Source organism: Schistocerca americana, chromosome 1 (assembly GCF_021461395.2).
Source record: "Schistocerca americana isolate TAMUIC-IGC-003095 chromosome 1, iqSchAmer2.1, whole genome shotgun sequence".
In the NCBI taxonomy this organism is placed as follows: domain Eukaryota; kingdom Metazoa; phylum Arthropoda; class Insecta; order Orthoptera; family Acrididae; genus Schistocerca; species Schistocerca americana.
This window is the reverse complement of record NC_060119.1, coordinates 856,150,582-856,294,760: the sequence shown is the minus strand read 5'-3', so window position 1 is coordinate 856,294,760 and position 144,179 is coordinate 856,150,582. Positions and strand designations below refer to the sequence as shown.

The 144,179-nt window shown below is 43.3% G+C and overlaps 1 protein-coding gene across 1 annotated transcript; it reads left to right on the top strand.

Annotated features, from left to right (window-relative positions):
- Nucleotides 1-26,034: 26,034 nt before the first annotated feature.
- LOC124594679 (hatching enzyme 1.2-like) lies at nucleotides 26,035-141,660 on the top strand. The gene is made up of 12 exons (XM_047133049.1): nucleotides 26,035-26,048; nucleotides 34,897-35,008; nucleotides 63,509-63,575; nucleotides 64,002-64,105; nucleotides 69,937-70,018; nucleotides 91,668-91,785; nucleotides 96,843-97,018; nucleotides 113,820-113,888; nucleotides 122,578-122,687; nucleotides 124,467-124,548; nucleotides 124,622-124,732; nucleotides 141,533-141,660. The coding sequence occupies exons 1-12, from the start codon at nucleotides 26,035-26,037 to the stop codon at nucleotides 141,658-141,660; spliced, it is 1,173 nt and encodes a 390-aa protein (XP_046989005.1).
- The last annotated feature ends 2,519 nt before the right edge of the window (nucleotides 141,661-144,179 follow it).

Sequence of the window (144,179 nt, the reverse complement as noted above, 5' to 3'; positions counted from 1 at the left end):
TGATAGTGGAGTGGAAACGTGAAGGTACACGTACAGCACAAAAGCGTACAGCCCGACCTCGTCTGTTGACTGCAGACGCCGCCGACAGTTGAAGAGGGTCGTAATGTGTAATAGGGAGGTATATATCCAGACCATCGCACAAGAACTACAAACTGCATCAGGATCCACTACAAGTACTATGACAGTTAGGCGGGAGGTGAGAAAACTTGGATTTCATGGTCGAGCGGCTGCTCATAGGCCAGACATCACGCCAGTAAATGCCAAACAACACCTCGCGTAAACATTGGACGATTGAACAGTGAAAAAACGTTGTGTGGAGTGACGAATCACGGTACACAATGGTGCGATCCGATCGAAGGGTGCGGGTATGGCGAATGCCCGGTGAACGTCATCTGCCAGTGTGCGTAGCGCCAACAGTAAAATTCGGAGGTGTTGGTGTTATGGGGTGGTCGTGTTTTTCATGGACGGGGCTTGCACTTGCGTGGCACTATCACAGCACAGGCTTACATTGATGTTATAAGCACCTTCTTGCTTCCCACTGTTGAAGAGCAATTCGGGGATGGCGATTGCATCTTTGAGCACGATCGAACACCTGTTCATAATGCACGACTTGCGGCGGAGTGGTTACACGACAATAACGTGCCTGTAATGGAGTGGCCTTCACAGAGTCGTGACCTGAATCCTATAGAACACCTTTGGGATGTTTTAGAACGCAGACTTCGTGCCAGGCCTCACGGACCGACATCGATACCTCTCCCCACTGCAGCACTCCGTGAAGAATGGTCTGCCATTCCCCAAGAAACCTTCCAGCACATGATTGAACGTATGCCTGCGAGAGTGGAAGCTGTCATCAAGGCTAAGGGTGCGCCAACACCATATTGAATTCCAGCATTACCGATGGAGGGCGCAACGAACTTGTAAGTCATTTTCGCTACGGTTACAGGTTCGAATCCTGCCTCGGGCATAGATGTGTGTGATGTCCTTAGGTTAGTTAGGTTTAAGTAATTCTAAGTTCTAGGAGACTGATGACCTCAGCAGCTAAGTACTATAGTGCTCACAAGGGAACCTCGTCATCACACCCCCCCCTCAGATTTAGTTATATGTTGGCACAGTGGAAAGGCCTTGAAAAACTGAACACAAATCAATCGAAAAAACAGGAAGAAGTTGTGTGGAACTATGAAAAAAATAAGCAAAATTTGCAAACTGAGTAGTCCATGTGCAAGATAGGTAACATCAAGGACAGCGTAAGCTCAGCAGCGCTGTGGTCCCGTGGTTTGCGTGATCAGCTGCGGAACGAGAGGTCCTTGGTTCAAGTCTTCCCTCGAATGAAAAGTTTATTTTCGCTAAGTTATCATCTGTCCGTTCGTTCATTGACGTTTTGTTCGCTGTAATAAGTTTACTGTCTATGTTTTGCGATCGCGCCGCAAAACCGTGGGATTGCCTCTCCAATGGAAACCGAAAACATTTGATCGCAAGGTCATAGGTCAACCGGTACCTCCACAGGAAAATATGTCTGATATATTCTATACGACACTGGTGACGGCATGTGCGTCACATGACAGGAATATGTTGTCGACGCACCTAACTTGTACACTTGGCGAATGGGTAAAAAGATTCTTCTACCTTGTCCGATTTAGGTTTTCTTGTGGATGTAATAATCACTCCAAAGAACGTAATGAAAACATAAGAGTTTGTCACATAAACTGCAACAAATAAACGCAACAGTTTCACAGTCGCACAGTTTTCCTTGTGCTCTGTCAAAACATATGTTTTTAACGTTTTCAAATTTTTCCGTGTGTAGACCGTCAAATCCTGCATATGTCCAAGCAAATCTGAACATGTCCTGGAATTTTGGAAGGCGAAGTTGATTATATAAAAAATTAAACTTGTCACTCGAGGGAAGACTTGAACCAAGGACCTCTCGCTCCGCAGCTGCTCACGCTAACCACGGGACCACGGCGCTCGTGAACTTATAGTATTCTTGATGTTGCATATCTTGCGCATGGACTACTCAGTTTGTATATTTTGCTTATTTTTTTTCATAGTTCCACACAACTTCTTCCTGTTTTCTCGATTGATCTGTGTTCAGTTTTTCAAGGCCTATCCACTGTGCCAACTTATAACTAAATCTGAGGGGGGTGCGATGGGGAGGTTCCCTTGTCAGAGCCATTTTGTAAGTCATTTTCAGCAAGGTGTCCGGATACATTTGATCACATAGTGTAGGAAATTACAATTACCGTAAAATACGAAGTGCAGGGAAGGTAATGCGAAATGGATGCTCGAAAAATGTGAAGAAATCAAAACAATAATGATTGTCAGAAGTACTGACGCAGCGTATAGGAAAGTCAAAACAACCTTCGGTGTAATTAAAAGCAAGGATGGTAACATTAAGACTGCAGTTGGAATTCCGCTGTTAAATGCAGAGGAGAGAGCGGGTAGCTGGATAGAGTACACTGAATGCCTCTGTGGGATGGAGGCCTTGCCTGATGTGGTGACAGAAGAAGAAACAGGAGTCGATAGGGGAGGGATAAGGAATCCAATTGTAACGTTATGGTTACATGGGCGAGTTAGTCATCCACCTAGGCCTGGTATTGAGGAGAGATGAATTTGTTGCTCGTCTGAATGCTAGCCGGCCCAGGTCACAGGGCGCGCCGCGGCCAGGCTGGCTAGTTGACGGTTTCTGGCCATCCAGGCATAGAGATGAGCTGTGTCACTGGAAAAGGGTACACTCCAGTGCTGGGAATTTGGACAGCTGCCACTCGCATGGCCTTTGTGCAACAGATAATGCTCCAGGAAATGGGGGAGTATGAGACAATCATAAGGATGGCCAAGTTACAGCTTTCTGAACTTCGACAATAAGTCACAGTTACATATTAAAGCGAATCTGAATACATCTGCAGTCTGAGAAAAATGGGGCACACCCAATGACACAACCACATTTCGGTATCTTTAAAGCAACAGAAGTTAATATTTCACAGCAAATAAACATTTAATACAAACACCTCTGGATTAACAACTTTTAATTCTTCATGCGACTTCAACAAATAGTATTTCAGATGGTAGCATTGGACTATAGTTATCACCCCTGAAAGCTACGCATCTGTATCTATTTCATTTATTGATTTACAAGACATTTTATGTCTCTTTTTATTACACAAATGTTTGTCATAACATCGAATTCTCCACATTTACGAAGAAAAATGAGCGCAGCATCAGTACCTTATATTTTGTCATACTTGTGTTTTTATTTAATAAATAGTTTACCATTTTTCCAGCAACTTTATTTAAATGTTGATTCCAAGTGCTATTAAAACATTGTGCCAATTTAAAAGTCGTCAATCGCATGTGCTAGCTGACACAACAATTGAAAAGAGAACTAAAAGTACTTGTTTCAAGAAGGCATGAATAATTATTTGAACAAAGTTTAGCGACAATTCGCTGTCATTTAACGTGAGCGCACTTGTGCAAGTATGCTGCCTTATTTATTTATGGACAAACCTTTATTTACAATTACCGTAAAATATCTAAGTGTGATAGAATATTTATAACATTTTTTTATTTAACTATTTTTGTAATATATTAATGTGGGAAAGTAGTCAAAGTGAACAGATCATGTCTGTAGAGCTTAAGGACGATATATTTTTGACGGGAACGGCCTTCAGCCAGTGGAGAGGTGGATAGTAGCGGATCACTCCGGGAGTCCAGCGCAGACTGAACTTTTCAAGTGACAAGCTCAAGGGAGCCATTGTGGACTCTTTCACGCGAGTTCTGGAAGAAGGAAGACCTGACTAGATCAAGGGGCGCGATTCCGTCGTCTAAGTGATTGATTCTGGGCAGTGAACGGCCGCTATCACACTTTCTTTTGAAGGGATATGTATTTCGAGAGGTATGAATATGCTTGAGAACAGGACTCTAATTCTTTCCGCTTACATTAAGGAACTGAAGATAGACGTAGTACGAGTTACTGTTCCTGGTATTGCATGTGTTAATTTTTGAACCATCATACTGAATGCTGAACTGTTTTGAGCTGGTGAATATTTCGTGCGTTGTGGTTGCTAAGGGACTTAGTTTTTGCATGTCTTTGATCACTATTTAGTCTGGGGAATTTCCTACCATTTTTTAACGCTCTCAACGTAATTTTGCTGCAGCTGATGAGGGTATAGCTTGTCTGTATTTTAAAAGAATATCGTAGAACCACTTCCAGTTTATTTGAGATGTCCTTTCTCGAATATACATTATTCAGCGCAATTCCCTGCCATCTACAGGAATTACAGACGTTAGGACAGACACTGTTTTATTAAATTATTCATTTATCTTTATTTTATATTTCTGGGTATTTTATTAACTCGTAGTCCTAGCCAATGCATAGGCTATTTGTACTGCAGGATCACAGCTACACGTTATTATTTGCAGTGATTTAACTGCAGGGCATGAAAGCAGATGTGCACGGCTCGACCCTATGGCTACATCAAGCTATTCTGCAAAAACAGAGCAGTCCATAGCCCAAGTACCTAAAGTACGAGTAAAGACAGACTACTCACCGCTAACCGTTGGGTACCGCCGCACAGTATCAGAAGCAGAATTTAAAAGAACTTTCGGGGACTTAAGATCGAATAAGGCAGAAGAGGTAGATAATATCCCATTGGATTTGCTATAATCTGGAGAATGTGCCAACAAAACGACTATTCACGTTAGTGTGTAGGTTGTATGAGACTGACGCTAACATCATGCATACAATTCCGAGAATAGCAATAGCCGACAAGTGCGAGAATTATCGCACAGTCAGCTTAACAGCTCATGCATCCAAGTCACTGACAAGAATAATACCCAGAAGAGTGGAAAATAGGATCTAACAGATGACGATCAGTTTGGCTTCAGGAAAGGTAGAGGCACCAGAGAGGCAGTGCTAATGTCGCGGTTAATAATGGAAGCAAGACTGAAGAGAAATAAAGAGATGTTCACAGGATTTGTCGACCTGGAAAAAGCATTCGACAATATACAATGGTGCAAGATGTTTGTAATTCCGATAAAAGTAGGGGTAAACTATAGGAAAAGCCGGGAGATATGTAACATGCACAAGAACCGGGAGACGACCACAAGAGTGGGAGACCAAGAATGAGGTGCTCAGATTAAAAAGTCTGTAGGACTGGGATGTAGTCTTTCGTCCCTGCTGTTCAATGTATGCATCGAAGAGTCAGTGACGTAAATAAAAGAAAGATTCAACTGCAGAATTAAAATTTAGTGTGAAAGGATATCAGTCATAATATTCGCTGATGACATTGCTGTCCTCAATGAAAGTGCAAAACAATTGAATGGACTGAACAGTGTAATGGGTACAGAATGTGGATTGAAAATAAACCGAAAAAACACGAAAGTAACGACAAGTAGTAGAAACGACAACAGCGTGATACTTCACATCAGAATTGGGTATCATGATGTAGACGAAGTCAACGAAAGCTGCTATCTACACAGCAAAATAACCCATGACGGAGGGAGCAAGGAGGACATAAATAGCACAGGTAAAAAGGGCATTCCTGGCCAAGAGAAGTCTACTAATATCAAATATAGGCCTTAATTCGAGGAATAAGTTCTGAGAATGTGCGTCTGGAGCACAGCGTTGTATGGTAGTGAACCATGGACTGTGGGAAAACCAGAACAGAAGAGAATGGAAGCGTGTGAGATGTGGTGCTGCAGAAGAATGCTGAAAATTAGGTGGACTGTTAGGGTAAGGAATGAGTTCATCCGAAGAATCGGCCAAGAAAGGAATATATGGAAAACACTGACAAGTAGAAGGAACAGGATTGTAGGACACCTGTTAAAACATCAGGGAAAAACATCCATGGTATTAGAGGGAGATGGAGAGAGCTGAAACTGTAGTGGAAGGCGGAGATTGGAATACGCCCAGCAAATAATTGAGGACGTAAGATGCAAGTGCTACTCTGAGAGGAAGAGGTTGGCACAGGCGAGGAATACTCGAAGGGCCGCGTCAAACCAGTCAGAAGACTGATAACTCAACAAAAAAGTCTTGCCTGTGTGTGAAATCTTTTAATCGATTTCAGATATTTTGATGAGATTATAATAGGGAAATTGTAGTAAATTTCAGTTCCTCCTCACGTGACTCAACCAATATATATTGCTTCCTCCTATGCATGTCTCGTGAAAAGACCCTGAAGATAAAAGTTAGAGAGAATCGATCTCACACTGAGTCTTACCAGCAATCGTTCACGCCGTGAAGCTTGTGCGACTGGGACAGGAAAAGGAGGAAACAGCAGTGATGCACAAAGTACCCTCCGCTACATGCCAGAAAAGAAAGAGCGTTAGTATTGCATTAACATCCAGTTCTGAGCTACCGGGTGATCAAAAAGTCAGTATAAATTTGAAAACTGAATAAATCACCGAATAATGTAGATAGAGAGGTACAAATTGACACACATGCTTGGAATGACATGGGGTTTTATTAGAACCAAAAAAATACAAAAGTTCAAAAATGTCCGACAGATGGCGCTTCATCTGATCAGAATAGCAATAATTAGCATAACAAAGTAAGACAAAGCAAAGATGACGTTCTTTACAGGAAATGCTCAATATGTCCACCATCATTCCTCAACAATAGCTGTAGTCGACGAATAATGTTGTGAACAGCACTGTAAAGCATGTCCGGAGTTATGGTGAGGCATTGGCGTCGGATGTTGTCTTTCAGCATCCCTAGAGACGTCGGTCGATCACGATACACTTGCGACTTCAGGTAACCCCAAAGCCAATAATCGCACGGACTGAGGTCCGGGGACCTGGGAGGCCAAGCATGACGAAAGTGGTGGTTGAGCTCACGATCATCACCAAACGACGCGCATCTGTCGGACATTTTGTGAGCTTTGTTTTTTTTTGTTCTAATAAAACCCCATATCAATCCAAGAATGTGTGTCAATTATTACATCTCTATCTACATTTTTCCGTGGTTTATTAAGTTTTCAAATTTATACTGACTTTTTGATCACCCGGTATGTTCAAATTTTCTAGCTCATCGGTAAGTTAGTTTAAAATGAATTGTAACATTTTTACCGACCACACGAACAGACTAGAAAGCGGCCTAATAAAAACGTGCTAAAACACTAAGCGATGAGGAAGAGCTCGTATGATTAGATGCAGTGATGTCATCGAGCGTCGGCGCTGTATTCCTGCCGCATTCGGCGCGTGTTCTGACTACTCACCTACTAGCCGTGGGGCCTGACCCGGTTCTCCGAACAACCGATTTCCGCTTATGTGAATCGTGAAGGGATTAACCGAAATGGCGGGAGAAACACTGTGCCTTACGCAGGCCTACTGAAAGGGAAAGTCCTATCGTTACAAAACGGCGGACTAGTACTCAGAAGTAGAAAATAAACGTGAATCACAGAAATCCTCATCGGAGCTGTTGTGCACAAGCACATGCAATGGCGGTATGGTGACCAAACATCACAGTCATTAACCGTAAAACCATAATTGGCGAAAATGATAGTTTCCCATAGCCTGTGCTTGTTGCAGCGTATGGATCACTGTCCAAATCTACGCAGGTTAGAAGACGGAGACACAACCCACACCGAACAAAACTGAAATTCGTGACGTATTTCACATGTAAAATGGAAAGAAACAAGAAAGGCATGGTGGGCAACAGAAGTGATAAGCTTTTGATTAATGTGCATGTTATTGGGAAACTGCAGTCTTGAAATGGGACTGCGTATTAAATGCTAGTTAAACCTGAACTACTGGTCTCAGAAGTGTAAAGGACAAACCACGTAGGAGTGTGTAACGACGTCAGGATGTACAAAGAAGGGCAACGTGAACCAACATTTTTTTTTTTAAGAACTGACATTTCTTGTATAGATTGGTATTAAACACATTTAATAGCGTTGGCGATTTTGGCTACTGTGTCGTTCTCGAGTAACAGCTCATTATGATGATCGTCAGTGCTTGCTCACTCCTCTCAAGAGGACATCGCCTTCGTCTAAACAGTGTTTATATGCATAACAAAACAGGTTGGTTGGTTGATTGCGAGATCATCGGTCTCATCGGATTAGGGAAGGATATCTTGTCATTTGCCTGAAGCGGTTTAGGAAAATCGCGGAAAACTTAAATCAGGATGACCGGACGCGAGAATGAACCGTCGTCCTCTCGAATGCGAGTCCAGTGTACTAACCACTGCGCCACTTCGCTCGGTCTATAACAGGCTTGACCATGGTTTTGTCGTGCTCAGTCTGCCATACGTCTTCACATAGTCGATAGAAGCTATTTAGCCATGTGTGTCTCATTATCAAATTCTCTTCTTTTACTTATCGGTATCTTCAAAGTGAATATATTATCCATGGTTCTTCGCCAAAATCTAAATCCACTCTGGTCTTCAGTTAAAATTGTTTTGGTTATTGATCTTTACCGCAGAGTTAAATTTTTTGCGTGTTCTTTAGATCCAGCTGTTTGAACACTTGTTTCCTTACGATTATGGTAGTATTTTCCTTCTTGTGCTTAAAAATTGAATACTTAGGGGGGTAGGACGTCGAACGGGCCGACTTGGAACAGGAGAGGCGCCACAGGACATTTTAATTTACACTGTCTATGCTTTTACAAATAAATTCATAAAACTTTGTCAGTATGACCAGGAAGGATTCAGGATTCACACTCATATTAGTGGAAATTCAAAAACATAACGAAGTATTTTTTTTACATGTGAATTTTCATCAGTTTTTCTCTTACTATCAGCTGCACTTGTTGCTATAGGTACACTTTCCTTCACAAGTGAGACAGATTCTTCGACGGATTTTGCACGGCATACAAACCATACTTAAAAGTGTATGAAACTGTAGAATTTATTTAATTTACACTGACATTTAATTTACATTTTAAACTTCATGTTTAGACAAAAAATTTTGTAGTTAATTATCTCAATCCTTACCACAGTTTTAAGTAGATTTGGAAAATTCTAGAGTTAAAATGGTTCAAATGGCTCTAAGCACTATTGGACTTAACATCTGAGGTCATCAGTCCCCTAGAACTTAGAACTACTTAAACCTAACTAACCTAAGGACATCACACAAATCCATGCCCGAGCCAGGATTCGAACCTGCGACCGTAGCGGTCGCGCGGTTCCAGACTGAAGCGTCTGGAACCGCTCGGCCACAGCGGCCGGCAATTATAGAGTTTCATACACATGCAAGTATAGTTTGTATGCAGTGCAAAATTCATGGAAGAGTCTCTCCTACTTATGAAGAAAAGCGTACCTATAGCAACAAATGCTGCCAATAGTAAGTGAAAAATGATGTAATTTCACGTCTAAAAAAAATTATTTTGTTATGTTTCTGAACGTCCACTGCTATGAGTGTGAATCCTGAATCCTTCCTAGTCACGCTGACAAAGTCTTATGAATTTGTTTGTGAAAGTACAGACAGTGGAAATTAAAAATATGCTATGGTGCCTCTCTTGCTCCAAGTCGGCCCGTTTGACGTCCTACCCCCCCTCAACTGCTGTTGATCAAATTTTCGGTCTCTTGCTTTCTCCCCGCGTAAATTTAAGAAGTGTATAAGCCTTAGTTCAAAGATAATTCCGCCTTACGTAAATAACTCGCTGCTAATGACATCTATACCAGCTGACTTTCTGTTTTCACTCTGGTCAACATCACAAGAAAATAGAATTCCTCGACATTTCATATGCTCTACAAAAATGTTGCACAGTGAACCTACATTTGTAATTACAGCAGGGAACAAAATAAGTAAGAACGACATTATAACTAACCAAGGAGTCAAAGTAGTTTGCAGTCTTCCTCGTTTTTTTTTTTCAATTCAGTAAAAATGACACGATTAGAAAGAGGACTTAGCAAAAACCAGAAAACAACTAGATAAGGACCATCGTATGTACGAATATTGACGTGCGATGACGACCGGACTGTAATAACCACTTAAGGGGAATTCTTAAATCAAAGTTATAATTTCAAGATATCTCTTGAAAAGGCAAGTAACGTCATCCCGTGGTAAACAGCAGCTGTGATTAAAAATAGAGATAGAAAACAAAGTAATGGAGCAAGTAAATACTTTTGACTACCTTGGTTGCAATATGTCTTTTGATAAAGCTAAAAGTGTAAATAATAATAGGAAAGCAAAATGTCAGTAAAAAGAACATTAAATGAAAAGAAAGCTAAAGAAACGCACCTGTAATTTATAAAACACTAGTTGTCCCATTGATACTTTACAGATCCGAAGCTTGGATAGCAAACAAGATAGTCGTACATCGAAGAGTGCCGTCACAAATGAAATTTCTCAGGTCAGCTAAAGGATATAATCTAGAAGAAAGATTAAGAAACGAAGATATTACAAGTGAGACATCTTGCGAAAAGATATTTAGAAAAATTCGAGACTCGGTTTTGTGGGAGAAATGTAGCAGTGTCCCGTGTGAGTACAGATCTCAGAAATACTGTATTAGTCTGATGACGGCTCGCACGTGCTTCTCACCCACTATCGATGAAAGGCACAGGCCGTCATCCTAACTGGTGCCATGCAGCTCACAATTTCGCGTATAGTACGGAGTACTACGAGGGACGCTGAAGAATAATGCTGCCGAATCTTTTTGTATGAAAACTCAAGCTTTTTAAGTAACACAATTATTAGTAACAGTCCACATCTTTATTATCCATGTCTACATATTTGTTTCTTAAGATAGTTGCCCGGACGACGAACACATTCCTCCCAACGAGAGACTAGTTTGTTGACAACGTCACTGTAGAATGTTTGACAGTGTTGAGGGAGCCACTTCACCTCTTCCTGCACCGCTTCATCACTATAAAAGTAAAGTTCTCGAAGGTGTTCTTTAAGTGTTGGAAACAGATGAAAATCAGATGGGGCCAAGTCGCGACTGTATCGAGCATAACCATTGACAGACAACCCATGGCATCAGATTGTTGCAGATGTCGCAGCTCTCCGTGCGCGGTCTCGCAATGTCGTGCTGAAGGTGGGGCTGCTCCATGTGTGGACCAAGTCTTGGAATTCGAAACTCGATTACATTTCTCTAGTGCTCCGGAAATTACCTCTACATCTGTCGATTTTGTTTTGTTAAGAGCGACGTTATTCGAACCTTTTTTCTCATGGTCACCTATCCTTTGGCAGACCCCGTCAGGAGATACAAGTGTTGGGACTTTTCCAATTGCAAGAAATTTGTCCTGTACATACACATCACGTGTCTTTAATACAGTGGTTTCCATTGCGTTCTACATCCTCATGCCGTTGTTTATTGTTGATTCTTCGTCTTTCAGGAGCAGTTTTCACTCCAACCTCCGTCCGTCCTCTTTGACAAGGCCGTTGGCAGAACGAAGGTGATTTATTATGCCGGAAGTCTTCTGCGGCCATTGCTAATTATTTTTATTCAAAAGTCAAAGACGCTACCCGTAGGGCATGGGTCAGTACCATGGTGGATGGAGCAAGAACATTAAAAGCAGACTATCACTGGAAAAAAGAGGGATTTTTTTTTTTTCTGTCATCAGTCTACTGACTGGTTTGATGCGGCCCGCCACGAATTCCTTTCCTGTGCTAACCTCTTCATCTTAGAGTAGCACTTGCAACCTACGTCCTCAATTATTTGCTTGACGTATTCCAATCTCTGTCTTTCTCTACAGTTTTTGCCCTCTACAGCTCCCTCTAGTACCATGGAAGTCATTCCCTCATGTCTTAGCAGATGTCCTATCATCCTGTCCCTTCTCCTTATCAGTGTTTTCCACATATTCCTTTCCTCTCCGATTCTGCGTAGAACCTCCTCATCCCTTACCTTATCAGTCCACCTAATTTTCAACATTCGTCTATAGCACCACATCTCAAATGCTTCGATTCTCTTCTGTTCCGGTTTTCCCGCAGTCCATGTTTCACTACCATACAATGCTGAACTCCAGACGTACATCCTCAGAAATTTCTTCCTCAAATTAAGGCCGGTATTTGATATTAGTAGACTTCTCTTGGCCAGAAATGCCTTTTTTGCCATAGTGAGCCTGCTTTTGATGTCCTCCTTCCTCCGTACATCATTGGTTATTTTACTGCCTAGGTAGCAGAATTCCTTAACTTCATTGACTTCGTGACCATCAATCCTGATGTTAGGTTTCTCGCTGTTCTCATTTCTACTACTTCTCATTACCTTCGTCTTTCTCCGATTTACTCTCAAACCATACTGTGTACTCATTAGACTGTTCATTCCGTTCAGCAGATCATTTAATTCTTCTTCACTTTCACTCAGGATAGCAATGTCATCAGCGAATCGTATCATTGATATCCTTTCACCTTGTATTTTAATTCCACTCCTGAACCTTTCTTTTATTTCCATCATTGCTTCCTCGATGTACAGATTGAAGAGTAGGGGCGAAAGGCTACAGCCTTGTCTTACACCCTTCTTAATACGAGCACTTCGTTCTTGATCGTCCACTCTTATTATTCCCACTTGGTTGTTGTACATATTGTATATGACCCTTCTCTCCCTATAGCTTACCCCTACTTTTTTCAGAATCTCGAACAGCTTACACCATTTTATATTGTCGAACGCTTTTTCCAGGTCGACAAATCCTATGAAAGTGTCTTGATTTTTCTTTAGCCTTGCTTCCATTATTAGCCGTAACGTCAGAATTCCCTCTCTCGTCCCTTTACTTTTCCTAAAGCCAAACTGATCGTCACCTAGCGCATTCTCAATTTTCTTTTCCATTCTTCTGTATATTATTGTTGTAAGCAGCTTCGATGCATGATCTGTTAAACAGATTGTGCGATAATTCTCGCACTTGTCAGCTCTTGCCATCTTGGGAATTGTGTGGATGATGCTTTTCCGAAAGTCAGATGGTATATCGCCAGACTCATATATTCTACACACCAACGTGAATAGTCGTTTTGTTGCCACTTCCCCCAATGATTTTAGAAATTCTGATGGAATGTTATCTATCCCTTCTGCCTTATTTGACCGTAAGTCCTCCAAAGCTCTTTTAAATTCCGATTCTAATACTGGATCCCCTGTCTCTTCTAAATCGACTCCTGTTTCTTCTTCTATCACATCAGACAAATCTTCACCCTCATAGAGGCTTTCAATGTATTCTTTCCACCTATCTGCTCTCTCCTCTGCATTTAACAGTGGAACTCCCGTTGCACTCTTAATGTTACTACAGTTGCTTTTAATGTCACCAAAGGTTGTTTTGACTTTCCTGTATGCTGAGTCTGTCCTTCCGACAATCATATCTTTTTCGATGTCTTCACATTTTTCCTGCAGCCATTTCGTCTTAGCTTCCCTGCACTTCCTATTTATTTCATTCCTCAGCGACTTGTATTTCTGTATTCCTGCTTCTCCCGGGACATGTTTGTACTTCCTCCTTTCATCAATCAACTGAAGTATTTCTTCTGTTACCCATGGTTTCCCCGCAGCTACCTTCTTTGTACCTATGTTTTCCTTCCCAACTTCTGTGATGGCCCTTTTTAGAGATGTCCATTCCTCTTCAACTGTACTGCCTACTGCACTATTCCTTATTGCTGTATCTATAGCGTTAGAGAACTTCAAACGTATCTCGTCATTCCTTAGTACTTCCGTATCCCACTTCTTTGCGTATTGATTCTTTCTGACTAATGTCTTGAACTTCAGCCTTCTCTTCATCACTACTATATTGTGATCTGAGTCTATATCTGCTCCTGGGTATGCCTTACAATCCAGTATCTGATTTCGGAATCTGTGTCTGACCATGATGTAATCTAATTGAAATCTTCCCGTATCTCCCGGCCTTTTCCAAGTATACCTCCTCCTCTTGTGATTCTTGAACAGGGTATTCGCTATTACTAGCTCAAACTTGTTACAGAACTCTATTAGTCTTTCTCCTCTTTCATTCCTCGTCCCAAGCCCATATTCTCCTGTAACCTTTTCTTCTACTCCTTCCCCTACAACTGCATTCCAGTCGCCCATGACTATTAGATTTTCGTCCCCCTTTACATACTGCATTACCCTTTCAATATCCTCATACACTTTCTCTATCTGTTCATCTTCAGCTTGCGACGTCGGCATGTATACCTGAACTATCGTTGTCGGTGTTGGTCTGCTGTCGATTCTGATTAGAACAACCCGGTCACTGAACTGTTCACAGTAACACACCCTCTGCCATACCTTCCTACTCATAACGAATCCTACACCCGTTGTATCATTTTCTGCTGCTGTTGATATTTTCCGATACTCATCTGATCAGAAATCCTTGTCTTCCTTCCACTTCACTTCACTGACCCCCACTATATCTAGATTGAGCCTTTGCATTTCCCTTTTCAGATTTTCTAGTTTCCCTACCACGTTCAAGCTTCTGACATTCCACGCCCAGACTCGTAGAACGGACTTAATTTGGGGAGGAAATTTCTGAGAATCTACGTTTGGAGCACAGCATTGTCTGACAGTGAAACATGGGCTGTGGGAATATCCAAACAGAAGAGAATCGAAGCATTTGAGTTGCGGCGCTACAAAAGAAACTTGAAATTGTTGTTGTTGTGGTCTTCAGTCCTGAGACTGGTTTGATGCAGCTCTCCATGCTACTCTATCCTCTGCAAGCTTCTTCATCTCCCAGTACCTACTGCAACCTACATCCTTCTGAATCTGTTTAGCGTAGTCATTTCTTGGTCTCCCTCTACGATTTTAGCTGGACCGATTTGGTATGGAATGAGAAGGTTCTCCTGGGAATCGGCGAGGAAAGGAATATATGGAATACACTGGCAAGACGCAGGGACGGGATGAGATCACAGAGTAACTTCCTCGGTACTAGAGTGAGCTGTAGAGTGTAAAAGTTGTGCGGGCAGGCAGAGATTGGAATACATCCAACAAATAGGACGTAGGTTGTAAGTGAGATGAAAAGGTTGGCACAGGAGAGGAAATCGTGGAGAGCCGCGTCAAACCAGTCAGAACGAGTGATGACTTAAAAAATCGATGTGTTGAGTTCTTTCAGCAAGGAGGTCTTCAAAACAGTTCCAAACCTATTGCGATACTCGGTGAGCATGTGATTTTTCTTACTAAGCGGCAGTGCTGCATGGTGACAAATGCCTTCCTGAAATCAAGGAGCACTTCGTCAGCCTGAGCGCAGTTGCCTACAGCGCTAGGGAACTCGTGGACGAACAGAGCTCTGTTTGCAGTTTCGTGTTGATTTTTATACGAGAGATTTTCATTCTCCAAGAGCGTCATAATTCTTGACCATGTTTCATAATTCAGCAAAAGACTGACGTCAATCCCATAAGCTTTGCACTATGTGCATCAGTCCTGCGATCCTTCTTGGAAATGGAAACGACCTACAATTTTTCGAATATCTAGCAGCAGTTTCTCGTAGTGTACCTTCTTTGCGCCATTGGAAAAATTGAAGGTCGTTCCTATTTCCAACAAGGATCGCAGGACTGATGCACATAATACACTACTGGCCATTAAAATTGCTACACCAAGAAGAAATGCAGATGATAAGCGGGTGTTCATTGGACAAATATATTATACTAGAACTGACATGTGATTACATTTCCACGCAGTTTGGGTGCATAGATCCTGAGAAATCAGTACCCAGAGCAACAACCTCTGGCCGTAATAACGGCCTTGAGACGCCTGGGCATTGAGTCAAACAGAGCTTGGATGGCGCGTACAGGTACAGCTGCCCATGCAGCTTCAACACGATACCACAGTTCATCAAGAGTAGTGACTGGCGTATTGTGACGACCAGTTGCTCGGCCACCATTGACCAGACGTTTACAATAGCTGAGAGATCTGGAGAATCTGCTGGCCAGAGCAGCAGTCGAACATTTTATGTACCCAGAAAGGCTCGTACAGGACCTGCCACATGCGGTCGTGCATTATCCTGCTGAAATGTAGGGCTTCGCAGGGATCGAATGAAGGGTAGAGCCACGGATCGTATCACATCTGAAATGTAACGTCCACTTTTCAAAGTGCCGTCAATGCGAACAAGAGATCAGCACGTTGTAGGTGTCGCCACCGGCGCCAACGTTGTGTGAATGCTCTGAAAAGCTTATCATTTGCATGTGCTGTCGGTTATATTTCGCGTCTGTAGCACGTCATCTTCGTGGTGCAGCAATTTTAGTGGCCAGTAGTGTATAACCCCTATGGGGTCTTTTGCAGAATTATGAGACATGTTTTGTGGTCAAGAACTGTGACGTACCTTCGTTGCGCCATTGAGAGGAGGAAGTTCTTTCGTATAATCTATGTAGAATCTTACAGTTATCTTATTTGATCCTGATGCCTTTACACAACTAAGCGATTGTAGTTGCTTCCATTGTGTGAGAAATCTTGAGGACGTACTCTCCAGGGCAACTATCTAAGACCCTCTTTGTAGTTAAAGATCAGGACAGCAATGGCAGCATACAGTCTTGCGTTATCTTGCTGAAAAATATCGTCACAGAGACTCTAAAATAGAGTGCACCCACTGGCCCACGGCTGCCCATATTACCGGCTATGCGAACCAGAGGTGACCGTATTGGGTACCCAGTGGAAACCCATACCCTAACTTCAGATATTGGACCCTTATGACGATGACGAATTCAATCTGGAAGCTCGAGCCTCCACATGTGGGTAAAATCACCGTGATGCTGCATGCAGAGTGCAGACTTGCCTGAAAAGACGACGCAGGACCGCACCAGCGTTCAGTGTTGTCGTTCGCCTCACAGTTGTCTGGATATCTCTCTGCTGCCGCTGACAATCCGTGCTGCTTCAGATGCCGCCGCCCTGTCAATGTTCATACTTGTCTAGCTGGTAACCAAGAACGGCTGCTAGAACGTTTAATGTTGTTAGATAAGGGGAACAGTTGCTCAGACGACAGGGTTGTCTTCAGTGTTGACATAAATGTTATTTGTGTACACATTTTTATTTAAATATCAGTAAATTCATTCTGTTGCATTTTGAGATACATTACAGTCAGATAGATATTCATCATATTTCCGTTGTGTTTGTTTATTCAACATTAATCACACCTACTTAAATAATCAATCATTACTCAGATGTGCATAAATATCAAGGTTACACAGTTGTTCTTAAGTTCACTTTGTTTAAATAAGAGTAAATGAATTACAGCAATCTCATCAAACTGAACCTCAATCTGTTAAATCACTGCTCGACAGTCATTTGTGTAATTGAACAACAGCTAATGTGAAATCCGAGAACAACATGAAAACCAAAGCATATGAATAACTGGTTTGGATATATCTAAAGCTTCCTGCCTGCTCCCTCGTGCCAAACATACATCCTTGATGATGTTACACATTTTCAGGAATGATGGAGAAGGGTAATCTATCTGAGTTGAGGGACCTTGGTACGTAAACGACCGAGTCTAATGTTACAAGCGAAAATCGTTCTGATACATCTGTCAGTGGAATACATGTCGACACTGTCGTTGAAAAGATTGTAGAGTAGGTAACTTTCAGAGGCTGTAGTATGGACACACCACTTCACCAGACATTCGAAAAGTGTGAGCCTTATGAACTATTCGCTTTTCGTAATATTCATAAGAGCAACCAACTGACAAGCAGAAAATATGTAGTAATATTCAATACTATACGAGGTGATTCATACACCATGACCCACAGGGCAAATAGGGTGAACCAGAACTCCAGTGACAAATTTTCAGAGGTGGTGGTGTGGATCAAAATAAGAAAGAAATGTCTAATAAACAGGGGTTCTAAAACGCCTCCCTCAAGAACAATGAGCACTTCTTCTCCTTCGATCCTGTGAAGCAGTAAGCTCTTCGCTTTCCATATTTTGAATGGTGGTAGTATGGATCAAAAAAAGGAAAACAAACTCTAGTCAACATTGGCTTTAAAATGCGTGCCTTACGACCTACGAGCCCTTGTTCATCTTCGCTACTGTGGAACACATCACATTTGCGGCAAAAGTGCTAATAGTTCTTAAGGTATGCACTTTAGAGCATTTGTTTTCTGAACATTTGTCTCCTACTTTGGCCCATACTACCACCTCTCAAAATATGGAAAGCGAAGAGCTTGCAGTAGAAGAGATTTGTTTCATAGTCTCGAAGTTCGAAATGTGCTCATAGCTCTTGAATGTATCCATTTCCGAGCCTATTTTTACTAGCCATTTTTTCTTGTCTTTGTCAGTATTACCAGCTATAGATGTTTGTCACTGGAAGTCTGTTTCATCCTGTTTGTCCAGTGGGACACGACTTTTGAGTCATCCCGTATGATAGTGCTTCTTTTATGGAATTTCTGGTGAAGCTGTGTATTTACGAAGCAGAAATATTTTCTAAAATATTTAATAACTATACCAGGCTTGCTGATTGAGCTTTACATTACCAGTTATAATGACCAGCGATAAGGTAAATAAGGTCACTGATTTACTGGGCAGCAGTCTGTTAGCCACATGTGTGATGCCTTGTACTGAGAAGGCTACTCTAATCATAATTCGAGGCATCTGTGAATAGTGGTCACCTGTTCTCTTTTTTCGATAATTTGCATGAATATGAAAACGTTTTTGCGCTATTTAACAGACCTAGCTTTGCAGACTGGCGGAGGAGCAGACTTAGGTATACACCGGACAACATTGTCATTGAGATTCTCAGCCGCTGTACCTAATTGACGCACAGGTCGCATCACGTGTCTCGTCCCTCTACGCATTGTTATTTGTAGCTAAGGATGGGTGTGCCGGAAACCGTCAATATGGGGACAAATGGTTAGCTGGTGTAGCAGCGCAGGCGAAGTAAACTTAAATCTATAACCGAGTAATCGAGCTCAAAAACACTGAAAATAGAGAAACTGCGTTGAGCTATGGCTCCTTGAAGCTGGTTAATAAAACTGGGAATGAATTACAATTACTTCTTACAGTCTCTGTGGTTCGTGTCAGAAGTGTTTGAATGCTACTGCCAGAAAGTGTACCCAGATATCAAAGTCGCGAGAAGTTTTATTAGAAGGGAAGAATGGAATGTCGCAGTTTAACGTTTAGTCCACACTAAGAGCACTGTAAATGGAGCATTCGGTCCTTGGGATTAGATACAGGAATCAACTGAAGCATTGCTGAAGGAACTGTCCCAGCACTTGCCTGAGTGATCAAGGGACAGAATAAGAAATCTAAACAAAGGTCGCCCGGTGGGCTTACACTCCTGCCTTTCCTGAGTTCGAATTCAGAAATTTATCATTAAATGGTTCAAATGGCTCGAAGCACTATGGGACTTAACATCTGAGGTTATCAGTTCCCCAGACTTTGAACTACTAGACCTAAGGACATCACACACATCCATTCCCGAGGAAGGATTCGAACCTGCGACCGTAGCAGCCGCGTAGTTCCGGACTGAAGCGCCTAGAACCGCTCGGCCACAGCGGCCGGCCAAATGTATCATTTACGAACGTCGGTCGGTGATAAATTTAGGCAAGGTATAATGTTGGGAAGACAGGGACACTGTATCGGCTGTCTAAGACGTACACTTCGTTGCCGATAAAACTGCAACGAACAGTATCAGTTAGCTTCGAAAACAACTCGTGGAAAATAGTTACTAACAACAGATAGTCAGACCATACCGGTAAAGAGACAGAGCCACGGGGATTTGAACGGTCGTCCTCCCGAACGCGAGATCAGTGCGCTAGCCACTGAGCCACCTCACTCGGTATATTATTCAGAACTATTCTGCTATGGAATAAGCAACCCGGCCTCCCTCACACATTTCTTGGTAATAGTACGTCAGTGGCAGAGGGATTAGCACAGGCACTGGAAAAGTGGGTCTCTTCAGGAACTCATTTGGCTCTGACTTCATTTTATGGATGATGACGCGCGACCCTATAGAAACAGCGTAGGTGGAGGGGCTCTGGGAATGATCGGTGAAAATGCCGCAGTGCCGTTCAATAACAGTAGGAAGGTACCCTGCAGTGGAATAATGTCTGCGGTGGAACGTGGGTAGTCTACTTTCAAAAATTATGGACGGGGGAAGAAGAAAATATTGTAATCACTAAACCAGATGAGAATGTAGATCTAGTGTCCTTGGAAGAACTGGAAGATGCAAATGGGTTCACGAGAAACAGGAAGTGCCCCAGAGAAGGCAAAATAAATTCGGAGCTTATTAACTATCTCCCCCGTCCCTCCCACCCCCTCCGATAATATTAACATTAAGCTTTTAAATTTTATAAATCTGTCCTGAAGGGTTGGGTATGCTACAGTAGGTTCGCAGTCCTTGAGGAAGGAGACCGAAATGACTGCAGTAGCTCTAGAGGCATGAGCCTACAAAACTGTCGGTATAAGATACATGTCAAGACTCTTTCCAAAAGATTAAATTCTTTAACAGAGGCCAGCCGGAGAGGCCGTGCGGCTCTAGGCGCTACAGTCTGGAACCGCGAGACCGCTACGGTCGCAGGTTCGAATCCTGCCTCGGGCATGGATGTGTATGATGTCCTTAGGTTAGTTAGGTTAGTTCTAAGGTCTAGGGGACTAATGACCTCAGAAGTTGAGTCCCATAGGGCTCAGAGTCATTTGAACCATTTCAACCTTTAACAGAGACTTTTCTGACAGAAGATCAATCTGTAGGATCACGTATAGATTGTGTTTTGTCTATAAACCAGAAAAGCAGGGAATATATGCGACTTCAGTCTTTCTCGGCATATTCCACTGATTAATTCTTCTCGGGATATCAGCCGAGTGGTGGCGCCGTATTGTCGCAACGTTTCAATGGGTTTCGTACCCATCATCTTCTGGTGAAGATGATCTTCTTCACCAGAAGATGATGGGCACGAAACCCATTGAAACGTTGCGACAATATGACGCCACTACTCGGCTGATAACCCGAGAAGAATTCATAAGCATGGAATACTTAATCTCCCAACATACGTAGATTTTGTGATTACGGAAATGCCTTATGAGAAGTTTTAGGAGTGTATGGTGTTAACACGCTTCTCTTCCAGGCCATGAAGACTTAAGGGTTCTCGACCAGCCACCGTGTCATCCTCTGCCTTTCAGTGTCACGCGGATGTGGTATGGAGGATCATGTGGTTAGCACATCGTTCTTCCGACTGTTTTGCCAACTTTCCAGAACGTCTAGCCGCTACTTCTTAATCAAGTAGCTTCTCACTTGCCATCACGAGGTCGAGTGCATCCCGTATCGGTCCTCTCAGCAAGGAAAAATCCCTGGCAAGAGGCCTACCGGGAATAGAACAGGGGCCCTTCGTTTGGCAGCTGTCTACGCTGATCTGTCAGTTACGGAGGTGGACAGCGTCTCCAGTTCCTCAGCATTTAATAATGCCAACTCAGAATTTGATTGCCGCTAGCAATATTAAGATAAGTGTCGGCTCAACCATTAGTACAGGAATGAGGTGAATCAAGCAAGGAATCAAACAGAGGTGTCCTCTATCGCCCACTACATTTAACGTATGCATGTATGTTACATTATCAACAAATGACAAAAGAAAAAGAAAGACTCCCACCCACCGAGATATTTAACTCACTCTTTTTTGCAGATGATCAGTGATACTGACGAATACGAAAGACAACCTGCAAAGTGCTGTATAGTATTACATACGATGGAAAAATAATATAACTTCACTATACTCCCAAAGAAAACTACAGCTACAGACTTTTGTGAAAAAGAACATTTTAGAGCTGAAATCATAATCGAGGTTAACATACTGGAAGAAATCAATATATTCAACCACCTGGACTGCGATATATCTCATGCGTACGATAATGATTCTGAAAAGAAACTACGTAAAAGGTTACTTGCATATCTTAGCTACGATTTAGAGAACGATCCTGAACAAAATCAGGAGATTTCTATTGTACTATTACTGTGTCTCTACTACTCTATGGATCCGAAGAAAATAGACCTCAACGAGCAAACAATTACGGGGAATTGAAACGGCAGAAATAAAATTTCTAAGACCTTTGGCTAGATACAAATTAGAAAATCATTAGACGAATACAGATAAAAGAGAAGCTCTATGTTGTAGGAACAGTAGGAAAGATTCTACACAACAGAACACAAAGGCATGAACATCTACTACATATAGATCAAAGCTGGATACTGAGCAAAATCTATGACTACAGATCCAATGGTAGGAGAAGGCTAGGACGACCACGAAGAAGACGGTGCGATCAGCTTTAAATTGCCGAAAATGTACATGATGATACTGACCAAGACCATGTCACACGCTATTAACATGATGTCTCCTGGTAGTGACTAATTTTTTGACCGATGTGCTTAGTACATTCCGGAGTTCCTGCGCTTGGTTTCTGGTATTTCACTTCTGGCCACAAACTACTGAAACACGCATCCATGTTAATGAATGCTTCGTACTGCATTAGGTCATACGAATAAAAGAATAAAAAAGGGAACAATCTTCTGAAAAAATTCTCAGAGGAAAAGAACTTCCTCTGGAAAAGTTACTAAAAAATTCGAAGCATATATCCTGACCAGGGACATCTTTCTCTCTACCTACCCTCCTCCTTGAGAAAGTTCTCGGTGTGTCTGTTAGCGTGCCACGTCCGTGATAAAACACACGCGTAATCTTAAATTTCGTTCAACTCGATCAAACATTCAGTGTACAAATATGGAAATCCCATCAATGTATTTTGGAAAAGCCGCACTGTGTTTCGATTTTAGTTTTATGTGCGGTAGTAAATTATGAAGACGTTATACGGACAGTTTACGAAAATTGATTTTCCGAGGATGTAACCGAATTTTCGAATGCGGAAGCTTTCTTGCTACTGAAGTAAATACACTATGCGAACTAAATGTGGAGAATACATAATATTTTCATCTACTACGAACCGGAACTCTGTCAAAGTTTACCAACACAAGGTAGTTTTGGTTAAATATGATACGCAATAGTCCACTCGTGCGTCAGGCACTAACTGGTTGTCCGTGTAGTTTCATTGTAAGTAACAGATCGCTAGGTTTGTAATTAAACAGTTATTAATTTTTATGATTCACCTACTTGTTTCTAACATAACAGAAAATAAGATGTATGCTGTGAGAAGAATCTTACATAGGCCACCTGGTATTGGGGTAAAGAACAAAAGCGATGAGAATGAATCCCTAAATTGAGCTTAATTTCGAATTAATTACTTACTTATAAGGCCTTCTTATTGTAATTTCAAAACTTGCGATAAAATAATTCTATGTAGCTACTTACAATTATTGTAAATTACGCACTCCAAACATACAGCTGAATCTGTGTTTCATTTCTATGGTGATAATGGAAAAACTCCACTGACCTCACTCTCTTCGCTATGACTGATACTTTTTAACTGTCCCTACTATCGAGACTGTAGTTATTTAATGAAATAACCAACTCCTTCACCGAATTTTCCAAAACAGCTTCATTCTGCCATACTGAAGTCTGTTGTAAGCTCTCTCATCTGGTGTTTATGGCTTCTTGAATGGTGTCATTATCGATGGTGCAACGTCATAGTGTTCATCTTCTAAAATTAAAGCATTACACTGGTTCTCTCCTGTTATCTGGCATACATTAGTCTTCCATATCCTAGTACCATGTACAACGCAAGCCATGTAGCAAACACACTAGTAAACATTTAACTATAAACGCATATCGCCTGCGCATTGGTACTAAGAAAGCCCTTTCGGTCAGTATATTCGTCTCCATGTACAGAAGGCTTTATGACTGGTATGTGCTTGGAATCGAGGGCCTCCACCAAGCATGGAAACTAATATGTTGATTGCCACCTAACTATTATTGTTTCCAGTTGTCCTACGTTTCTGGGAAATCGTGTCCCCAAAAGTATTTTTTTGGTACCACGATGAAGAACCGAGAATTTCAGTGACAACGTTGTCTGGTGTATACCTAAGTCTTCTCCTACGGAGAGCTGGGTTTGCTACATAGAGCAAAAATGTTTTCATTTTCGCTTCGTTTGAAAGGGCGCGCCTTCTTCTTACATGATTTTCGTGAAGAAAGTGTTCATAAGTCAAAATGTTTTCATTGTTAAACATGTATACACTCCTACAGATTCTCTCTTCAGAATTTCTTCGGATTTCTTACTGGAATGGTCGTTATCGCTGAAACAACCGTTTTTCTGTTATATTGGTTTTTTTTCAACGCTACTTTAACTTGAGCGTGGAAACCGCTCAAATTTACCAGTTTCTTAAGTAACCCATTTTCGATTTTTATACCCATTATTTCCTGTAATAAACGTAGAAATGGAAAAAAGATTGAAAAGTTTTGACGTCCTCTGGGTTTTGCGATACATAGAATTAAAATATTAAATTAATTATGAAAAGAAAAAAAGAAAACTTAGTCCGTCAACTGCTCGCTGCTTTTCTTTAAAAGTGATAACAGGGTGAATACTACAAAATGTCGCCAGTATTCTGCTATTGATTCCAATTTTTTAAACCCTTCTCAAAACTCGTGTTGTAATCGAGGACAATATTACTGTTCGGCATTACGTATAGTCAGTGCTAAAGGGTGAAAACTGAGTTTGAAGAATTATATTTTTTATGTCGATTCGTCCGGTTTCGGACGTTACAAACAGGTAAAGCTATATTATGTAGACACAGGCAACAGAGCGGGTACTTTAGATTTTTATTGTAAACTATGAATGAATTGTTAAGTTTTATCTCCTATTGTTATGTCGCAAGTTTGTTTGTGGCTCATCCCGTCCTTAATCTTTTAAGCCAAGTGTGGCATTGTACTTCACTGATACTGCACTTTGTAAAATAGTTCCTGACTAGGGATGGTGCCAGTCTGTAACACAACTAATGTTCGACTGCAACAACGAGAAGCTACCATACAGACCATGTGGGGCAAGCCTTGCACACTGCAAGTACATGTGTGCCATCCAATAGACCATGCCATGATAACAGGTACATTATTATTTCAGCAAAGCTGTATCAATTGTTATGCCATGTGTTTGTTGCTCGTTTTTGTCGGTATTGTTATTGAAACAGGACTGGTCGCTTTTCCATTTTCTATAATAACGCATTATTTAAAAGCAATAGAAATTTTGCGAATAAAAATTATTCGTCTTTTTTTTAAAGTTTTATCTAGGAACCAAAAATTTTAGCACTTTTGCTATGGCTAATTGAAATTTCGTTTTCTTTAGCCGATTGTTGGTAAAAAATAAAAAGTACCTGTTATAACCGGGCCGGCAGGTGTGGCAGAGCGGTTCTAGGCGCTTTAGCCTGGAATCGCGGGACCGCTACGGTCGCAGGTTCGAATCCTGCCTCGGGCATGGATATGTGTGATGTCCTTAGGTTAGTTAGGTTTAAGTAGTTCTAAGTTCTAGGGGAGTGATGACCTCAGATGTTAAGTCCCATAGTGCTCAGAGCCATTTGAACCATTTTTTTGTTATAACCGAGACCAAACAAATACCCAAGAACACTGGTTATTTAGGACCAAAATACGGGTATCGGTTTTAACCATCCCTAGTTAATCACATGTCTTTTGCCTTCGGAGGAACATAAATTCTCCCATTTTCATTAAAAAAAAATCTGTAAAACTTAATCTCAACAGAACTACTCAAATGAAGTTTTCTGCAGGGCCCATTTCAAAAAGTGTAGAACCGTTCTGTTGTTGTGGGAAACTTCTCTAGTTTTCTTCATACGAAATCGAAGAATGTTCGTCGGGAGGAACTTTCTCTATTCTTTTACTCAAGCTAAGAACATTGTCAGGTGAAGTACTATATTTTACAACTCGCTTTATTCCTGCGAACCTGCGAATATTCTCCGTAATTCTGTGAATAAAGTACATTCTCTGCTTTATTCATACGACTCGTTGAAACGAATGTTTGTGGCTTGGCTAGGAGTAGATTGAGGGGAGGGAAGAGGGGGTGGGGGGCTCACCAGTAGCGGGAAGCCGCGGCGCGACGTGTGCGGAACCACTCGACCGGCCGGCGGCCCCTGTGCCCTGCGTGGGCGGCTGGTGTGGTGTGGTGTGGTGTCTCCTGCTGTGGCGGCCTCCTATAAAGCGGCGCTCCGCCCTCGCCGCCGCACACCTGTACTGCGCGCAGATACCCAGCCAGCCAGCGTCGCACGAGACCGAGGCGTCGCCGCGCGCACACACGTACACACACGCGCCACCGCAACCGACGCCGACGAAACCGCCCATGACTTTACGCAGGTACGCGCCAGCTTTGCCAAGCTAATATACCTACTTGTAACGTTGTCTCTGCTCAGCTGCTTTACACAACACGGTTATATGCACAGGGGTAACGAACGTGCTGCCGTGCCACTTAAGGCATCGATACCTGATACTACCGCCAAAAACAAAAAATACACGAAATACATTTTCCTTTGCGAATACGGACGACTGTCCACTGTGCAGTGGAATAACGACAATGAAAATTTCGGCTGGACGAGGACTCGAACTGGAACTTCCCGCTTACCGTGGGCGGTCGTCTTACCATTTTTTTCTCTTTTTTTCACATTTTGTTCGTTGTTTATCGTTGTGTTTGGTCGTTGCGGACGTCACATGACATCCGCTACAGCTCGTTTGTTGATCCTTTCATTCAGATTTTTATTACAGAGGCCAACCAGCTCTCTGACCGAACACGCTGAGCTACCGTGCCGTCATATCAGACGCTTTTTCACAGGTCAGCACGTTGCCACAGAGCTAGCGAAGAGGTATGGTCCGGGACTCGAACCCGAATTTCCCGCTTACTGCGGGCGGTCTCCTTACCATTAGGCCGCCCGAATACAGCTCGCGGCTAGACCCAAACATCCATATATCGTCAATAATGTGAATACAACCTGCGTCGTACATTCATTATGTATGTTCTCGTATAGGACAGCAATTTCACTGAGCGAGGTGGCGCAGTGGTTAGCAGACTGGACTCTCAGGTGGGAGGACGACGGTTTAATCCCGCGTCTGGCCATCCTGATTTAGATTTTTCCTGATTTCCCTAAATCGCTTCAGGCAAATGTAGGGATGGTTCCTTCGAAAGGGCACGGCCGACTTCCTTCCCCATCCTCCCCTAATCCGATGAGACCGATGACCTCGCAGTTTGGTCTCTTCCGTCAAATCATCCCAACCCAACAGAAATTTCCTCTGTACTCCTATACATTGTGCAGTTTTCGCGTTTAATTGTATTCATGTTAGGCAGTCAGGCAGTTGTGCGTTCAAATTCAAGCGGCCCACCGGAGACGGTGTCGCAAAACGTGTTCTTCGTCTGGACCCCTTAGGGGTCCGCCGGCTCTTTCTAGGGGGTCAGCGGCCACCTTTCACCAAATCGTGTAAAATAATGAGTAAAATTATTGAATAAAAATGTGAAAATCAAATTCATCACTTTTTTTTCGTGTGAAAAACATGTGTACTTTTACTTCAGGTCGTATTCCCAAGCAGCCTTTGCGGTTCCTAAGGGGAGAACGAATACACAGTTTAGTGCCGGAGAATGCTGCTTCTCTGATCGACTGTTTCGCAACAATACGGGGGTCGTTTGTGCGCCGGCTCACGGAGGTAGATGCGCTGAAACCTTTTACGCATGCGCCGAGCGAGCTTTGTCGACCAACCACAGGCATCATTAAATGTTAAAATTGCTTTGTCGGTGCACTACCTATTTCATAAGTCGATTTTCGACCTTCAAGTTGTTTTCATTCATCTCTAAACCAAAGACTATTGATACTTCTGGGGGGGGGGGGGGGGGAGAGGGTGGAGAGGGGGGTCATTGGGAACATGAAACTTGCATTAAGAGGCTTTCAGTTCCCGTGGGTTTCGCTCTGAAATTTAAAGTTACTGTGCTCTTGACTGACTAGGGGTCCACCATGGATTTTCGTCTGAAGATGGAGGGCACCAGCTGAAAAGGTTGAGAAGCCCTGATCTGTACTATGAGAACAACAGACACTGTTTCTGGTGGGCAGCTTGAACTTGCGAGGGCAACTGCCTATCCTGCACACCATTCACGCTGTTCCTGACCCATCTGTATGTACCGGGTGCCCCTTCTAAGAGTCGTCAGGCGCATTCGCTCTGGTGTTTCGGCAGACATTTGCAATGTGTAGGTGGAGTCAGACCAAATTACTGATGACGTCTTTCATGCAATGCCCAATGTCGACGGAAAGCGTCGGTTTCTTTCCCATCACGAACAACAAGATTTTTAAAGTGGAATTTTGTGCACCAGTTTGATAGAGTGGTCCCAAATTAACCCAGTGCGAGTGGTCCCAAATTAACCCAGTGCGATATTCGTTTCATCGACATATATTAACAGGGACAATAAAACACGAAGAATAACCAGTACCGCAGCAGCGATGGCAGCTCCCGGGCCCGCGCAGACTGCCAACGCCATACAGCAGCGCTGAAGGGGGACTCGTTATTCTTCGTGTTTTGCTGTCCCTGTTAATACACACTGGTAAAACAAATATCGCCAAGGTTAATTTGGGACCGCTCTGTCGAATTGGCGCGTAACATTCCGCTTTAAAACGAATTTTGTTTACAACGGAAAGCAAACCGACGCTTGCCATCGACGTTGGGCGTCGCACGAAAGACGCGATGAGCAGTACCTGTTTTGGATGACTATTGCTACACACCCCAAGAACGAAATTGTTAATATATGTGGAAACACCAAAGAAAATACGACTGACGCCTCTTCGCCCGGAGGACACCAAATTTAGGTTCTCTTGTACTTCCATGAACTCCACGTGATACCGTGATACTTGACACAGGAGCTCCCACTATGGCCTGAAAATTGGCGATTTTTGTACCGGATGCACCACTAAGACAGCATCGACAATTTGTCATTGCCGTCAGATTTCTAAGATTCACAAATGGTGTAAACACAGAACTTACACTTTGTCCGGATCGTTTCAAATATTCGATGTCTTTTGAACTCTTGTAGACTTTCTGTGGAGATAACTGTCTAATTCCAAGTTCTTATTATATTCCGATTTGTAATACGTTGTAAGATTTGTTAACAGACGAGTCTCAGAGCTCTAGACCCATTACTGAGTTACTAATTTCTGCTACTCTTCTACTGCCCTGTGACATTATTTTTCTTTTAGCAGTTTCCAAAAGTTATATTGATAAGGGATTTATGAATATTTGGGTTGGCAGTAAACTAATTTAGGTGGATGTTTCGTGTAAAGCATGACAGAGATTCATCAGGAATTCTGGTCCTTGTAGAGTTTCAGAGACTTTCCAGCATTTGTTACTGTTGTTTACATGACTCACATTAAAGCGGTGCGATAGTCGGTGCTTCCTTAGTGAAGGACCGTTGGACAACATGGGAAAGATTTCTGCCATCATTTGCGACTGCTGGTTCCAACCTGGACACTAATATTAGTGCCATTAACAAATGGTTCAAATGGCTCTGAGCACTATGGGACTTAACTTCTGAGGTCATCAGTCCCCTACAACTCAAAACTACTTAAACCTAACTAACCTAAGGACATCACACACATCCATGCCCGAGGCAGGATTCGAACCTGCGACCGTAGCAGTAGCGCGGTTCCAGACTGAAGCGCCTAGAACCGCTCGGTCACTCCGGCCAGCAGTGCCATTAACAACCTTAACACAACCAAAATTGCATAGGATTACGTGAGAGATAATGCAGTCATTGAATGTTTGTTCTTCATTGGAGGCCACAACCGACTTCTTACCTAGCGTCACATTTATTTTGTCCGACCGTACTGCTCGCAGTCAACAACAGAATGTCAGTGTGCTCCTGGAAAATTCTTTGGTTTTTATGACTCTTCTGCCTCTTTTTTCAAAAAGGCCAGGTGCATTTCGACGTGTGATTGCGCTGCAAGTTACTTGTTTCCAACTACTGGTATTCATGTATAACATTAGTTTCTTGGCTATTTTACATTGTTCTCTCAATGAGAGCAAATATATTTAGCATCGAGAGTAGGATAGAGGCAGAAGCTTACTTTGTTTTCTTTGCTACAAACGGATCGGCGAAATCATCCAGAGACAGGAGACACTCTCTCCCTGGACGACCAAGCAGCTTCTGTGGGAGAAAGTGGCGTCCTTCCGCGTCTCAGATGTCTACTCCTGAGCAGTATTAGAGTTCGCTGCAGCATCAATATCTAATGAGGAGCGACAGCATTTCATGATCTCAATAATTATTCCGAGATACTGCTGGTGTCATAGTATAAAACATCTCCATCACATACGCTGCTGTCATGTGAAGTGATATTAGGCCAACTGTTTCAAGAATTAATGTGCAGGTAAGATAACCCGCCACAGGTAGTGCATTAATTTACTTTGTTACAAGTTTCGCTCAACAAACTTGAGCACCTACATGCATTGTCCTGATGACAACTCATTGAAGGTACAAAGGTCCCATCGGTTCCATGTGAATGAACTTTGTGGTGATGATGGTACCGAGTGGAGCTTTATACCTTTAACTTATTGCCATCATGCAAATGAAAATATGAATATGCTCTCGTCTGATAAGGGAAACTTGCAATAAAGCAATTTAGGACATGTCCTGCGACGGTTTGTCCGCACGTTAATACCGAATGGTCGCTGTGTCCCCTGCTGGTGACGGCTGTGTTCGCGATTTTTGAAGAGTGCTTGAGAAAACATTACGAGGAATGTCTTCGTAACACTCACAGTAACATGCGGGGATGTTGAAATCGTTCAAGAGCAAAAAGCGGGAAGAGAGAGAAAGATTTGATTCACTACATAATAGCGAATGTCGAAAGTAAATTTATTTTTGTTGTTTAAGTCTCTCATGTAAAGTGTGTCTCATAAACCCAGCGTTAATTGGATGTTATATAAATAAAAGAATAGAAAACCATTGATAATGAGGTAATTTTCTACAGTAACGACACATTAATCCCTAAGAACTATCATCTTATATTTGTTCTTCGTTGAATCAGCTCTATTTCGGCTGTTGCTCTGCCATAAGTTCCGTTGCCAGTCATTCTTGTGGATTTGAAGTTACTGTTTCGTGCTGCTCTGTTTTATGAGTTAGTGCTGATCTTGGAGTGCACAGCTCCTTATGTTTCATTGACGTCAAAACACTCGAGAGCTGTTAAAGTGTCCTCACGATGCAGAACACTACAGCTACCGAAAGAACGAAAGGAAGATTAGAGTTTAACGTGCCGTCGACAAAAAGCTTATTATAGGTGGAGCAAAGTTCGGATTACGGAAGGATGGAGAAGTAAATCGGCTGTGCACTTTTCAAAGAAATCATCACGGGATTTGCCCTAAGTGATTTCGGGAAATCAGTACACAGCTACCGACAAGTTGAAATTTTCGAACGAAGTAAAGCTTCAAATACAACAATGGCTCGATGACGCATTTAACCCACATTGAATGGAGGGTATAGTGCAAACCGGAGATTGTTCTGTGATGTTTTGGGGCCCTCCATCGGTGTTGCTGGAGTTCAATCTGGTGTTGGCCCACCCTTGGCCTTGATGACAGCTTCCACTCTCGCAGGCATACGTTCAGTCATGTGCTGGAAGGTTTCCTGGTGAATGGCAGACCATTCTTCACGGAGTGCTGCACTGAAGAGAGGTATCGATGTCGCTCGGTGAGGCTTCGCACGAAGGCGGCGTTCCAAAACATTCCAAAGGTGTTCTGTAGGATTCAGGTCAGGACACTGTGCAGGACAGTCCATTACAGGGATGTTATTGTCGTGTAACCACTCCGCCACAGGCTGTGCATTATGAACCACCCCATAACACCACCACCTCCGAATTTTACTGTTGGCGCTACGCACACTGGCAGATGACGTTCACCGCGCATTCGCCATACCCGCACCCTTCCATCGGATCGTCACATTGTGTATCGTGATTCGTCACTCCACACTAAGTATTTCCACTATTCAGTCGTCCAATGTTTACGTTCCTTACACCAAGCGAGGCGTTGTTTGGCTTTTACTGGCGTGATGTGTAGCTTATGAGCAGCCGCTAGACTATGAAATCCAGATTTTCTCACCTGCTGCCTAATTGTCATAGTACTTGCAATGGATCCTGATGCAGTTTGGAATACCTGTGTGATGGTCTGGATAGATGTCTGTCTATTACACATTACGACCCTCTTCAACTGTCGGAGGTCTATGTCAGTCAACAGATGAGGTGGCCTGTACGCTTTTGTGTTATACGTGTCCCTTCATGTTTCCACTTCACTATCACATCGGTAGCAGTGGACCTAGGGATGTTTAGGAGTGTGGAAATCTCGCGTACAGACGTATGACACAAATGACACCCAATCACCTAACCACGTTCGGAGTCTGTGAGTTCTGCAGAGCGCCCCATTCCGCTCTTTCACGATGTTTAATGACTACTGAGATCGCTGATATGGAGTACCTGACATTAGGTGGCAGCGCAATGCACATAATATGAAAAACGTATGTTTTTGGGAGTATCCGGATACTTTTGATCACATAATGTAGGTGCTATCCTGCATATTTGACGTAGGAAATGTGAGGTTCTGGGAGTGACAGTACAGAAGAGCAGGATATTTAGCCTGCATTTTCTAGACTGTGCTAGCAGACGATGTAGACGATCTGAGCTATAGGATAAGAAAGCTTTAAGAGGAATACAATAATGCAGGCCAGCAGGTGAACACCAAGAAATGTGAGTGCTTGGCCGCTGGAACGGAAAAAGTAAGTAGTTTGTAGGTAGATGGACTAGTAACTGTAGATGTGGAAAAGGCAAAATATCTTGAGGTAGTCTTTAATAAAGAATGATGAAATCACTGGTAGGATTAACAAAGACCGAGAGGTAGCAAGAGCAATGAACTCTGTTTTGTGTAACAAAAATATAAGAAGAACAATGAAGAAGAGATTGTATGCGTAGAGCAGCTTCGTAAGGAGAAAAAAAAGATATCTTGCCACTGAGGACTGAAATGGATTACCTAAGACGAAGTTCGTGCTGTACTAGGATGGACGGGATAAGAATCCGACAAAGGACGAACACTAATTGGGATACCTGTGACAACGTCCACCGAAAACAGCTGCTGTCGTTTGGCCATGTGAATAGGATGAATGACAGGATATCACATAGCATAGTACGGTGTAAGAAAAATGGTCGCCCACCACGCAACTAACAAAAGGATTTGGAGGAGGCAATAGAAGCAAGGAATATGTACGTTGAGGAGAGTAGGAAATTTGATAAGAAATTAAAAGAGGGGACGTGAGAGTATAGACCTAAAACCTTGCAAGCTGCAACGATATAGATATAATAAACCTGCTCACAGGTAAGAGGAAAGCTATGGGCAGATCGACAGAATACATTTTGAAAAATCTTGGAGGGCTATCACAGTAACGGGGAGGAACGGAAATAACGTACAGCTGAACCAAAAAGAGAAGCGTCTTCTCCTGCAGAAGTATAGAACGTGGTCAATTTAATGAAAAATTACAAATCTCTGAGAAATGGTGGAATGAGTGTCGAGCTTCTAAAGAGGGGCGGCACTACTTTGAATAAAGGTACACATAAACTAATGTGTTTAATCTGGAATCAAGGAATAATTCTAGGAGAATGGACTACGATGTATTCCAGCCCCTACATAAGAAAGACGACAACACATGTTGCTGTGACTACTGAGGGACAGCTCTGTTGATTGTCGCATACAATGTTTTATCGGGAATCCTGTAAAATAGACTAGTCTCATGTGTAGAAGATATGGTGCATGATTATCAGTGTGGCTTTAGGCCTAATACATCAACAATCAACCGCATATTTGTACTGAGACAAATACAAGAAGAAGTATATGAATATGATATAGAACTGAACAACAACTACGTGGACTTCAAGCAGACCTTCGATAGTCTAAATAGGGAAGAAATGTTAGGAGATATAAAACCGCTTGGCATGCATTCAAATATATTTCGATTATTATGGCAAATTTTGGTAGGTTCCAAGGCAATGATGACAGTGGGTGGGGAAGTAAACGACTATTTCGATATCAATAAAGGACTTACACAAGGTGATGTTCCTTCCGTTATGCTTTTCAATTTGCACTTAGAAGCAATTATAGATAAACTGCAAATGCCTGCAAACACAGGTATAAGGACCACGCAGTTGGCTGAGTATGCTGATGCGTTACAGTTATTAGTGAGCGAATGATGTCACTATAGAGAGTAGTCGTGGAACTGTAAGAAGCCACATAGCATAGGCGACTGGAAGTTAAAGAATCAAAAACTAAATTTAAGGAACTCCATAACAAAGTGACAGCAACATGGACAACCGATCAGCATCAGGTTCTAATTTTTAGCATATAGGGAAATGATGGACTCCATAGAGGCAGTCTCGTTACATTGTCGTCTTCGTTTCTGGTGTAAGCAGACGTCACGACAGTGAGGGGAGAAGGTCACGGAGACTGCTACAAGAAGAGCGGCATCACGCAAGTGGACCACTTAGCACATTAAATATTTTTGAAAAAAAAATGTGAAGAAAGGCGAGTTCATTTTGTTAAACTAAACTTAAACTCTGCCAGAACAGGCCTTGGAAGGCCCAACAGCTCGACCGGCCGCCGTGTCATCCTCAGCCCACAGGTGACACTGGATGCTGATATGGAGGAGCATGTGTTCAGCACACCGCTCTCCCGGCTTACGAGACGGAAACAATGCTGAAGTTCGTCAAGAATACGTTTGTGCCAGGTGGTTTCTACAGGACTGAATTTTGGGTCCTTACTAGCAAGACAAAAGCCTCTGAAATGCAATTTCTTCGATCAGTTGTAAGGTTGACAAAGAGAGAAAGAGAAAACAAGGCATGCGGTAAATATTCAACATTTGTGGCTTAAATGACGAAATCTTAGATTATTGACGAAATTGGAGATATCATATACATGATTAGCGATGGAAGCTGATCAAAATCTGCCTGCAGGTATAAGCGTAGACGATTCCATAGAGTGCGCATACCAAGGAAAAAGGTGGAAAGGTATAGTTTGAAACTGGCAATGTGTCTAAAGCCCTAATACACGAAGAAGAAGATGAAGAAGAGGCAGATGACGATGATGATGATGGTAATGATGATAAGTAGTTTTGTAGCCAAGTGACCGTCACTGCTGTTTTTGCTGACATTAGATGGTGTCATGAAGAAGGTAACCCGAGAGAAAAGGAGAGGTATACAGTGGATCGCCCGGAGGACCTGGACTTTGCGGACGACATCTGCCTTCTGTCCCACACTTTCAAGGATGTGAGTGAGAAGCTTAAGGAATTGGAAACAGGAGCTCAGAGATTTGAATTAAAAATAAATAGGGTGAAGACTAAAGTGCTTAGGAGGAACAGTAAGGATACACTAGCCGTGAAAGAAGAGGAGATTGAGTAGGTGGAGAGCTTTTGTTATCTGGGAAATATTGTTTCCAAAAATGGAGAGGCGACAGAAGACGTCGAAAGTACGAGGGTAATCCCAAAAGTAAGGTCCCCTATTTTTTATAAGTACATAGACCTGTTTCTTTCTACAGTGGTTTACATCAGTTTACAGCTTTAACATTTAGCTATTTTCCGTTTTCTGCCGATGCATTTTTGTAGGCGCTGTGGCAGTTTTTGTATTCCCAAGTAATACCAGCTCGCCGCCATGCTGTTCAGAAAGTTATGAACCTCTTCTTTCACCTCGTCGTCGGAGCTGAATCGCTGGGACCACAATTAGCGCTGACAGGTACTGTGAGACTCTAAAAAAACTCAAACGGGCAATTCAGAACCTGAGAAGAGGAATGTTGAGCAAGGGCGTGCACATTCTCCATGACAACGCTCGCCCACACATCGCTCGGCAAACCATTGCTCTCTTTCAACAGTTTCAGCGGAACACAATCACCCACCCACCCTACAGTCCTGACTTGGCGCCCAGTGACTATCACTTGTTCCATAGGTTAAAAGAACATTTGGCCGGAAAGCGATTCAGCTCCGACGACGAGTTGAAAGAAGAAGTTCATAACTTTCTGAAGAGTATGGCGGCGAGCTGGTATGACATGGGCATGCATAAACTGCCACAGCGCCTACAAAAATGCATCGGCAGATATGGTGATTATGTCGAAAAAAGCTAAATGTTCAAGCTGTAAACTGATGTAAACCATTGTAGAAAGAAACAGGTCTGTGTACTTATAAAAAAACAGGAGACCTTACTTTTGGGATTACCCTCGTAATATCAGAAAGGCAAAAGGAGCCTTTGCCGAGGTGCGACCAGTTTGGGCTTCTCGTGAAATATTGTTGAACGTAAAGCTTAAAATCTTTGACTCAGATGTAAAATCTGTTCTCTTTTACGTGTGTGAGACGTGGAAGGTGACGGCTCAAATTAAAACAGATGCTTGAGGACTTTACTGGGAGTACGCTGGCCAAATGTTATTTCAAACCAAGAACTATGGCAACGCATCCAAGAACGGAATGCCGAGATAACCGTAAAAGAAAGGAAATGGAGATGGACTGGACACACCCTGAGGAGAAACCCGCAACATATGCCAAAGCAGGTCTTAGAATGGAACCCACAAGGAGCAAGGACGAGAGACAGACCGAGGTCGACCTGGCGCAGGACTGTTGAGCTGAGGTGGCAGCCTTTGGCCACTTCTGGAGTACCATGAAGAAGATGGTAACGAGCAGTGTCAGATGGAGAGCTCTAATATGTGCCCTATGCTGCACATCGGAGTAAAAGGAATTAACTAAGTCAAGACAAGGTATGACGAGATATAACCCAGGGTCCGCCGTGGCTCTCCACAGGTCTGGGCTAAGTACAGCACACGAGAGAAGAGCGCGTAAGACGCAATGGCTTCTAGTCAGCTGGTCGAGAGAGCCAGGACAAGAGCTGCGACGTTGCGGCAGCCTAGGCGGATGACACAGCGACACGAGTGTCGCGCCGAGCGGCTCCGGCGTCCCGAGCACGTGTCCTCTTCAAGAAGCGGCCGTCGAACTCTGCTCGGGGAGCGCAGTTTGCACAACTGTTTCCGAAACCCTCGAAGCACGTCCCGCTCTCGAGAAACCTAATACTCTTCCTCCCTGCGGCGCACTCCGGCGTCACTACTGGTACATCTCGACTGACGGCGCCTGGCCGGGCTACAGGCCTCGGCTCTTTCAGAAAACCAAACAACTCCTTTGCGGTATTCCGTGAGACCACAGTCATCGAGTCCCACTCGCTAAAAAAAACCACGCCGTGGTATATCGACAACTAGGAAATAGGAATGTTAAGATGCAGCTCCCTGTAAAGAAGGGGGTCCACTTGGATTTTTCATTAATGGGTTTAGTGAAGCATTTTCTACAAAGAATTGAAATAACATACCCAGCACGTGTTTCATAATGATGCATTTGATATTTTACATCTTACTATGTAAATAACTTTTTTTCAAATATTAATTCGTATCAGTAACAAAGCTCAGAGCTAAAACTAGTAACACCAAGGTCATCAGAAATGGAGTATCAGTGCATTGAGGAAGGAAATAACAGTAATGATAATAGTAATAATAATTGGCAAAGAAAATAATTAATGTCATAAGACAATCAACACGATTTAAAGGCCGGCCGAAGTGGCCGTGCGGTTAAAGGCGCTGCAGTCTGGAGCCGCAAGACCGCTACGGTCGCAGGTTCGAATCCTGCCTCGAGCATGGATGTTTGTGATGTCCTTAGGTTAGTTAGGTTTAACTAGTTCTCAGTTCTAGGGGACTAATGACCTCAGCAGTTGAGTCCCATAGTGCTCAGAGCCATTTGCACCATTTGAACGATTAAAAGTGTGAATCTGATATCGTTTGTTGCATTCAAATGTCAGAATCTTAACTATAGAACTCAAAAGTTCTACATTATTTTTGAAACACCCTTATCAAAATTCTAGTTTTAAATCCACTTATGAAACTTAAAATTTCCAGTATCTGGGTAAATAAAAGTGGCTCACTCGTACTGTAAGTGTTGCAAAGTGTGAAATGTTGAAGAAGCTTTTCCACAAAACAGATACCCTTAAAGTATTTTGTAAATTATCAGTGATAAGTGGCTAACTTATATATATATATCAAAGCTGTTCGTGAATTACCTATTCTAGTTTCCCCATATCACTTTTATATACCCAACCTGCTGGGAAGCTGCTTAAATTCGCAGCTGGTACTCTTATCACTCCAATTTCCAGTCGCACTAAATTAAAAGAACTTAATTAGGCTTCGGGCTACTCCTGATTTGGATTTAGTTCCATATATCACATCCTTCATTTCGAGGAGACGTCCAAGGTCTTGTTCCGGCTCTTTGTACTGGACGACTACAAAGTACTGTATCTTCCGCGTACTCCTCTGTGCTTAGCCCCAGGCCGTAGCAGAACCTGGAGGGACTCTGGTTTATGTCTCACCAAACCCTCTGTCTTAGCTACGAAAGTACTTCACCATTCGTTTGATCTAATTGTGGTGTTTGGACATCCAATATTTCACTTTGTATGTTGTAGGCTTAGCATCTTTCGCAAAAACTTCGCTCAACAATTTCAGCAAGGTAAGAAACAATTTGGCGTGGTTATATGAACACAGACGTTTTGATACTTCACAAAATTTATAAAATTAAATCTCAGCTGACTGATCATTCAAGTAGTGAAGAATTTCTCTGCAAGATGTGTTAGCTACTGCCAAATCTTCTGTGTTGAACTTCATGGTCCATAAAACTTTCTCGTTCCTGATGCTGAATCCAGAGCTGCGCTGGACATCTTCGAAGGTGCTCCTTGTTCAGCTCATTCTTACCGACTGACGGGTCCGATGTACATCCGTACTGTGAAGGGACGAGGTAGAAGTATAGACGTGATGGGCAGACATAATCCTTGTCAGAGATAAAGCTTAACTGTCGAACTGTCGTCTGTCAAAGATAACACTTAGTCATTGATTCTGTAGAATCAGTTTCATGGCTTCTTCTTTTCTATTAAATTAACCCCAAGTTTATATATATCTCTATGGACTCTCTATTGTTCCTGTATATAAAATTTTGTTTTCGGAACATCTCATATTTTTTTATGACTGAAGAGCGTGTTTCGATACAGTTGACTTTTTTTCTTTACCCAGTTGACAAAGACTTTCATGATCCTTCTGTCATGTATGTTCTTATTGGTTTTAATGCAGACCTCATTAGAGGTATATATATCTCGCATGCCGACAGAGGAGGGCGTCTATGCTATACAAATCTCAGGCGTTGACATATTTTCTTTGTTGATAAAATGAAGGGGAGAGAAATAATCTTATTCCATCGTTCTGTTTTATTCTTGTCCTTCAGTAGACTGCTCTTTGTTCGTAAAATTCTATTTGCTTCTTTTCCTGAATAGCAATTTTTCTCGAGAACTTACTTCAGATGTTTTAATTCGGCGTCCAGGAGTTCCAGCTCCCAAATTCCTTTCGCTCTACCGACAAGACTATTGATGACACTCCTCTTTTGTTGTGGATGGGCGTTAGTGTTCTTATGTAGACGTTTTCCCTTGCGTGTGCTTAACGAAAAACTTTATATTCCGACCTTCTGTCTCATAACTAAAACATCCAAGAAGGATACTTCATGTTCACTTTACAGTTACATGGTAAACTAGATTATCTGATTTATGTTATTTTGATAGCAAACAGTTCTTCTAAAGCTGTTTTACCGTGTTACCAGGCGACAAATGTTTCATCCTGAAACCGATACCAATGATATAGTTTCTTATTTGCTTTTCCTAGAGCTGATTTTTCCAGGGTTTCCATATAAAAATTAGCGATCACGGGATCGAATTGTAGCACCATCAACTTGCTCATAAAATTCAACATTCCACTGGAACTGACTAGAAGTCAGGCAATGTATGAAAAGAAAAGTCAAATCCCCTGGGGAAACTTGTATCATATAAACCATAACTTCGTTAACCGGATCATAGTAAATAAGGCAACTATGTCGAAACTTAAAAGAGTATCTCCAGGAACCAAAATTTCCCTTCAAGTTTCTCGACGAAAAGGAGCGAGTCTTCCATGTATGAGCTAGTTTTCCCAATGTACGGCTGTAAACGAGTTGCCAGATATATTGCTATTTCATATGTGGGGGAACTGATAGAACCAACAATGACTCTCAGTGGAGGATCAAATGTTCAAATGTGTGTGAATTCCTAAGGGACCAAACTGTTTAGGTCATCGGTCCCTAGACTTACACACTACTTAAACTAACTTATGCTAAGAACAACACACACCCCCATGCCCGAGGGGAGACTCGAACCTCCGGCGGGAGGGAGTGGAGGATCTATTTTATGAATTTTGCGCAGAAAATTATGCCTGTAACACAAAACTTCAGGCTTAAATAAGGGTTTTTATCTTCTTTTTGAATTGAAAGAGAACATCTGATTTCTTCAGTGCGCCAGTTGTAGGGTCTTGAGTTTTTTTCGCATAGTTCTGACGTTAAAAGATTCAAAATTTTGTTTCGATAATCTGCTTTATTCATAACAACAGTACCATTCCCTTTGTCAGCAGGAGGAAGCACTACCTCTTCATCTGTGTTTAAACCATTGAGAGTCTTTCACCTTTCGTGAAATTAGTTATGAAATGTTTACTGCGACTTAATACTCTTGGGATTTCGATTCGACTTGCATCTGCAATTTCTTTAAGGAGAATTTGTATAACTACTTCTACATTCGCGTTAAACTCAACTGAGACTTTCGTAGGTGTCATAGCACAGTTTGCTGTTTCTGCAAGGACGGAAATCTTGTCTTGAGACAACAGCGACTTACTAATAACAGTACTAGACATGACCATATTATTTGCATTTCCTACATTACTTTGCAGTTTTTCGAAATTCTTCTTACGCCGTCTAGTGGCTGTTTCCTTTATAACTTCCACAGTTCTATCTGTGTTTTACTAGCAATGAATAAAAGCAATTGCAGCAAGTTGTGATTAACAGAATCCATTTCCCGTACAGTGTATCCTTTCTCGGCGTAGTGCTGCTTTTGTATAAATAAATAGTAGAACTCAAGATGTCCAAATGATTCTCTTCAGTTTTAAATATATCGGTATAGAAGACGAGTCTCTACAACGTCACAAGAAAGTAAAAACACTAACTAAAAACTCGCTCTCTTCTTAAGTAAAAATTCCAGGCGTCTGATTCATTTCCTAGTATAGTCTTTTGATCACACCGTCAAGGCTTTCACGACCAGATGTCATAGCGGCGGGTGAATCTTCCAGGTGTCGTGGAAATGAAACTTTTTAGTTCTTAACGTTTCGTCCAGAGCGGCACTATGCAGAGTAAATGATAGATATCAATTTTAAATAATTTCAGTTCAGAAACGTCTTGCGATTACACACAGTTTCCGCCAACTGAGAGAAATTGAAATGATTTAGATTCTACTTATATCTGTCCTAGAGATATAAGGAATCCTATTGTTCATCGGATATTCGAGTAGCTTATTTTCCGCGAGGACGGAAGTTTCTGCAAGTCATGGTCTCCACAGTGACATCAGCGAACGCGTAGTAGCAATTAGTGACTCAGTGTTTGCTCTATGGCCGCCGCTGTCGCTAGCAAATGGACGGGGGCAGGCGAGCTTTGTTTGCTGTTTACGACAGCGGCGGCGGCCCTGCACACACACAGCGCCGTGGGACATCGGGAGTGGCCCATAGCGACTTCCGCAATGCCGCGGCGCGTAGGCACCTCACATCGCCGGTGAATTTGCATTTCTTTAGTGTCGGAAATGTTACACAGTGTCCGCCCCCCATTGTAGCGGCATCAGGCGAATACATGCTGGAGAACGTGGCTGTTTTTGAAGACAAATGTTGATGGTGTTAGGACAGTAACCAGCCACAAATTTACTTTAAGTTCCTTTATTCAAAGGAAACCGTTACCGGTTTCGAATCGTTGTGATTCATCATCAGACGGTTTACACGCTTGCTTTCTTTCTGACATTTGGCGTGTTTTTATAGATTAATTGTTCTAAAATATAAATAAAACATAATTATAAACACGTCACACACAGATGGTTGCGTTACAGATTTTCGTTGCATGTGACTTACGTGAAACGTCGGTTTCGAGTGATTGTTTTCATAACGTTCGTCCAATCGATGTAAATGCATTCCCACTGCATCCTCGTTGTTGCACACGTAATAGTTCTCACTGTACACTTTAGATTTGTCGCTGAGATCATTTCAACAGTGAGAACTATTACGTGTGCAATGCTTCATAACATAACATGTTTGTTGTGAAAAACGACATCCCCCTATGACATAGACAAAAGAACTTCATACAAAGAAGTGTGTATAAACAACTGAGGACAAAGACTTTGTCTGGCGCGCACTTTTTTTGATAGCTATATATAATTTACTATTGACGCCAGAATCTTCTAGAAAACCTGAGCGCCAGCCGTTGTGGCCGAGCGGTTCTAGGCGCTTCAGTCTGGAACTGCGGGACCGCTACGGTCGCAGGTTCGAATCCTGCCTCGGGCATGGATGTGTGTGATGTCCTCAGGTTAGTTAAGTTTAAGTAGTTCTAAGTTCTAGGGGACTGATGACCTCAGATGTTAAGTCCCATAGAGCTCAGAGCCATTTGAACCAAAACCGTAGCGTCACTTCAGTTATTTTAACTACATCCGGTTGTTAGGTGAATTTTAAATTTAAAATTCGCGCAGAAAAATCAAATAACTAAAATAGTGGCAGTAGTTATTTTGACTAGATTTTAAGTTCGAATGTTGCACAGTGGGAACCCTATGGGTCTTTCTTTACGTATTGATGTTACGTAATTTTCCACTAAATAAAATATTTTGTGCAAAGCCAACTAAATTTCAATAATCAAAAAGTAAATGCCGGCTGGTGAACTGGAGCTACTCTCAGAGGTCTAGTGTGGGTTGTCATTATCGCATGGTAGCGAAACTTGGTACATGTTGTAATGCATAAATGCCGAACCGATTGACGCTGAAAACCAATTTGTTCCAAATCTGGCCATCAGGTGTAAATCTGGCGCTGTGAATGCAGGAAAGACGTATAGAAATGTTTGCATGTATGTTGGATTAGGAACAGGACGTGGGAAAAAAAGGTCAGACACCTAAGAAAAGCGTAATGTTCATTTTATTATTAACTTCCACTCACACAGTTATTTCAATATGAACACTGGAGACGTCGACGAGGTGCTGTACAGCGCCAGTTTTTCATCTGGTGGCTAAAACTGGAACTAATTTTTTTTCCAGCGTCAATCGGCTCTGCATTAACACCTTGCGTACCTACCAAGTTTCGTTGCCATACAATAATTACAGCCCACACCAGACCTCCATGGGTAGATGCATTTTAATTGTAAACACCCGCTATTTAGCCAGCGAATAGTAATGTGTGTGAAATCTTATGGGACTTAACTACTAAGGTCATCAGTCCCGAAGCTTACACACTACTTAACCTAAATTATCCTAAGGACAAACACACACATCCGTGCCCGGGGGAGGACTCGAACCTCCGCCGGGACCAACCGCACAACGAATAATAAATTTTGGTGTTGAATAGTTTAAATAAAATTTCATATTCTCGTAAGTTTACACAACATTCATAACATGCCCGCATCGGAGTAGTGGTATGTCTCGTATACGCTGCAGCAACACTCTCAGATGGAAACTTTTTGAGTGCCCCTTACACATGTAATCTACACCAAGTGGCTAGTTCTATTGCTATTCTACATCTATGCTGCCCTGCAGATGTGGATGCACCCTTTGCACACACTTCAGGCCATTGCTGAAACTAACATTATAGTACACTATCAAGTTACAGTTGTATTTTGCTTTGAAAATATTTCATAGCATTATTTTAATGTTAGTTATTACCTAAAGATAAGTGTTTGATTTCTGCCAGATGTTCAACAGCAGTTTTTTTCCCCTTGGTCAGAAAGCGGAGTAAGAGCGAGAGTTTGGGAGGGTGTGGTTACATTATCACTAGCGCAGTCCTCGCTTAAAATGAAGTTATGTTGCGATCTCGACTGAAAGCTAGAGGAAACTCCAGATTACCAGGATGTAGATTATCCAGCTTGCGGGTTACCCGATCATAGTGTGCCAATTTCTAAAAGAAATTAAAATAAAACATGAAGTATTCAGTTAGAATTCGTGCGAATATATTGCTTTGGAACACAAATATCTGGTAGCAGAAACGCAGATGACTATAAGTTCCTCAACTGGATAAATAGTGGTGTTTATGAGGCAGGATTTGAGCAACTAAATGACGCGGACGCATTGAACAAGGCGTATTCGGGAGACGAAGAGAGCGAAGCTGAAGCGACCGAGGGACCAGTTATGTTTACTGAGGCACTGAAATGCTTTGCTGTGTTATTAGAGTATGCAGGACAACATCCCTTTGACTATACCGATGATCTGACTCTTCGAAAAGTGAGGACGACCCCGTCGTCAGGAGAAAAAGTTACTGAAAATCAGAAACCGAAACAACTTGTCCATTATTTTCCGAAAGACAGATTAAAACAAGCGGTCTGAAATACAGTGTAAATTTTCGTCTAGTAAATCATAAGTTAGGGGAGACTGGGTGATATCGGACGCGGTTAATATTGGACAAGAGCCATTTCTAATCTCGGCCGCTATAGTCGGCTCCTATCGCACTACTGCTGTGTGAACTGTGGAGGAACGAGATATGTAACGCGATTCTGAATCAAAACAAGTGTGTGCTTCGGATTGCCAAGAAGTTATCTGCTTCTAGTGTATTTTTTAGTTCTTGCAGCTTTGGAGTTTTGTTTTTTGCTTGATAGTATGTAATATTGCATTTTTATCATATCTTTAGATAAAAGTGACATTATTCTCTATAGTGAAGGCTAAGAAAATATCTAACGATAGTAAGAATAACGGGAAAGCATAAATAATAGTAAAACAGTCCGATCTATTGTTTGGTAGTTATGTCAGTGTGACTCCACAGACGGCGCTGATACCAAGGACTTCCTTCATCCGCCAAACAGTTCACAGATAAATATTCTTCAGCCGACAGCAGATTTAGGCGGCCTCGCCACTTCATTCGGCCAGTTCCCGTTCCTGTTATGAACGAGTCACCAACATTTGTCAACGAGTAACGTTCCATTCTCGCAGTTGATGCTTGATGTCGCAGTGTGTAGCTATGAATTGAGGCCGAACTAAATTACTGTCACCGACTGCAGTCTTTCATTGAGATTGATTAGACCAGTTCAGAGCTCTTACTTCAGTACCACGTCCTTCTGTCAAACTAAATCTGCGTCTTTGTCGTCAACATCCTTTTAACGGATGAGTGTTAACTGTTTCTCATTATGTTGCCAACGTTATTTATATTTTAGTATATCGTCGCCCTGTGACTGTAGAGTTGCAGCGTATAAGGCAGAGGCGTACACATTCCGCTTTTAACCTGCCTATGCTTGCCTCTTAGCCAGGCAGGCAAGATGGCGCTTGTTATCAACAAAACGGGCGGGCTGCTCTCTACTTCCATCCAAGCCTAGCTATGCCCAAACCAAGCAGGCTAAAGGAGTCTTGTTTACCCGCTCGTCTCCCGCTGTTCTATGATACCTTGCAGTTTATTCTGTACGCTTTCTTTGTAGTGTTATGAGTAGGATTCGGAAGTTGATAAAAAGTCTTTCTTTACCCGAGCATCACAAGACGAGAGTACATGAAATATATATTCATTTTGTGTTATTGCAGGCCAAAAAATGATGGATTTTATTTGTTCTGTTCTTTAATTCTGGGCGTATATCGTGTTTACGGATTTATTTCGGTATGAGTGGTTTTCTCTACAACTTCATGCTCTTTCGACTAGTATTAGCTTGTCTCAATTCGAACCACAATCAGGTCATCTGCAATACATGTTTTGTATAGTAAGAATAACCATACCAGAAAGTGGATATCTTTTGGACATAAGAACCTGAAGATTTCTGTTATAATGCAACGCTAACTAAAGTAAAGTTTTGAAAGTCTAGTTTCTGCAGCCTTAGTGTGTTGCAGCCAAATATGACCATAGTTTACCATCTTTAATTACTTTTCCAGAATGTTTATTACAGGTTCTTTTAAATCCTCATCGCTGTCTTTTATGTCATATCATTGTCTCTATAGAGCTGTACCATGGGAACAAGGAGAGGATATTGTTTGGTGCCCAGTATCCTCTTCCTGTAACACAAACTGCACGCAATTATTAACTGGGTTCTTTATTCACAAACTAAGAGATGCTTAAGCTTCCATGTGCTGTGGTACAAGCTCTTCTGTATAGTCCAATCTAGCCTCAATGCTGTTGAAGTACAAAGCCCGATATGTACACTATTCTGCCTGATTCTGAGCTACAGGCTGTGACTGCAGCTCCGACTCGGTGCCATGCTGGAACTCACTCGGTGCGACAGACTCGAAATAACCAGCCCTCCGGTCAGCTGCGGCTGTCTAAATACTGGCGGCCGAGGGGGCGTTGGCGCCGCGTTTCCAGCCAGTCTCTCGTTGGCCTTGATCGATCTTTTTGTGACCTCTACGCTGCATGGTGTGCTGAAGCCAGCTTATGCCAGCGCAGGTTCTCTGAATTCATTCTAGGTGGCCAAAGTAGTTCATTCTAAATTCTCCAAATGCATTTTAGTATACACGAAATTTGAAACTTCTGGAAACACGAAATTTGTTTTCCATATTACATTAATCTGAAAAAGTACATGTCTGAAAGAAGAAGCTTTTCGTTCCTAGTAAGCATTCTTCACACTACTTCGCATACCACCAGAATGTGGTTTTTAATGTCAATTAATCTATATTTTTTTCCTATTCCAGTCAATGTTTGCCATAAATTTTAAAAAGACTGTATACTGCTGAATGGCCTAAAGTCCTTATCACGCAATTCCACACACTTGTCAGCCACTAAGTTTTTGTCCTCTTTCAAAATATTTATGCAGTAAAACTGTTGGTAAAATTTACAAACATATCGTAGCACACTCGTGTTTCCCGAATGAGTTTTAAGTAACTTCTTAAACAATTTTCAATACGAGACACTTACCGATTTCGAGCAGTTTCATGAACAAAACAGAACATTTCTTTACTAGACTTTGTTTGATCACGAGTATACATTCCCAATTTTTAATTTCTGCTCAATCACATTTAAATTTGGTTTCTTCATTTTGTTGCTCCCACCATTAGGATAAACGAGCTGCAGTGAAATTACCTATGCAAACACATACCTTGCTAGTCATGTAGCGTTGAGAGTGCAACCCTTTGTCGTGTGCAACAGGCCGTATGGGTCCCGTGAAGCTTGCCGAACCCAAAGTCGGCCTGCTTCAACCACCGTGCTTCAGTACACATGTACGCTTGTGTCTCCTTTGTGGCAGGCTGAGCTGTTTTAATAGTTGTGACAGACATAGGGGCAGGCAGGTTGGAAGAAGAATTTGTAGATCTTTGGCTGTGAGCACGACACCTCAGTGAAGCAACAGCTTTCTATGTTACGGAGATGGCTCCTGCTACCTTTATGTTAGTTACAAAAACTGTGACTAACGCATCACAATTTCATGTCTGATACAACCCGCCAAAAATTTAAACATCCAAATTCAAAGGATGGAAAAAATGTTAAAAAGTCAATGAACATATATGCTAATGGCACTGAGTTTTATAGTTTTTTTAATCAATGATCATAATACTGTTTAGTGTGAGGACTGTTCCAATAAAATCTTTTAAAAAATGTAATTTAGAAAAAGCTCACGTGTCCAGTACTATCCAGGTCTCCCTTAAAGAAGAGGGCTTTCTAATGTGACATGTAACATGTTTGGATAAAACAGCAAACCAGGGTACCTGCGCGATCCTTTCTCACATTTTATAGTTGTTAATAATGACAGTATAATGTTACTTATAATCCGTCTTGATTGCAAATTTTTTTTATTCATATGACCGGTTTCGGTTTATCCTGGACCACCTTCAGATCTGATATTTCAGTTACAGGAGTAACCCGTCCAAATCCAGCAACTTTCACATGCTGCGTCACATAAAATTGGTTGGCAGAATGCACTTCATTTATATTAATTATAACACTATTACCGACAGGTGTCGTCTGGTATATTTGTTACATTCCATTTATACATATTGTATTGAGTAGATTTTTTTGATTAACTTTTATCTCCAAAAATACTTCATTAAAATCTGTAGTATGGAGAAGCCAGAAGAAGCATACAGCGCCTGGCGTTGTTGACGGGGCCCTCCTCCACGGCCCTCTTGCCCACGGCGATGGACATCAGACAACTGAGCGGATCGCGGCACAACACCGAAATGGCGGGAGCCACGGAAGCAGACCATAGAGGAAAACAAGTCTACACCGGCGCCATAGATATAGAAATCGACCTATGCTTTTTAGATCGTATAACATTGATAATTTTACTGTTATTTAATTTTGATAAGTACAGATTTTAACCTTGACATCTACAGATTTTAATGAAGTATTTTTGGAGATAAAAGTTAATCAAAAAATCTACTGAATACAATATGTGCAAATGAAATGTAACAAATATACCAGACGCCACCTGTCGGTAATAGTGTTATAATTAATATAAATGAGGAGCATTCTGCCAACCAATTTTATGTGACTCAGCATGTGAAAGTTGCTGGATTTGGACGGGTTACTCCTGGAACTGAAATATCAGATCTGAAGATGGTTTAGGATGAACCGAAACCGGTCATACGAACAAAAAAAATTTTGCAATCAAGACAGATTATAAGTAACAATATACAATCACTGATTGCTGCTATCCCATCAGGCATTATGTCTGCTTTTGCAAATAATGACAGTATTTGGAATAAGTGTAGTCGTTGGGATAAGAGTAGTTGTGGGAATGAAGAGAAACCAACTGTAAAATGAACTGAATGACATGAGATTTTATAATAATCATTAAATTATCGCACATCCATATACATATACAGGGTGTTACAAAAAGGTACGGCCAAACTTTCAGGAAACATTTCTCACACACAAATAAAGAAAAGATGTTATGTGGACATGTGTCCGGAATCGCTTAATTTCCATGTTAGAGCTCATTTTAGTTTCGTCCACTTACGCTCAATGGAGCACGTTATCATGATTTCATACGGGATACTCTACCTGTGCTGCCAGAACATGTGCCTTTACAAGTACGACACAACATGTGGTTCATACACGATGGAGCTCCTGCACATTTCAGTCGAAGTGTTCGTACGCTTCTCAACAACAGAATCGGTGACCGATGGATTGGTAGAGGCGGACCAATTCCATAGCCTCCACGCTCTCCTGACCTCAAACCTCTTGACTTTCATTTATGGGGGCGTTTGAAAGCTCTTGTCTACGCAACCCCGGTACCAAATGTAGAGACTCTTCGTGCTCGTATTGTGGACGACTGTGATACAATCCGCCATTCTCCAGGGCTGCATCAGCGCATCAGGGATTCCATGCGACGGAGGGTCGATGCATGTATCCTCGCTAACGGAGGACATTTTGAACATTTCCTGCAACAAAGTGTTTGAAGACACGCTGGTAAGTTCTGTTGCTGTGTGTTTCCATTCCATGATTAATGTGATTTGAAGAGAAGTAATAAAGTGAGCTCTTACATGGAATGTAAGCGTTTCCGGATACATGTCCACATAAAATATTTTCTTTCTTTGTGTGTGAGGAATGTTTCCTGAAAGTTTGGCCGTACCTTTTTGTAACACCCTGTATACCGTTCCATGCATATAATTTTGGACAAACTTCTTTACAGTGCATTACAATACCCCGGTGTAAAAAATATTTGACGTAAGAATGTAATCTTTGTGTTCTGTTTGTTCTTCTTTTTTTTTTAAGAGATAAGAAACGTTAGTTGATTCAGCAACCCTTGAAAAGGCTACATACAATTGTCTGTGAGTAAAGACAGGATTTGTAGGTGTAATGGGACTCTTTGAAGTGTTTGTCCTTGCGACTTGTTCACAGAGGTCCCAAATGTTAAAATTAAGTTTTAGCGCAAAATCAGGATGCATGGTTAGAAGCCGGTTAGAAAACCTTTCTAATGATATGGTACCCCATTCATCCGTATACGACTATTATCCATTGAAAAAAAGAATCGTTGACTTGAAAAATAATATATATGAAAGCAGTTTCCGGCAAAACCACTTGTGTTGTGGATTATCCGCGCAATCTCGGATCCGTAATAACCAGGACAAGCGGGAGCCCTCTGTGTTGCGCGGCAGCTGAGGTGCGCGCTGCGGGCTGTGTGGGCGCCACCCAGCGGCGGTGCAGGGCGCCGCCAGACTGCGCCGTGGCGATGCCCGCCCTGTCGCCGTAGGGATTGGAAACAACCGACCTGTTAATATCGACATCGATGTTTTAATTCTGAATAACCGGTTTTTTGAGTATTTGTTTGCTCTCAGTTACAACAGCCTTATTTTTACACAGAGTACGCGAAGGAACTTGCCCCCCTTCTTGCAGCGGTGTTCCGTAGGTCTCTAGAAGAGCGTAGCGTTCCAAAGGATTGGAAAAGGGCACAGGTCATCCCCGTTTTCAAGAAGGGACGTCGAACAGATGTGCAGAAATATAGACCTATATCTCTAACGTCGATCAGTTGTAGAATTTTGGAACACGTATTATGTTCGAGTGTAATGACTTTTCTGGAGACTAGAAATCTACTCTGTAGGAATCAGCATGGGTTTCGAAAAAGACGATCGTGTGAAACCCAGCTCGTGCTATTCGTCCACGAGACTCAGAGGGCCATAGACACGGGTTACCAGGTAGATGCCGTGTTTCTTGACTTCCGCAAGGCGTTCGATACAGTTCCCCACAGTCGTTTAATGAACAAAGTAAGAGCATATGGACTATCAGACCAATTGTGTGATTGGATTGAAGAGTTCCTAGGTAATAGAACGCAGCATGTCATTCTCAATGGAGAGAAGTCTTCCGAAGTAAGAGTGATTTCAGGTGTGCCTCAGGGGAGTGTCATAGCACCGTTGCTATTCACAATATACATAAATGATCTTGTGGATGACATTGGAAGTTCACTGAGGCTTTTTGCAGATGATGCTGTGTTGTATGGAGAGGTTGTAACAATGGAAAATTGTACTGAAATGCAGGAGAATCTGCAGTGAATTGACGCATGGTGCAGGGAATGGCAATTGAATCTCAATGTAGACAAGTGTAATGCGCTGCGAATACGTAGAAAGATAGATCCCTTATCATTTAGCTGCAAAATAGCAGGTCAGCAACTGGAAGCAGTTAATTCCATAAATTATCTAGGAGTACGCATTAGAAGTGATTTAAAATGGAATGATCATATAAAGTTGATCGTTGGTAAAGCAGATGCCAGACTGAGATTCATTGAAAGAATCCTAAGGAAATGCAATCCGAAAACAAAGGAAGTAGGTTACAGTACGCTTGTTCGTCCACTGCTTGAATACTGCTCAGCTGTGTGGGATCCGTACCAGATAGGGTTGATAGAAGAGATAGAGAAGATCCAACGGAGAGCAGCGCGCATCGTTACAAGATCATTTAGTAATCGCGAAAGCGTTGCAGAGATGATAGATAAACTCCAGTGGAAGACTCTGCAGGAGAGACGCTCAGTAGCTCGGTACGGGCTTTTGTTGAAGTTTCGAGAACATACCTTCACCGAAGAGTCAAGCAGTATATTGCTCCCTCCTACGTATATCTCGCGAAGAGACCATGAGGATAAAATCAGAGAGATTAGAGCACACACAGAAGCATACCGACAATCCTTCTTTCCACGAACAATACGAGACTGGAATAGAAGAGAGAACGGATAGAGGTACTCAAGGTACCCTCCGCCACACACCGTCAGGTGGCTTGCGGAGTATGGATGTAGATGTAGACGGAAAAATTCGCGGCAGCAAGATGGAGTTGTGTGATATAAACGATACTTGGTAAGTGTGATTCTGCATCTGAAAGATGATGTCTATTCAGTTTTCACCCCGGTGGCATAAGAGTGGTGATAGTAGCGCCATTGTGAGGTTGCAAATCAGGTAAATACATGTTGCCACGGTAGCGAGCGTTAGTTATATGCGAGACTGCATGAGGTGAGTTGGTGTTAGTCAAGAATGGCTTTAAGGCAACAAAGACCTCCTTGTCAACACCTCACTAAGTTTGAACGAGATCGTGCAAACAACGCTACAAGAAGCTGGATGTGCCTTCTGCGATATTGCAGAAAGGTTTGGTAGGAACATAACTTCTGTACATGATGGCTGGCACCGGTGGTCACGACACTGTACAGTCGCAAGAATGCTGGGCTCTGGATGTCGACTTGGCACTATCGATAGAGAAGATCATCGTGTTTGGCGTATGCTTCTGGCGTGTCGTACTGCATCTGGAGGAGTAATTTGAGCTGCAGATGGCACCACAGTCACACGACGAACTGCTACAAATCGGATACTTAAAGAACAGCTCCGAGCCCGACGCCTCGTAGCGTGCGTTCCATTGACCCCAAACCACCACCACTTCCGACTTCAGTGGTGTCAAGCGGGAGCTCTTTGGGGGGCAGAATGGAGGTCTGTTGTGTTTTCTGATGAGAGCTGGTTCTGCCTCAGTGCCATTGGTGGCCATATGTTGGTTAGAAGGATGCCTCTTGAGAGACTGCAATCAAACCGTATGTGTACTAGACACACTGGACATATACCTGGAGTTATTGTCTAGGGTGCGATATCGTATGACTACAGGAGCATTCTCGTGGTTTTCTCATACACCGTGACCACAAATTTGTACATCTATTTGTTGATTCGACCTGTTATGCTGCCATTCATGAACAGCATCCCAAGGAGTGTTTTCCAAAAGGATAACGCTCGTCCACATACCACTGTTGTAACCCAACATGCTACACATAGTGTCGACACGTTGGTTTGTCCTGTTCGATCACAGAGCTATCTCCAATCGAGCACGTATGGGACAACTACAGCGTCATCCACAAACAGCTTCAACTGTCGCTGTACTGAGCCACGAAGTGCAAACAGGCTTGCAACTCCATCTCACAAACTGATATCTATCACCTCTTCAACACGATGCACGCTCGTTTGCATGCTCGCATTCAACATTCTGCTGGTCACACCAGTTATTGTTCAAATGTGTGTCAAGTCTTATGGGACTTAACTGCTAAGGTCATCAGTCCCTAAGCTTACACACTACTTAACCTAAATTATCCTAAGGACAAACACACACACCCATGCCCGAGGGAAGACTCGAACCTCCGCCGGGACCAGCCGCACCGTCCATGACTGCATCGCCCTAGACCGCTCGGACACCAGTTATTAATGAACCACTATTTCACATTTGCAATGGCTTATCTCGTGCTTAGCTTAACCTGTTATCTTGCAATGTTAACCACTCTGCATTATTCTACATTAATTATTTATCGTTTAAGATGGTCTGTGGCTTCTGAACGATTGGTTTCGTGTTCGAATGATATTTTTTATGATGAAAGCTGTCAACTTACAAATCAACCCATTATAGAACGAGTGTTTATGAAGATACTGGACAGTAAATATGGGACACTGGATTAATTCATTACTCAATTTGTAACTGTTCCCATGTAATTGTTTGAGACAAATATTTTCTGTTTTCAATACTATCTAAAGTCTTCATTAACATTGTCGAAAGAGAATTCTGAATTTTGTCATCCAAAAATGAATAGTATTCAAATACATGTTTAAAAGTAAGTTAATAATATGACTATAAAGCTGGCTTTTTTTGATTCAAAATAATTAAAGAAATCAAAACACTAGAAGTTGTGCACAATAGTTTCTTACTTGTCTAGGAAGTGATAAGAGTGTAAGGAAATTAAGGTAACAATAATACGTTAAAATGTAAGGAGTCATTTATTGTTTATAAAAAATAGGAAGTATCTGTTCTGCTGCCTGTGTCTAGGTTTATCTATTTCTACCCCTTGGAAACGCACAACACCAAAGGTAGAGTTCTCAAACCTCAATTTTCATTCTTTAGCAGTAATGCCCAAATAGTATCCCAATAGGCCTCCTCTTTAGGTGAGTCGTCAGCGCATCTGACTGCCACGCAGCGGACTCGGGTGGGATCCTGGCTGGGTCAGAGATTTTTGTCATCAATGCATTCGACTATTTCATTTCAATATTATGAGCCTCGATTTTTGAGCAGACTTTCAGAAAGTTAGAGTCATGAGACACTACTGCTGATTTAAATACATCAAAAAAAGTTTTGCATCATCCCAGTTACCAGAACTCCTGAAGATAGACTTGACTGTGGATATTGTATGGCAGACACAGTTCCTTCGACTGTTCTGAGATGTAATTAAACCCGCCCATAGGTGTAAACAACCATGTATGAGCAGCGCCTATTAGACGAAGGGGGTCCAACAGTCGATCAGTTCCAGTCATTCCACAAGGAAGGAGATACACAGTTTGTGTTGTCTGTAGTTCAACCATGCCTAGACGGTCAATACCGCGATTCGATCGCGTCCGCATTGCTACTTTGTGCCAGGAAGAGCTCTCAACAAGGGAAGTGTCCAAGTGCCTCGGAGTGAACCAAAGCGATGTTGTTCGGACATGGAGGAGATACAGAAAGCCAGGAACTCAGGAACTGCCGATGACATTCCTCACTCAGGCCACCCAAGGGCTACTACTGAAGTGGATGACCGCTACCTACGGATTATGGCTCGGGGGAACCCTGAGAGCAACGCCATTATGTTGAATAATGCTTTTCGTACAGGCACAGGACGTCGTGTTAAACTATGCGCAATAGGCTGCATCATGCGCATCTTCACTCCTGAGGCTAAGGGCGAGGTCTATCTTTGCAACCACGACACCATGCAGCTCCGCACAGACGGGCCCAGCAACATGCCGAATGGACCGCTCAGGATTGGCATCACGTTCTCTTCACCAAGGAGTGTCGCATATTCATTCAACCAGACAATCGTCGGAGACGTGTTTGGAGACGACCCAGTCGGACTGAACGCCTTAGACACACTGTCCAGCGAGTGCAGCAAGGTGGAGGTACTCTGCTGTTTTGGGGTGAAATTATGTGGGGCCGACGTACGCTGCTGGTGGTCATGGAAGGCGCTGCATCGGCTGTACGATACGTGAATGCCATACTCCGACCGATAGTGCAACCATATGTGTAGCGTATTGGCGAGGCATTCGTCTTCATGGACGCCAATTCGCGCTGTCATCGTGCACATCCTGTGAATGACTTCAGGATAACGACATCGCTCGACTAGAGTGGCCAGTATGTTCTCCAGACATGACCCTATCGAACATGCCTGGGATAAATTGAAAGGTCTGTTTATGGACGACGTGACCCACCGACCACTCTAAGGGATCTACGCCGAATCGCAGTTGAGGAGTCGGACAATCAGGACCAAGAGTGCCTTTATGAACTTGTGGATAGTACGCCACGACGAACACACGTATGCATCAATGCAAGAGGACGTGCTACTGGGTATTAGAGGTACTGCTGTGTACAGCAATCTTGTCCACCATCTCTAAAGGTCTCATTGTATGGTGGAACAACATGCAATGTGTGGTTCTCATGAGCAATAAAAAGGGCGGAAATGATGTTTAGGTTGATATCTATTCCAATTTTCTGTATGGGTTCCGGAACTCTCGGAACCCGGGGGGGGGGGGAGTGCTGCAAAACTTTTTTCGATGTGTGTGTTACAGTACAGTATTCAACCCCTAATTACTTGTCGAGAAGAACAACGAACAGTGTACGGACTAAGTTTTATTTTGTTTAACTGTTTTTTTGACATTTTGATTCGAGGTACCTTTAAACTTATAATGCAGATGTATGAGGAAGTCTTAGAAATTTTTTGTGATTGTTGGATGTGTATGCCTGTTACCGGAAATAATAGCAATAAGAAACCGGTAATTGGTTATTTAAGTAACTAGTTATTTTGAGTGGTTTTAAGAGTGAGGTTAAACTGGAGATGAAGAAACCGGTATAACCGGAAACTGGTTGTCTCGGCGATAACCGGCGCCGCCGTGTTGCAGGCCGCTGCCGTGCCCGTGGCTGGCGCTCTCCCTGTTGGCCGCCGCCGCAGCCGCCGCCTTCGACCTGCCGCTCGGCGTTCCCGACCAGGTCAGTCGCACCGGACTCCACACCTTCCAGCCAGGCAACTTGTTGCTAAAAGGTATCACCCTAAGTAATCCAGCATTCACGCACCACGAGGTGCAATACTGAAGACACCGAAAGCCCACACAGAACTATTCTGTTTCTCTACTTACTCCACACGACAGGTAGCGTTCTTGTCTTCTGTATCAAACTCACTGTTAAATTTAGTTAGCGTTTCCGATATTATAGAGGACTCACGTTTCTGCTGGCCCTGTCTCAAAGATCCCCATTCCTCACTATCTGATTCATCTTGGCATCGTTATCTTGTAAATTGTCTGTCTCTTCTTAGATTTAACAAATATGACGTCCGACACTACAGATACCACTGGTGTTACAGCGGCCATATAAAACCAACGCTTAAGAGAAGTCGCAACAAGCCATTTACAGGTACTGAAATAAATCAACGGTGAAGGTTAAAAATTTATGCCGGACCCGGCTTCGAACCCGGCTGCTCTACTTCGCTACAACGGTTGGCTTAACCGCCTTCTTCTTTTTTCTTTTCGGTATTGTTCGTTGTGTTTGGTCTGGGCAGACGTCACAAGACATCCGTTCAAGTTGATCGTTGATTCCTTTACTCAGTTTTTTATTACAGAGGGCTAGCAGCCCTCTGACCGAAGAAGCTGAGCTACCTTGCTGGCACCGCCTCGGGCATCTGGAAACGCTTCCCGTCTGACCAAATTCTGAATCTGTCACGCGCAAGTAGACCCCTTATCCTTTAGCATCATTGCACCACTGCTCGCAGCATTCGCTAAGTCCCGCAGCGGTTCTGAATGTATCATGGCGTATCCACACTAAAAGTACCTTACGCACAGATATACATGTGTGGTATCTTTTCTGTCGGCCATGTCCGACCACACATCTGTCTATACGAGTCAGGGAGGGTGTTGGTACTTTCAGTGCAGATGCACTATATACTTCATACCCTTGCGGGATTTAACGAATGCTGACAAAAGTGGGGCTAATGGATAGGGGAGCTACGTGACAGGTTAAGGATTTGGGCCAACGGTGAAGAGTGTGCAGGCGGCCGAGGCGGTTAAGGCAACCGTTATAGAGAAGCAGAGACGCCGGGTTCGAAGCCCGGTTCGGCACAAATTTTCAGCCGTCACCGTTGATTCACTTTAATGCATGTAGAAGGCCAAATGTCCTGATTTCTCTTAATTATGTATACTAATTTGTGTTAGTACGTTGCTTGTACACTTTCTGATCTAATTTATCCAGACACGCCTATGTAATGAGGAACTGATAACTAGGTATCACCAGAGGTGCACCTGCCAGTGTGAAAGGAGTCGGGTGTTTTGCCTGTACAGAAGCAGTAGCTCAATGACTTCCAGTGTGGACGAGGCAGTGAATGCCACCTGAGAAACTAATCCATAAGACAAGATTCAGCCCTTCCAGAGCTGCCCAAGTCGACTCTTGGTGATGTGATTGTGAAGTGGAAAGACGAAAAAACAGGCACAACTACACCATGTCCTGACAGACCTCATACAATAAGGGATAGGAACCTTCGGCACTGCAAACAGTCGTTGTAAAGTATCGCAGAAAATCAGCGAAAGGATCACTCGCGAGTTCCAAGGTGCTACCATCGGTCCAGCTAGGACAATGACTGTGCTTAGGGAGTTAAATAGAATGGGGTATTATGGTCGAGCAGCTCCTCATAAGCCACGTTACCTGCCGACGTGCGTAGCGCCATTAGTGAACGATGTTGTGTTACGGTATGGGCAAGTTTTTCTTGGTTATGGCGTGGTCCCCTTATTGTGGTTATGAATAAACTCAATGCGGAGTAGTATGAGCACACTTTACGTCATTGTGTACTGTGTGCAGCAGAGGAACAGTTCGGAGACAATGACTGATTGTATCGCCAAGGCAATGCACCATGGCGCACGGTCTGGGGCGCCTTGCCACGGTTCGCGCGGCTTCCCCCGTCGGAGGTTCGAGTTCTCCCTCGGGCATCGGGCATGAGTGTACGTGTGTTGTCCTTAGCGTCAGTTACTTTAAGTTAGATTAAGTAAGGTGTAAGACTAGGGACCGATGACATCAGCGGCTTGGTCCCATAGGAACTTACCACCACCACTACCACCACAGTGCACCACGTCATAAAGCAGCTTCTGTGAGGAAATCGTTTCTGGAAAATAACTTTCATGATTGCCCTGCCTAGACTGTCGACCTGAAACCAATGAAAGACACTTCAGAAACTTGTTTCCTCTTGCTTCGGCTCTTGAGGAAAAATGAACTGCCATTGCTCTGCAGACATTCAAACAACTCATTGAAGGTGTCCTCAGCAAACCTCAAGCAGTAGCAAAGGCGATCCCTACTAGGTGTCCGGAGACTTTTGATCAGATACGTTAGGAAATCTCACCTTTCTGAATGGTCTTTGCCTTCGTTATCCAGTCTTACGTCTTACCTTTTTCACATATTGTTTTGAATATTCCGCAATTTAGATACCTATACTGATCTTCCGTCTGCATTACGGTAGCAAGAATAATCTAGAAAGGTAGTGATAGAAGCCGATACAAAGCGTTGCTCACGCTCTCTTCCTCACCAGCTTCTTCCGGAGCGCGACACCTATTCTTCAGATGAAACTGCTGAGGCTCAGAAAGTGCCGTTACCGACAGAGCCGACACGCATACCTTCCAAAAGCGAGTCGGTGACAATGTGGTTTCACCTTCACCACTGTGCAGAAAGAAGGGCAGAGGTTACTGTCAAAACAACTCAACGTGCACTGTGACGTTGGTGAACTGTCAACAGTGTCGCATTATTAGAAGCTACGAGTTATATGAAAGTAAGTTCTCCATCCTCGTAAATAGGCCGAGATCACACTTCGTGGCGAAACGTCCCTAGTACGAAAGTATTAAGCGAACCCTGGATCTTGACTTCTAGATCGGCACGCTGATAGGTCGGATATTATCTGTTCCCACCATCTCCAACGAACTTTTTTACGTCAGATAAATACACTTCTGAATCCGTGAATTATTAAGTGAAGGACTCATTTCGGCTACCATGGCTCAACAGGATGTCCGTAAACATTACCTGATACTCATAAACGCTGTGACCTGAGTACCACGTACCAGCTGTGAACGGAATAAACAGAGAGGAGGAGCGTTCGTGATACGCCAAAATTGAACGTCGCCTTTAAATTAATATGTAATAACTTCTTAATATACTGCCATAATGCTAATATACTATGGCAATGGTTGTTGTGACAATAAAATACTGTAATTCAATGTAATAACTGTAGACTGGAAAACAATAACGAGCTAAGTGCCTTTTTTTTTTAGTTAGACCCGAAAAACCAAGCTAAGTGCCGACCACCTGAAAATCGGGCTAAGCACTATGACCACTTCTAGTAGTGCATGTGAGGTCCGACAGATAGCATGAGCGGTATGTGCCGGCCCAATGGTCAGGCTACAGCGGGCCATATGGCACAAAGCTTTGTAATTGTCTGCAGCGTACGAGAGGTTATGTCTAGATTGAAAAATGTAAGAGGCTTGAAGCATGTCAGAGTGTCAAGTAACTAAGGACCTCGTAAAAATTATGGAGAAAGCGACACCTAACAATCCATTTATGGTTATTATGCTGCAGCCTGAGGACTTTATATTTTAAAAAAAAGCAGCCAATATACAAATTAACACAACGAAAATAAATATTTCAAAATTTAATTTGATTGAAGTGGAAAAATTGCCCCTGGTTTCGTCAAGATGAGAACAGTGTTTAACGATCTTGAAGACTGGACCCAAAAAGGGATCACCACTGACATAATAAAGAACTTTGTTTTACCGTCACAACAATGTAAAAACAACTTGTCAGCTGAAGAGAAAAAAGGTCTATGCTGCCGTAGTAGAAAGTAGGTAACAAAACATTTTTCGAAGAGTTAATCAAATAAAACTGCTTTGTGCTGTATAAAATTAAAAGAAGAATTAAACACAATTTAATCACAGTATAGTGTATCTGAAAATGTTTATTATTAGCAAAACTGATAAATGCTTGAAATATCTTTCATTGGCTCTTACCTATTTTTGCCGATACCTGTATGGCATGAAGCACGTTCTGCGTTTTTCAGAATAAAATATTAATTTTTTTTTATAAAAGGAAGGCAAGTTAAGAAATTGCAATAGTTTTGTGATTCTTACTGCAGACAATACGTAAAAAATGTTGTTGAGGTTGTTTCACGAGAATATTGTTGTAAGAAAAAATGAATAACTCGGAATCAGGCTTTTGTCACTTATCCCGCTCTTTGCTGAGCTGAAGCGGACGTAATCTGGTCCCTCTCGCAGTTTCTCTGGTGAATTGGTGTCTCGGTTGCACTCTTTAGGCTTACCATGCCCATCTTGGCAAATGCATGGACATTATATCATAACATACGAACAGTTAAAACATTCAGGGCGCAGATGATACAATTAGCAAACATATTGGTCCATTACGTTACTTTCTAAGCAAGTTTAAGATGATGCTACGTCCACTGGAAGGACAGCTGCGAAGAGAAATAAAACAGACATCCAAGATTAGCCAGGAATACTGCAGGCTACTACCCAATTAACCTTCTGTCTGTTACTTAAAAACAAACAGTATTTACAGAAAAAAACGAAAATTCAATGTTTAATTCAGGTTTTATTCGAAAATCGTTTATTTGTAACGTGAAACAAAGCGCTTTTGTAGCAAAAGTAAAAAAAAAGTCACTACACGTTATGATGTAGTGGTAGAAAACATATTTCCTCAAAGAAAAAAAGATAAAATTTAAAAGAAACGCACAACAAAAAATATCAAAACTCGCTTCAGTACTTCGTCAAGCCCATCTAAAACGTGTTTCTGTTATTCACAAACAGCTCTCGCATTTATAAATAATAACAGAAAACTCTTGCCTTTAATCGTGATGAAAAACGTTCCATTGAGTACAAAATAACAATAATGATTACACAGTTTTTTTAATGTTTTGTATGTAAACTGCACTTCCATCAAAAGTAATTGCTTTGGTTACATAAAAGTGCAGAAGTAACACGATCAACTAATTTCCATCACTGTCCACCCCGATAGCTGAATGGTCAGCGTGGCGGACTGCCGTCGTAAGGGGCCCGGGTTCGATTCCCGGCTGGGTCGGGGATTTTCTCCGCTCAGGGTCTGGGTGTTGTGTTGTCTTCATTACCATCTCATCCCCATCCGGCGCGCAGGTCGCCCAATGTGGCGTGGAATGTAATAAGACCTGCACCAAGGTGGCCGGACCTGCTCCGTAAGGGGCCTCCCGGCCAATGACGCCAATCGCTCATTTCCATCACTTATAAAACGCAATTTGCATTTTGTAACGATATAACTGAAGAAACTGCAAAAAGGTGGGAATTTAAGAAGATGAGATCTGGACAAACTGATTAAACCAGAGGTTGTACGGAGTTTCAGGGAGAGCATAAGGGAGCAATTGTCACAAATGGGGGAAAGAAATACAGTAGAAGAAGAATGGGTAGCTCTGAGGGATGAAGTAGTGAAGGCAACAGAGGATCAAGTAGGTAAAAAGACGAGGGCTGGTAGAAATCCTTGGGTAACAGAAGAAATATTGAATTTAATTGATGAAGGGAGAAAATATAAAAATGCAGTAAATGAAGCAGGCAAAAAGGAATACAAACGTCTCAAAAAAGAGATCGACAGGAAGTCCAAAATGACTAAGCAGGGATGGCTAGAGGACAAATATAAGGATGTAGAGGCTTATCTCACTAGGGGTAGGATAGATACTGCTTACAGGAAAATTAGAGACCTTTGGAGAAAAGAGAACCACTTGTATGAATATCAAGAGCTCGGATGGAAGCCCAGTCCTAAGCAAAGAAGGGAAAGCAGAAAGGTGGAAGGAGTATTAGAGGGTCCATACAAGGGAGACGTACTTGAGGACAATATTCTGGAAATGGAAGAGGATGTAGATGAAGACGAAATGGGAGATACAATACTGCGTGAAGAGTTTGACAGAGCACTGAAAGACCTGAGTCGAAACAAGGCCCCGGGAGTAGACAACATTCCATTAGAACTACTGACGGCCTTGGGAGAGCCAGTCCTGACAAAAATCTACCATCTGGTGAGCAAGATGTATGAGACAGGCGAAATACCCTCAGACTTCAAGAAGAATATAATAATTCCAATCCCAAAGAAAGCAGGTGCTCACAGATGTGAAAATTACCGAACAATCAGTTTAATAAGCCACAGCCGCAAAATACTAACGCGAATTCCTTACAGACGAATGGAAACACTAGTAGAAGCCAACCTTGGGGAAGATCAGTTTGGAATCCGTAGAAATACTGGAACACGTGAGGCAATACTGACCTTACGACTTATCTTAGAAGAAAGAGTAAGGACAGGCAAACCTACGTTTCTAGCATTTGTAGACTTACAGAAAGCTTTTGACAATGTTGACTGGAATACGCTCTTTCAAATTGTAAAGGTGGCAGGGGTATAATACAGGGAGCGAAAGGCTATTTACAATTTGTACAGAAAGGAGATGGCAGCTATGAGTCTAGGGACATGAAAGGGAAGTAGCGGTTGGGAAGGGAGTGAGACAGGGTTGTAGCCTCTCCCCGATGTTAATCAATCTGTATATTGAGCAAGCAGTAAAGGAAACAAAAGAAAAATTCGGAGTAGGTATTAAAATCCATGGAGAAGAAATAAAAACTTTGAGGTTCGCCGATGACATTGTAATTCTGTCAGAGACAGCAAAGGACTTGGAAGAGCAGTTGAATGGAATGGACAGTGTCTTGAGAGGAGGATGTAAGATGAACATCAGCAAAAGCAAAACGAGGATAATGGAATGTAGTCGAATTAAGCCTGGTGATGCTGAGGGAATTAGATTAGAAAATGAAACACTTAAAGTAGTAAAGGAGTTTTGCTATTTGGGGAGCAAAATAGCTGATGATGGTCGAAGTAGAGAGGATATAAAATGTAGACTGGCAATGGCAAGAAAAGTGTTTCTGAAGAAGAGAAATTTGTTAACATCGAGTATAGATTTAAGTGTCAAGAAGTCGTTTCTGAAAGTATTTGTATGGAGTGTAGCCATGTATGGAAGTGAAACATGGACGATAAATAGTTTAGACAAAAAGAGAATAGAAGCTTTCGAAATGTGGTGCTACAGAAGAATGCTGAAGATTAGATGGGTAGATCACGTAACTAATGAGGAGGTATTGAATAGAATTGGGGAGAAGAGGAGTTTGTGGCTCAACATGACAAGAAGAAGGGACCGGTTGGTAGGACATGTTCTGAGGCATCAAAGGATCACAAATTTAGCATTGGAGGGCAGTGTGGAGGGTAAAAATCATAGAGGGAAACCAAAAGATGAATACACTAAGCATATTCAGAAGGACATAGGTTGCAGTAAGTACTGGGAGATGAGGAAGCTTGCACAGGATAGAGTAGCATGGAGAGCTGCATCAAACCAGTCTCAGGACTGAAGACCACAACAACAACAATAAGCATATAACATATACAATGAACTAACAGTGAGCTATGTGAGGCACTAACTATATATTTAAAAAAAAAAAAAAAAAGAAAAAAAGGAGGCAAAGAGAAGTAGTCGCCGTCCAGTTTCTTCCTCATACATTCACTTATGTTTCTTTCTCTGGCAATGCTAGCAATACTACCATTAATCCTACCATTTACTACATCGTCTATGTTCTATTCCAAAAATAACGAACCATAGTTGTGGTAGAGCGCCTCTCTAGCCAGGGCCCGTCACCTGTGAGCAGACATGTTGATCGGTGTGCCTGTTGTGTGTGTTGCAGGAAGCAGACGAGCCAGGGGAGCCCATCTCTGCCGAGGAGTTCGCGCTGTCCGCCACCTCTGCCGCAGGTGCGTACCGGTGCTTAGCCGCTTTAGAAGAACACACAGTCATATAAGCATTTTTCCGTTTCACACTCCGTCGTACATTGGAGGAAACAAATTTTAACATTCTTTGCTCTCTCATATTCAGGTTGCAGATGTAAATTGTGATGTTTCAAAATTATTCATCTCCGCCAATTTAACTGGATATTTACAGACATTGCAGTATTATTTGCGAGTGGTATGTCAACCACGTAAGCTTTAACGGTCCCCTCCTACCAAAAGAACTTATTTGCAGTTGGTGACTTAATTTATTTCATTAAGTTTGCCTAGAACATTTCGAAATGGCGTGGTATACTCCTGGGCCGGGATGTACGGCTTGGTGCTACCTCGCTGCCTGCGCCGCCCTTGGAGTTCGGAGCCAGCAGCGCGATGTGTTGTGTTGTGGTGTTACAGCGCTGCTGCAGCCGCCACTGGACGACGGTTCCCCGGACCCCATCCTTGCTGCGGGGCTCTTCGAGGGCGACATCGCTGGGGTCTCCCCGGAGGACGTTCTAGTGGTGAGTGGGTGCCGACACAGCTTACCGCCAACCGTCGATCGGAAATCCAGTACCGTCTCCGAACCAAAACTCGTTGCCCGTGAACATACCAGGACATAAACATTGTTATACAGGGTGTTACAAAAAGGTACGGCCAAACTTTCAGGAAACATTCCTCACACACAAATAAAGATGTTATGTGGACATGTGTCCGAAAACGCTTAATTTCCATGTTAGAGCTCATTTTAGTTTCGTCAGTATGTACTGTACTTCCTCGATTCACCGCCAGTTGGCCCAATTGAAGGAAGGTAATGTTGACTTCGCTGCTTGTGTTGACTTGCGACTCATTGCTCTACAGTACTAGCATCAAGCACATCAGTACGTAGCATCAACAGGTTAGTGTTCATCACGAACGTGGTTTTGCAGCCAGTGCAATGTTTACAAATGCGGAGTTGGCAGATGCCCATTTGATGTATGGATTAGCACGGGGCAATAGCCGTGGCGCGGTACGTTTGTATCGAGACAGGTTTCCAGAACGAAGGTGTCCCGACAGGAAGACGTTCGAAGCAATTGACCGGCGTCTTAGGGAGCACGGAACATTCCAGCCTATGACTCGCGACTGGTGAAGACCTAGAACGATGAAGACATCTGCAATGGTCGAGGCAATTCTTCGTACAGTTGACGATAACCCTAATGTCAGCGTCAGAGAAGTTGCTGCTGTACAAGGTAACGTTGACCACGTCACTGTATGGAGAGTGCTACGGGAGAACCAGTTGTTTCCGTACCATGTACAGCGTGTGCAGGCACTATCAGCAGCTGATTGGCCTCCACGGGTACACTTCTGCGAATGGTTCATCCAACAGTGTGTCAATCCTCATTTCAGTGCAAATGTTCTCTTTACGGATGAGGCTTCATTCCAAAGTGATAAAATTGTAAATTTTCACAATCAACATGTGTAGGCTGACGAGAATCCGTACACAATTGTGCAATCACGTCATCAACACAGAATTTCTGTGAACGTTTGGGCAGGCATTGTTGGTGATGTCTTGATTGGGCCCCATGTTCTTCCACCTACGCTCAATGGAGCACGTTATCATGATTTCATACGGGATACTCTATCTGTGCTGCTAGAACATGTGGCTTTACAAGTACGACACAACATGTGGTTCATGCACGATGGAGCTCCTGAACATTTCAGTCGAAGTGTTCGTATGCTTCTCTAACAACAGATTCGGTGACCGATGGATTGGTGGAGTCGGACCAATTCCTGACATCAACCCTCTTGACTTTCATTTATGGGGGCATTTGAAAGCTCTTGTCTACGCAACCCCGGTAGCAAATGTAGAGACTCTTCGTGCTCGTATTGTGGTCGGCTGTGATACAATACGCCAATCACCAGGGCTGCATCAGCGCATCAGGGATTCCATGCGACGGAGGGTGGATGCATGTATCCTCGCTAACGGAGGACATTTTGAACATTTCCTGTAACAAAGTGTTTGAAGTCACGCTGGTACGTTCTGTTGTTGTGTGTTTCCATTCCATGATTAATGTGATTTGAAGAGAAGTAATAAAATGAGCTCTAACATGGAAAGTAAGCGTTTCCGGATACATGTCCACATAACATATTTTCTTTCTTTGTGTGTGAGGAATGTTTCCTGAAAGTTTGGCCGTACCTTTTTGTAACACCCTGTATATTAACTACTTGTTGACATGCGTTGGTTAGAGACTTTGAGAGATTTGTCAAAGAAATAACTGGGCCCATTTTCTCTTTGCGTTGATTTATTTCTTTATCATTGTTTAAATTTTTTTATTCGCTGCTGTGAGTTGCACTCTTGAGAATCTACTGCAGTTCGAAGACTTGCAAACAAGAGGGAAATCGCTCCTATCGAAGCACAATAAATGCGAATGTGTTACTGTTTATTTAAAAGAAAATTGAGGTACCTGCTGTCTCATTCTAGCTTCCTCTGTACCTTTAAAAATATTTCCAAAAATTTTAGCATGTTAACAAACTCGCGCTTTTTTCAACACGCAACGCACCTCAAACTCCCACAAGCTCCCCTAACTAACACACATACACCAGTTCATCGCTGTTAAGTCGCTCATATTCATCCACTCCCAGCTGTCCTTCCTCTCTCACTCTTTCAGCCCAGCTCGTTGTCGTTATCTTTTCTGTCTCTCTGTTATTGTCCCTTGTGTCATAGCCACAGTCCCCTACGTTCTGTGTTAACGTAAGGTCGACGGCGACTAGACAAAGATAGAGAATGAACTCTTCCTTGTCCTTTACAACAGGAAACCCCCAATAATTCTATATCTTAAAGCAACATACACATTGAATGGCACTGACCGTTTATCAGTGCCATTCAATGTATATGTTGCTTTAAGATATAGAATTATTTGGGTTTCCTGTTGTAAAAGACAAGGAAGAGTTCACTCTCTATCCTTGTCTAGTCGCCGTCGACCGTACGTTAAACCCTAACCATCCTTCCTGTTTGCAGATCTTGAACATATGAGCGCACTGACGAGATTAAACAAAAGGTGGTACTTTGTTTATAGGGGCAGGTGTGCGTTAGCCCACGTGCACTCAGTGTCCAGTGAGAAAAATTGCTCCATTCATTCCTAGCGTACTACCTTTACAGTACTTACCCGTATATGGTATCGACTGTGAACAAGTGTCCGTTTCATGAGGTACTGTTAAATGTCAAAGCGCAGGGACTGGACAAAGAAAAACGAGCACCCTGATCGGGATGTTCCATATCTGGATCATGGTTGGTGTTATGTTGCATTGTCTGGAAATGACATGGTCTGGAGATTATCAGTGATGCCCAACAATCACTGGATTTGCCAATACTTCTGTGTTCACTGTGGCGATCTACCGTCATGTCGGTTCTTGCAGATTTCCAAGACTAACCAATATTTCCGCTCAGCTGATGCATGAGCGACAGCAGTCTCAAATGTACAGGAGTTACCTGGGCTGTCTAGGGAAGTCGAGAGTAGTGATACCGTAAAAATTCTGTGAGACAACTTCGCCTGCTAGTAATTGAATAAAAGCTAAGTTTGTTGGTGGAGACAAGAGCGTATTACAATGATCCTTGCGTTTAGTTAGTACGAGGAGAGTCCAAAAAGTAAGTTACACGCTGTTATAACAGGCCATGTAAATTTTATTGAATGCTGCACTACACTTCAAAATGACACAGACACATGGCATTATTTTTCAAAATAGTCACAAAGTCTGTGTAAACAACAGTCAGAACGTTCTGTCAAACGTTCAGTTCCTCGACGATAGAACTCCACTGCTTCGACACGGAGTCATTCGAGAACCGCAGTGCGGAGCTTCTCACTACTGGAAAATCCGCGACTGACGCGAATCGTTTCCTCGATGTCGAATGTTCGAGGTCTTGTGGCTAACGTTTCTCTCTCTCTCTCTCTCTCTCTCTCTCTCTCTCTCTCTCTGTGTGTGTGTGTGTGTGTGTGTGTGTGTGTGTTTGTTGTTCTCATCATCATTTAGTCATCATCGAAGTGGAAGTCAGCGAAGTGGCGTCAGTTAAAAGGTGGCCGAACATTCCAGGTGGTGTCTCCCAGCCAATATGGCATACGAATATTTCATCATCTCAACTGACTGGATATTTTCGTCTGTGGTCGATGTCTATGGCCTTTCTTCCCATATCACCTATGTCTAAATATTGGCGCCATTTCACTGCGATTGGGCGTTACATTGCATATGGTCCACGTAACGCCCGAATTTCACACTGATTGTGTGTGAAATTTAGACATCTTTCTCACAAGCATCGTACAGTCCCGCGTACTTTAACTTTGGAGTACATTTCCATTGACGCCCTGCTTCAGTCGCACGTTGTGATACATCTGTTATCCGTACCGCAACGGGGGTGTGTCAACAGGAAACGCAGAATATGTACTCTCTTCTGACAGTGCGCTATTCCTGTTGCCCTACGGTGTTTGCGTGGGACGACATGTTTTACTTACTTTCTGAAGTCTCCTCGTATAATGCCAAGAAGGCGACATATGAATTAACTTGTATCTACAGAACACAGTGTGAATCGGAATAATAAGATGGAAATATCCCCAAAAAAACCGTACTTTGGGACTGCTGCCAAACATACGCGAAACAAAGTGAATGTCAGGAGCAGACATAAGTCGTGCACAAATTCGAGACTACATGCTGCAGTAATTTGCTCCTATGAATGCGCTATCGCACTGTTCGCTATCATCTATGACTTTCAGCCGTCCTCAGGCCTATGAGAACACTTTAGGTAAGCACATTCACTGACAGATTCTGGAAAAGGAACTTCATCCCCCAAGATTTGTTTGATGCACGTAATAATGAGAGATGAGCACCTACACCTCCACAAAGCTGTGATTTTAAAGTTATAATTTACGACTGTATTGGATCACAGCAAAACATCAAGCAAGTCTGAAGTCCCATTACGACATCAGCCAAAAATCCCTTCACTATGCTGATAGCTATGAGGAGTTGATTTTACATCATACTAGTGCATTTTTGTATAACACTCAGCTGACGAAAGTCATGGGGTACTTGCTGATATCTTGTTGGACCTCGTTTTGCCCAGCGTAGTCCAGCAAGTCGACGTCGCTGTAAGTCCCCTGCAGACTTACTGAGCCGTCCATAATTGCAGGGTTTTGTGCACAAACTGACCTCTCGAGTATGTCCCATATCTGTTTGATGGGATTCATGTCTTGCGATCTCGGTGGCCAAATCATTCGCTCGAATTTTCCAAAACGTCCTCCATCCAAGTCGCCAGCAATTGTGTCCTAGTAACATGGCGCATTCTCAGCCATAAAAACTGCATCGTTTTTTGGGACTATTAAGTATATGAATGGCTGCAAATGCCCTCTAAGCAGTCGACCATAACCACTTCCAGTCAATGACTGGTTCAGTTGGACCTGAGGACCTAATCCATTCCATGCAGACACAGCCCACACCGTTATGGAGCCCCCACCAGCTTGCACAGCGCCTTGTTGACAACTTGCATCCACGGCTCCGCAGGGTCTGCGCCACACTGAAACCCTACCATCAGCTCTTACCAACTGATATCGGGACTCATCTGACCGTGCCACGATTTTCCAGTCGACTATGGTCCAACTGATATGATCACGAGCCCAGGAGAGGCGCTGTCTTCCTATTACCAAAGGCACTCCCGTCGCTCGTCTGCTGCCATAGCCCATTAACGCCAAATTTCACAGCACTGTCCCAAGGGATATATTCGTCGCACGTCCCACATTGATTTCTGCGGTTATTTCAAGCATTATTGCTTGTCTGTTATCACTGACAACGTAAACGCTGCTGCTCTCGCTCGTCAGGAGAAGGTCGTCGGCCACTGAGTTATCAGTGGTGAGAAGTATTACCTGACGTTTGGTATTCTCGGCACACTCTTGACACTGCGAAACCTGGAATACAGAGTTCCCTAACAATTTCCGTAATGGAATGACCCATGCGTCTAGCTCCAACTACTATTCCGTGTTCAAAGTCTGTTAATTCCCATCGTGCGACCATAATCATGTCGGAAATCTTTTCACATGAATTAATTGAGTACAAATGGCAGTACCGCCAGTGCACTGCTCTTTTATGCCTTGTGTACGCGATACTACCGCCACCTGTATATGGGCATATCTCTATACTATGACTTTTGTCGCCGGAGTGTATTTTACCGAGCCCTGGATCTGTTGCCATAATTAATTACGACTGTGAGCCACGATAGCAGTTCTGGATACCTGGCATGAATGACGTGCCTTCGAGGTGAGTGGCTGGAGTGTTCGGTCAGTGTTTTAGCTGTGTCGCAGTGCTGAGAGCCCGCTGTGTGGTGTGTGTTTTTCAGAACCGGAACGCCGCCATCCGCGACGGCTCGACGCGGCGCTGGGAGGGCGGCGTGGTGCCCTACGTCATCTCTGCTGCCTTCAGTGAGTGTCGCCACCGCATGCCGTCTACAGACCAGTGCTTACGGCTGCCAATGCCGCGCAGTTACACAGAGCTTGTGGTTCATGTGAACAGGTTTAATTTGTCGATTTAGAAACAATCTTTACCTGGACATTTACCCTGCACTCACGATAATTTACATATGTACGCGTCCGTTCTGGGAATGGGCCATTATACACTACTGGCCATTAAAATTGCTACACCAAGAAGAAATGCAGATGATAAACGGGTATTCATTGGACAAATATATTATACTAGAACTGACATGTGATTACATTTTCACGCAGTTTGGGTGCTTAGATCCTGAGAAATCAGTACCCAGAACAACCACCTCTGGCCGTAATAACGGCCTTGATACGCCTGGGCATTGAGTCAAACAGAGCTTGGATGGCGTGTACAGGTACAGCTGCCCATGCAGCTTCAACACGATAACACAGTTCATCAAGAGTGGTGACTCGCGTATTGTGACGAGCCAGTTGCTCGGCCACCATTGACCAGACGTTTTCAATTGGTGAGAGATCTGGAGAATGTGCTGGCCAGGGCAGCAGTCGAACACTGTCTGTATCCAGAAAGGCCCGTACTTGACCTGCAACATGCAGTTGTGCATTATCCTGCTGAAATGTAGGGTTTTGCAGGGATCGAACGAAGGATAGAGCCACGGGTCTTAACACATCTGAAATGTAACGTCCACTGTTCAAAGAGCCGTCAATGCGAACAAGAGGTGACCGAGACGTGTAACCAATGGCACCCCATACCATCACGCCGAGTGATACGCCAGTATGGCGATGACGAATACACGCTTCCAATGTGTGTCCACCGCGATGTCGCCAAACACGGATGCGACCACTATGATGCTATAAACAGAATCTGGATTCATCCGAAAAAATGACGTTTTCCATTGGTTCACCCAGGTTCGTCGATGAGTTCGTCGATGAGTACACCATCGCTGCCGCTCCTGTCTGTGATGTAGTGTCAAGGTTATCCGCAGCCATGCTCTCCGAGCTGACAGTCCATTCTGCTGCAAACGTCGTCGAACTGTTCGTGCAGATGGTTGTCGTCTTGCAAACGTCCCCATCTGTTGTCTCTGGGATCGAGACGTGGCAGCACGATCCGCTACAGCCATGCGGATAAGATGCCTGTCATCTCGACTACTTGTGATACGAGGCCGTCGGGATCCAGCACGGCGTTCCGTATTACCCTCCTGAACCCACCGATTCCATATTCTGCTAACAGTCATTGGACCTCGACCAACGCGAGCAGCAATGTCGCGATAAAATAAACCGCAATCGTGACAGGCTACAATCCGACCTTTATCAAAGTCGGAAACGTGATGGTACGCATGTCTCCTCCTTACACGAGGCATCACAACAACGTTTCACCAGGCTACGCCGGTCAACTGCTATTTTTGTATGAGAAATCGGTTGTAAACTTTCCTCAGGTCAGCACGTTGTAGGTGTCGCCACCGGCGCCAACCTTGTGTGAACGCTCTGAATCATTTGCATATCACAGCATCTACTTCCTGTCGGTTAAATTTCGCGTCTGTAGCACGTCATCTTCGTGGTGTAGCAATTTTAATGGCCAGTAGTGTAGATCTTCTGATAAACGATTAAGAACATGTATAAAACAATGTGTTCCCTCGAAGAAAAGCGTCTATTGAAGCACAGTCAACACGGATTCAGAAAATATCGTTATCGTGAAACACATATAACTCTGTATTCACACGACGTAAGGATACAAATTGATTCTATTTTTCTAGCTATCCAGAATGCTTTTGACACCGTCCCTCAAAACCAACTTCTAGTCAAACTGTGTGTCTATGGATTATCGCCGTGCGGAATTAGCCGAGCGGTCTACGGCGCTGCAGTCATGGACTGTGCGGCTGGTCCCTGCGGAGGTTCGAGTCCTCCCTCGGGGATGGGTGTGTCCGTTTATCCTTAGGATAATTTAGGTTAAGTAGTGTGTAAGCTTAGGGACTGATGACCTTAGCAATTAAGTCCCATAAGATTTCACACACATATGAACATACATGGATTATCCTCTCAGTTGTGCGACTGAATTAGTGATTTCCTGTTAGAAAGGTCACAGTATTTAGTAATCGACGGTATATCGCCGAGAGAAACAGAAGTGACACTTGGCGCTCCCCGAGAAAGTGTTGTAGGCCCTCTGTTGTTCGTAATCAACATAATCGATTTAGGCGACACTCTGAGCAGCCCTCTTTAAGTGGGACGTAAGCAAAAGGGAAGAAAATTGTGAACATTTTTTTATTGAACCTTCATTTACTACACAGTATTGAAATTTCAATTCTTGAATATTACGTTCGAATTCCACTTCTACGCGGGATAAAAATGACAATTAACAAAAGCTTGCAGGGGGCCACGCACCTTTGTTGTTCTGTATTTCGTCATATTATTTATTCCTGTGGTGTTTTCTTCCAGTTTTATGCGGCCATAATGTGGGAATAATTCGGTGTTAAGCATATCCAGAACTCCTATAAAAGTGTATTCATGGAAAACTATGCCCCAAGACAACATTTGTTTAGCGTATAAGGCTTGTTTAGTTTTTAACTGTGCTAATCCTTGCAGACTATCGACTCCACAGAGGCTAGGCTTTGATCCAGGACCTTTCACGCCGTCTATATTGATGGAAACTGATAACAGGACAATTTATTCTGCTGACCTTATTGTTGTTCAATTTCAAAATCACCTTAACCTAAGGAAAGAAAAAAATGCTTGAGGATGAAGAGGAGAATGCATTTGGTTTGCTCTACTTCACTCAGATAAAGCAATGCCTGATGCTAACTAACACTGTCAAATCTGTGATTCAGGTTTTCCGAACTTATGTTTTGGCAACTGTTGTACCTTTTCCTCTCAACCCACTGACATTATAGCACTTAACTTCAGCACGCTGTTAGTCAGTACTGTAGTGAAACATTCTGTGGAAAGAATTACCATTTGCTACAGTAGGAAGCCATTTACGTAAGAGAAAGTCCTAAGATTTGGTGAATTTTTTTCACAGAAATTTAGAGAGCTTTAAAAAATATAGCAGAAGAAGATACCAAATTCTGTTCAACAGATATTTGTAATATTGGTATGTCAAACTCTCTAGAAAAATACGTTAATTTCCTTCTGACAAAATTTTCAAAAAAGAAACGTTTGTACTCACCTTGTCAAAAAAATTTCAACTGGTTATGATCGAAAACGTGTAACATCGACAAGCATGAAAAGATTTGTGCGTATCCATATGACATTCCTTAATAACTCTACCGAATTTAGTTACGTATTCTTGAAAACTTTGGACTTTATAACTGATTTTTTGAAAGTATTGCAAGTTCGCATACGCCCCCCCTAAATTTTTTTTTGCAGATGATGCTGTCACTTACCGTCTAAAAGTGCAAAATGACAGACAAGATATCTGTATGGTGCAAACAGTGGCAATTTTGTCTGAATAAGGGGAAGTGAGAGGTCATCCATATAAGTACGACAAGAAATGGCTTAAATTTTCTGTTACACAATAAATTACAGAAATCAAAAGCTTGTCAATTAAACTAAATACCAGGGATTTATGATTATAAAGAAGTTAAACTGGAACGATCATATAGTTAATGTTGTGGGGTAGGCAAACGAAAGACTTCGTTTTATTGGCAGGACACTTAAAAGATGCAACAGGTCTACTAAAGAGACTACCTACACCACGTTTGTTCGTCTCAGCTAGAGTATAATTGTGTGATATGCAATCCTTACCAGATAAGATTGAAAGGAGGATGTCGAAAAGTCCAAAGAAGAACAGCTCGTCTTCTATTATATCGAAATAGCGGAGAAAGTGTCACGGATATGATAAGTGAATTGGGGTGGCAATCATTAGAATATGTGTTTTTCGTTGCGGTGAGATCTTTTCACTAAATTTCAGTCACTAACATTCTCCTTTGGATGTGAAAATACATAGGGAGAAAGGATCATTGTAATAAAATAAGAGAAATCAGGGCTCGTACAGAAAGATTGGAGCCTTCATTTTACCCACGCGCTGGTACAGAGTGGAACGGTAGAAAAATAATCTGAAGGTATTTCGAAGTACCCTCTGCGAGTGTGAATTGCAGAGTAGTCATGTATGTAGATAAAGATGAAAACCAAGGAAATAAATTTACTGACAACGGTGTCAATACTTCTCGGAGAAACGTTTCTTTCATTAGGAGGAATTAACTGCGAATACACTTGATTATGAGTTTGAATCGCAATTTACTCTTTGATACTGTGGTGCACGTTATCGTTAATAATTTAGCACGACGCACGTTTTTCTCCGTGTGGGAGTAACTGGCTTAGTAACCTACAAGTCGTGCCTTGGGAAATTTGATCTAGTACTGAACCGATGCTGCAGTTCATACCAAAGATTTTCAACGGCTTCAGTCTAGGTCTCTGCACAGGCCAGCGCGTCAGCTACTTCGTACTATGGTGCAGCAGTTGACTGGAGCATAATCACTTTGGGACAGAAAATGTTCAATTACAAACGGCTGCCACAGATTAGGAAACAATTCATTGTTAAAGATACTTTTCTTTTGGTAAAAACCAGTACTAAGGGCCTAAACGAGAAAAAACGTCCCAGATTATCAAACCACCACCACCACCACCACCACCACCATCCCACCAACACTCGACTTCTCTGTCGCCTCACTACACTCAGACAGATACAGTTCGGCAGCCAGCCGCCGTGTCCATAACTCGCCCACTCGTATTCATACATGCTCGCCAGATTTTCAGGATCCTTTTGTACCGTAACATCTGAAGTAATTCGAGTCTCTCTTTCCCTCGTTTTTAAACGGGGAACGTTCTTCAGAAACTCCCTGTCACACGTAATAACAAGAAGTCTTTTGTTGAGGAGCTAGCTTTCATCGCTGTTGCCAATCTGTTTCTACGGTGTTCCTATCTCTCACATTATGCAGTAGGAAGGAACCGATGAGTATTTACTTAAACCTCTCATATAAAATCCGATACGGAATTGGCCACACACAACTCACAGGAGCAGTATCACCACAATCTCTGTTCGTTCGGCGCAAACATGTAGTATATTTTCGTGGGCGGGTGTCCTCGGCACATGCAAACCTCTGATAATGGCGGTCGATACCGCTGACTCACTGCAGCGTCGTGGGGCTGCTTTGTGGGAACTGTACTCCTACTTTGGTTTCCACCGTTTGGTGTTTGCCTACAAAATGGAGATTGTAATCGATATAGCTAGTTCATCAAAAAGCTCGCAACACAAAAAATAATTAATGTAGAAAGATGAAATTTCGGCAATGCATTATCTAGGTAACATATTTAGGTGATTAACATTGCAAGATTACACGTTAATGTAAACTCAAGATAAGGCATTGCAAATGTGAAATGCAGGTCCATTAACAATCGGTGTAACCGCCAGAAGGTTGAATGCAAGCATGCAAACGAGCGTAATTTGTGTCTTACAGGTCCCGGATGTTAGTTTGTGGGTTGGAGTTCCACGCCTGTTACACTTTGTAGGTCAATACAGGGACCGTTAATGTTGTTTGTGGATGACGCTGGAGTTGTCGTCCAATGATGTCCCATATGTGTTCGATAGGAGAGACATCTGGTGATCGAGTAGGCAAACACAACATGTCGGTTGTGTTACAACACCAGTATGTGGGCGAGTGTTCTCCTTTTGGAATACACCCCCTGGGATGCTGTTCATGAATGGCAACACAACAGGTCCAATCACCAGACTAACGTACAAATTTGCAGTCAGGGTGTGTGGGATAACCACGAGAGTGGTAATGCTGCCGTACGAAATCGCACCCCAGACCACAACCCCAGGTGTAGGTCCAGTGTGTCTAGCGACAGGTTGGTTGCAGGCCCTCAAATAGCCTCCTTTTAACCAACACACTGTCATCACTGGCACCTAGACAGAACCAACTTTCGCCGCGCGGGATTAGCCGAGCGATCTAGGGCGCTGCAGTCATGGATTGTGCGGCTGGTCCCGGGGGAGGTTCGAGTCCTCCCTCAGGCATGGTTGTGTGTGTTTGTCCTTAGGATAATTTAGGTTATGTAGGGTATAAGCTTAGCAGTTAAGTCCCATGAGATTTCACACACATTTTATTTTTGACGAACCAACTTTCATCATAAATCATACAGACCTCCACTCTGCCCTGCAATAAGCTCTCGCTTGACATCACTGAAGTCGCAAATAGTGATGGTTTGGGGCCAGTGGAATGCACACTAAAGGGCGCCTGGCTCGGAGCTGTCCTTGAAGTAACCGATTAGTACGAGTAACAGTTCGTTGTGTCACTGTGGTGCCAACTGCTTTTCAGGTTGCTGCTGCAGATGAAGTACGATGCGCTGGAGCCATACGCCTCATCTGTCGGTAGTATGACGTCGCCGTCCAGTGACGGTCTTCTTGTGACTGTACATTCCCGAGAATGCTAGCAATCACGTAGCTACATTCCTGCCAAGTCCTTCTGCACTGTCGCAGAAGTTTATCGTAGCCTCATTACACGACCTCGTTCAAACTCAGTTAGGTGTTTATAATGGCGTCTTTGTCAGCTTAAAGGCGTTCTTGATTCACATCAACTTACCATTTCCAACCTCAAAGATAACTAACGCTCACGACCGTTACAGAGTGTATTTAAAGCAAACCTAGTTACATCCTCACTTATGCGACTGGCGCGAAACTGCAATAGACATCAGATTTCAGATGTAAAAACAAACCTACCAACTTTCGATTATGTCGCACAACTCCTTTGTGGTGTTCCGATACTTTTTCGTCAGTGTACATCTTAAAAAGTCTTTATAAAGACTTAAAAATCTTTTGAAATAGAAGTTTTTTGTTGCGTTCAGTACATGTGCGGGCCGCATACAAAGTGCAGCTGATAGATCCTGTGTTGAGAGTTGTGTTATGCTCCTTCTTTCCCGTTTTCAAGAAATTTCTATTCTCGAGCTATTCCAGATCCCATGGTTACCATCTCTACCTTTTTAATATATTGGGAAACCGTTTCCCATATTGTGTTGGTTTCGATTCTATTTAAATACTTCTTCCAGAACAAGCGTTCATGAAATTTTGCCATACATGAGAAACAGCATGCTCGCCAAGGAATGGAGTCACATGCTTCTCAGCTATTGAGATCGGTGGGAAACGTAGGCCTTTTTTTTTGCTGGGGTTTGGATTCAAGTGATTAGTAGCGTGAGGTAGAGTGTGCTCAGAGCTGACACCCTGTTCTCTTTTACTTCTGAAAGCTCGAATCTTGCTCACTGATGGCAGACTATAGTCTCACGTCAAATAAAACAGCCTTCGGCGGCTGGCAGTGTCTTATGCGATTGTCAGGTTGATGAAGACCTCTCCCGTGTATCTTCCTTTGCTTAAATCCGTCCTTACAACCATTATAGCATAAAATAGAGCTTTGGATGACTTATAATCAAACAAGGGAGCAGGGCTAGAAAACATCCTACATGAGGAATAGTATACACAAGAAGAGAAAAGAAAATGAGGCCCTGCTAGAGAACCATCAGTTTCACCCTAGAAAAGATACAGATCGAAGTAAGGCAGTGGTTAGCACACTGTACTCGCATTCGAGAGGATGATAGTTGTGATCGCCGTCCGGCCATCCTCATTTAGGTTTTCCGTGTTTTCCATAAATCGCTCCAGGCAAATGCCGCCATACGAGTGGTGCATATTCCTTTTACAGGGTGGTCAGAAACTGTCTAAAGAGCTTTTAAGAGTGTTACAGGGTAGATTGTGATGAGAAGTAACTGTTAAGAAAAAAATTCGATACGTAGCGCCCTTTTAGAGTTGATTAGGATTGGAGTTATCCAATCAGGGTGTTGCGCTCGCAAATTCAAGAGTTTCTTAAAACCGAACAAGAGAGCGATAAAAAAATTGGATATGGGGCGGTAGTAAGGATCGAACCGGTGCCAAAGGCTGAGCAGTCTCGCGCGCTATCGTTTACCCTATGAGAATAACTGAGACTAATTGCATCTGGCGGACCGCTTGAATTTGACGCGCACTACGGCCTGATTTGCTAACTTCAATGCGAATAAACTCGGAAAAGGCACAACCTATCGAATCTTTTTCTTATCAGCACAATCTACCCTGAAACGCTCTTACAATCTTCTAAGATTATTTATGACCACCCTGTACAGCCAGCAAACACACTGTCGTATTTCTTGGTAAACGTATGCAAAATATGTACTAGCGACCTTCCATCGAGACTAGTTCCAGGCTGAACAACGCCACACAGCTACGAGTTACTGAAAATCACAAGTTCGTCTAACACTGTTACTCAGTGTGTGGCGTATGGTGTCATCTGTTGTACTTTCTACTAGGACTTCCAGAAAGGGGAGGTCCTTATAAATGCTCGAAATACGATTGTTTTGGTGAATTTCGGAGCCATCTCCGTCGTGTAGATTTCCATTTATGTAGCTTTTAGTAGGTCCATCAAGGACCTACTACCGAGAAATCTTTAATTCTGACGGTTACTATAAATCGCCGACGAATGTGTCGCCACAGACTTCAAAGGGAACTCGATAAAATGCAGTGTAAAATCTTACTTCATCAAAACAGCAAGATGGAAATAAGTTTACAGCTTATTATCGATGTCTTAGAGCCAGAATTCTTATCGTACTGCAATGCTATCAGTCCACCACATTACTCGGAAGCATTGCAGAAGTAAATCGTATAAAACAGGTTATTAGTGTCAGGACAGACTATTGTATTCGCGTAGGTTTAGGACTGTGGCAACTTGGAAGCTGGTGACAGACTGTGTACAGGTACTCCATAAATTGTGACAAGCTCTGAGTTTTTTCACTCTGTCAAGATGAGTGTCTAAGTTGTCCGAACTAGAAGTCGTGGCATATTAATAATCGTTATGATAAGGTCAAGAAGAGTTGTGGTATATTATGTCTCAGATGAAACATATTTTGATAATTGTAACTTAGTAGTCAAAAAATACACAAGCACTTGTGTCGACAAACAGTCACTAGCTAGGTGAGGCAAATACACTTGTGGCCATTAAAATTGCTACACCAAGAAGAAATGCAGATGATAAACGGGTATTCATTGGACAAATATATTATACTAGAACTGATATGTGATTACATTTTCACGCAATTTGAGTGCATAGATCCTGAGAAATCAGTACCCAGAACAACCACCTCCGGCCGTAATAACGGCCTTGATACGCTTGGGCATTGAGTCAAACAGAGCTTGGATGGCATGTGCAGGTACAGCTGCCCATGCAGCTTCAACACGATACCACAGTTCATCAAGAGTAGTGACTGACGTATTGTGACGAGCCAGTTGCTCGGCCACCATTGACCAGACGTTTTCAATTGGTGAGAGAACTGGAGAATGTGCTGGCCAGGGCAGAAGTGGAACATTTTCTGTATCCAGAAAGGCCCGTACAGGACCTGCAACATGCGGTCGTGCATTATCCTGCTGAAATGTAGGGTTTTGCAGGGATCGAATGAAGGGTAGAGTCACGGGTCGTAACACATGTGAAATGTAACGTCTACTGTTCAAAGAGACGTCAATGCGAACAAGAGGTGACCGAGACGTGTAACCAATGGCACCCCATACCATCACGCCGAGTGATATGCCAGTAGGGCGATGACGAATACACGCTTCCAATGTGCGTTCATCGCGATGTCGCCAAACACGGATGCGACCATCATGATTCTGTAAACAGAAACTGGATTCATCCGAAAAAATGACGTTTTGCCATAGGTGCACCCAGGTTCGTCGTTGAGTACACCGTCGCAGGGGTTCCTGTCTGTGATGCAGCGTCAAGGTTAACCGCAGCTATGGTCTCAGAGTTGATAGTCCATGTTGCTGCAAACGTCGTCGAACTGTTCGTGCAGATGGTTGTTGTCTTGCAAATGTCCACATCTGCTGACTCAGGGATTGAGACGTTGCTGCACGATCTGTTACAGCCATGCGGATAAGATGCCTGTCATCTCGACTGCTTGTGATACGAGGCCATTGGGATCCAGCACGGCGTTCCGTATTACCCACCTGAACCCACCGATTCTATATTCTGCTAACAGTCGTTGGATCTCGACCAACGCCAGCAGCAATGTCGCGATACGATAAACCGCAATCACGACAGGCTACAATCCGACGTTTATCAAAGTCGGAAACGTGATGATGCGCATTTCTCTTCCTTGCGCGAGGCATCACAACAACGTTTCACCAGGCAGCGCCGGTCAACTGCTGTTTGTGTATGATAAATCGGTTGGAAACTTTCCTCATGTCAGCACGTTGTAGGTGTCGCCACCGGCGCCAGCCTTGTGTGAATGCTCTGAAAAGCTAATCATTTGCATATCACAGCATCTTCTTCCTGTCGGTTTAATTTCGCGTCTGTTGCACGTCATCTTCGTGGTGTAGCAATTTTAATGGCCAGTAGTGTACATTTGGAATTCAGATTATAAGAAGCTGTCACGTATTCCATTACAAATGCCAACGGTATGGTGCAGACGAAGGTACCTGAACTCAGTGCATGAAACGAAAACATCTTGTTACGTTACAATGGACGTAATTAGCGTAGTACGAAAAAGTTTCCGAGAACGTGCAGCCTGCAGAGTTTGCGCCGTCTTCTGTTGCAGCCCTGAAATCCCCCGCTCTCGAGAGTTGCTCCCCGGCAGAGAGGCAGGGCTCCGGACCGCAACCTGACAGGGAATAGCGGCAGAGGCGGCGGTGAGTGCTCCCAACTCACACACTTTAAACTATCTCATACCTCATTCTGAACCAAAATTTTCTTGTATTATGATAGAATGGTGCGGGAAAACTGTCTCACAACTGACGGGGCGATACTGAATCCTTGCTTATCTTTTCGATCTAGCCGGCATGTGCAACTGTTGCATCTGGAATCAAGGCCGCACGATATCGTTAGGAATTAGTCTACTTGGTCTCGTGGCACTTTTACATACGAGGGTAATCCCAAACTTAAGGTCTCCTATTTTTTTGTAAGTACATAGACCTGTTTATTTCCACAATGGTTTACATCAGTTTACAGCTTGAACATTTAGCTATTTTTCGACATAATCACCATTTCTGTTGATGCATTTTTGTAGACGCTATGGCAGTTTTTGTATGCCCATGTCATACCAGCTCGCCGCCATGCTGTTCAGAAGGTTATGAACCTCTTCTGTGTGATCTCAGATGAAAAGTGTTATGCCCAGGTTTCGTCACCCGTGACAGTTGAGTCCAGAAAGTTGTCCTGTTCGGCTGCAAGGCTGTGAAAAAATGCGTGAGAAGCATCAACTCGATACCGCATGTGATCCTCAGTCAGCATGCGTGCCACCCATCATGCTCACACCTTCCGGTAGTTCAATGTTTCCGTTAAAATTCTGTGAGCGGTGGTTCGGGAAACCTCAGGAACCAACGTGCAGAAATCATCCAGGGTGATCTGCCGATCTTCACGCATGCTTTGCTCAATCCTCAACACTGTCTCCTCAGAAATTGACGGTCTCCCGCTCCTTTGTCCGTCTTGAATTTCGGTCCGAATAGCTGCAAACTCTCTACACCACTTACGAACATTTTTGATATCAATGCACGACTCACCATACACTTCCGTCAATTCGCGATGGTATTCAATCGGTGCAGTGCCCCTTGCGTTCAAAAACCGAATAATTGAGCGCAAGTCGCACTTGGTCGTAACATCCAACGGGATCTCCAATCTCAACGGCTGTCAAGCCAAGACTGAGCGCTTCAGCGTGAAGCACTCTTCATAACAGTGTGACCAACTGCCACACAAACAGAGTTCTGTACTTATAAAGAAATAGGAAACCTTACTTTTGGGGTTACACTCGTATTAGAGAACCTTTCAGGACTCAAATTACAAACAGTTATTAGGTGCAGGTAAACACTGCCAGATGCTAACTTACGCTGCATCTCCATGATACTCCCATTCATGTCCAGCCACTCCAAAGCTTGGCGATATACCTGTATCACGTTATTAAGAATAAGATTAATACTGACTGCTGGTAACAGGCGAAATCAATTTCCCATGTCAAAGCGTAACTGCAGATCAAGGTCGAAATTTACGCAAGTAATACATATCTTAGAAGCTAGACTAAGGAAAGGCAAACCTACGTTTCTAGCATTTGTAGACTTAGAGAAATCCTTTGACAATGTTGACTGGAATACTCTCTTTCACATTCTGAAGGTGGTAGGGGTAAAATACAGGGATCGAAAGGCTATTTACAATTTGTACAGAAACCAGATGGCAGTTATAAGAGTCGAGGGACATGAAAGGGAAGCAGTGGTTGGGAAGGGAGTGAGACAGGGTTGTAGTCTATTCCCGATGTTACTCAATCTGTATATTGAGCAAGCAGTGAAGGAAACAAAAGAAAAATTCGGAGTAGGTATTAAAATCCATGGAGAAGAAATAAAAACTTTGAGGTTCGTCGATGACATTGTAATTCTGTCAGAGACAGCAAAGGACTTGGAAGAGCAGTTGAACGGAATGGACAGTGTCTTGAAAGGAGGATATAAGATGAACATCAACAAAAGCAAAACGAGGATAATGGAATGTAGTCGAATGAAGTCGGGTGATGCTGAAGGAATTAGATTAGGAAATGAGACACTTAAAGTAGTAAAGGAGTTTTGCTATTTGGGGAGCAAAATAACTGATGATGGTCGAAGTAGAGAGGATATAATATGTAGACTGGCAATGGCAAGGAAAGCGTTTCTGAAGAAGAGAAATTTGTTAACATCGAGTATTGATTTAAGTGTCAGGAAGTCGTTTCTGAAAGTACTTGTATGGAGTGTAGCCATGTATGGAAGTGAAACATGGACGATAACTAGTTTCGACAAGAAGAGAATAGAAGCTTTCGGAATGTGGTGCTACAGAAGAATGCTGAAGATTAGATGGGTGGATCATATAACTAATGTGGAGGTATTGAATAGGATTGGGGAGAAGAGAAGTTTGTGGCACAACGTGACTAGAAGAAGGGATCGGTTGGTAGGACATGTTCTGAGGCATCAAGGGATCACCAATTTAGTATCGGAGGGCAGCGTGGAGGGTAAAAATCGTAGAGGGAGACGAAGAGATGAATACACTAAACAGATACAGAAGGATGTAGGTTGCAGCCGGTACTGGGATATGAAGAAGCTTGCACAGGATAGAGTAGCATGGAGAGCTGCATCAAACCAGTCTCAGGACTGAAGACCACAACAACAACAACAACAACAACAACACATAAACACTGCAACATCGCAGCAATCTATGCAGTGGTGATAAAAATTGCGATCTCTTTCATTGCTTCACTGTTGCTGATGCGCTACCCCCTTCCGACTCCCCCCTTCCCTTCGATTGCGGCCACAGCTCTCACCCCAGAATCTATTAAAATCGTCAGTAGATAGAGGGGCGTTCAATAATTAATGTAACGCATTTTTTATCGGCAGATTTCGGTTCAAAAATTGCGCTCTTTTTTGTGGGACATTGTGAAAATTGTCGCTTCGGTTCCTTTACTTTCATGAAGTTCCCGTACGTAGCGACGCTACACATTACCTTGAAATTGCGCCTGTAACGGATGTGCGTTTCAAGCAGAGACATGTCATTGATACCGAGCGAGGTGGCGCAGTGGTTAGCAGACTGGACTCGCATTCGGGAGGACGACGGTTCAATCCCGCGCCCGGCCATCCTGATTTAGGTTTTCTGTGATTTCCCTAAATCGTTCCAGGCAAATGCCGGGATGGTTCCTTTGAAAGGTCACGGCCGACTTTCTTCCCCATCCTTCCCTAATCCCATGAGACGAATGAGCTTGCTGTTTGGTCTCTTCCCCCAAACAACCCCAATCCCAACCTGTCATTGAGTTTCTTTCCGCGGAAAACCAGAGCATAGCAAGTACTCACAGGCACTTGCCGAATATCTACGTAGACCTGGCAGTGAGCAAAAGCACAGTTAGTCGTTGGGCAAGACTTCTGACGTCATAGCAACAAAGTCGCGCAAATCTGTCCGGTGTCCCGCGTACCGGCCCGCCGCACACAGCTGGGACACTTGCAATGTTGGAACGTGCGGACACTCTCATTCGAGATGATCGACGGATCACAGTCAAATACATCGCTGCTCAGCTGGACGGCCCTGATGGTAGCGCTGACACACTCGTCCACCAATTGGGATACTCAAATGTGTGGCCTCGCTGGGTTCATCGCCGCCTAACTGAATACCGTAGAGAGCAACGAAGGGCCATCTGTGCGGAATTGCTTGCGCGATACGAGACTGGTCGTGACAATTTTTTGCAGAAATTTGTCACAGACCACGAAACGTGGGTTCATCTCTTTGAACCGGAAACAAAACGGCAATCCGTGGAGTGGCACCACATCACCTCACCTCTGAAGAAAAAGTTCGATGCCGCACCCTCAGCTGGTAAAATCATGGCGACGGTCTTCTTGGGCTCTGAAAGGGGTTATTCGTTTGATATCTTCCGCCATGGTGCAACTATAAACTCTGAAACTGTATTGTACTACCTTCGGGATACTGAAGAAACCACTTCAGCAGATTCGTCACCACAAAAATGCAAACGAATATCTTCTTCTCCTGACAAAGCAAGGCCTCGCAAAAGTCTGTGTACTCGTGAGGAGCTCACAAAACTTCATTGGACTGTTCTTCCTCATCCACCCTACAGCCCAGATCTCGCACCTTCCGAATTCCGTCTGTTTCGCTCAATGAAGGATGCAGTCCATGGGGAGCAGTACGTGGATGATGATGAGGAGGTTATTAACGTAGCAAGACGTTGGCTCTGACGTCGACCAGCAGAGCGATAGCATGCGGTCATAAAGGCGCTGCCAGTGAGGTGGCGAAAGACCGACGCATTTAACGGATGTTATGTTGAAAAAGAGGATTTTGTAGCCAGACGAGTGGGGAATAATAACGTGTGTTGGAATTCTGATTGAAACCAACCTGCATACAGAAAATAAGTGTTGCATTACTTATTAAACGGCCATCAATGCTGCAGGAAAAAATCCTGGGCTGAAGTCGTGCTGGTGGTTGTAACATGCAAGTCAGGACCAGCCATGGGGTGCCGAACTTCGCACGTGCAGCGTGGCGAACCGCGGGTGGGCCGAGGCCCGGCCTGGCACTCGGCTTTGTTCGGCACTTCACTGAAGTACCCGGCACAGCGCCACGTTTAAAAAAAAATGGCTCTGAGCACTATGGGACTTAACTGCTGTTGTCATCAGTCCCCTAGAACTTAGAACTAGTTAAACCTAACTAACCTAAGGACATCACACACATCCATGCCCGAGGCAGGATTCGAAACTGCGACCGTAGCGGTCACGCGGTTCCACAGTGGAGCGCCTAGAACCGCACACCCACTCCGGCCGGCACCACGTTTCATTTAGCATTGCGGCGCGGCATTTTCCGGTCGGTACAACTCTCCGACTTCGACAGAATCGTGTTGTTAGCGTTATTTAACCTTCGCTAGTTGTTTATGATGTGAAGGACATTCACAAGTCCAGTGCTCGTTTGCACAAAGAGAGGCAGTCTTGTGATCTATCTTTTCAATCCTTTAAAAAGAATGGGAATGACAGAGGGAGGGATGAGAATTCTCAGTTACACATTTGCTACTAAATGACATTACATTATCATACAGAAAGAATCTAAAAATTTCGTTGATAATCAAAGAGCAAGGAATTACAACGATCGACACACAGATTTAATTGTTCTGTACATGAAAAAACATTTTGTGCTAAATTTGAAGACCTGGAGCTGTTCAAGAATTTGATGGCGCGAACAGCAAAATTTTTGAAGTCGCTCGCATTATTTCGTGGTCAGTTGCAAAAGTTTTCAGTGGAACTGAACGAAGAGTATGGATACTTCATACATTAGTGCAAAGTATGTTGATCAAGATAAGGGGATTGCCTGGAACGACTTTTAGATTTAAAACTCACTATTGTTGAATTTATGAAGGACAAAGAAATGCAAGGACGAAACTCAGAACATTCGGAATGGAGTGTAGACTTCGCATTTTAAGTGTACTTGACTGCACACTGTATGCATATGACACTGCATGGTAATTTTTTTTCTTATTTGTTGCTGATTCATTTAAAAACGAAAATAGCGTTGCAGAAACGCACATTCACAGGAAGGCAGTCCAGTTTCATAAGCTCACTGGCTTTAAGGTAAACGTGAAGTTTAAAGACTTCATTGTGGTGTTGAAAGAATTACAGGGATAGTTTTACAAAGATTTTGGGGACACTGTCAGTCTTACATCTATTTCCGAGCTGTTTTTGTTGCAGATGTAACTGACTGACCAGCAAATTGACTCCAGCTTTGATGACAAATCTTTTTACTTTCAAACTGTCCAGGACGTCTACATTCCTTTCCTCAGATGGAGTTCCCAAGTCACCATAATGAGGTTGCAAACCTGCGACAATAATTCGATATACACATTTGGGTGCAAAACATCTTTCCGATTACGAAACTAAATAAGTCACGATTACGTGGCAACTTAAGTGGGAAAGTCAAAGTAAATGTCTGCGTCTGTCTGTATGTCGACAGTTTGTACCACATAAAATATCATGTCTTGAGAGTCCGAAAAATAATTAAATTTTGTTTTTTTTTGTGACCTCTGTTGGTGAGAGATGTGAAATATAAAACCAAGTAGTATGCAGTGAGACTATAGTGCTATTTAAATGCGGCGCGTTCGCTGTTGTCCCCTCTTCCCTCTCCTCGCGCTCAGGCAGCGTAGTGTGGCTGTAGGGGAAATGTGAAGCAATGCTAAGCGCTTTCGCACTCCTTTCCAGGCACAGCCCGAGAGCCGTAATCTTCTCCACTCCTGATTTAAGTGAGTAGGTAGCAACGCTACAGAATATAGTAATTTAGCCATTGATTCACTTGTCGTTGTTCATGTATGTGGTCTAGGTTCCATAGTGACTCAGCACGCTGTCATTTAGATCCTGTATGCCCGCAGGGAAATGCATGTGTAGGCATACACGCAAGTGTGAGTGTGAACAGAAGACATCGAGGCACTGGAAAAACAATTCTTAAATGTCACATTATGATCTGCATGTTTAATGTCACTTGTTTCATAGTATGGAGCTAGTGAACTTGTTGCTATCTCTCCTAGAAAACCAATGCATTCGATCGATACAGGCATTAATGTTTCTAAGAATACCAGAGATGGAGACAAGTGGCAAGTTCTGGAGTTAAGGTGTGGATACAGAGTTCGGTTCTGATGGGGTCATAGTTTGTTACTATCTTCACCCCTTCCACACCATTCAATGTAGCTTGTTGTCATCCCTATTCCTAATATGTCTCAGACGCATAGGATGTAAGTAATAATAAGAAAAAATGTACAAACTTATACAATAATAACAATAATAAATTGGTTTACATCAGTTCTTGACACGTCACTTTAGTAGGACTTCAAGTTTTCAATTTGTAGGTTTTCATGTGTTACGTAATTTATTTAAGAACTATAATGGCAACAAGTTCTCACATAATTCACAACTTCGCAATTTACACGATGTAAAGTAGACACGTGCTCCCACCATTATCAACACTTTCCACTTCAGTATGGCTGTGAGCACAGATATATACCATCGTGTAAATGGATGATGGCAGGGGGTGGACGCTGTTTCTTCAAGGAAGTCGGTGGTTGTGTTATTTTGTTTTTCATGGTGGTGGGTACTTGGCTTTCTGTTCTGCCTTGTTTTATGTGGTTTCCAGGCTCCTGCGGTGGCTCACAAAGCCACTCAGATTCGTTGTTGGTAGCAGGTAGTCAGGTACGGTCAGTCTGAGGCGGGTGCCGTTTCCTCGCTTGAATATTTACTGCTGCTTGTCAGGCTACATACACTCCTGGAAATGGAAAAAAGAACACATTGACACCGGTGTGTCAGACCCACCATACTTGCTCCGGACACTGCGAGAGGGCTGTACAAGCAATGATCACACGCACGGCACAGCGGACACACCAGGAACCGCGGTGTTGGCCGTCGAATGGCGCTAGCTGCGCAGCATTTGTGCACCGCCGCCGTCAGTGTCAGCCAGTTTGCCGTGGCATACGGAGCTCCATCGCAGTCTTTAACACTGGTAGCATGCCGCGACAGCGTGGACGTGAACCGTATGTGCAGTTGACGGACTTTGAGCGAGGGCGTATAGTGGGCATGCGGGAGGCCGGGTGGACGTACCGCCGAATTGCTCAACACGTGGGGCGTGAGGTCTCCACAGTACATCGATGTTGTCGCCAGTGGTCGGCGGAAGGTGCACGTGCCCGTCGACCTGGGACCGGGCCGCAGCGACGCACGGATGCACGCCAAGACCGTAGGATCCTACGCAGTGCTGTAGGGGACCGCACCGCCACTTCCCAGCAAATTAGGGACACTGTTGCTCCTGGGGTATCGGCGAGGACCATTCGCAACCGTCTCCATGAAGCTGGGCTACGGTCCCGCACACCGTTAGGCCGTCTTCCGCTCACGCCTCAACATCGTGCAGCCCGCCTCCAGTGGTGTCGCGACAGGCGTGAATGGAGGGACGAATGGAGACGTGTCGTCTTCAGCGATGAGAGTCGCTTCTGCCTTGGTGCCAATGATGGTCGTATGCGTGTTTGGCGCCGTGCAGGTGAGCGCCACAATCAGGACTGCATACGACCGAGGCACACAGGGCCAACACCCGGCATCATGGTGTGGGGAGCGATCTCCTACACTGGCCGTACACCACTGGTGATCGTCGAGGGGACACTGAATAGTGCACGGTACATCCAAACCGTCATCGAACCCATCGTTCTACCATTCCTAGACCGGCAAGGGAACTTGCTGTTCCAACAGGACAATGCACGTCCGCATGTATCCCGTGCCACCCAACGTGCTCTAGAAGGTGTAAGTCAACTACCCTGGCCAGCAAGATCTCCGGATCTGCCCCCCATTGAGCATGTTTGGGACTGGATGAAGCGTCGTCTCACGCGGTCTGCACGTCCAGCACGAACGCTGGTCCAACTGAGGCGCCAGGTGGAAATGGCGTGGCAAGCCGTTCCACAGGACTACATCCAGCATCTCTACGATCGTCTCCATGGGAGAATAGCAGCCTGCATTGCTGCGAAAGGTGGATATACACTGTACTAGTGCCGATATTGTGCATGCTCTGTTGCCTGTGTCTATGTGCCTGTGGTTCTGTCAGTGTGATCATGTGATGTATCTGACCCCAGGAATGTGTCAATAAAGTTTCCCCTTCCTGCGACAATGAATTCACGGTGTTCTTATTTCAATTTCCAGGAGTGTACGTGGCCACGTGGGCAGGCTCTCAGACAAGCAACTGGGTAGTGTCTTATGATAACAACAGCGTGTAATTATGTATAGTCCCTTCCCGCGTCCGAGTTGTTTAGTTTTCGTGGTAGTTACCTCAGAAATCTGGAAATGGATACGTGAGCTATATGATCAAAAGCATCTGGACATGTCATTGTAAGGCGGAGAGGATCCAACCGCTTAGAAGAGGGCGACAAGTAGTGTGTTGTGCGAAGAGAAACAGAAACTGCAGAATGGGTCAGCCAGGTGGGCTCAGTGACTATGGATGTGAACTAGTCACTGGATGTTACTTTAGTAACAATCCCTAAGGGAACTTTTAGCCCTTCTAAAGCTGCCCAAGTCGACTGCTGACGATGTAGTTGTGAAATGCAAATGTGAAGAAACAGCCACAATTAAATGAAGAACAGGCATACCTCATTTGCTGATAGAGAAGGACCGTCGAGTGTTCCACGAAATCAGCAGAAAGAATCACTTGTGAGTTCCAAATTACTATACCAGCAGTCCAGCTAGTAGCAGAATCACTGTGCAGAGAGTGCTAAAAATAATGGGGTACACTGGTAGAGAAGCTCCTCAAAGGCCACACATTTCAGTACTCCATGCTGAGTGGCACTTGAGGAACTGGATAGCAGATGAGTGGAAACAGAGACTTGGAGTGCTGAATCACGCTACACGCTACTGCAATTGGATGGAATGTTTTGGATTTGTCGAATACTTTGAAAACAATACCTGCCAAAATGTGTGGTGCCATCAGTGAAGCATGGAGGAGATGATGATGATGATGTATGGAGATGTTTTTCGTAGAGAGAATGTGGTTCTCTTACTGCCCTTAAGAAAACGCTAAAAATGGTAGAATATTAAAACAATATTATGAAAAGAAAAGTTGCTACTCACTGTATAGTGGAGACACTGAGTCTCAGATAGGCACAACTAAAAAACTCTCACAAATAAAGCTTTTGGCCACTAAGGCCTTCATCAAAAATTCTAATTTGCATTCTATGTGGACATGACAACCAACAAGCTGTCTGTCCACATGAATGGCGACTGACGAACTGTGGCCAAGGAACAAGTGGACCATCCTGTTGCTGAGCACACTGCTATACATGACAGCCTTCATTTCAATGACTGCTTCACAGCCTGTGCCATATGGATCCTTCCCACCAACACCAGCTTTTCTGAAATGCACAGGTGGGAACTTCCCCTGCAATACATCCTACGTACCTGTAACCTTCCTGGCCTCAACCTTTGTTATCCACTGTCCTCGCCCATCTTGCCCCCTCAATGTTCCCATTACAGCACTACACAGCCCTCATTCCACCATCGCACCCAGTCGTTTTACTTTGCTCCTTTTCCACTACCCCTCTCCCCACCGCTCCCCTTCTGTCTAACCTGCAGCACTTCACTGTCCGCCACCCCTACCCTACTATCCCTCCCCCTCCCTGCCCCAGCCTTCTCCACCCTAGCATATCTCCCCTCCCCACCCGAGCCTCCTCCTTACCCCCACCCTGTCGCCATTCCCACCACCCACTCGTGCTGCTGCTCATAGTGTGGTTTCAGTTGCCTGAGACTGCAGTTGTGTGTGTGAGTTGTGTTTGTGCGCGCGCATGTGTGTGTGTGTGTGTGTGCGTGTGTGTGTGTGTGTGTGTGTGTGTGATGTGTTTTTCATCTGTTTTTCATCTATTTCTGATGAAGACCTTACTGGGCGAAAGATTTATTTGTGGCAGTCTTTTTGTTGTACCTCTCTGTGACTCAGCATCTCCACTATATGGTGAGCACGAACATTCCTTTTCATAATATTATTACATTCCAACCTGGATCGTTTGAGGGATATTAAAACATTTATCAAGATTATGTACCACATACAGTAAAGGAAGTTGGGAGACGATGATTGATTGCATGAGTACGACAGTGCACCCTGCCATAAAGAAACGTTTGAGAGGATACGGTTTCTGAACATTGATATTCCTGAAATGGAGTGGCCTGCTCAGAGTCACGACCTGAATCCAGCGGAACAACTTTAGGATAGGTCAGAACGTCGACTTGGTTGAAGACCCAAGCGCCCAACATCGCTACCTTCTCTGGTTTCATCTCTAGAGGAAGAATGCGTTGCTGTCCCTCCACATAAGTTCAGATACCTCGTTTAAAGTGTCCCAGCAGAGTCCAAGGTGTAAGAAAGCCGGAGACTCGACACACCGGATACTCACTAATAGCTGTCCGGATCCTTTTCATCAGATGGTGTATACTGTAGTAACCTCCCCCCAAACACACCCACACACACACAGACACACACACACATTTGGATCTGTAAAACTGGTGAAGTTGCGGCACGGCGCAGCACAGCTGGAAGGGCAGTGAGTGCAGAGCGTCTCTGTAGGGTTTTTGTGTCTCCTCTCTTTGCAGCGGGCGGCGAGCGGCTGGTGGTGGCGGCGGCCTTCCGGGAGATCCACGAGCTGACGTGCGTGCGCTTCGTGCCGCGCACCGGGCACACCAGCTACGTGCACCTCCGCAAGGGCGCCGGGTGAGTACAGCCCAGTCGCTGCAAGCTTACCCATTCGTGGCTTGTCTAAGTACAGCGAAGAAAATTCCAGCTCTAACATAGTATCCGTTATTAAAGGCTAACGGCCACGGGGGTTAATTGTACATCTTCAGCAATTTTAGTGCAGTGAACTACAACAAAATGGCGTCTGAGGATGGAGGATTAATCCTCTGAAGCCAGCAGTATATAAAACAAAGGAGCTAGTAGCAATGGTGGAATTTTATGTACTGTGCAACACAGTATCTGTTGCACAGGCACACGATGAGCAACAATCATGGACCCCTACCAACTAGTCTACAGGGCCATCTGAAACTCAAGAAACCTTCTAAGGATCGATGCAAACAAATTTTGGTTATTCGTTTGACCACCTGATTATACGGTTCCCCACAGGTCGTTCTGAGCCAGTCTTGATTGATTGACTCACACACCATCACCAGGATGACGCTCAGAAAAAAATGACTTTTTCGAAAAGGATTGAACTCGCCGAGGATTAACGACTCTAGCCACCGACCAGCAAGATTTACAACCATCCGACTAATTCAGCCGGTGATCAATGAGGAATTCGTGTCAATGGTGTGGTTCCCTCAACTCGAACACGAGCATGCAAACTGCGTTTAACAGTCGATTCATCACAAAGTTCAGAAAAAAATACTCAAAGTCCAGCAGCGTAGTTTATCATAATTAATTACAACATAAAACTAAAGTTCTTTATCCTACGTAAATGACCGGTCGTTGTGGCCGAGCGGTTCTAGGCGCTTCAGTCTGGAACTGGGCGACCGCTACAGTCGCAGGTTGGAATCCTGCCTCGGGCATGGATGTGTGTGATGTCCTTAGGTTAGTTAGGTTTAAGTAGTTCTAAGTTCTAGGGGACTGATGACCTCAGATGTTAAGTCCCATAGTGGTCAGAGTCATTTGAACCATTTTGAACCTAAATGATCACTGTGAAAACACGCCAACAATTACTTCCCACGTGAGTCTCTGTTAACTGCAACACCATAGATAAAGTACTCAGCTACTTCGAGTCCCACAAATAAAGTTAAGCGCGCTGAAACTTAATTGTCGAAACCACCGTCAAATTCTCTAAAACCTGTGTAAAGTTAATTATGACCCTATGCTCACCCGCAACTATTCGAAGTCCAACGAAGCATTAAAGTAATCCCACAATTATTAAGGTCATTTTGCGACCTCCCGCTACAAAAACAATGCAATATTAACTCAGTTATTAGGTCAATTCATAAACATGCTTGCATCTCGTTTTTACAGTGTGAAAGAATAAAATGAAAACTACAAAAAACGTTTGGCGAGCTTGAAGGAAGAACATTCTTCTGCCCTCTAGACGTATGCACTTTTGTGCACGTGTTTTACTTGTTATTCACAGCTGCACAGCTATTTAATATAACTTTTATTGATTGTCATTAAAAAATTCGCTTAAAGTATATCTAACAGTTAACTGTAGGTAACCATAATCTGGGATCATTTGGTGAGAAACTAAGTGACTGACGCTGCCTTCATACTATCTGTAACTGTCGAGGATTTGTGGTTGTGGCACATACGCGTATCTATCTTTTATAATAACGTCTGTAACTTTTGATATCAGGTTACATTTGATACTTTCAGCCTTTATTTGATACTTCATTTGATGTGACCGCTCTAATGGTGTAATTTTTATCAGGGGACCCGTGTGAAACTTTCGCACTTTTATAGTAGTAAATCATGACAGTATTTTGAATAAGTATAGTCATTGGGATAAGGATAGTTGGCGACAGTGAGAAATATGTTTCTCGTTCCGGAAAGTATATTCGTTTAGAAAAGTCAGCTTGTACGACAGTCAGAGATAACTGACCACCGCAATCGTCACTGTTATTATCTGAGACATACTGTATGATAAGTACTTCAAAACGAAGGAAATGGTATTTGTAAAAGATAATATGAAAAAGGTGTGTGTTATACGTGATTAATAAGTTAGCTTCGTAAAATATTGGTATGAAGATGGGCATCCATGATGGCCTTTTGCCTATGACGGTTAAAAGCTCTTTTGTGTTAAAATTTTTCACAAATAGTAAGTTTTAGCGCAAAACCGTACGCAACGGCGAAGTTGATTAAAAAGCCTAACGATTTCTCATTAAGCCCTGTACGATTAGTATATAGTGAAAACAGCGGATGTTGATATATGATGAATTTCTGTTGCCCACGCTGTCTTAATATTTATCGCAGAATTTTGCCTAAAGTTGCAATGGACACGTCTACTCGCTGTAATTTTTATGGCCTATTTGGTTTTACTACGTCATTTTTGAACGGTTTGTGACATAGATTTCAGAAACGTGCATTAAGCATCTTATATTTCGTTCGCCGTAAGCGCCATTGTGTCTTCCTCTCCTCACGCATGCCTGCCTGGAGCCGCCCTTCACTCCGCTTACCTGGGCCACCTTGCTCTCTTCGGCCTCTGCGCTGACAATAATTACCCTTGTGCCAGCTCTCGCTAGGCGAGACGAATCCTCGTAGTGTCATAGTCTAATATGTTATTTTGGTTCCGAGGCTGAAGAATTCCTTAATTTCGTCCTGCACATGGTCCCCAATTTTGGTGTGAAGTTTGTCGTTAGTTTCATCTCTGCTACCACTTAATATTTTCGTCTTTCTTCGGTTTAGTCTCAGTCTATATTCTGAACACTGTGGACTGTTGAATCTATTCGACAAGAGCTACAATTCTACCTCCCTTGAACAATGGATAGTAATGCTATCACTGAATCTTACCATTAACACTCTTTCGTCCTTAAGTACATCTAAATATACAGAGATACTCCGGAAGCGACCGTGTGGTGCGTGGCGGAGGTTACTCTCTACCACTACTAGTCATTTACTTTCCTGTTCCACTCACAAACAGAGCGAGGGATAAACGACTGTCGATATGCCTCTTTACGAGCCTTACTTTGTCGTATATTATCTTTGTTGTATGTTGGCGACAAAAGGATCGTTCGTCATTCCTCTGAAAATGACGTTTCTCTAAATTTTCTCAATAGTGTTTCGCGAAAAGAATGTCGACTTCCCTCCAGAGCTTCCCATTTGAGTTCCCGAAGCATCTTCGTTACACTTACGAGTTGTTCGAACCCGTCGGTAAGAAATCTAGCAGCCCGCCTCTGAATTGCTTCGACGTCTTCCCTCCATCCGACCTGGTACGGATCCCAATCACTGGAGCACTACTGAAGAACATGTCGCGACAGAATCCTATATGCTGTCTCCTTTACAAGCGGACTACACTATCCTATAATTCTCCCAATAAATCGAAGCCGACCATTCGCCTTCCGTACCAAAGTTCTCACATGATCGTTCCATTTCATATCGCTTTGCAACGCTACGCCCAGATATTTAAATGACTTGACTGTGTCAAGCAGGACACTAGTACTACTATATCCGAACTTCACAGGTTTGTTCTTCCTGCTCATCCGCATTAACTGACATTTTTCTACATTGAGAGCTAGCTACCATTCATCAGAACAACTAGAGGTTTTGTCTAAGTCATCTAGTGTCTTCCTGCAGTCACTCAACTTCGACACCTTACCGTACACCACAACATCAACAGAAAACAACCCACCCCGTCCGGCAAATCATTTACGTATGTAGAGAACAACAGTGGTCCTACCACACTTCCCTGGAGCGCTCCTGACGAAACCCTTGTTTCTGATGAGTACTCGCCTTTGAAGACAACATATTGGATTCTATTACTTAAGAAGTCTTCGAGCCACTCACGTACCTGTGAACTTTATCGAATAAGTACCTTCGCGAACAGTCTGCAATCGGGCACCGTGCCAAATGCTTTCCGGAAGTCTAGAAATATAGAATCTGTCTATTACCCTTCGTCCTTAGTTCACGGTATATCATGTGAGAAAAGGGCAAGCTGAGTTTCGCACGAGCGATGCTTTCTAAAACCATGCTGATTCGTGGACATAAGCTTCTCCGTCTCAAGAAAGTATATTACGAGGCCTGTTCAGAAAGTAAGCTCCGATTGATTGCCAAATTGAAACCACAGTGAACATCAGAAATGTTTTACTTGTAACAATTAGCTACACCTTTCAGCTACTTCTCTACGTAGTCGCCGTTCTGACTTAGACTTTTGTCATAGCGTTGTACCAACTTTTCAATAGCCTCACCATAGAAGGCAGCCGCCAGTGCTTTCCGCCGATTCTCCACGCTGGCCTACACCTCGTTGTCTGTGTCAAAATGTTGTCTTCAAAGACAGCGGTTCATGTGACCAGAGATGAAACTCAGGGGGAGACAATTGCGGACTGTATTGTGGGTAATCTAACATTTCCATTTGAAAACGATGCAGGAGCATCTTCATTGCCCCTGCAGAATGCGGCTGAGAATTGTCGTGAAGACGAAACAGCACGACAGTTATGTAATGTTAGCTGCATAGCTTCAGGCGAAATTTCTCACCAGGCCCTCGTACTTGGCGGCAGACACTATTTTCTAGACAACTTTACGCACTCACTGCGAGCTCAGAAATGAGAAGAGCGACGTGATGCTAACTGGGGTTATACTAGAGACACTACCCAACACATTTGTGCAAAGCTTTATCGGATTTTCATAGTCGTTTCCATTTCGCGACCGATCGGAGCTTACTTTCTGAACGCCCCTCGTATATCCGGACTGAGAATACGTTCACGGATTCTGCAGCAAATTAAGATAGGGATATTGGTCTGTAATTTTGCGGGTCTATTCGTTTACCCTTGTTATATACTGAAGTCACCTGCACTTTTTTCCAGTCGCTTGGGACTTCGTGCATGGCGAGCGATTCACGATAAATGCAAGCTAGGTAAGGGGCCTATGCCGCCGAGTTCTCTCTGTAAAACAGAGAGTGCTCCATCTTGACCTGGTGATTTTCTGTAACTCCGCTTCTGAACCTTTCTTTAATTTATGGTTTGGTCTGCGAAACGCAGGTTGAGTAGTAGAGGAGACATGGTAAGACTTGATTACAGGTTTAAGAGGCGGAAACTGCCAGCAGCGCTACGGCAAGTAACTCTGGTCTCTGTGCGCTGTGGCAGGTGCAGCAGCCTGATCGGGCGCGTGGGCGGCGAGCAGACGGTGAGCCTGGGTCCCGGCTGCGTGTACAAGGGCGTCGTACAGCACGAGCTGATGCACGCCCTCGGCTTCTGGCACGAGCACAGCCGCGCAGACCGCGACGCCTACGTCACCGTGCTGCTGCGCAACGTCGTCCCAGGTAGGGATGGCAGTTACTGCTGAAATAACCGGTTTTGGACTATATCGGGTTTTTCAACACCAGTTTCTTTTGAGCTAAACTCCGTTCTAACAGGCGTTGAAGGCCCAACGGTACCATCCGATCGCCGTGTCATCCTCAGACCATAGGCGTCACTGGATGCGGATATGGAGGAGCATGTGGTCAGCACACCGCTCTCCCGGCCGTCTTCAGTTTTAGCGACCGGCGCCGCTGCTTCTCAGTCAAGTAGCTCTTCGATTGGCCTCACAAGGGCTGAGTGGACCCCGCTTGCCAACATTGCTCGGACGGTGGCCTATCCAAGTCAAGTGCTAGACAGCACTTAACTTCGGTGATCTGACGGGTACCGGTGTTACCAATGTGACAAGGTCGTATGTAACGCGAAGGAACTACGCTGCTGGCCACTAAAATTGCTACACCGAGAGAAATGAAGTTGATAAACGGGTAATCATTGGACAAATATATTAGACTAGAACTGACATTTGATTACATTTTCACGCAATTTGGGTGCATAGATCCTGAGAAATCAGTACCCAGAACAACCACCTCTGACCGTAATAAAGTCCTTGATACGCCTGGGCATTCAGTCCAACAGAGCTTGGATGGTGTGTACAGGTACAACTGCCCATGGAGCTTCAACACGATACCACAGTTCATCAAGAGTAGTGACTGGCGTATTGTGACGAGCCAGTTGCTCGACTACCATTGACCAGACGTTTTCGATTGGTGAGAGATCTGGAGATTGGGCTGGCCAGGGCAGCAGTCGAACATTTTCTGTATCCAGAAAGGCCCGTACTTGACCTGCAACATGCAGTTGTGCATTATCCTGCTGATATGTAGGGTTTCGCAGGGATCGAATGAAGGGTAGAGTCATGGATCGTAACACATCTGAAATGTAACGTCTACTGTTCAAAGTGCCGTCAATTTCGAACAAGAGATGATCCAGACCTGTAACCAATGGCACCCCATACCATCGCCAGTATGGCGATGACGAATACACGCTTCCAATGTGCGTTCACCGCGATGTCGCCAAACAGGGATGCGACACTCATGATTCTGTAAACAGAACCTGGATTCATCCAAAAAAAAAATTGACGTTTTGCCATTCGTGCACCCAAGTTCGTCGTTGAGTACACCATCGCTGGCGCTCCTGTCTGTGATGCAGCGTCAAGCGTAAAAGCAGCCATGGTCTCCGAGCTGATAGTCCATGCTGCTGCAAACGTCGTCGAACTGTTCGTGCAGATGGTTGTTGTCTTGCAAACGTCCCCATCTGTTGACTCAGGGATCGAGACGTGGCTGCACGATCCGTTTCAGCCATGCGGATAAGATGCCTGTCATCTCGGCTGCTAGTGATACGAGGCCGTTGGGATCCAGCACGGCGTTCCGTCTTACCCTCCTGGACCCACCGATTCCATATTCTGCTAACAGTCATTGGATCTCGACCAACGCCAGCAGCAATGTCGCGATACGATAAACCGCAATCGCAATAGGCTGCAATCCAACCTTTATCAAAGTCGGAAACATGATGGTACGCATTTCTCCTCCTTACTCGAGGCATCACAACAACGTTTCACCAGGCAACGCCGGTCATCTGCTGTTTGTGTACGAGAAATCGGTTGGAAACTTTCCTCAATTCAGCACGTTGTAGGTGTCACCACTGGCGCCAACCTTGTGTGAATGCTCCTAAAAGCTAATCATTTGCATATCACAGCATCTTCTTCCTGTCGGTTAAATTTCGCGTCTGTTGTACGTCTCCGTGGTGTAGCAATTTTAATAGCCAGTAGTATAAGTTTTCTCTTCGTATTATGTCACAAGTTTGTTGTGGGTCCTTCTGTTTCTAACCTTTTAAAGCGAATCGAGCATTGTGCTTCACTCATACTGCACTTTGTAAAATATTTGCAGTGAAGGGGTGGTCACGTTCTGTAATACATCTGATGTCTGATGACGACAATGAGAAACTAACATATAGACTAGAGAGGGCTAGTCTTCCACACTGCATGTAGACGCCCAACATCTAATAGGCCACGCCACATGTTAACACGTATGTAATTGTCTAAGAAGTGCTCTGTCAGTTCTTATGCCATTTGTTTGTTGCTCGTTTCGGTCATCATTCTTATTAAAATAGCACTGAAAAACACCGGTTATTCAGAACTAAAATACCGTTATCGGTTTTAACTGGTCGCTTCTTTTCCATTCCTAGTCCCATGCCGTCGGGGCATTTGAAGCGTGCGACTCTTCACAATACACTACACGCTACCAGTCAGTGTTCAGTTTCTGCGTTGTCTGGCCAAATGAAGATGTGCAGCTTTATGTACCTACTGTCTCTCTCTCTCTCTCTCTCTCTCTCTCTCTCTCTCTCTCTCTCTCTCTCTCTCTCTCTCCGTCACACACACACACGCCGGCCGAAGTGGCCGTGCGGTTAAAGGCGCTGCAGCCTGGAACCGCAAGACCGCTACGGTCGCAGGTTCGAATCCTGCCTCGGGCATGGATGTTTGTGATGTCCTTAGGTTAGTTAGGTTTAACTAGTTCTAAGTTCTAGGGGACTAATGACCTCAGCAGTTGAGTCCCATAGTGCTCAGAGCCATTTGAACCATTTTGAACACACACACACACACACACACACACACACACACACACACACACACACACACACACACATAAACGCATGAATACCACCCACCCACGCAAATCCTACACAGAGACCTACGTAAGGAACAGAAGTCGTAAGAATTCGAACTACAAACGCAGGAATTTGCTAACAAGGTACACAGAGCACACGAGAGCTCTAAAGAGTGACATCACACATTCCACTTTCTCAGGGCACTTAATAACTGTAAACCACCACCCAATTATTCAATATTTTCAAAATTCGCTCACGATACAGCTTGCCAACATTAAGATGGAGTAATATATTAATTATGACCAATCTGAAAAGGTATAATTACTGGATATAAAGTCCGCTTTTTATGCATAACACAGTTTCTTCATGTGACCGAAACATGTTTCACCACATCTGTGCCATCGTCTGTTGGTTTTCTTTACTGAAATCCGTTTTCCCTTTTGAAATATGTTCACATTTCACAGATTTAAATAAAGAAAACCCACTGACAGTTCGCAGTAATGGTGTGTTGGATGATACGCCAGAACTTCGATACATAGGCGCTTCATTTTCGACATTTTAGTTACCTGACCATAATTATGCATTTATAAACCTTTTCCAGTGTTCATTATGCCTGACATCTTTTTACTTATTTTGACTTCAGACGCTAATTTATACTTGGATATAATCTCCAGAGCTGTGTGTACTGCTTCGCTTCGGATCAAGAAGCCTATGAGGTCTGCATACGCATTACACACAATTTTTCCGTTTCATATGTAATCCTTGTAATTTTTCTGATATAGTGGTGAGCAACGATTCGACAGTAACGGCGACAAGTGCCGTGGAGATCGAGCATCCCTGTCGCGTGGAGTCGTTTCTCTTTATCTCTGAGTTAGTTGTCCATTGACTATTATTTGGCTATACCACTACATAAAATATGATACTGGTTAATCGGCACGGCAGACACAACGTGCGAAGATGGTGATAAGCAAAAATTTCTCTATCAAACGCTTGCTCTAACTCGGGGAAGACCATTGCGCACTTCATTTGAAAAGGTTCTAAGGTTGATGTTATATCTCCGTATTCACAAATATTATGGAGGATTTTCTTGTCTCTTCCGAAGTTCGTTTGGTACCGCCCAGGCTGTTGTGTCCATCGCCGTTTGCAGCCTTTTCACTAAGAGCTGCACCATAATTTTGTAGTCGCCATTCAAGAGGCTCATTGCCTTTAGACTCCCAACTGTTTTTTCCTCTCTTTTTTTCGGTACTGAGACTATCATTTTCTCTAAGAGCACAGTCGGGATTCCACTGTTTACATTTATTATCTCATTACACGTGCACAGCAGTTAAGTGTTTGTGTTTTGGACTTTGTAAGATAGCGTCTTCGACCTCGTCCTCATCAATTTCCATAGTGAAGTTTTCTATTTCTTCGGCACCGAATGCTCTTCGTTCGTTGCTTGTTAGTACCTACTGAGCATCTTCATCAGAGAATTGTCTGGTCTTTGGTACTATGAGTTGGTTGAATATGGCTGTCCCAATTTCGTCTTGTGTCGTGAGCATTTTCCCATCGTTTAGTTTAATTTTAGTGAATATTACCGCATTTGTTCTTTTAGTCTGTCGTAACAAATGGTGTATCGACATTTAATCTTTGTCTGTCTTGCCCGCGCTCTAGATCTTATTTTGTTGCCTTTTGTTTGTTGCCACTTCAGTGTTATTAGTTTTACTATAATTTGTTTTATCATCGCATAATTTCCTATTATTTGTTCTTCTGAAAGGTGCAGATCTCTGAGGCAATTATAATAGAATTCCGTCGTCTTTCTAAGCCACATACTTTTATCTCTTGAATAACACATGATAATCCAAGTTGTGTGTCATACCTCAATTCCTAAGTATCAGTCAACTGTAGTTCGCGGATTAGACCGTCTAATTACGTCGATTTGTTAAGGTTGGGTGTTTGGTCCCTAAGACTGAATACCCGGTTAAACTCTCCTGCGAGGATAATTTTTTCTTGAATTCTGCGCATTTTTTAAGGCTCAGTGTTTGGTCCTTACGACTGAGTTGCTGTTACTGTGGTCTTCAGTCCCAAGACTGATTTGGTGCAGCTCTCCGTGCCGCTCTATCGCTTACGAACCTCTTCATCTCTAAATAACTCTTGCAACCTACGTCCTTCACAATGTTATTATTGTACTTTCCTCTTGGTCTCCCACTACGATTTTTATCCCCTTCAATACTAAACAGATGATCCAGTGATGCCTCAGAATGTGTCCTATCAAATCCCTTCTTTTGACCAGGTTGTGACACTAATTTCATGTCTCCCCAATTCTGTTCAGTACCTCCTCATTAGTTTCGTGATCGGCTCACCTAATCTTCTACAGTCTTCTGTAACACCACGTTTCGAAAGCGTATATTCTCCTTTTGTCTAAACTGTTTATCCTCCATGTTTCATTTCCACACATGGCTACACTCCAGACAAAAATCTTCAGAAGAGACGTCCTTACACTTGAATCTATATTCGATGTTAACAAATATCTTTTCTTGAGAAACTCTTTTCTTGCCATTGCCAGTCTACATTTTATATACTCTCTACTTCGGCGTTCATTGTTTTGCTGCCCAAGCAGCAAAAGTCATCCACTACTTTAAATGTCTCATTTCCTAATCTAATTCCTTCCAATCCATATGTGGCATACAGCAAACCAGTGCTTAACAGTATTGGTTAAAAACAGTCTTGGTTGCAATTTTAGTTTTTTTTATTTTCCAACGACGCGTTTCGCCTTATTTAGGCATCTTCAGGTTATCTTTTCAGGTGGATGCGAGTGACACCAAGATCTGCATAACGCGTTCCCGTTCACAGGAGCGAGTAACAGAATAAAATGGGGGCTCAGGTAGTAAGCATAATACACCACAGCGTCGTGTGCTAGTACCATAAATAAAATTAAAAAAGCTAAAAAACTAAAATTGCAACCAAGACTGTTTTTAACCAGTACAATAATCTAATTCCCTTAGTATCTCCTGACTCAATTAGCCTACATAGCATTACCCTTGTTTTGCTTTTTTTTATGTTCATCTTACATCCTCTTCTCAAGACTGTCCATCCGTTCAACTGCTTTTCCAAGTCTTTTACTGCCTCCGACAGAATTACAATGTCATCGGCAAACCTCAAAGTTTTTGTTTCTTCTCCCTGAACTTTAATTCCCATCCCAAATTTTTCTTTGACTTCCTTTACTGCTTGTGCAGTGTACAAATTGAATAACATTGGGGGTAGGCTACAATCCTGTCTCACATCCTTCTCAACCGTTGCTTCCCTTTTATGCCCCCCTACTCTCTTAACTGCCGTCTTGTTTCTGCACAGGTTGTAAACAGTCTTTCGCTCCATGTATTTTGCCCCTTCCATCTTCAGAATTTCAAAGAAAGTATTTCAATCAACATATTCAAAACTATAAGTCTGAAAATGCTAAAACGTAGGTCTGTCATTCCTTAATATACCTTCTAAGATAAATCGTATGCTCAGTATTGCCTCGCATGTTCATATATTTCTCCGGAATCCAAACTGATCTTCCTCGAGTTTGGCTTCTACCAGTTTTTCCATTCTCCTGTAAGGAATTCGTGCTAGTATTCTGCAACCATGTCTTACTAAACTGATAGTTCGGTAATTTTCGCACCTGCCAGAAATTGCTTTCTTTGGAATTGTACTACATTCTACATCTACATCTACATCTATACTCCGCGAGCCACCTTACGGTGTGTGGCGGAGGGTACTTATTGTACCACTATCTGATCCCCCCTTCCCTGTTCCATTCACGAATTGTGCGTGGGAAGAACGACTGCTTGTAAGTCTCCGTATTTGCTCTAATTTCTCGGATCTTTTCGTTGTGATCATTACGCGAGATATATGTGGGCGGTAGTAATATGTTGCCCATCTCTTCCCGGAATGTGCTCTCTCGTAATTTCGATAATAAACCTCTCCGTACTGCGTAACGCCTTTCTTGAAGTGTCCGCCACTGGAGCTTGTTCAGCATCTCCGTAACGCTCTCGCGCTGACTAAATGTCCCCATGACGAATCGCGCTGCTTTTCGCTGGATCATGTCTATCTCTTCTATTAATCCAACCTGGTAAGGGTCCCATACTGATGAGCAATACTCAAGAATCGGACGAACAAGCGTTTTGTAAGCTACTTCTTTCGTCGATGAGTCACATTTTCTTAGAATTCTTCCTATGAATCTCAACCTGGCGCCTGCTTTTCCCACTATTTGTTTTATGTGATCATTCCACTTCAGATCGCTCCGGATAGTAACTCCTAAGTATTTTACGGTCGTTACCGCTTCCAATGATTTACCACCTATGGCATAATCGTACTGGAATGGATTTCTGCCCCTATGTATGCGCATTATATTACATTTATCTACGTTTAGGGAAAGCTGCCAGCTGTCGCACCATGCATTAATCCTCTGCAGGTCCTCCTGGAGTACGTACGAGTCTTCTGATGTTGCTACTTTCTTGTAGACAACCGTGTCATCTGCAAATAGCCTCACGGAGCTACCGATGTTGTCAACTAAGTCATTTATGTATATTGTAAACAATAAAGGTCCTATCACGCTTCCCTGCGGTACTCCCGAAATTACCTCTACATCTGCAGATTTTGAACCGTTAAGAATGACATGTTGTGTTCTTTCTTCTAGGAAATCCTGAATCCAATCACAAACCTGGTCCGATATTCCGTAAGCTCGTATTTTTTTCACTAAACGTAAGTGCGGAACCGTATCAAATGCCTTCCTGAAGTCCAGGAATACGGCATCAATCTGCTCGCCAGTGTCTACGGCACTGTGAATTTCTTGGGCAAATAGGGCGAGCTGAGTTTCACATGATCTCTGTTTGCGGAATCCATGTTGGTTATGATGAAGGAGATTTGTATTATCTAAGAACGTCATAATACGAGAACACAAAACATGTTCCATTATTCTACAACAGATTGACGTAAGCGAAATAGGCCTATAATTATTCGCATCTGATTTATGACCCTTCTTGAAAATGGGAACGACCTGCGCTTTCTTCCAGTCGCTAGGTACTTTACGTTCTTCCAGCGATCTACGATAAATTGCTGATAGAAAGGGGGGAAGTTCTTTAGCATAATCACTGTAGAATCTTAAGGGTATCTCGTCTCGTCCGGATGCTTTTCCGCTACTAAGTGATAGCAGTTGTTTTTCAATTCCGATATCGTTTATTTCAATATTTTCCATTTTGGCGTCCGTGCGACGGCTGAAGTCAGGGACCGTGTTACGATTTTCCGCAGTGAAACAGTTTCGGAACACTGAATTCAGTATTTCTGCCTTTCTTCGGTCGTCCTCTGTTTCGGTGCCATCGTGGTCAACGAGTGACTGAATAGGGGATTTAGATCCGCTTACCGATTTTACATATGACCAAAACTTTTTAGGGTTCTTGTTTAGATTGTTTGCCAATGTTTTATGTTCGAATTCGTTGAATGCTTCTCTCATTGCTCTCTTTACGCTCTTTTTCGCTTCGTTCAGCTTTTCCTTAACAGCTATGATTCGACTACTCTTAAACCTATGATGAAGCTTTCTTTGTTTCCGTAGTACCTTTCGTACATGATTGTTATACCACGGTGGATCTTTCCCCTCGCTTTGGACCTTAGTCGGTACGAACTTATCTAAGGCGTACTGGACGATGTTTCTGAATTTTTTCCATTTTTGTTCCACATCCTCTTCCTCAGAAATGAACGTTTGATGGTGGTCACTCAGATATTCTGCGATTTGTGCCCTATCACTCTTGTTAAGCAAATATATTTTCCTTCCTTTCTTGGCATTTCTTATTACACTTGTAGTCATTGATGCAACCACTGACTTATGATCACTGATACCCTCTTCTACATTCACGGAGTCGAAAAGTTCCGGTCTATTTGTTGCTATGAGGTCTAAAACGTTAGCTTCACGAGTTGGCTCTCTAACTATCTGCTCGAAGTAATTCTCGGACAAGGCAGTCAGGATAATGTCACAAGAGTCTCTGTCCCTGGCTCCAGTTCTGATTGTGTGACTATCCCATTCTATACCTGGTAGATTGAAGTCTCCCCCTATTACAATAGTATGATCACGAAACTTCTTCACGACGTTCTGCAGGTTCTCTCTGAGGCGCTCAACTACTACGGTTGCTGATGCAGGTGGTCTATAGAAGCATCCGACTATCATATCTGACCCACCTTTGATACTTAACTTAACCCAGATTATTTCACATTCGCATTCGCTAATAACTTCACTGGATATTATTGAATTCTTTACTGCTATAAATACTCCTCCACCATTGGCGTTTATCCTATCCTTGCGGTATATATTCCATTCTGTGTCTAGGATTTCGTTACTGTTCACTTCCGGTTTTAACCAACTTTCCGTTCCTAATACTATATGCGCACTATTTCCTTCAATAAGAGATACTAATTCAGGAACCTTGCCCTGGATACTCCTGCAGTTTACCAATATTACGTTGACTTTTCCTGTTTTTGGTCTCTGAGGACGGACGTTCTTTATCAACGATGATAATGTCCTCTCTGGTAAGCCGTCAGGTATTTTATCGTTTCGCCCAAGGGGGGGTCCCTCTAACCTAAAAAACCCCCGTGTGCACGCCACACGTACTCTGCTACCCTAGTAGCTGCTTCCGGTGTGTAGTGCACGCCTGACCTGTCTAGGGGGGCCCTACAGTTCTCCACCCAATAACGGAGGTCGATGAATTTGCAACCATTATAGTCGCAGAGTCGTCTGAGCCTCTGGTTTAGACCCTCCACACGGCTCCAAACCAGAGGACCGCGATCGACTCTGGGCACTATGCTGCAGATATTAAGCTCAGCTTGCACTCCGCGTGCGATGCTGGTTGTCTTCACCAAATCAGCCAGCCGCCGGAAGGAACCAAGGATGGCCTCAGAACCCAAGCGGCAGGCGTCATTCGTTCCGACATGTGCTACTATCTGCAGCCGGTCACACCCAGTGCGTTCAATAGCTGCCGGAAGGGCCTCCTCCACATTACGGACGAGACCCCCCGGCAAGCACACCGAGTGCACACTGGCATTCTTCCCCGACCTACCCGCTATTTTCCTAAGGGGCTCCATAACCCGCCTAACGTTGGAGCTCCCTATAACTAATAGGCCCGCCCTCTGTGACTGTCGGGACCTTGCCGGAGAATCGGCCACTGGCCCAACAGGCGAGGCATCCTGTGGTGGCTCGGAAACGATGTCATCACCACTAGGAAGCACCCCGTACCTGTTGGAAAGGGGTAAGGCAGCTGCCACGCGGCCAGATCCCACCTTCGCCTTTCGGCCAGGCACGCGCGAGCCCACCACTGTCCGCCATTCACCCTGGAGTGATGGCTGACCGGTAAGATGCTCACTGCCGGAAGACGCAGCGACATCAGGGGTTCCATGCGATTCCAAGGCCACCGAAGTAGGCATAGGTCTCACCACAGTTGCCCCAACGCCACTACGAGCCGACGCCTGCGCCTCGAGCTCGATGAGCCTAACAGACAAAGCCTCCACCTGCCCCCGAAGAGTGGCCAATTCTCCTTGCGTCCGCTCACAACAACCACAGTCCCTACACATGACTATGTTTACCCTACAAGCGAACGGTGTACTCGCCTTATTAGCAGCAGGAAATCGAAGTGCTCTCTCACTGACGGTCTAACCGACACTGAGCTGTTCTAACCAAACAAACAAAAGCCTGTACGATACGAGGGTCGATAGCAACGGCGATAATGTACACTACACTGTTATTAAAATAAAAGGTTGTGTCTAGTAGGCACTCAAACACGCAAGAAATTACAAAAATAAAATAGTAACTACCCAGACAACTGAAAATAAGTTGTACCTGTTTGAAGCTCGTAAAAATGTGTAACAAGCGAACGGTGTACTCGCCTTATTAGCAGCAGGAAATCGAAGTGCTCTCTCACTGACGGTCTAACCGACATTCTTCTTGAAGTCTAAGGGTATTCTGCCTGTCTCACACATTTTGCACACCAGATGGAAGAATTTTGTCACGTTTGGTTTTCCCAAGGCTATCAGGAGTTCTGACGGAATATTCTCTACCCCCGGGGCATTGTTTCGACTTACCATAGATCTTTCAGAGCTCTGTCAAATTCTTCTCATAGTATGATATCTGCCATCTCATTCTCATCTACGTCCACTTCCTTTTCTGTAATATTGCCATCAGGTTCATCTCGCATGTATAGAACCTCTATATACTCCTTCCATCTTTCAGTTTCCCTTCTTTGCTGAGGACTGGCCTTCCATCTGAGCTCTTGGTATTCATACAGCTGCTTCTAAATCCTTCCATCTGGTCTCTGTCCACTCTGTTTTGGCCATTTTTCACTTCCCCTCAATCTCATTTTTTAAACGTCTGTATTCGCTTTCGCCTGCTTCAGTTGCAATATTTTTGAAATTTCTCTTACTATCAATTAAATTAATTATTTCTTGTGTTACCCAAAGATTTATACTAGGCCTTGTCTTTTCATGTATTTCACCCTCTGTTGCCTTCACTACTTTATCTCTTAAAGCTACGCATTCGTCTTCTACTGTACTCTTTCTTTTTCTACTCAACTATTGCCTAATGCTCCCTCTGAAACTCTCAACAACCTCTGGTACTTTCAACTTATCTAGGTCCCATCTCCTTACTTTCCTACCCAATTGCAATTTCTTCAGTTTTAATCTATTGTTCATAACCAATAAATTGTGGCCAGAGCCCACGTCTGTTCCTGGAAATGCCTTAAAATTTAAAATCTGGTTCCTAAATCGCTATCTGACCATTGTATAATAAATCTGAAAACTTCCGGTGTCTCCAGGTCTCTTCCACATGTACAACCTTTATGTATGATTCTTAAACCAAGCGTTAGCGATGATTAAATTATGCTCTGTGCAAAATTCTACCAGGTGGCTTCCTCTTTCATTCCTTTCCTCCAGTCCACGTTCACCTACTATTTTTCCTTTTCTTCTCTTTCCTGCTACCGAATTACAGTTCCCCGTTTCAATTTGATTTTCACCTCCTTTAACTATCTGAATAATTTCTACACAGTTACAAGTCTCCTGCAAATATGATATTTCCATAAGATTTTCCGAAAGAAGGAACTGTTTCATCTTTAAAGAGCTCCGCTCTCTTGTGCATATTATTACTTCTGGACTGTGCACAGATATCGTTGATTTTGCTTTTGTTGAAGGTACCGGCGATTCCTCTACTGTCTGGGAGCTGTTCTGTTTCTTGTAATGGCATTCCTCCTCTCTCGAGGGTGGCCATGTCCATTGTTTCCTGGTTTCATTATGCTATTACAGTCCCTTAGTTTTTCTAATTGGATATACGCTACTTTCTGCAGCAAGGCTATGTCTATTTCTGCAGAGAATAAGAAATCTTGCAGATTATTTAATTGTAACGCTGAATGTACTTCAATGATATTTACTGTCTCAACTCTATTCGCTTGTAATTAGTTTATGTAGTGTTTCTCTTGTGTAGTTGATACTCGCCGTTGTAGAGACGCTTTGGTGCTTCTCTTTCTGATTTCCGTTCCATTGAAGTGTTGTCCTCTCTCAGCACTAGTGTATTCGTTGGCAGGCTTATTGTTTCAGGTTTCTCCATCACATCTGCATCCTCGTCGTTTTCCTCAGTTTCGTCTGCACACTCCCCTGTGAACGTTGTTTTCGATTGTTTCTTTGTTACTGCCGTTCTCTTTATGGTCAGGGGCGAAGCTTTTCATTCCTGCAAACATTTTGCCAGTTGCACTTAAGGAGGAAAGTCTTTCTTCACTCTGAATTGCTTTTAGCACACCCATTGTCATATTGTCTTTGTCAGAGGTTTACTCGATCTGTTTGTTTCCGACTCTTTTAGCTTTACATCAGTGCAGTGTCTGAATTTACAGTTTCGGTGGAGTTCGACCACTGTTGCATTCACATATTGCGACTACCAGTATACAACGGCTACACGATTTACTAGAGTCCCGATTCGGCACAAATTTTCATATGTTAGTAGTAGTTCGTGTAGCCGTTGTAAAGTCGTATCTGCAATTTACGAATGCATTTCGTAGACTTTTAGCTTCCTCGCATAGTGGTTCAGCCATGTGTTCAGTGCCTTGGTGGGCTATACGCCGCTTCTAATTCTTCTTCTTTCTTGTAGACGAACTTCCGGTGATGTTTTCAGATTCTGTTGTGGCAGGTTTTGATTGCTGGCTCGGGTTGTGATCTTCATCAGAGACAGTATCGGATTCTTTCTTCTCTTCTGCTTGTAGTTGAGCTTAGGTAGCTGTGGAGGAGGATATTAGTGTTTAACGTCCCGTCGACAACGAGGTCATTAGAGACGGAGCGCAAGCTCGGGTGAGGGAAGGATGGGGAAGGAAATCGGCCGCGCCCTTTCAAAGGAACCATCCCGGCATTTGCCTGAAGTGATTTAGGGAAATCACGGAAAACCTAAATCAGGATGGCCGGAGACGGGATTGAACCGTCGTCCTCCCGAATGCGAGTCCAGTGTGCTAACCACTGCGCCACCTCGCTCGGTTTAGGTAGCTGTGTTTGTTTCTGTGTCGTGCTTCTTAGGCGGTGGTGTCTCTTTTTCGGCTCACTGATTTCTAAGAGTAAAAAAAAGGAGAAAGGAAGATTCCACGAGTAGTTCTTGCCAAAGAACGGTTCATTTACAATCTCATCTGGAGTCCCAGTGCCGGAGTAGTGATCTCCTGCTGCTGCTGCGTAGGTTAACGGCAGTGTAGTCATAACTGGGAGTTTCACACACCATCGCCAACTGGAAGCTGGGCAGCTCTGCACCGACACCATTTACAGCTGGAAATTTGTGGGCAGGGACCACTTCTAGACGAAGTTGTTTATCCCCTTGCTATATGGGGAAATCGCTGCATTTATTTGCTTAGCGCTTATTTCAAATGGAAGTTAGAAGATCCGGATAGTGCGAAGAATAGGACGTGCATGGATCACAGTAACTTTACTCGCGTTTCCATCGCTACATTTGAATTTCATTGTCCCCTCCACAAAATTCAACCATTTTGTCACAGAGCTCAGTATTGTTCAGCTTTGCGTACCCCAACGCGTTTCACAAGTGAATCATGGATGCGTACTATGTATTCAAAGGCGATTTTCATCGGTTCTTGGAGCTAGGATTCGGTCGCATAAAGTTACAGTCTAACTTTACTTTCAATATATGTACTCGCGTTGGTAGCGACATTATACTATTATACATCAAAAACTCCTTGAACTGAGTACTTGCTGTCTACAATAGCAAGGCGCTTAACTTTCCCATCGGAGTGTTGTTGACTGCAGACAGCAACGAGACGTGGCTGGTCTGCATACAACTGCTGCGACATGCAGACTGACTGACCACTCGTCTAGGGAAGACGGACAAGATGAGGATACTCTCCTAGCATTTGTTGATGTGGAGGAAGCTTTCGTTAGTCTGTGGTGAAATAGGGTATTCACCGTCCTTAGAAGATTGCGGCTAAAGTGTGGAGACAGACGAATAATACACAACGTATAAAAAACACATAGGTGTGATTATAGAAGGTAAAAAGAGACAGGTTCGCCTTAAGAAATCTGCCAGGATTACAGCTTATCACCGCTGTTGTTTAAATTGGGCGTCGAAGAATAAACAAACGAACTCAGGGAGCGTTTCATAACGCAAATTTAAAGTTCTGGGGGAATAGGTAACAACGCTAAGGTTTTCAGACGACATAGCATAGCCCCTCTGGCCACGTGTAAGGAAGACTTAGTTGTAGTGAACTCGAGAAATTATTTTCTGACATCACATACCATGAAAATTACCAATCAGGTGGCCCCACGTTGGGCGCCAAAAATGTAGCGAATTCGAGAAATTAAATGAAATAAAACACAAATGTTTCGTCATTAAGGGGTTCATGTATGAATGCAAGAGATTGCATATATGATGAAAACGTGAAACAAATGTATTTATTTTTGTGCTGTTTGTACAAACTAAAACAAAACTATGAATCTCAGTACCGCTATGACTGGGCTTGGACATGACTCAGTGATTAAGGGGAAGGAGGAGGGACGAAGCGTCTGACCATTATTCATTATCGTTCGTGGTGTAGTGCTGTCGGAGGCAGGAGCTGCGTCGGTGTGGCGTGTCGTGTCGGAGCTGTGCTGCGGGTGTCGGCTGCCCTCAACAGCAATCGCGGCGTTGTGGCGAGTCCCAGGTACTATATGCGCATTGTCTTCCCATAGTCGGCTGCGTGGCCGAAGCTGTACTATCACGGTGTCGGAAGGCGGATGTTCGCGCTGGCTGGAAGAGCGCCCATCCCTCTCGCTTCAGCGGAGTTTCCATGGCTCCCGCTTTTCGCTTCTCATCCATCTCTCAGCTCAACTCCTCTTCGAAACATTATTCCTTTCGGCGTGTCATTAGCGGACGAAATTTTCAATGCAGCCCAATGGCAGATTGCCGTTTCATTGACAGCCTTTCCGTGCAGGGTGGAAATTTTCTATCTGACGTGGTCTGGTGTGTGCCTCGTGAATTGGCATCTTTCTCACGATTTCACATTCTCAAGATGTTTTCTTGCATTCCGAGGCTGTTGGGAGAGCAGCTACACCACACTTCTTTATAACCGCTCTCTGTGTGTGAGCTCTGGACAGAATCATCTTTGGGCTCCGTCATTTACAAGCAATGTCCTCACTGTCGAGGAAAACATCTTCTTAAGAATGCTGGTTTCTTTCACACGCCTCCGTGCGCCGATTCCCCGCGCTTTTTGCACGTACCTTCCTGTGCCCGTGGGGTGCTGGAATTGTCGGCACATCCCTGTTTTCTAAGGCAGGTAAAATGACTGCCGCAAGGCCAGAAGAGCTCAGATGCTGTCGCGAATACATTCTTCACAGTTCCGTCCTAATGGCTGCAGATGTCCATCAGCTTTCGGCATGCTTCCCGTTGTCAGACGGGCCCTTCGCATCGTGTCCCTTCTTGAGCGAGGCGAGCACGTCAGCCCGGCTTCTTCCTGTGTGCTTGCAGACTGACTGCACCCGGCGACTCGCCCCAGGCAGTCCGACCCCTTCCTCTTCCACAGCCGCTCACGGCGCCTTGACGAAAGTGGCTGCGGTATTACATAGTAGAACACCTGTTGAAAGGAATGGACAGCATAGTTAGAGCGGAATGTGGCTTAAGGATAGACGGAGCGAAGTCGAAAGTGGTGAAGACTAGGAGAAAGGAGCACAATAACTTGCTTAACATCGGAACTGATAATGTCTCAGTTGTGGAAGTATCCTCCAGTCTACGAATCGAGATTTCACAGAGGACCAGAATCAATGAAGGTATGAGCAGTCAAATGGTGCAGAGGAAGAGAGCTTTCTTGTGTTAAAGAGCACTATTGATATCATATATTGATGTGTAATCGAGGAAGTTTCTGCAAGTGTACGTTATGAGCACAGAGTCGTGTGGAAGCTGATCCTGGTAGTCAACAGAATGGAGAACTGGAAGCATGTGAAGTGTGATGCTGTCGAAGACCGTTAAAAATTTAGTGGATGGACAACCTGCTAAAAGGAATATGTGAGGATAGAAGTAGATGGAGAACACCTACCAGAAGAAGAGACACGTTAGTGAGACATCCAAGAAGATTAACCTGCACTGGGAGGATCAGTGCAAGAGATAAACACCACAAGTAAACCGAGACTAAGAGAGATTACAGAGCTTGAGGGTATTTTTATTCTGTTGTTGCAACTACAAAAATGCGTGATTTGTTTCACCAGGCGCGTTTCGCTTTATTGAGGTAAAGCATCATCAGTGGTCTGTAGAAAGTTATTTATATTTTGATTTGCTTTTAGATCGAAAAACAGTTCGTTGTGTGGACATAGTGTCCGCAGTTGCTTTACAATTCTTGAGGGTATTTTTGTTCCGTCATTGCAAATCAAAATGTAAATAACGTAATTGCAGACCACTGATGATGATTTACCTCAATAAACTGAAACGCGTCTCGTGAAAGAAGTCACGCATTTTACGACAGAAGAAAAATACCCTCAAGAATTGTAAAGCAACTACGGACACTATGGCCATACAAATGAAGAATTTAGTGATGAAGAGGTCAACACAAGGTACGAAAGTGTAGGAAACACAGCATACCAGCCTAAACACTAATAACTTAAAAAACAATAGTCTAACTACTAATTACGCAAAGAGTGAGCATCATTATCTTTGCCTGTTTTACTTTGTCGCAGGTTTGGAGCACAACTTCCAGAAGTATAGTTGGCAGATGGTGCAAAGCCTCGGCCTGCCGTACGACACTGGTAAGTCTAGTATAAAAGCCTGACAGATGGCGGCGCTTTCATCTTACTGTGTAATATGATGTTTCCAAGTTATACACAGGATATATAACTAAGTATCAGCTTATGTGCACAGCTCTTACACAACGAGACAGAAAACAATCGCGTAGTGTCTTTAGTTTGTAAGGAATGATAGAGCTTAACATCCTGTCGATGGTATTAAAGGAGAAGCACCGATATTGCTGCCTCGGACCGAAAGGATACCTGCCGTGACTTTGTCGAAGAGCCGTTTGGCCATTCAATTTGGAAGTTTGTGGTAAGTTCCTATGGGACCAAACTGCTGAGGTCATCGATCCCTAGGCTTACACACCACTTAATCTAACGTAAACTAACTTACGCAAAGGACAACACACACACCCATGCCCGAGGGAGGACTCAACCCTCCGACGGGGGGAGTCGTGCAAGGCGCCCCAGACCGTGCGACTACACCGCGCGGCTCGGTCATTCACCTCAGGGTGTTAGAGACGTCGCGGTATACCGAATGTGCACGGCTGGGCAGCATTTCAAGCCTGCTCCTACAGAACTCTACTAATCGGTTACGGAATGTTCTGACCGATATTGTGCAACCATTTCCTGTGACACTTTTATTTCTTGTACTGTGAGTAACTAATATCATTATCTTCACTGGAGTGCGTTTATCGACGCATTTATTATTATGTTAAAAGAGAGAAATCTTTGAATCCTGCAGTTTTTCGCAATATTATGCTTGTATGTATTATGTATTTTTACACATAATTCTCAGTAGCGAGATATAAATGCTACTTAAGTCGTTATCTTGTAGGCTCATTCTAATCTGAAATTGTTTTCATGATGCCTCTTCTGGGAGGAGACAGCTGATAGGACGTAAGCAATTTTTTTTGTATGTGTAGACAAGGATGCTAAATAAGCTAGCCAGAATATCCAGAAATGTTAAAGATGTAATGAAACATCAGTGTACAGTGGAGTTAAGCTTTATTGTGTAACGGATGTTTCTGATACTAAATAGCTACCAAGTTACAATGTTTTATTACTACACCTTTCACACGTTCCTTAGAAGTGGAGTTCCCCAGATCGAACGGCTATAATCGAATAAAAATTATTTTAAAATATAAAGTTCTGTATGTTCCAAGTTCTGTATTCGGAGACAATCGAAATTTGATGGATAAAAAATGGACTTCAGAAGCATGAGTTGCTGGAAAAAAAAAATCCTTGTAAAAGGAGTAAGGTGCAGCAGATTCCCAAAACTCGAATGTTAGATATAGCGAAGTAAAAAGCTAAACATCTGCTTAAGACAATACCAGTTACCGCATGGAGTACTTACAAAATCATGTTTTCCAAAACAGTAGTTGCTTTGTTGTCGTACATTCTTCCCTTATTCGTCTTTGAAGTGCAAATGTGGATCTTCAATGAAGTGATTAAAACACAGCGGAAGTAAGCAATTTGCACGCCTGATACTCGAACATTCTACATAATTTTCGACGTATCGGGAGGGCAGTAGTACAGTAAGAAAAGCCACAATAATGACAATATCCAAATCCTTACCTCGATCTGTTCCATCTAACCAGACACAACTAAATGTAAAAGACGTAACGAGGAATATACTGAACACGTTGTTAACTAGACTGACATTTCTGGAATATCATATATCTATTATTTTGTCTGTTATCATTATTATTATTATGTACAGTTAATGTACTTCATCTATGGTAATGTAAACTTACTAAAATTAGTAAGTTATCGTTACAGTAGATGAAGTACGTTAACTAATAAATACTATTTCTACATGAATACATGATATTTCAGAAATGTTAATCTAGTTAACGCTGTGTACATTATATTCCTCGTTACGTCTTCATTATGCGAATAATGACTCCCCTCAGGAACGTAAGTCACCAGAATTAAACGAATCTGGAGAAGAAGTTGACTGGACTGGAGAAGAGCAGATACATATTAAAAATATCTACAATCCTCCGCTTGCGATCAAAGTTTTGCAGAGGGTTTCCATTGGTTTTCAGGTAACGACAGAATTGGAAACCCCTTCTCAAATATTCCCTACTGAGGATCGTTATGTCCCACTCGCAGCTTCACAACGGATGAGATGGGGAGGGAGGGGAAAGCTTTTCTGCTGCTACATCAGCCACTCACTAAAACATAAGTACCACAATTCTGCTGAAGAAAAATTTTGGCTATAATAATGATTACAAGAATTACTTAATAGTGATGTCTAGTGGTAATATCGAAATTGAGAAAACAACTAGGTTTGCGTACACTGGACAGATTTTCGACGAACGTTTTTCATTAATTTCTTGTCGCAGTTCACCTCTCAGAGGTCCTGCCTGCGCAAATGAACACATGCTTCCATTGTCGTCTCAAGGTCGCGCTCGGAATTACTGGTTCGTCTCTAGCTGAAGGAAAAGTTCTTACTCATCAATATTTGGCCGGTAAAGTGAAGCGAGTTGGTAGCGTACTGTTCCTGACTATCAACATTGGCGTCAATACCCTGGATCAAATCCAAAAGCTGTCTTCAGTGTCCCATGGGATGAGGGCAGGTGACACTATGATTGGGGACCTTTCAGTTGGATGGGGGCATTAAAGTCTATGGCCCCCTACTTCTTGGATTTTTATTTATAGAAATTTTATGTCATACGACTACTGTAATACTGTAAGTTTTTAATGTAACGTTATCACATATTTGCGGATGATATAGCTACGTTATCGGCTAATAATTAATTGCAGTGAATAATAATAATCATCTGATAGTGATTCTATTCCCCCTTGCGTTTGCAGATGCCAGTTTACTAATAAGTGAATGTAGTAAAACGTCATCGACTTGGATAGTACGTACAAAGATATTACAATAAAGGTACAGCCCTAAATTAGTCACGGGAGGTGAAAGCACATGGACATCAATAAATGGAGAACGAAAAGATGCCTCCAGTAGACAAGGATTTGAAATTCCAAAGAGCAGACAGCTGTAAATACATGAGAAGATTTTCAGTGAATGCAAAGCTGGAAAGCCGAAATTAAGGCAAGACAGTGAGCAGCGACGAATGGGTTGAACTATTTTAAAGAGAACAAGAAAGCAAACACTTTCTGATATTATGCAATTTTATTTATCCATAATCAGGTCTTCGGCTTCCTAGGTCATCATCAGTTGACTTGAATGCCGCAACCGGAGAATACGTGTCACATTCACTTCTGACACCAATCTCGGAGTCGGGATCGCGTTGTTCTCAGGAGGTCGAGGGCAGAGCGGGGGTGAGTTATCCTATAGAGGGCCGGGCCACCAATGAAACATCATTCAATTGACAATCATTTATTGGCTAGACTTTTACAATCCGTATTCTTCCCGGCGGTGCCTAGCAGCGACCGTACTGAGTCCGCTCTGCTTGAAAGCGCGGACAGCACGGATTGTAGCCTCGTTTTCTCAGCCTGTCAGTGCTCTTGGCTGATCTAGTGTTTAACTTCAGGGTTTCAGAGCGTTCCTTTATGCGAAGTTTGCCTCCTGAAAGGCGTTATTATGGCATCTCTAAGTAAAGTTACTATATTTAGCCTCATTACAGTAGCACGAAGCCCGCCCGGCTAGCCGCGCAATCTAACGCGCCGCTTCCCGGGCGGGAAGGCGTGCCGGTCCCCGTCCCCGTCCGGCGGATTAGTGTCGAGGTCTGGTGTGCCTGACAGCCTGTGGATGGTTTTTCAGGCGGTTTTCCACCGACCTCGGCGAATGCGGACTGGGTCCCCTTATTCCGCCTCAGTTACACTGTGTCGGCGATTGCTGCGCAAACACCATTTCCACATACGCATACACCATAATTATTCTACCACGCAAACATTTGAGGTTATACTCGTCTGGTATGAGACTTTCCAGGGGGATGGGGGGGGGGGGGGTCCAGTGGGGGCCGAACTTCACAGTAACCCTGGGTTCGGTGTGGGGCGGCGGTCGGTTGGGTAGGTGGACAGCTGCGGCCTGTTGTGGGGTTGTGAACCACTGAGGGCTACGGCGGGACGAAGCCTCTCCACCGTTTCTAGGTCCCCGGTTTAATACATACATAGATACATACAGGAGCACGTTCTGTCTGTTCCGTACTGTTTTTGAAGTGCTGAATCGGTTGTTCTTGGCATCCCTCTCTCACAGTCTGATGAAATCAGTTCACTGCTTATTCGTACTTCGGGTCACCCGTGTTGACATTGAATTAGGATGTCGTTGTGTACTCGGTAGACGGCAGAAACGCCCCACTTAGCCACCTCGTTTGGTCCGTAACAAAATTTTATACCTGCACTTATTTACCATTCTACTCTGAAACCAAATGAGGGGATTTACAAAATTCTAGGGAAAGAAATTTTACATTTACATTTGTAACACGCCCAGTACTGTCATTCTTCTCTGGTCATTGTTATTTGTGAGGGAGCTAGAAGTCATCACTACAAATAAAAGTACTGAATTGGTTCTTTCTGGCTTTCCCTCGCACGTTTCGTGTCAGGAACTCCATAGCTCTGATGGATAAAGCTAAACATATAATGTTTCATCCAGTTCCGAACTTCTAACACCACTAGTTTACTTATGAATTACCTACCGATGAGTGCGTTAATATATCTGCCGACTTTTTTTTCATATACCTTCAAGAAGTCCCATAGAATTAGATGACATAAGATTTGCTATTAAAAAATGCGTAAAACATAATTCTTTCCAGTCTGAGAACTCTTCTATAGATTGTCTCATAACCTACCCATGACTTTCCCTTTCAGTCTCACACTGTGTGAAATTTTCGTAGGTAACTTTGAACAAGTTTTCTCACATAAAGCACCCATGAAATGCAAAATTAAATACTGTCTCAGATATGGATAATGTGCTGTGCTAGTGTGCAGGTGCAACTCGACAATTAAAAACATTCTTTCAACATTAAATACCAATAAAATTCAATCATTGCACAATGAGCGATGAGGTTGTTCTATAAATTTCTCGAACTTTAATACAAACACCAACACAAAGAAACTCTTTTTTTGTATTTATAAAAAAACAGCGACATTATATTCGCTGCAAGCTAGCAGCACTCAGAAAATCACTAACATGTAGCTTTCCATTTCAAAGAGCATGGCCACATGTATCTGCTCCATTATATGAAAACTGCCTTCCGAAAATAATTGTGAACAATCAGACTCATTGTGCTCTGCAATGGCTATAGCTATGACCTGACTGATAATGTTGAAAGAATCAAATTTAATGAAACCCTACACTTCTGTACGCTGGGCAACATAAACCAGTGGGTAATGACAAAAACTGGTGCTCTGTTCCAGGAGTTGTCAAACTTTCATATAGCCTTACAAAAAAGGTAAAAATCTTGCAGTTACAGTCGTGCGTATTACAAGTAACATCGCGAAGGTAATATTCAAAATATTCAAATGTAATCCAAACCTTTGAGACAAAGTGGGGTATGTATGGTCGACTGCAAGAACTGGCGAAAATTATATGTTGATCTGACAGGCAGAGCTGTTATAATTTGGTTGTCAGAATATGAGAGTAGCTGGATCCTAGGGAAAATAGATTTAACTTTTGCGAAAATATGTTTTACCAGAAAAGGGTCATATGATGTATACTGTGAGTTTCTAGACACCGTTAAGAGGTGACATTAATGGAAATACTCGAAGTCAATGAAAATGTGGCACAGAACGCGAGGTTACTTTTTTTCTTCTCTGTTAAATTCTTCTTTGTAATTTGTTAATGTTATGCCTTTACTTGTAAAAACTCCGAATCTGTAAAATCTGTGTACGTCACACGCCATTTTATTCGAAGTTGAGACGTTTTGTTTTCACTCGATGCTGGCCTAAGAAACCGAAAACCGGATTGTGAACAAATAAATAACAGTAGCAGAACATCAAGTAAGTGTTTACAATTTCATTATGCTTGTCACACTATACGAGGTACCGACGAAGATGTAATTTAATGTCCACAATAATGTTTCTGTATAAGATAACTTCACATTGCTTATAATGTACAGTGACTGGAGAAATTAACGGCCAAGGCGCCCTGCCGGTAATGAATCCAACAACAAATGTTTAGAAAAGCGAGGAAAAGCTATATGATTTGACTGGAGCTAGTAACAATCCAAAATCTGGATTAAAAGGAAAATATTTTCTTTATCTCACTTATTTTAGTAAGCAGCACTAACAAAAGTCATATTAAAGTGTACTTTACAGAGTAAGATGACGTTATGATTAAGGTAATGGACTCATAGTCGGAAAGAGTAAGTTCAAATCTTCAGCCACCCTCCAAGATGCAGGATTTCGCGGCATCCCTAACTCACTTACTTGAATGGCGGAATGGTTCCTTTAAAACATTCTCAGCCAATAACCCGCTCCATCGTCATGTAATGCGACCACACGTTCCATCTTCAATTACTTAGAGATCGATAGGGCGTTAAACTCTGAATGAGTGCCCAGTGGCGCAGCCGGTGTAAACCACGGGGAAACGCCTACGTGGCGCGCCACCACACTGCCGACGTCTCCCCTTTCGCAGTTGCTCAGTCTGCTTATTCCCTTATTGAGTTCAACATGACTTTATAATGAAGTAAAAGGTGCACATTTCAGTCATTGTTTTTTCAAGCAATTCACAGCATGGAACAACACACTCTCCAAAATCGCTCTGTTTACAACAGTAACACGATGCCGTTTTCACTGTTTTATTGCTGATAACTGTTGTGTTGTAATCAACAAAATACTAAACACAGAATGTACTGTTTACATTTAGTTACGTTGGCGTACTTGGCCTCCACCTACAAGTCGAGAATAAGACAAAAACATCTCCTTACCAAGGAAATGTAGGTCTTACGATACTCTCGCTCAGCACAGTCCAATGAGAGTCTCTTCTTGATATCCTTCTCAGCACCCTTTATATTTGATTGCCCTCTAGCACAATCCCTTATTCTATTTCTTCTTCTCCTCTTTCCTATTTCCTACTTTAGCCCTTCCTCATTTCTTTCAGTCGCCATAAAACCGAGTCCAGACGGAAACTGCATCCGGGGCACGTCCCCCCCCCCCCCCCTCCCCCCGGCTTCTATAATTTAGATAAGCCACTGCCCTGAATCGTTTCACTTCTTAGTCAAACGGGCCATACGCACTTTGTCACCGACTGATTCCAATTATTATGGGAGCCTGTTGTTGAAGGTATGCTGCAGCGTAATGCGCTCTTTGCTCAGAGATATAAGACAAGCCTCCCAAACACATGACCCCTCTGCCAGTCTTTCGTAAATGATTGCAGCTGTTCATTCCATACATGTGATGGCTATCGTTTTTTTCATAAGTGGATAGATACCTGTGAAGTGACTATAATGATGCTCAGTTAAATAAATTGTGACCTATATGAAGGCTGCGAATATAATTTTGTGGTCTGGATAGTTAGTCATTGCACAAAAATGTCACAGGATGTGCATATGCAGAGACCAAACGAAATATAACAAAAGTTTGGTTATAAATAATATAATATAATAATATTACCTCTTGTTTCCATAAAACAGCAACTTACGAGATTTTGAATGAACTAAATAGAAACTTCCTGGCAGATTAAAACTGTGTGCCGGACCGAGACTCGACCTCGGGACCTTTGCCTTTCGCGGCAAGTGTTCTACCGGCAGAGCTACCCAAGCACGACTCACGCCCTGTCCTCACAGCTTTACTTCTGCCAGTACCTCGTCTCCTACCTTCCAAACTTTGCCCGCGAAAGGCAAAGGTCCCGAGTTCGAGTCTCGGTCCGGCACACAGTTTTAATCTGCCAGGAAGTTTCATATCAGCGCACACTCCGCTGCAGAGTGAAAATCTCATTCTGGGAACTAAATAGAATTTATCTTTAATCATTCGAAAATGAGTGCGGTGTTTTTTTTTTAATTGGAAAGATTAGTTAGGTGCTAAACTTTGTTGGGCTATAATGTTGGGCTATAATGTTACTTATGTTGGGCTATAATGTTACTTATAATCCGTCTTGATTGCAAAACTTTTTATTCATATGACCGGTTTCGGTTCATTCAGAACCATCTTCAGATCTGATATTTCAGTTACAGAAGTAACCCGTCCAAATCCAGCAAGTTTCACATTCTGCGTCACAGTAACTCCTGTTACTGAAATATCAGATCTGAAGATGGTTCTGAATGAACCGAAACCGGTCATATGAATAAAAAATTTTGCAATCAAGACGGATTATAAGTAACATTATACAATCACTGATTGCTGCTATCCCATCAGACATTATGTCTGTTTTTGCAATATTTGATCTAGTTCAAGGAAAGTGGACCCAGGAGAGATGGAACCCCTGTTATACACAGCCAGGAGTTTTTTTTCTTTTTTTTGGCTCAGTAGGCTTCGTGGGACCATACTAGCCGGTCGGGGAATGAGTCAGTACGTGGTATACGTACATAACGGTGATTAGAAACTTTATAAACAATAAAAACAAGAAAGTCATAATTCATAGCGTGTGGTTTGCATATGTCACGGCAGTTAGGTAACAGTGGTTGTACTGTTTGGAGTTTTTGCTTGCGTCTTTTATAAGTGAAAAACACACTTGACAATCAACAAAATGGAATTGTATGTTTATTGCGTACCTGTCCGTCCCAGTGCTGTTCGTTGGCTTTGTGAGCGCAGAGACGTTGTCAAGACGTGCACCGGCGGCGGTGTCCGCGTGTTGCAGGCTCGCTGATGCACTACGGGAGGCTGGCCTTCTCGCGCGACGGCCGCTCGCCCACCATCGTGCCAAGGGACCCACGAGCCGCCATCGGCCAGCGGCGAGGCTTCAGCGAGGTGAGTCACGACTCGATCAGTGGTGCACGTATGGATAGTTTCAGAAGCGCATATTGCGCACTGAGAACTTATAAAACAAGAAGTGATCGAGGAAGTTGGGTCACAAGCTCAATGAACGCTTCATTTTTCGAGGCGTTCAGTTGTTGGAAGAAAAAGGGAGAGTAGTGAAACGGACGATGAGGAGTAGATGGCGACAGCAGCACTTTGGAGTGTCAGTGTTAAAGGAATATGTAATGAGTTATAGGTGTCTGAAAAAGTAATCGCTTTCCCCCTCTTTCCTTTCATCAACCGGATCGTAATTTATTTGAAATTCCCTCACATTTCCGGTACAGAAAGGTACTATTCCTGACGAGAAAAAAAGGAAACTAGAGTTTCACGTCCGATCGACTACGTGTCATTAGAGGTGGAGCACGAGCTCGGATTACGAAAGGAGGGGGAAGGAAGTCCGCCGTGCTCTGTCAAAGGACGATTTGCCTTGAGCGTTTTGGGGAAATCACGGATAAAATAAATCCAGATGACGTGACGCGGATTTGAGCCGTCGTCCTCCCGAATGGGAGTCTAGTGTTCTGAACACACATGGCGCAATATTTTGCGTAGGAGCTTCAGCTCGTTATTACGTGTACGAAAGAAATATATGGCAGCGTAGTACGAGGGGGAACCATTTACTACAGAGACTTTTGTCACATGGTATAAAAGGGCAGTGCATTGGCGGAATTGTCATTTGCACTAGGTGATTCATGTGAAAAGACTTCCGACGTGATTATGGCCGCAGAAGTGGAATTAACAGATTTTGAACGCAGAATGGTAGTTGGAACCAGACGTATGAGAAATTCTATTTCGGAAATCGTTGGGGAATTCAATATTGCGAGATTCGGAGTGTCAAGAGTGTGACGGCAGTACCAAACGCCAGGCGGTATCTCTCACCACGGATAACGCAGTGGCCGACAGCCTTCGCTTAACCAGGTACAGAGACGAGGATTGTTTAGAATTGTCAGTGCTAGCAGACAAGCAAAACTGCATGAAATAAGCGGAGAAATCAATGTGGGACGTACGACGAACGTATCTTTCAGCACATTGCGGCGAAGTCTACCGTTAATGGGCTATGGCAGCAGACGTCCGATGTGAGTGCCATTGTTAACAGAACGACATCGCCTGCAGCGCTTCTCCTGTGCTCGAGATCATATCAGTTGGACCCCAGGCAGCTGGGAAACTGTGGCCCGATCAGATGACACCCGATTTCAGAGATAGGATCTGATTGTAGGGTTCGAGGGTGGTGCAGACCCCACGAAGCAAAGGACCCAAGTTGTCAAGAAGGTACTGTACAAGCTGGTGGTGGCTGCGTGTTTATATAGATGGACTGGGTCCTCTGGTCCAATCAAACCCATCATGGACTGGAAATAGTTATGTTGGAGTTCATGTGAGGTCGAGTTGCTGCCCTACACCGAGAAAAGGAGGGCCGACACGATATTAAGAGGTATCCTATCACTTTTGTCGCCCCCTTTATAACGCCACTAAATATTCGGGCCCATTAAGCTATCCACGCGGTTGTTGGCATTGGCTCAGTTGTGAAGACGTCCACATCAAATGGTGAGGAATCGACCACAGCCTCTCAACTCTGAAGTTGAAGTAACACTTGGCTGTAATACTAGTAACCTAACTTTCCTTGTATTATCAGGTGTTCGTATTTTTTAGTCCAGTCACTGTCAAAATAGTCCTCGACAGCATGATAAGGCGTGGAGCTCACGCTTCGAGCTGGTGACGTGCGCGCACGTGTTGCAGGTGGACGTGGCCAAGATCAACCTGCTGTACGGCTGCCGCAACACACTGGTGAGGCCGCCCACGCAGCCACCCCCGCGCCCTGGTGAGTACCCTCAGTGTTTCTCGTTGCTGATCTGATGGTGAGCGCGCCCTGCAGACGCTTTCCTCTGTTCCAGCAGTCTGCACCGACAGCGACCGCTTCTGCAACTACTGGGCACGTATCGGCCAGTGCCGGCGCAGCCCCTACTGGATGCGGACACACTGCGCGCTCTCCTGCCGCTTCTGCGGTGAGTTTCCAACTTTAAGTGATCCTCTTCCCAAAAATATAAGAAGTTCTTGCAGCTTTTATCAACATTTACGTACTGTTTTAGCTCATAAGTGTGCTAATGTAATACATCCAAAAGTTACGCAAAGAGAAGTCCCCCACCCCTCAAAATAGAATTTTATGAAAGTTATTAGAGTAAGATAAGTACTCATTATTTCGTTGTTAGGAATGTCTTGCTAGTCGCCGTCCTAGGAGATGACTTGGTCCTCAGGCTGTTTATTCTTCAATGAAAACACTATTCTTTGACAATTCTTCACATTCTGTTGCACATCTTTCTGGTCACAAAAGTAAAACGTACCATTCAAATTGTTGCACAAACGAGAACTTACTGTGAAACACTTTTCAGAAGAGAAGACGTATTACTGTCGCTCAGAGACAACAGAGAAAAATGCGAATTGCAGACAGATTGGCTCCCAACACTCGACTGGACTGATTACTACGGGCAACTCATACAGACTGATTCCCACTGGCTACTCTCTCTTTCGCAGCACATTCAATTCTGTGCAACACAGAATTATTTTCCAGAAAGTTCTCAAAGACGTTTTATCGAAATAATGTTTTATAGCAGCATCCAGTTTTACAAACAGTAATCACCTTTAGCTTTTTATGGTTACAAAAACGTGAGAATAAAAATAATAATAATAATAATAAAATTCTCTCGGCTTCCAGCCACATAAAGTGGTTTAAAATCCACGAACTTTTGGCCCAATTCTGCTCGGCCATTAGCAAGTGGTGACTGTCTTTGGTTGCGGCTACCGCCCTTAGATAGCCGCGCTGCCTTTGTTGACGTGACTGATGCTCGCTCCAGCACCATACAAGGCAATGTTTTCGTTGCCTGTCTGCCGCAACCGCATCTGTCTCCCGACGGTCGAGTCCCAGACCGTGTTTAGCTGCAGGCCACCATCTTTATTGAGTGCTTTGTCACAAATTTTTATTGAGTGCTTTGTCACAAATTTTTATGACGATCGCTTCTTTGACTACGCTGTCCCTGAAACTGCTAATCCAGAGACATCAGTTATTACACGGACTAGTAGTTTCAGGGATTGCGTTATTAAAGAAGCGATCGAGATAAAAATTTGTGAGAAAGCCCTCATTAAAGACGGCGACCTGCAGCTAAACACGGCTTGGGACCCGGCCGTCTGAAGACTGAAGCGGACATGAGGGACATGCAACGAAAACTTTGCCTTATATGGCGCTGGAGTGTGTACCAGTCACTTCACATAAGGCAGCGCGGATATATAATAACGGTAGGAACAAGCAAAGGCAGTCACGACTTGAAAATAGCCGGGGGGTACTTGGCCGAAAGCTCGTGGATTTTAAACCACTTTACGCGGCTGGAAGTCAAGAGAATTTTATCATTACATGTCGCCGCGAAACCATGCATTCAGAGATGATAATGACAGATATTTTACATAGTCATAAAATGGAACATATATTTCAAGATATGCCTCGTCACAGTGTTTGTTTACATTTTGTTAAACATAACTTTTACATGGACATAAACTGTTTACGAAGAAGTTAACTGTGTTTTTTTAAATATAATAGTGGTTCTTTGTCTAGTGATCAATGCATTGCTATTTGGTATTAAGTAAATTAAATTTGGAAAACAAAGTCCAGGTGGTGTTTGTTATAAATGATATAAAAAAGAAATCAAATTACATTTCTCATAGTTATAAAATCTTCTGATTATATTTTTTTAAGTTAGATTTGTAGCATGATTGTATTCGTAATGTTACACTTTCACACTGTAGTTTGCAAAAATATATATAATTTCGTAAATACTTCAGGGTATAGTGTAGTTATGTGAAGATAATGAATCCCCGTATTTTACGTTCGAAATCAGAACAAACATTGCCGTAAAGAGATGTGGAATCGCAGTTTTCGATCAGTTGAGGATGGTACGTAATCTCGGTTGCCATAGGACCCATGAATCTTTGTTATAAAGTGTACGGTATTTCCAGTGCAAGAAGGTGAGGATGGCCTGAGTGCTTATAGACCTAACTGCAGGTCGCGATGACGATGCGAGGTGTCTGGTAGGGCAGCAGGTATGTAGAACCAAATGGACGGCCGCCATAACGTCGTAAAAGCAAGGAGAACTCAACTGCACTTTTATTCATTATGAGCAGCACAGCAGCTGACGTGACGTCATGCTACAGTGAGAGTCCAGCAGCACAGGCTGGTCCCAGAGAGTAGCGGGTGTGCTCACTTGCTAAACAGAACAGTCGTGATCCATTGAAGTACAGGGTTGTTGCAAGCTGGTCAAGCCGTTTGTTGCAAATGTGCGGTCAGCTCAGGGAGAACTCAAGCACAGAATCGGACTGAACGACCACAGCACAGGATGGAAGTTTGTGTTAGCAAAGTGATTGTACGCGGGTAGAGGTTGTGGCTAAGTAGTAAGGGTGCGTGAACGAACCCTGGAGCTCCAGGTCGGTGCCGTGAAGCTGGTTAAGTCAACCAGCACATAGCTCCCACCTGGAAGGCAACCATTCGGCTCCTGGCAGCATCAGGCATTGGCGCGCCCCCTAATTTCACAACTAGCGGAGTCGCCGTCTAATAGTATCAGGCTGTATGATGCAGATCGGGTCCACGACTGTCGTGGAGTTTCTCTCGGGTCTGGCTGCAGACGATACTGCATAGGCCGAGAGGATGGTATTCATGATCGCTCGACCCCACTCTGATCTCACAGGACATTATTTTCGATCGCGTAGACCCCAGGAGCAGCGCAATGCCAGGAATGGTCAGGGCGCAAACCGGTCCACCACTGTGAAGGCCTGACTCCTGTGTCACCAGCGTTCCAGCCCCATCAGCAGCAACGCGGCCTCGACGTGTGGTAGCTACTCTCGATTTAGCGCCAGAGCGGAGACTCTCGAAATGTCAGTGCGGCCTCTCTCTGCAGCTTCTTCTTGCATCAGAACGTGGCAACGTCTTTCTGGTTGTTTGGCCACAGGTTACAGACGCCAATTTCAAAGTAATTTGTTAGTCATGAAGTATCACAAGCATGTTTGCATAACTACTAACTACACTGAGGTGTAGTGGGATAGCGATATGCACATATCCATATGGCGTGGGTATCGCCTACACAAGGTATAAAAGGGCAGTACACTGGCGGAGCCGTCTACTGTACTCAAGTTACTCAAACGAAGAGACTTCTGACGTGGTTACGGCCGCACTACGGGAATTAACAGACTCTGAACGCGAAATGGTAGTTAGAGCTAGACGCATGGGACATTCCGTTTCGGAAACCGTTAGGGAATTCAATATTCCGAAATTCATAGCGTCGAGTGTGTGCCAAGAATACCAAATTTCAGGCATTACCTCTCACTACGAACACATTGCCGACGGTCTTTACTTAAAGACCGAGAGCAGCGGCGTTTGCATGGAGTTGTCAGTGCTAACAGACAAGCAAGTAAAATAACTACAGAAATCAATGTGGGACGTACGACGTACGCATCCGTTAAAACATTGTGGCGAAATTTGGCGTTAACAGGCTATGGTAGCAGACGACTGACACGAGTGCCTTTGTTAACTGTGTAGCATCACCTGCAGCGCCTCTCCTGGGCTAGAACCACATCGTTTGGACACTAGAAAACAGTAGCCTCGTCAGATGAATCCCAATTTCAGTTGGTAAGAGCTGGTGGTAGAGGTCGAGTGTGACGCAGACCCCACGAAGCCGTGGAGACAAGTTGAAAAAAAAAAAAAAAAAAAAAGAATGGTTCAAATTGCTCTAAGCACTGTGGACTTGACATCTGAGGTCATCAGTCCCCTAGATTTAAAACTACTTAAACCTAACTAACCTAAGGACATCACATACATCCATGCCCGAGGCAGGATTCGTACCTGCGACCGTAGAAGCAGCGCGGTTCCTGACTGAAGCGCCTAGAACCGCTCGGTTACAACGGCCGGCTCACTTTCTTCGTTTCTACTCTTGTCTCTATATATGTTACGCAGTTAATTCCATCATACATTCCTTCATGGCTTTTTCGTTTCACTGCAGTTCTTGTGCATTCTCGCACCTGGGTATTCGTTGTTTCTTTTCCTTCTACTCGGATAAGGCCTGCTATTTACTATTTGCATTGACTGCCTGTTTCTACTACTACAACTATAATAATAATAATAATAATTATTATTATTATTATATTGAATTACGTTACATTGTGGTCTCTTATTCTGACCTGCTTCGCTACAGGCACTTACTGAAACCATGACTCGTTTTCCCCCTTGAGTAATGTATACCCTCCTGGTGTCCTCTTCTAAACCATCCACAACCTCTGTTACCTCTACTACTACAGTCATTTAGATCCATCTCATAGCATGCGTCCCGTCGTCATGAGTTCCGTCATTCTGCTTAATATCGTATCCATAATTATCTACACCCCATATATCAGCTTTACCCACTGTCTTCAGAAAATCATCAATTTCCCTATACACGGCGGCGTGTAACATTGTTGATAAGTGACAGTTTCTCCATCAGATTGTCTATCATATCGTTATTATCAAATGGATACTCCAAATACGTTCGCCCTACCATTACACATTTCCTGACTGCATACTGTAACGAGCTGCCTGTGTGAAACCTCTTTGCGCAACATTCACAGACCAAATTTTCTCTACGAAATCGTTTGTACGTTCTTTAAAAATTTTATATCTTCCTTGTGTGTTCGCACCTGAGTGAGCATTAACTCTCTTTAATGAAGCTCTTGCTTGTGTAGCTTATCCTTATACGACCAATATAATTTATATGAACCTGCCTCTTAGCACATTAATGAATGCTACAGCATATAAATTCCCCTCAGATCAATGTCTAAAAAAGGGGGGTCGAAATAAAATTGACACAGAAAACATCTGATACACTTTAACCAGGAAACCAAACTTACATGATGCGTCCCAGATGCAGATGATGTAAGCTCCTGTCTTGAGGTGCATGAAATATTTTCTGGGCCAGGTTTATTTTACCTACTCTGTAAATTGCAAAAACGGTTTTTCCCTCACCGCTATCATTTGTAGCCTCATTGCCAACCCTTTCCACTGTACTTTCTTCTCTGAAGTACCCACATGTCCTAGCATTTCTGAGGTGATTTCTTCCAACTTTCTCTTACCAGCTATTGGTGTGCTCGAGGATCGGATGAACATACACTCCTGGAAATGGAAAAAGGAACACATTGACACCGGTGTGTCAGACCCACCATACTTGCTCCGGACACTGCGAGAGGGCTGTACAAGCAATGATCACACGCACGGCACAGCGGACACACCAGGAACCGCGGTGTTGGCCGTCGAATGGCGCTAGCTGCGCAGCATTTGTGCACCGCCGCCGTCAGTGTCAGCCAGTTTGCCGTGGCATACGGAGCTCCATCGCAGTCTTTAACACTAGTAGCATGCCGCGACAGCGTGGACGTGAACCGTATGTGCAGTTGACGGACTTTGAGCGAGGGCGTATAGTGGGCATACGGGAGGCCGGGTGGACGTACCGCCGAATTGCTCAACACGTGGGGCGTGAGGTCTCCACAGTACATTGATGTTGTCGCCAGTGGTCGGCGGAAGGTGCACGTGCCCGTCGACCTGGGACCGGACCGCAGCGACGCACGGATGCACGCCAAGACCGTAGGATCCTACGCAGTGCCGTAGGGGACCGCACCGCCACTTCCCAGCAAATTAGGGACACTGTTGCTCCTGGGGTATCGGCGAGGACCATTCGCAACCGTCTCCATGAAGCTGGGCTACGGTCACGCACACCGTTAGGCCGTCTTCCGCTCACGCCCCAACATCGTGCAGCCCGCCTCCAGTGGTGTCGCGACAGGCGTGAATGGAGGGACGAATGGAGACGTGTCGTCTTCAGCGATGAGAGTCGCTTCTGCCTTGGTGCCAATGATGGTCGTATGCGTGTTTGGCGCCGTGCAGGTGAGCGCCACAGTCAGGAAAGCATACGACCGAGGCACACAGGGCCAACACCCGGCATCATGGTGTGGGGAGCGATCTCCTACACTGGCCGTACACCACTGGTGATCGTCGAGGGGACACTGAATAGTGCACGGTACATCCAAACCGTCATCGAACCCATCGTTCTACCATTCCTAGACCGGCAAGGGAACTTGCTGTTCCAACAGGACAATGCACGTCCGCATGTATCCCGTGCCACCCAACGTGCTCTAGAAGGTGTAAGTCAACTACCCTGGCCAGCAAGATCTCCGGATCTGTCCCCCATTGAGCATGTTTGGGACTGGATGAAGCGTCGTCTCACGCGGTCTGCACGTCCAGCACGAACGCTGGTCCAACTGAGGCGCCAGGTGGAAATGGCATGGCAAGCCGTTCCACAGGACTACATCCAGCATCTCTACGATCGTCTCCATGGGTGAATAGCAGCCTGCATTGCTGCGAAAGGTGGATATACACTGTACTAGTGCCGACATTGTGCATGCTCTGTTGCCTGTGTCTATGTGCCTGTGGTTCTGTCAGTGTGATCATGTGATGTATCTGACCCCAGGAATGTGTGAATAAAGTTTCCCCTTCCTGGGACAATGAATTCACCGTGTTCTTATTTCAATTTCCAGGAGTGTAGATATCTTTAATTCCATGTTTTACTTTCTTGCGGAGAAGAAGGAGCAGAAGATAAGTGTTTAACGTCCCGTCGACAACGAGGTCATTCATTAAAGACGGTGCACGATCTCGGATTAGAGAAAGTTGGGGAAGAAAATTGGCCGTGCTCTTTCAAAGAAACCATCCTGGCATTTGCCTGAAGCGATTTTTACTTTCTTGCACTTATTTGCCTAGTGTTCTACTTCTTTATTCAAATATTCAACTTCGGCGTTACTGTTTCGCCCAACTCAGATTGCCTACTGCACAATTCCCCATTTCCTTCTCTACTATTTTGATCCATCTCTTATTTGAATTTTAATAATACCTTCTGGATCTGTTCATTCACCAAAGAGAATTTTGCAACCTGTTGTCCAGATCTGTTTTTAAGACGTCAATGATTTCTAAATATTTCTTTTCAAGTTTTCCCATTATTCTCTTATATTTCCGTCAGACCATTTTGTCTATATTTTCTCTGTAAGATCGTTTTAAGAACTGTACCTAGCTCATTTAATTGTTGAACCATGTGAACTGACTTTCGCTTACATTGTCGTCCCATGTGAGTTGACTTTCGCTTGCATTGTCGTCCCATGTTTGACGTTTTATACTATAGATTTCATTTTTGTGTTTTCTACATTGAGAACCTGAAAGCTATTGTCTTTTTCCTTTTTGCTCCAGTTTTGATTACCAAGTCTTATGTTTTTGAGTTCAAAATTTTACTCAAATTTTTCCTTAACTTTTGTAATTTTGCTTCCAGAATTGCAATTTCAGGACTTTCTAGCAGTTGTTCGTACAGCTTTAGCACAGCGCAATTATCATGTGAAATGTCAGCGATCGTATGATGCTATGACTACGTCCTGTAGCCCTATAGTAGCCACGTGTAGCGTAACAAATCCTTCAGTGCGTAAGTGAAAATACTGGATAACTTCTGTATTAAGTTGCTACCAAAAATGGCTTTTACCTGAAGTTAACGCAACGGAAGACTGACCGCGTTAATGTCAAGCTAAACTGCCTCAGTGGGAATATCTCGAGCTGTTACCACCTCTTTCTTGACGGAAACATAGGACACTGCAGTTCAGTGACGCATTTTTGATTCCGTTCCCACTGATAAACTAGCTACTTTGTGCAATTAAATGTTGTTGTATGTGGTTGTGGCATGTACTATCGTTGTTGTGCATCACAAACAATATATATAAAGTTATCTCCTCGCAAATATTCATACAAAACATGTAAATAAAAGAAAAATAAAAGGTAAATTAACTGAAGAGTTTTCTCAAAAACAGTGGTAAATATGCTATTTTGTCTAAAACTGACATGGTGAGACGGTGGCTGTGTACAATTAATGTAGGTTCATTCTTACAAAGAAGAAGACAGCAACCAGCCACTATTAATACTGCTATTTATTTAGGTAACTAGCACCGTTACCGGTTTCGAACTGGCAAGTTCATCATCAGACGGCTGTTCACATCATTTTCAAGATACACTTCACATTATTGTCCGTTTCCGACTTTTATTCTTGCACTGTGGCGAAGTATTTTTGGTGTGTTGGTACCCTACTGTAGAAAACAGTGTTAGAAGCGCCCTATGTGAAAATAACTAACCTTCAAACGATGAAATACAGAATAAATAAATATGTGAGGTTAAGTGGTTATGGTACTTACGTCGAAAATTACGCGCGATTTTGTTGCGAAGTTGCAGGATTGTATTTTTCGAAAATTCCAAAATATATCCAGCACTTATGTAATTTGTACATCACCATATTGTGCAATGCACCACACACTGACACCAATAAGAATTTGCCACAGTTATCACAAAGATCGCAGATTTACAAATACAACAGTGTCAGAGACGTTCTCTCTCAGAGACATCACAATATACAGATTGCTTTGATTTCACAGTACGACTGTTTTTAAAGATTAACATAACGCAATGAAAATTAAAACTCAAAGATAAACCTTACATCATGAGCATATAATATTACAGATGAAGTTGACAGATGTAATAACCGGCTTGTGTGAATGCTATTTATGTGGTATTATGTAAATACTGTGCTATATACAAGGAGCAACATAGAGGTGAGATAAAATGAATAATATGACAATAACAATTATATTGACATCTATGGTGCACTGAAATTTTGAATCTACTATAGTAGCAGTAAAGTTTTTTTTTCCAAGGAATCAAGGTAGCATTACAAGTATTTATATTAGAAAGAATTCCATATTTAGTGAGCATTAATTACAAATAAACTGGGAAAATGTGATGGCCAGTTTTATGAATGTTACTTATTCTGTAAATACAATGCAATAAACAGGTGATATCATATACATGAGATACACGAATAATGTGACGGTAGTAATTATATTAATGTCGTATGGCACACCACTTATTTTTAAATCCGTTTTACAGTTGCAGTAATGTGTGATTGAGCAGGCAGCCAGATTATGATGTAATACTTTATTTGCTTTATTGATTACATGTTGTTGTTAAAAGGAGTAGTGTTTATTTATGTGTTAGACTGGATAATAGGTTAGTGAAGTTTTGTAGAAAGGGTGCATTGACTAGCTCCGTCTGTTCATTAAGAATATGATGAGGTGATTTGCTTTTATGTGTATATATTTCTATCTCTTCAAGCAGACTCATGAGGCTACCTTTCTCAACATGATGCAATATTTGAATGTGGTCTTCAATGCTTTATACTCCATGTTTATTGAGAGTTGTGTGCATTGCAAATGCAGATTTTGAAGGATCGTTCAGACGTATGGCATCTAAATGTTTTTTGAATCGAATCCCAAAGTCTCTCCCAGTCTGTCCAATATAGAAGGAAGGGCAATTTTGGAATCTGAGTTTATATATACCTGATCTTTTGTATGTGGGGTTGTTATTCTTTATGCTATGAATGATTAGCTGCTGAAGTTTATGGTTTGTGTGAAAGCTTATATTTATGTTTGTGTTCTTGAAGAGATTACTTATTTTATGGGATATGCTCCCTAGAAAAGGAAGTGAGACATATTTTCTGCTGCTTTCTGCAGACTTTTGTGTTCACTGCATAGCTGTCTGGTGTGGGGCTCTGTTGTTTGCTGTTTTCTGGACTTTTTGTGATAATTTATCAATGATGTGTGGGTTATATCCATTGTTTAGAGCTATGGCTTTGATGATATTGGTTTCTTTATGTTGTTCAACTAGTTCCAGTGGAATTTTATGCAGGCAATTGAGCATGGACTTGAAGTATGCCATCTTATCTTGGTTTGGATGGCAAGATGAGCTCTTGATGCACACATCTGTGTCTGTTTGCTTTCTGTAAATTTCAAAGTGATGTTTCTCGTTTTCACTGGAAATTTTTAAACCTAATGCTGTTATTGGATTCATGTTCAACAGTGAATTTGATGTTATTGTGCATGCTGCTCAGCTTGATTGCTAATGTGTCAATTTCTTCATTAGTGCCGTCAAAAAGAATAATTGTAGCATCTACATACCTTTTATAGTAGATGATTTTGCTGTTGAGGTGACTGTTAGTTTTGAAAAATGTGTGTTCTAAGTGGTTTATATAAATGTCTGCTAACTTCCCAGCTCGGCTGCTACCCATTGCCAACCCATCATTATGTTTGTAAACTTTGTTATTTTTTAAATTTTTTTGTAAATTTGTAAAATTACTTCAGGTTTAGTAACAAAAACTTTACTGCTACTATAGTTGATTCAAAATTTCAGGGCACCATAGATGTCAATATAATTGTTACTGTCATATTATTCATTTTATCTCACCTCTATGTTGCTCCTTGTATATAGCACAGTATTTACATAATACCACATAAGTAGCATTCACACAAGCTGGTTACTACATCTGTCAACTTCATCTGTAATATTATATGCTCATGATGTAAGGTTTATCTTTGTGTTTTAATTTTCATTATGTTATGTTATTCTTTAAAACAGCCATACTGTGAAATCAACGCAATCTGCATATTGTGATGTCTTTGTGAGAGAACGTCTCTGACACTGTTGTATTTGTAAATCTGCAATCTTTATGATAACTGTGGCAAATTATTTTTGGTGTTGGTGTGTGTGTGTGTGTGTGTGTGTGTGTGTGTGTGTGTGTGTGTGTGTGTGTGTGTGTGTGTGTGTTGTGCATTGCACAATATGGTGATGTACAAATTACATAAGTGCTGGATATATTTTGGAATTTTCAAAAATACAATCCTGCAACTTCGCAACAAAATCGCGCGTAATTTTCGACGTAAGTACCATAACCACTTAACCTCACATATTTATTTACTCTGTATTTCATCGTTTGAAGGTGAGTTATTTTCACATAGGGCGCTTCTAACACTGTTTTCTACCGTAGGGCAACAACACACCAAAAAATACTTCGCCACAGTGGAAGAATAAAAATCGGAAACGGACAATAATGTAAAGTGTATCTTGAAAATCATGTGAACAGCCGTCTGATGATGAACTTGCCAGTTCGAAACCGGTAACGGCGCTATTTACCTAAAGAAATAGCAGTATTAATAGTGGCTGGTTGCTATCTTCTTCTTTGTAAAATTAACCTACATTATTAGTGGTAAATATTGTTTTTGAGAAAGTACTTCGGTTAATTTACCTTTTATTTTTATTTTACATACATGTTTTGTACCAGTGTTTACGAGGATATAATACATTTATTTGTAACGCTGGTTCAAGACGTCGATTCGGCCACGATGCAGCTATATCTCAGGAAAAACCCTCCGATGGAAAAACAAAAACACATTCATTAAAGGATTAGCGCCAGCATAAAACACTTAACTCACATGCTTGCAATCGTACAACAATGAATACATTAAATGGTACTCCGAACGACTAATGGAATCTACGTAAGAGCAGTATAGCGGCTTAAAAAATCATAATTTGCAGCGCAGACTGCTAGATGCAGTAAGCATGATTCGGATGAATGTATTTGAGCCTTCAGTGTTGTACGCAAGCTTCTAATATCTGATTATTCAGATGAATACTTGAACTATGAGAACAATAATGGCTCATGTTTTTTTACTATCGTTCAGGATAAGTACACTTTTCAGACAGAGACAAAATAATTAACTACAGTCACAATTTTCTGAGATTAAGGGTGCAATAGGAAATGTTCCGGCGCTTCAGATTTCGGTAATAATCGGATCCTCACTCGCTTGTTGTCCTGAACAAATATATAACATAACCGAGTCGCCCACGACGCAGCAGTATCTCAGCCAAACAAACACAACGATCAGAACAATGTATTCTCCAGAAGCGGTAAGAGCACGTTATGTGTAAGATTATCATCTCGATATTTCTTGCTGATGGATGCCCTCCACTCAATAACATGCCAACGCACATTCAAGGCTAGCGCAGAACCTCGCTTTGCTGTTGAATGCATGTCTTTGTCTCTCACAAAACAAACAGTAATATGAAATTACAGTGCCTTATTGCCACTCGCTAATATAAGTGGTGTTCATGAAGATTTTTACACAAAGTTTTGCAATTTGTTTCGATATTCTCACGACAAACTAATGTACGTATCAAACAACAATTAATTACACTAATTTATAGGAGAATAATTTTATGTATTTCACGTAGTCACAAAAGCGGTGAACAGATGAAAACAGTGCCTTGTCAGATATCGTACACGCGCAGATCGTAAAGGCAAGAAAACCACTATTTATAAGTGTAGCCTTAGTACTCGAATGTCAGGTTGTACTCACAGCAAACACTGCGAGTGCATCAAGTATGGCAGCACAAAAGGTGATGCACTTCATTGACTGGCGAGAAATAACAACAGAAATCCTGAAATACCTTAGTTGGCAGAAATTTTTAGGGAAACTCATAACATTTCGCAATAAACTACTTAGAAAATGCCTAGAATTGGTTAGTCTGGTGGATCCCACAACTTCTCTTCGGTTCTCTACATACCACTCTCCGAGGGGCTTTGAAAATTGTCCTATCAATAGCTCATCCACAGGAATACCAATACCTGTACACCATTCCTGCAGCCGGCCGGTGTGGCCGAGTGGTTCTAGGCGCTTCAGTCTGGAACCGCGCGAGCACTACGGTCGCAGGTTCGAATCCTGCCTAGGGCATGGACGTGTGTGATGTCCTTAGGTTAGTTAGGTTTAAGTAGTTCTAAGTTCTAGGGAACTGATGACCTCAGATGTTAAGTCCCGTAGTGCTCAAAGCCATTTGAGCCATCAGTCTTGCAACTACCCGACCAATAACTATAGAACAAAATCACCCGAATTCGAGGCGTCTACATCACAATCGACAACCATCTAATTGGTCTAACTAAAACTCTAAAGCACCTTGGACTGACACTCGATGAAAAGCTATCGTGGAACCACCGTCTACAAACCACCCAAAACATAAACGATGACTGACCAAATATAGGGACTATATTCCTCTACGATCATACGTACCTACTATATCATCATTCGGCCCAACTTCAGCTACACAGATGACGCATGGGTCTCCCCCACCTGTCCCATGTTTTAGCACTTGCTTGGAATCATTGATCGTTATGCACTGCGTCTCACTTTATGTATCCATTTATCCTTCCCCACCCATGTCCTGTACCAGGTTATGAAGTTCCAACACTCTAAATAAGTGTAACATCCTCTCCAAACCTTTGCCTCATTTATATCTCCCATCAAAGAACACCCTGTTGCTGCACCTCTGCCACCGTCCCATCGACTCGACATCTCTGCATACTCTGTATCATTTCCCACGGTAGTTTCGAACGATTTCCCTTCCCAAATGATGAAATCGTTCCTGTAATCTTACGATCCTGTAAACTATAACCTGCAGTATCTGTTCCATTCCCGAATGAACATTTCAACCCACCCTTTTCCTGCGTAACTGTAATCCTATACGAAACGTACCAGCTCTCGACTCTTCCCAGGACTCATCGCACATCGTTTCTCATGTTACTTCCTCTCCAATCCCATTTGCATCCAAGTACCTCAGGTAGCAAATGTTTACTAGAAGCTCACAGCAACATCATCCATAGAGACCTCTACCTCAAAATTTACAACCATGCGATTCATCTACGTCGGCATATGGACGGAAGCAGACAATTTCAGGTTTTCGCACTCAGGTAGTCGAGTAATTGTGACTTATTTAGTTTCATAACAAAAAAAACGTATTTCACACACATATGTTGATCGAAATGTTGCAGCATTTTTGCAATATCGTTATGGAGAGGTGTAAAGTCTACCTGAGGAAAGAAATGTAGACGTCCTAAACAGTTTCAACGTTAAAGATATCAGTCCTTGAAACGGAAACTACCTTGCAAATCAGTCAGTTACATATGCATGCGAATAGGACGCTTTCCGCTGAAACGGCAAACGGTCCCTAAAACAGATTGAAATCATATGTAAGATTTTGCAGTGTCCTCAAAACGTGTAGGAAAACATCCTTGTAATTATTTCAAGGCCACGACGAATTCTTACAACGCAATTTTCTTTTTAAATGCACCCCCATCAAATCAGAAGTTACCTTGCAGTGGCGTACTATGGGCAGGATGCCGTCAAGTCCGTTTAAAATGCGAAGCCTGCAATCTATTCAGAATGTTCTAATTTTCGTCACTGCGTGCCTTTTTCCTTCGTAAATTCAACAACAGCGAGTTTTAAATCTGATCTGACTGAATACTTTTGCAGCTTCTTTCCGCCAGTTCGTCATTATGGGTAACTGCATCATCTGCGATAATTCTGAAATTGCTATTAATATTGTCCACAATGTCAATAATAAGGAACATGAACTGCAAGGGTCCAACTACATTTTCCAGGGGTATAACCGAAGTTACCTCTACATCTGCCGATGAGTCTCCACCCATGATAAGTTCTTGTGTCCTACCTACCAAAAAACTTCAAGCCAATCACAAATTTCGCATAATAACCCATGTGGTTGTACTTTTGATAATAAGCGAAGGTGTGGTAATGAGTTAAGTGCTGTTCGAAAATCGAGAAATTATGATCCAAGGATTTCCGGATGTAATGTGTCGGGCCTTGTGACCTAGCGGTCCGGCACGGTAGCTCAGTGCATTCGGACAGAGGGTTGGCGCTCCCTGTAATAAAAAAAAAAGTATGAGTGCAGTCTTTAACGATGGAGTTGAAGGGGTGTCTTGTGACGTCTACCTCTACCAAATGATGCGAAAAATGACGAACAAAGTAAAGGAAAAAAAGGAGTAAAGGGCTTGACTGTAAACTAAGCGGTCGCGGGATCGAATCTCGGTTGGACCTAAGATTTTTCAGTCTGCCTTTTAATCTAGCATTCACCTCTCAAGTACTTGAGAAGACGCCAGAAACGGCACGTCGTTCTGATTCTACGTTGAACTGTAGGTCCCCTCTCCGCGGTTGGATAACTGGAGTTTCTTAGGGACACGCAAGTCGCCGTAGTGGCGAAACTTCTAAAGAAACAGACACTATTACATAACAGATGTGAAACAAAAGATAGCGCTATAGATAGAAAAATACTAAATGAAAATCGTTTGGCTGTCAAGAGAATAATGGACGAAATCTTGAATGACTACCATAGCCGAATGTTGTCGAAAGGTCTTTCACACACACAGTTCGGCTGGACTCTTGCCCTACCTCTCGTCACTGACACACACCTTCAGTGTGTGAGAGTATTTGACCATGTGACAAGACAACTGGCAAGGCTGAAATAATGCAAACACATTTATTGCGTAACATAACAGCCACTGGGCCTTATAGCCCAAAAAATATTGAAAGAAACCTTGAATGGCTTTCATCGTCAAGTGTTGCGTGCTGTTGGTCATGTTAAATATCATTTACTAATAGAAATGTTCTATTCAGTCCTTAAAATCAATGCACTTTTAAATGTAGTATACACAACTAAGTATTCCAGGGGTAATCTTACATACATCGAACTCTAGCGCCTCCGGTCGTAAGGCGATCCCCTCTAGTTTACTATGCAGCTTACGGACTTCAGTGTTCTGCTCTTGCGGCTAAAATTTTCATGTACTCGTATATTTGGACATCCAGGTGATGTTAGGCATTTCGTTAATCTGTTCTTCTGATTTCCTGGGTTTCCATTATAAACAGGTATCTTATTATATGATGTTCATTCACGGTTGTGATTTGTTCCTTATTGGTAAGCTGTGTTAAATACATCTTAGCTAAAGATATAGGAATAATTAGGAGATTTGTAGGGTATAATAGCTAAATTAATTTTAGGTATACAATAAGGGAAGGAAGCCTGGAATGTGGAGGGGATAAGGTGTTCGCCTATAGTACAATACACTTCAGGGTTGATCGTTACACCATGAGGGTGAACATCAAACGGAGTAACCCCTTCAGAGTCCCAGAAGACCATCGCCATTATTTTACCGACAGAGGTTGCGGCTTTGAATCTCTTTTTGGAGCGGAGGTGATTGGCGCCTCTCCATGTGTTGCTGTTTTGTTTCCAGTTCGGAGTGATGAACGCATGTTTCATCGCTTGTGTTCATGTTCGACGAAAAATAGTCACCACAAGCGTCGTAATGCGCGAGCAATTCCGCGCAGATGGTGCTGCGTTGCTCTTTACGATCTACTGTTAGATGTCGAAGAATCCAGATGGTACACGCCTCTGTGTACCCCAACTGGTGGGCGAGTGTGTCAGGTCTACCAACAGAAATGTCCAGTTGAACAGCGACGTGTTTTGTTGGGATCCATCGATCACCTCGACCGAGAGTGTCCGCACGTTCCTGATAGGTTTGCGATGATAACAGACGCCTCGCTTAACGACTCACTGTGCTTTTGTTCAACGCCAGCTCTCCCTAGACATTCTGCAAGCGCCTATGAATATCTGCGATGCTGTGGTTTTCCGCCGAAAGAAACTCAGTGATAGCTCTCTGCTTGAAACGCAGCTCCGTTACAGACGTCATTATGATGGCTACGTTTAGCACCGCTAACTGTTGGAACATCATGAAAAAATAGGGGCTGAAGCGGGAGTATGCCACCATGTCCCATATCAAATTCCGCACTTTTTCATCCAAACTGGCAGAGAAACCTCGTATAAAGAATAGCAGAAATTATGCTAGTAACTTTCCGTCCTTATTAAATGGAAGTTGTTAGGAGTTTTTATGATTTTGCTGATTGAACAGACTGCTGAGTGACATCTGCAGCTGCGGCTCGTAAGAGACGCTGTCGAGTCATGTCGTGTTGCAGTGTCGAGTCGTGTCGTGTTGCAGGCGTGACGTCGGACCGGGCGTGCGCCGACGAGAACGAGCACTGCGAGCGGTGGGCGCGGCTGGGCGAGTGCGCGACCTCCGCAGACTACATGGCCGCCTTCTGCCCCGCCGCCTGCGGCACCTGCTAGCTCCCGCCGCTCTGTACATAGCCAGCTGCCGCGCTACTACTGCAATAATAAATTATTTGTTAACAAATTGGTAAAAATTGTATCTGATCTCCTGCTTTCCTCTCCAGTCCAACAGCTACGGCACTCAGGTGTCCATATGAGTCGAGTGAATGACTGTATGACCGAGATTACAGATTATACATTTGTGGCGCAGGGTTTTAGTGGGTGTGGAATTTGGCTGGTTGTTGTACAAGCGTGGGCTCTGAAACAAGTACATTGATTTGTTAACACAGAACTTACAATGCCACAGTGCATGCATAAGTAAACACAGCAAGCACTTGTGTTCAATATACCAAATTAACTTCCGATATAACAATATAAATTTGATAAAATATAATTACTCACTCACAGAATTAGAGAATTGAAACTGCAATGGAACATCAAAGATGATACAGTAGAAAACTTACTCTAAGATACAGGTGTAAATAAAAAGCATTCCTTCGCCCCACTTAAAGTAACTTTGCAGAGGGAAAACTGATAATTCTGCAACAACAACACGAGGTCCCCAGATATTACAACAACAAATCCAGCTACAACCAACACATTAATTAAACACCAGACCTACCGACACACGCGAACAATGCAGTCTACACTGACACACAAACTGTCATTTATTTCAAGATACAAAGGAATTAATAAGTGGGCATTGATTAACATCACTGAGTACAGTTGAAAATTTGCGCCAGACTGGAATTCGAACCCGTGCCTTCTGCTGACTGGCCAGGCGCTCTGATCGCTAAGCCGTCCAGGCACAGTGGTCATCGCAACTGCGCGGACTACCCGAGCGCGCCTCCCGTCAGACGTGACTTCTCAACTTATCCATACGCTACTGACGTAATGCCTCTACCCATAATCCTCATTACTCGCGGCATTTTGCCGAATCCGCTAAGTGTTCGAACGTGGCGTTCATCTCCACTGGAGCTATCAATGGCAGGCCTCGCCTTACTTGTGTATGTGGTGTCTGTTCTTTCGGAGCTGTTGGAAAGGTCTGATACCACATTTACGGTAATCATTTGTTTCCTGTTTCTTTTAGTCTTTTACCTAGATACAACAACAGACCAAACGTTATTCCTGAATTGGCATGAACATATCACATTATTTCAAATGTATAAATAAGCATTATGGTGCTTAACGGAAAAAAATTTACATATAATATCTTAGTAGAAGAAAAAATAGTTTTAAAAAAGAAATATCTACAAACACCATTTTCCCATCTGGCACACAGATATATGTTCACCTGGAACCCAGAATCCACACGCTGTTGGTCTACTACACTATGATCACTGCTCTATCACAAATGTTGTAATTTATAATTCTGAACTATACTACTGTACAACACTACACTACACATCTCTACACTACTATACTAGGTATCAGAACCAAGATACATTTCTCATTTGTCTGGCTGAGGTACAGTTCACGATTCACAGGGGCTGCGCTTCTGTGCCACGCAAGCTGTAGAGGTTGGAAGATGACTGTCACTAACATGCAGTCAACTATAAAGGTACGTAAACTGGCAATAGCCTCACTGAAGCTTATCACTAAGATACAACTGGATCACACCACGACCTTGAGTTTATCAAATAGAGCACAATTACAGTAAAATCGGAGCTCTCCACGGCCTCGCCATGCCTTTTCGATTCGAGTACAATTTGATGAGGCACTGTCCTACCAATTCCGGCACACAATGATTTCTGTGTGTCTTGATAATTCAGCTCTCAAGCAGACATTGATGCGAGCGCAAATGCTTTTACCACCACCACGCAACGGCACAAGTTACTCTTATGCCCTGCTTGCTAATCGTCATAACAGAAACTCTCTCTGACGATCCCTCTACGGCTCCCAGCTGTCGTATCCTCTGGGTGTACAGAGGTGAACACCCTCTGCTGCTGCAGCTCAACGATCTCCTCCGTTACAGACTTCCACGCCCCCAGTCGGCCGTTCTGAGTCCAGCTGCTCTGCTGCCTCCACTTCAGCACAGTTCGATGTGTCCAGGGTGCACACACTTTCGCCGGCGTTCGCCAACTGTCGCTGGGTACCGCGACCGCTTCACCTCATGGCGACACAGCCACATGCCCTCCGACATCACGGAATCACCCCCCTCCGAGTGCTCCATGGGGCAACTAGGCTAATGCAAAACAGGCCTGGCAGTGCACCGCGCCAGAAGGTGCACCCTGGGTGGCTTCAGTGCCGAACCCAGTCGCTGCTCGCGGCGGATAAGCGCCGGCAACAAGCTGAAGTGGATTGCAGGGTCGGCGGGAATTCAAACGTGCCGTGGAATGGCTGTTACATGACAGAAGAGTGATGTTACATTTGTTTTCTGTAAGCATTTATGGAAACTGAACAGAGACAACTTATCAATGCCTAATGGTCTATAATAGCAGCAACGGAGATATTTGGAAGTTTGTGGTAAGGTGCTATGGGACCAAACTGCTGAGGTCATCGGTTCCTAAGCTTACACACTACTTAATATAACTTAA

What these genes read in the sequence shown, in the direction of transcription:
- LOC124594679 (XM_047133049.1), top strand. An exon ending in TGTCCCACACTTTCAAGGAT is followed by an intron (nt 35,009 to 63,508) that starts GTGAGTGAGAAG and finishes TGTGTGTTGCAG; the next exon opens with GAAGCAGACGAGCCAGGGGA. An exon ending in AGCGGCGAGGCTTCAGCGAG is followed by an intron (nt 122,688 to 124,466) that starts GTGAGTCACGAC and finishes CACGTGTTGCAG; the next exon opens with GTGGACGTGGCCAAGATCAA.